This window comes from Halichoerus grypus, chromosome 10 (genome assembly GCF_964656455.1).
Source record: "Halichoerus grypus chromosome 10, mHalGry1.hap1.1, whole genome shotgun sequence".
Taxonomy (NCBI): domain Eukaryota; kingdom Metazoa; phylum Chordata; class Mammalia; order Carnivora; family Phocidae; genus Halichoerus; species Halichoerus grypus.
In genome coordinates, this window is record NC_135721.1 from 134,867,945 (window position 1) to 135,009,196 (window position 141,252).

The 141,252-nt window shown below is 48.0% G+C and overlaps 5 protein-coding genes and 1 long non-coding RNA gene across 11 annotated transcripts; 2 read left to right on the forward strand and 4 right to left on the reverse strand.

Moving 5' to 3' along the window:
• The first annotated feature begins 6,938 nt into the window (after nucleotides 1-6,938).
• Nucleotides 6,939-18,949, forward strand: NELFCD (negative elongation factor complex member C/D). Of its 5 annotated transcripts, none has more exons than XR_004917947.2 (15): nucleotides 6,939-7,086; nucleotides 10,793-10,908; nucleotides 11,123-11,232; nucleotides 12,069-12,178; nucleotides 13,174-13,281; nucleotides 14,049-14,201; nucleotides 14,421-14,551; nucleotides 15,217-15,382; nucleotides 15,685-15,819; nucleotides 16,245-16,384; nucleotides 17,142-17,256; nucleotides 17,628-17,723; nucleotides 17,805-17,856; nucleotides 18,292-18,421; nucleotides 18,519-18,949. XR_004917947.2 is itself a non-coding variant. In XM_036094444.2 (15 exons), the coding sequence occupies exons 1-15, from the start codon at nucleotides 6,967-6,969 to the stop codon at nucleotides 18,551-18,553; spliced, it is 1,806 nt and encodes a 601-aa protein (XP_035950337.1). In that variant the 5' UTR covers nucleotides 6,939-6,966; the 3' UTR covers nucleotides 18,554-18,949. The 5 variants fall into 5 exon arrangements, 4 of the variants coding, with proteins under 4 accessions (XP_035950337.1, XP_077913463.1, XP_035950338.2 ...); XM_036094444.2 differs by having other exon boundaries at nucleotides 17,805-17,945; XM_036094445.2 differs by having other exon boundaries at nucleotides 6,967-7,086; nucleotides 10,796-10,908; nucleotides 17,805-17,945.
• Nucleotides 18,950-19,004: 55 nt separating this feature from the next.
• CTSZ (cathepsin Z) lies at nucleotides 19,005-29,198 on the reverse strand. Its single transcript, XM_036094447.2, has 6 exons — nucleotides 29,038-29,198; nucleotides 28,569-28,732; nucleotides 22,937-23,116; nucleotides 20,854-21,004; nucleotides 20,439-20,601; nucleotides 19,005-19,618 (listed from the first exon to the last, which is right to left on the reverse strand). The coding sequence occupies exons 1-6, from the start codon at nucleotides 29,169-29,171 to the stop codon at nucleotides 19,508-19,510; spliced, it is 903 nt and encodes a 300-aa protein (XP_035950340.2). The 5' UTR covers nucleotides 29,172-29,198; the 3' UTR covers nucleotides 19,005-19,507.
• An 11,411-nt stretch (nucleotides 29,199-40,609) lies between these two features.
• On the forward strand, nucleotides 40,610-47,741 carry TUBB1 (tubulin beta 1 class VI). The gene is made up of 4 exons (XM_036094390.2): nucleotides 40,610-40,853; nucleotides 43,860-43,968; nucleotides 44,660-44,770; nucleotides 44,893-47,741. The coding sequence occupies exons 1-4, from the start codon at nucleotides 40,797-40,799 to the stop codon at nucleotides 45,987-45,989; spliced, it is 1,374 nt and encodes a 457-aa protein (XP_035950283.2). The 5' UTR covers nucleotides 40,610-40,796; the 3' UTR covers nucleotides 45,990-47,741.
• On the reverse strand, nucleotides 44,473-49,185 carry LOC144379304 (uncharacterized). Its single transcript, XR_013442109.1, has 2 exons — nucleotides 48,552-49,185; nucleotides 44,473-46,519 (listed from the first exon to the last, which is right to left on the reverse strand). It is a non-coding gene; the product is annotated as an uncharacterized LOC144379304 (long non-coding RNA).
• A 675-nt stretch (nucleotides 49,186-49,860) lies between these two features.
• On the reverse strand, nucleotides 49,861-53,366 carry ATP5F1E (ATP synthase F1 subunit epsilon). The gene is made up of 3 exons (XM_036094391.2): nucleotides 53,207-53,366; nucleotides 51,486-51,612; nucleotides 49,861-50,012 (listed from the first exon to the last, which is right to left on the reverse strand). The coding sequence occupies exons 1-2, from the start codon at nucleotides 53,236-53,238 to the stop codon at nucleotides 51,489-51,491; spliced, it is 156 nt and encodes a 51-aa protein (XP_035950284.2). The 5' UTR covers nucleotides 53,239-53,366; the 3' UTR covers nucleotides 49,861-50,012; nucleotides 51,486-51,488.
• A 1,605-nt stretch (nucleotides 53,367-54,971) lies between these two features.
• PRELID3B (PRELI domain containing 3B) lies at nucleotides 54,972-63,714 on the reverse strand. 2 transcript variants are annotated; one of them, XM_036094393.2, is made up of 6 exons: nucleotides 63,589-63,714; nucleotides 59,200-59,368; nucleotides 57,914-58,003; nucleotides 57,463-57,533; nucleotides 57,242-57,344; nucleotides 54,972-55,841 (listed from the first exon to the last, which is right to left on the reverse strand). In XM_036094393.2, exons 1-6 carry the CDS (start codon nucleotides 63,618-63,620, stop codon nucleotides 55,722-55,724), a joined length of 585 nt encoding a protein of 194 aa, XP_035950286.1. In that variant the 5' UTR covers nucleotides 63,621-63,714; the 3' UTR covers nucleotides 54,972-55,721. The 2 variants fall into 2 exon arrangements, with proteins under 2 accessions (XP_035950286.1, XP_077913465.1); XM_078057339.1 differs by lacking the exon at nucleotides 63,589-63,714 and adding an exon at nucleotides 61,249-61,781.
• Between the last annotated feature and the right edge of the window lie 77,538 nt (nucleotides 63,715-141,252).

Below are 141,252 nucleotides of genomic sequence, written 5' to 3' on the forward strand. Positions count from 1 at the left end.
TATATTTATAATTCTTATATTTATATATATATTTATATATATATACTTATAATTGTTATATTTATATTTATATATTTATATATATTTTATATATTTATATATATATTTATAATTGTTACATCTAACTCATGTATTGACCATTTATCATTATGATATGTCTTAAAGTCTATTTGTCTGGTATTTTTAAAAGGTTTTACTTATTTATTTGACTGAGAGAGAGAGAGCACAAGCAGGGGGAGCAGCAGGCAGAGGGAGAGAGAGAAGCAGACTCCCTGCTGAGCAGGGAGCTGGACGGGGCTATTTACTCTATCACATGGACTCAGGATCATGGCCTGAGCCGAAGGCAGACGCTTAACCCATTGAGCCACCCAGGTGACCTTATTTGTCCGATATTAATATAGAAACTCCAGCTTTCTTATGGTTACCGTTTGCATGGTATATCTTTTTTTCTATCCCTCTGCTTTCAATTCATTTGTGTCTTTGAATCTATGGTGCTTCTGTTTATAGATAGCATATAGTTGGGTCTTGCTTTTTCATCCATTCTAACAATCTCGGTTTTTTATTTTTTTATTTTTTTTTAAGATTTTATTTATTTGACAGAGACACAGCGAGAGAAGGAACACAAGCAGGGGGGAGTAGGAGAGGGAGAAGCAGGCTCTCCACAGAGCAGGGAGCCCAACGCGGGACTCGATCCCAGGACCCTGGGATCATGACCTGAGCCGAAGGCAGACGCTTAACAACTGAGCCACCCAGGCGCCCCACAATCTCGGTTTTTTAAAGTATTTAGTCTATTTACATTTAAGGACGCTGATACGATTAGATTTATGCCTGTCATTTTACTATTTGTTTTCTATTTGTCATATGTCTCTCGTTCTCCTTTGCTGTCTTATTTTATGTTAAATATGTTTTCATGGATCACTTTGATTTGTCGGTTAATTTTTTTTTACTATTTTTTGAGTTATTTTATTAGTGGTTGCTCTAAGGATTACAACATGCATTTTAATTTAGCACAATCTGCTTCAGAATAGTAAATTTCAGTAACATACAGGAACTTTCTCCAAGCATGTCTCATTTTTCTCCCCATCTTTTGTGCCATTATAAACCCAACCACACAGTGTTAGAATTATTGCTTTGCCCAATCTTATATATTTTTAAAAGGCAAGAGAAGAGATGAAATCTACTTATAGAATCTTTTATATTTACCATTTGTGGTATTCTTCATATCTTCTCATGAGTTCAAGTTACTGTCTAGTGTTAATTTTGACTTGAAGAACTTCCTTTAGTATTTCTTGGAAGGCAGGTCTGTTAGCAACAAATTTTTCAGTCTTTGTTTATCTGCAAGTATATTTATTTTACCTTCATTTTTTATATTTGTTAGCTATAGAATTCTTGCTTGACAGTTTGTTTTATTTCAGCATTTTGAGTATGTTATCCCACTGCTTTTGGTCTACATTATTTCTGATGAGAGGTCAGTCATTAATTGTATTTCCCTTGTTGCTTCCTTTTGATGTCCATTTGTATGGTAAATGTTTCTCCATCCCCTTGGTTTCAATCTGCAGGTGTCTTTAGGTCTAAAATGAGTCTCTTGTAGGCAGCATATAGATGGGTCTTTTTTTTTTAATCCATTCTGACACCCTAGGTCTTTTGATGGGAACATTGTCCAGTTACGTTTTCAGAGTAATTATTGATAGATATGTATTTAGTGCCATTTTATTACTTCTTTTGTTATTGTTTCTGGAGATTTTTCTCTGTTCCTTTCTTGTCTTTGTCACTTTTGCCCTTTCCTTTTTGCTTTCCAGAATAAGAGCATCCTGGGGCACCTGGCTGGCTGGGCTGGTGGAGTGTGTGACTCTTGATCTCGGGCTTGTGAGTTCGAGCCCCATGTTGGGTGCAGAGATGACTTAAACATAAAATCTTAAAAAAGAAGAGCATCCACAGGCAAAAATGTCACCAATTTCACACTATTCTTAACTGGATTAGTAATTTTCATTAATAAACCTTCTCAGTTTGTTGTATGCCTTTGACCAATTTCCAGTGGGTTATAATGGCATTTTTGACAGTTTTGTCCAGCTTTTTAAAAAAGATTTTATTTATTTATTTGAGATAGAGAGAGCGAGAGAGCAAGCATGAGCTGGGAGAGAGGGCAGTGGGGGAGGGAGAGGCAGACTCCCCGCTCAGCAGGGCACCAGGACCCCAGGATCATGACCTGAACTGAAGGCACTTAACCAACTGAGCCACCCAGGTGCCCCTGATTTATGTTTTTAAAAAACACTCTGGATACTTGTATTTGTTAAGTATCGCTCATAAGAAATTGCCTCAAATTTATTGGCTTAAACACAACACATATCTATTATCTCATGGTTTCTGTAGGGCAGAAATCTCGAAGCGATTTAGCTTCATGCTTCTGATGCAAGTTCTCTTGTGAGGTTGCAGTCAAGTTGTCACCTGGGACTGGACTGGGGGTCAAGATCCACTTCCAAGTTCACTTCCTTGGCTATTGTAGGAGGCCTCTGTTCCTCACCATCTGGATCTCTCCGGAGGGTTGCCCATGACCTGGCATCTGTCTTCCTCCAAAGCAAGTAATGCAAGAGACAGAGTGGCCAAGATGGACCTAGTCTGAGAAGCCTTACAGCACCCCTGGTCCACTGCATTCATTAGAAGGGAATAGCTAAGTTCAGCCCACACTCAGGGAGAGATAAAATTAAGCACCACCTCTTGAAGAGAGGAGTACTAGAAAATTTTGTGATGGCAGACGAGTCACTTTGGAGAAGCAGAAGGAAATTAAGGGGTGGGAACTGTCCTTTCTAAGTCATTATAGGCACAGCTGCAAGATTATTCTCATCATGTTAAGGTTTGTCCATGTGATTTTCCTGCTCAAACGCCTTCATAGTTTTCCACTGCCCATACTCTATAGGATGAAGGCTAGAATCTGTAGCGTGGAATTCAAGGCATTCCAGGATCTCATGCTACATTCCAGCCTCGTCTCCCAACTGCCTCTTTCCTTTTCCCGTGGATCAACCGAACAGAGACATTCTTCTTCCCCATGCCTTTTCTTTTTGTTCCTTCTCCCAAAAATGCTCTTTCCTCCAATCTCAACATGTTCAAATTCTTCAAGTACCTGCCCAAACCATTTCTTCCATGAAACAGCCCATCTCAGCCAGAGATCATAAGAGCTTCCTCTTCTGAATTCTGAGAGAGCTCATCAACACTTGTCTCCCAGCAGGCCACCTTCACCCTCATGTTAAAGCATCTCTATGCCTGTCATGTCTCCTCCACGGGTTCTTGGCTCCTTGATGGCATACTCCCCTTGGTCACCTTGTTCCCGAACCTTGGCGCCGAACCTTGCATCTAGAAGTTCAGTAAGTATTTGTCCATTTTATTTGCATCATAAGGACAAAAATTATAGCAAAAAATAGGAAGAGCTTTGCAATCTTTGGATTTTTTTTTATGATAAAGTGATTTCGCAAAATTAAAAAAGAAAAAGCTTTGTGGATGTTTGGAGAATGGACTGTAATGGAGCAAGGATAGATGTAGTCGGTCTGTTCAATGCTATTGCAGAGGTCTGAGTGAGGGCTAGGGGAGACCTGGACTAGGTGACAGGCAGGGACACAGAAGCGGATAGATGTGACGTATGCTTTTAGAGCGGACCTGATACAGAATTTGGCTCAGCGTTGGACGGGGGTGGGGCACCACCGAATTAAGGATGACTTCCAGGTGTTTGCTAAAGCTAACTGTGGAGCTGGTGGCCCCATTTCCTGCGGGAAGAAGACTATAGAAGCGCCACATTTGGGGTGCTCATGCAGATGTGGAGATGCCCATAGGGAAACCTAATGGTAAGGCCAAGGGACAGTTAGGTCAGTTAGATCACAGAAGACACAGGGCTGGAGAGACAAATGTGAGAGTTCTCAGCATCTAGATGGTTTTAAGATGTGGGATGGGTAAGATTCCCCCAGGAAGAGAGGTGGGAGCAGAGGACGGTCCAAGCCCATGTCCCGAGGACCTGCAGGATCTGGAGAACAAGCAGAGGGACAGCTCAGGGGGAGAAGTCTGAGAAGGAAGAGCTGAGGAGGTAGGAGGAGAACCAGGAAAGACTGTTGTCTCGGATGCAGAGAAGGGACAGTATTTCGAGAAGTTTGGAGATATCTGTGCCAGTTAGTCCTGTGCCATCAACCATATGAAGACGGGCGGCGTTTCTGGAGAGGGAAAGCTGTTGGTATTGGCAAGTGTGGTTCAGCGACACGAAGGAGACAGAAGACAGAGAGCAGTGGGCTGAAGCGAGAAAGCAAAACGAAGAATGTAAACCTTTGGGTGTTTGTTATACACTCACTGGTAAGACCCTATAAGCCCCGTCATCTGGCCTGCTAACGCTCTCCCACGTGTTTGCTTTGTCCTCAAGCCTGCCTCAACTTCTCAGCCCACCAACAGCATCCTAGCTCGGCTCCAAACCTCTACTTTGCTCCTTCACATCCTTCCTCCAGGGCAGCCAGAATGACCTTCGGAAAACCCTCCATCTGATCCCGTCACTCTCATGTTTCAAAGATTTCCACGGTCACCCATTACCCTGGGGATAAAGTCCAAACTGCTTGCAAGTTTCCAAGTCCTCTCCTGCCTCCCTCCCTCCCCCCCCAACCCCCCTTCTCATGTCTGACCTCCAGCCATGTTTCCTGGTGTGCCCATTGTCTCTGTCCTCTGTTCTAGTCTGAAGTCTTGGCTTGAACATAATTTCCCTAGAAAGACCTCCCTTGAGCTCTCCTTGAGCCCCCTCCCTTCTACACTACCACCTGAGATGGCTTTTATTTTTTCTCTGCCATTAGCTCTAGATAGGCTGTATCTGTGGTTTATAACCCCGTAGCAGCACAGAACATCGGGTAGGAACTCAATAAATACTTCTTGAATGGATTAAGCGAAACCAACTTCTTTCCATGGAAATTCTCCACCAGAGTTTCTCTTAAACTGGAAAGTATCTTCAATGACTATTTACTTTAAGTAATGCAAGCTAAATTGGACATTTTAGATAAGGCTTTTCAAAGAACAACAGGCCAACAAGACCTACAGACTCAATTATTCTAAATCATTGCGACTTATAGACTGAATGCGATGCTTTCATTAAAGGTTGTTTGTTAGTCCATTTAATAATGAGTAACCTATTGAGGTTGAACGAGAGATGAGTTAAATAATCCCTGATTCTGTAGGAGTAATTAGTTATACATATATTAATTTGCCTGCTTTCAAGTCAGGTATTATTTAAAAAAAAAAATCCAAGAGGAGAGGTAGTAGGAGTTTAACAGCCATCCATTCTTTGCAACATTTTCAGAAAGCAAATGAAAATGAACCCTGAAACAAGCCAACAGCAGGGGCACTCATTAACTTAATACACTTTAATCTTGTGAGTAGAAGCTAGAGCTTGATTCATGGAATCCTGAGCTGCAGACTTCCTCCAGCCACCTGCAAGACATCTCCGCATGGGCGTTCTGACGGCACCTCCAATTCGGCACCTCCCAATCTGAACTCAAGTGAAATGCATTATGGTCCTCATCCTGGGCTCCCTGTTTCCATGGTGTGCCACCGCATACCCACAGGCTAGAGGTCTCAGCAACATCTTCCTGGGCCCGCTCCTCCACTCCCCCGAAGGTGTCAAGTTGCCACATCCTGGAGACAGCCTTGCCCACTTCACCCAGGCTTCTCCCTTGCTGGCCAGGTACCAGTGCCAGGGGCCTTTGCGTTCCCAGGACACATGGCAAGCCTTGGCTCCTACAATGCTCTCTCCTTGGTCCAAGCTCGCTTGACTCCTTTTGTCATATGACTCTCAGCTCAAATATAAGTTTCACAAAGAAGCCTTGTCTGATGGTCCAAAGTTGGCCTCTCTCCTAGGATCACAGAACACTAGCACTTGTCACCCTCTGTTATTACTTTTGTTTGTTCCTCGTTCAGCTCCTTCACCAGAATGTGGGCTCCTCCTGGACAGAGATCATGTCCAATTTGTTCACCAATGAGCTGCAGGAGTAGCACAGGGCCAGATGACGGGGGCACTCAATAAGCAGGAGTTGAAGGAATGAGAGAAGGAATGAATGAAATCACAGCTCCTGGTAAGCACTCTGGAAACGGTCACCATTACCAGTGTTCTAGAGCTCATGTCTCTAATGCTCTTCCGTACGGATGCATGGGCTTTATCTCTCAAAGTATCCAGATCTGATGGTGTTAACATCCCTGCTCAACTGTTCCCATGATGATCAGCAGTCTATCCCCTTTGGATCCCCTACTACATGCAGGGAACCACGCTGCGGGCTTAAAAAGCATCATCTCAGTTATCCTTAACAACTATCCCACGAGGTAGGCCCTCTCTTCCAGGGCTGCATTATGACATTTGAGAGCACTTTTGGCTTTGTGCGCCCTTCTTCCATAAAGAAATATTTAAAATTATATATTACACTGCTTCAGTTCTTTATACCAATTATACAAATATAATCCAGGCTGGATTCATCATTATACTACTTACCGATATTCTGATTTTAAAAGAAATGAAAACATTTTCGTGGGCCCTAGACACTGTGCTCCATAAGTCAGCCCTGCTCTTGTGCCCAGTTGTCAGATGAGAAAACTGATGCTCTCAGGACCGAAAGTCACGGAGTGGAGCGGGGACCCGAACCGAGGTCAAGAGTGAGCCTGGTTTTAAACTTCTATCCGGAGCTAAAACCCCTGGGACCCACCCAGGCGGTGTTCCCGGCTCCTTTCAGGTCGTTCCGTCCTCCCAGGGAGCCCAGAGCCACGAGCCTGCGGCTGCCCTCTAAGCCCCGCCCCCTCGTCCAGGCCACGCCTCCGCCGGCTCCTGCCCGGCCCTGGGCGACCCGAGCCACGACTAAGGAGCCGCTCTCTGTGCCCCGCCCCTACCCCGGCCCCAGGCGCGCGGCCGCGGGGGGCGGGGCCGCGGGACCGCGCGTGCGCTCGCCCGCCCCCCCCGCCGTGCGCATGCGCCTTGCTCACGCGCGCTCACGGGAGAGGATGGCGGGGGCCGCGCCGGGCGCCATCATGGACGAGGACTACTTCGGGAGCGCGGCCGAGTGGGGCGACGAGGCGGACGGTGGCCAGGTGAGGGGGGGCGCCGGGCGTCCCCGACGAGGACTGTTGGTCTCCGTCGCCGGCGGGCCGGCCCCGCCCCCGCCGCGCCCGGCCCCGCGGTCGCCGTACGGTTCAAGCACAGCGTGCCCCGCCCCCTCCCCGCCCCGGAGCGCGCCCCCCGCGCCCGCGGAGCGCCCGCCGCCCGCCTTCGCCCCCGGGCCGACGGGGCCGGCCCAGAGCGCCGCGGCCCTCCGCTGCAGACGAGTTGGGGCGGGGGCCGGGCCGGGGGGCGTCTCCTCCTCGGGGTCTGGGCCGCGGAGGTGCTGGCCACCTGGCCGTGACCCGAGGGGCCAGCCTCAGTGCCAGGTGCCGTTGCTTCCTTCCCCCAGAGGCGGGTGGGGCACAAAGTCGAAGGACTGGGCTCAGAGCCCCAAGTTTGAACAACTCAAATCTTTGAAAAATTCCAAGTCAGCGTCATGAGGGGAGAAGTGGAACTCTGGTCTTTCTTGCCTGTGTTCTACTGTTCGTAAACCATACTTCTCAGTGCTGTGGGCCGATTCAGTCAGCCTTCCGGTGAGGTGACACCCGAAGGGTCTTCCTTCCGTCCGGGGGGGGTACGGAGGCTGGGGACGGCTCGTGCCCACCTTCCTCGGAGCCGGGTTGGAACATCAGCCCTGGGGGCTCGCGCTCCGCCGCCGCGGCCCAAGCTCGGTCGGACCTGAAGACCCAGCCGCAGTGCGTGTTCAGAATGCAGCTTCTCAGGTCCCTGCCCTGGGACCCGCACAGCCGGCCTGGAGGAGGGCCCGGGCATTTGCCTGTTGACAGGGGCCAGCACAGGTGTGGGAAATACTGAACTCAGCGTCCTGAAGGAGGAGTGGATGGAGTGGGGCGTCGGCCACCGGACGGGGGCGGTGGCCCAGGGAGGGCCCTGGGGCTGAGGTGCACAGATGCAGAGACAGGAGCTGTGTCCCTGGAGCTGAAAGGAGTCCTGTGTGGTGAGCGCAGGCGCACGAGGTTCTGCAGGGAACACGTTCCGAAGGGCCTGTGATGGCTGCTGACAAGTGACTTGTTCAGGAGTTTGGCACGGCATGATAGCACCAGTTTGTGTGTTTGGAGGCTCAGAGTGGGGTAGATGGAGGCAGATCTAGCTGAGAGCCTGCTAGCTGGGGGCTTCCCCGCATCGTCTCCTTCCGCTCAGGAGCTTTTGAGGTGGGGGTTGATCTGCTCATTTTGTAAATGAGGAAAGTGAGGCGAGAAAAAGCAAGTGACCTGCTTAAGGTTGCAAAACTAGTGAATGAAAGAATGGGGATCCAACCCAGGTCCTTTTGTCTCCACTGCCACTTTATCAAAATGCTGGACCACCAACATGATACAAATGAGCTTCGTGGTAGCTTCGTGCTTTGAGCATCCTGTTCAGAATGTCATATTACTTGTCGCATTGAGCCTTTAAGTCACAGAGTGTTACAACTGAGGCATATCGAAGGGCCGTCTAGACCAGTGCCCTCGTTTTGGTCCAGTTTAGTGCCCTAGCTTATGCAGCTAGGAATGGCAGGAGGTTGGGGAGTCTCATGCATGGAGAACTTTAATCATGATCGAAATTCAGCCCGCTGACCCTAATAGGCTCTCAGTGATGAGAGGGGTGGACCATATGTTCACTTCATGTTCATTCTCACTGCTTGGAGGAGGAAGAGGAAGTCAAGAAAGGTGACTGAAGGGGTGACGTGAGCCGGATTTTGAAAGACAGTGATAGGTCAAATTTTGTGACACACATTCTGTTCACATGATGCCATGTTACTGGATTTGAGAGACAGGAAGATGTGTAAAGAGACTACAGTGATATTAAGTCCCGATGATAGAAGGTAAGAGCTACTGAAATGCAAAAGTTTAGTCTGGCTTCAGCTTGCCAATGGGGACTGGCAAGAGATGAGACTGGCCAGGTGAACAAGTGAAAGGTTACAGTCATGCTAGAGGTTGGATCTCTTTTCTGAGGGAGACTGGGAATTTTAAGCAAGAGAGAGAGCGATGTCATGTGTGGTTTATGAAGACCGCTGCGGCGTCCGTGTGGAAGACGACTGAAAGGAAGCAATGGGACTGAGCCATTAGGAGCATTTTGCTACTGCAAGCACAAAATAAGGAATGGTAAAGCTGGGAAGAAGGGCCAGACTGGATAGATGTGTGGGAGACAGAACTGGTGGGTCTTTGTGATGGGGTGTGGGGGTGGAGTGAGGGAGCAGAAACTGAGGATGACTCCTAGCTTTCTAGGTTTGGGGTAACAGGTAGATGATGGAATCCTTTACTAAAATGTAGGTTGTAGGAAAATCTGTTTGGAGGTCAGTTTTGGACCTCATGAGTTTGGAGAACTAGTGGGCACTGGATGGGAATGAAAATAGACTGCTGACACTCGAGTCTGGAGCTCGAGAGAGAGATCCAGGCTAAATTCTAGATTTATGAACAGGGAGGTGGCATTATCCAAGAGAAGATGTAGAAGAGAATAGGGCCTAGGGCAGAAGCCCAAGAACACAGACACACAAGGATGAGTCTCAGGGTAAAGGCCAGCCTTCCTTCACAGGCTTGCTCAAGGCTCCCCACACAAGTAAGGTCTGAGAGAAAACTCCCCAGTCTCCATAGAAGGAATCTGTTTCCAAAGCACGGCTTGCAGAATGTTAGTCCAGACCAGGGGTGGGCAGACTTTTCTGTAAAGGGCCAGATAGTAAATATTTTAGGCTCTGCAGGTCCCTGTCACAACTACTTAACTTTCCCATTGCAGGGGGAAAGCGGCCATAAACAATATGTAAAATTTAAAAAATAATTTTTAATGGGTGTGGCTAGGTTCCAATAAAACTTTATTTACAAAAACAGAAGGACTGGATTTGGCCCTGAGCCATAGTTTGCTGATTCCTGGTCCAGGTCTTACCCCGTTATGTTAGTCGCCTAGAGGCTGGTCTCTCCTAGTTTGTGAAGTCCTTTGGCGGAAAAAGCCGTATCTTGTCTTATATGTCCTAGGTTTCCTGGTGACAAGTACAGTGCTCAGTACAGAGCAAGCGTTTAAAAAGCATCTGCTTGTTAGTTGGGATGACAGCGTTCACGCCGGACGGACCTTGATGTCATCACATCATCATCCTGCTTTGTTCTTAGATTGAGTGACTTGCCCAAGGTTGTTTCCAACCAGAACAGGGACTAGTCTCCAGCCAGGCCTGCCGACGCGAGGCAAGTCTGTGACCTTCACTTTCTAACAGCATATTGACGGCTTTTGCCTTCAGGAATCGCTTCATCAGTCTTTGTTGGAGGAAAGCATTAAAGGGCACATATGAAATAGTTGTGAAAACAATAACTAGTATCTATTGAGTTCTTACTAAATGTCAGGTACTCTGCTTGGTTCTTCCAGAAATTAGATTACGGAGTCCTTACAACAGACAGATGGGAGCAGTCACTATTATTACCTTTAATAGAGGAGGAAACGGCCACCCCGAGATCTGAGGTGACCTGTGTGGCCACTGTGCCCACGTGGGCCAGGGCGGGGAGGCGCAGCACGCACCTGCTTGCTGTGTGGTTCTCGATTCAGTTTTCGTAGCTGCCCTTTACTTGTCCCGCCCACTTCATGAAACTGTCGTGAAAGTCAATTAAATCATGTATGTGGGAGGGACAGTTTTGAAAGGGACTGGGTGATAGAAATTTAAGGTGAGATTACGGGATACTTGTATTAATGAAAAAGTCACATGGCTCTTTTTACCACCAGCAGGAGGATGATTATGGAGAGGGAGAAGATGACGCAGAGGTCCAGCAAGAATGCCTACATAAATTTTCTACCCGAGATTATATAATGGAGCCCTCCATCTTCAACACTCTGAAGAGGTGTGTGAGAAAGGTCATTTGTATTGGGAGGAGGCTGGGGGTAACTTAGAGACAGTTCGTCAGAGATCCAGAGGATGAAGTGCAGAAGTGAGAATAATGTGGTTTTCGAATGGAAGGCTTCTAGTTCCGCCCCCACCTTTAAACATCTTAATATCCTAGCTATCTTGTCATTGATCCCCATGCCCGTGCTGTAGCTTTTCTTTACTTTTTCTAGGTATTTTCAGGCAGGAGGGTCTCCGGAGAACGTTATCCAGCTCTTATCTGAGAACTACACGGCCGTGGCCCAGACTGTGAACCTGCTGGCTGAGTGGCTCATTCAGACAGGTGCTTTGTGGGTGGCCCCCATCCCGGCTGGTCACTTCCCCCCTCCACCTTTTTTACAGACCTTTGGATCATCTTAATGCTGATAAATTGGAAAGGCCTTGTTTGTTTTCCTGGGTTTTAAGACTTCTGTAAGTCGGAACTGAACTTCTTACCCATCTTCGTCTGCTTGATTCTTATCTTTGATTCAATAATTGAGGTTTACAGATAGCCTGCAAATGTGATTCTCATTGAGCTGTTTGCCCTACCGTGGTGTAGACTTAGAGGATTCTACAGTATATGTTCAGTGTGTCATTTTTAAGAGACCTGTTACAGCAAGCAGTAATTGATGGATAATGTAGGACTGGGTATGATTATGGCTTTTAGCTAATGTGATCAAAGTAGAGCCTGTAAGTCCACTGAGCTGGGTGCGGATGACATCGGGGTGGGCGCTGCCCGGAAGGCCAGCGGTTCGTTGCCGCCACAGCACTTGGGAGACAGTGCGCCTCTCGTGGCTGGCGTCTGCTCTCTTCCACCGTGGTGGGAATGTCTTTCCATCCTCCTACCTGTCTCTGTTGGCAGTTTGTCCTTGCCCTTACCGAGGCTTCCAAGATGCCGCTGTCCTTTCCATGTAGGCCAACATCCTTGCGTGTTCCGCCCTGTGTTCCTTTTTGAGTCTTACCATTGAATATGGTTAACAAATAGTAATTTTTATGAGCGGTCCCAAATTCCAAGTGGTCAGAAGCAGTTCTGTGGTCTTTGATTCACATGTAGACTTTTCACCTGTCTACTTTTCCTAAAGGAGTACAACAGATTGAGGGATTGCCATTTTCCATCTGATTGTTTTCATTTTCTTACAGGTGTTGAACCAGTGCAGGTTCAGGAAACAGTGGAAAATCACCTGAAGAGTTTATTAATCAAACATTTTGACCCCCGCAAAGCAGATTCTATTTTTACTGAAGAAGGAGAGGTGAGGAGTCTGTCTTCTTTCTCTAATATGGGTTCCTGGGATCTTTTGCTTGTTCCACGCATGCAGTGGAGTGTGGTGTGTGATGTGAGTAAAGAGCTGGGTCCTAAAATCAGGGTGTGAGAGGAGTTGCGTGGAGTCAGAGCTGCCCTCTGAATGCTCCGTGCAGTGTGGTGAGCTCTAGCGAGCGGAGAGGCGCACACGTGGTGAGCTGGGGAGGAGGAAGAGCGGACTCCCAGCTCCCGTGTCCTGCTGACTCTGGAGCACAGGCTCTGAGTGGAGTGCTGTCGTCACCCGGGTGCCCCCGCAGGCAAACGCCAGGACGGGGTTGTGTGTGCAGGAGATGACGGGGGACACGTGTGTGAGACAAGATGAGCAGGGGCCGGGGGGCCATGTTGCAGGTGTGGCCCCCGAAGGCCGGAGGGAGGGAAGGAAGGTTGGGGACAAAGAGCCCTAGGCGACAGTGCCGTTTTCAGAAAGTTTCCGCAGTGTCAGCGAGGCCCAGGTCTCCTGGGAACAGGCCTGCCTGAGGAGCCCTGCCACGCTCAGTTGGTGGCTGGGAGTGTCCAGTGGGAAGCCTGGCCTTGGCACAAATGGGAGGTGGACTCAGAGTCAGCCCCTGGGTCTGTCAGTCACACGTGGTGATGGACAGAACCACCGTGCCAGGCACCCAGGGCACACAGCTGGGGTGCGTCTGCCATAGCCCCTCTCCGTGGGCTCCCTAGACTCTCGCGTGTCTCCCGGAAGTGCCTTCCGGTACGCTCTTGTGTGCGGTTGAGCCTTTCCGAAGCTGTGAGTGGGCCTTCAGGGCTCTGGTGCTGCCACTCAGCCTCCTGTGTGGCATCACCAGCTCTGGGTCTGCTTCCGCTGCTGGGACTGCAAGGGCTGGAGCTAGATGCTCTCGGGGCTCTTCCAGCTGGGAGAGCCAGTATAGAGTATCATCTTCACTTAAGCTCAAGCTAGGCCTTTTATCTTGCTGTCTGTTTGTTTGTTGGCAGACTCCAGCTTGGCTTGAACAAATGATTGCACATACCACGTGGAGAGATCTTTTTTACAAACTGGCTGAAGCCCATCCAGACTGTTTGATGCTTAACTTCACCGTTAAGGTAGGCAGAATACTAGAGTCACAGAAAAGGTGAAAGTGCTGATGAACGAGAGTTATTTTGGGTTGGTTGGGAGGTCTGTTTCTTCTGCAGGGTCGTATTTGGTTTTTCGTAAAGGTCTCCATCACTTCACTTTAGTAAGTCTGAACAGTGAGAAAGAAAAGCATAGAAGATGTATCTGTGGGGTTTTTGGTTTTTTTGTTTTGTTTTGTTTTTTAAAGATTTTGTTTTTAAGTAATGTCCACACCCAGTGTGGGGCTCGAACTTATAACCCCAAGATCAAGAGTCACATGCTCCACCGACTGAGCCAGCCAGGCGCCCTCATATCTGTGTTTTTGGATCAACATGAACTCTGTTTTAAAATTTGGCAGGAACATATTTATAGAGTCTGTTGTGTGCTGAGCGGAATCTTTAGGAATGCCTGGTTTGGGGCGCCTGGCTGGCTCAGTCGGAGCATGCGACTCTTGATCTCGGGGTCGTGAGTTCAAGGCCCACGTTGGGCTCAGAGATTACTTAAAAAAAGAAAAAAAAAAAAGAATGCCTGGTTTGTCTCCTTCATGTGACACACGAAGAAACCAAGATGGGATGGTTAGCCTGGGCCACAGGCCTAGTCAGTGCCAAGGCTGGGGTCAGAATAAAGGTCTGGGACCTGAGAGCAGTGTTTGCTCGGCCCACCTCACCACAAACACTGACGCCAAGCCAGCTTCCTATGCAGCGTGTGGTCACTGCCTGTTGACGCTTTTGTTTGGCTTCTTATTTTTGTATTGTAGCTTATTTCTGATGCAGGGTACCAAGGGGAGATAACCAGCGTATCCACAGCCTGCCAGCAGTTGGAAGTGTTCTCTAGAGTACTCCGTACCTCTCTAGCTACAATTTTGGATGGAGGAGAGGAAAACCTTGAAAAAAATCTCCCTGAGTTTGCCGTAAGTTTTCTTTTGTGTATCTCAGATTAGAAGGAGGCTGCTTTGGGTCATGCATATTCAAACATGAAATGCTTCTTCCTATAGACAGTGTCCAGGTCAGAAGGCCCGTTCCAGCATAAATAACTTGCATGCAGAAAGGTTGGGGGTCTGGCTTGTTTGTCGACATTTGTCAGCGCTGCAACCGTGAAACCCCAAACTCTCTCCCCTGCCATTTTACAGAAAATGGTGTGCCACGGGGAGCACACGTACCTGTTTGCCCAGGCCATGATGTCGGTGCTGGCCCAGGAAGAGCAGGGAGGCTCCGCCGTGCGTAGGATTGCTCAGGAGGTGCAGCGCTTCGCCCAGGAGAAGTGAGGGCTGTGTTTTTGCTAGCCCTGGTCCTAACTAGGTGCTCCCCACGAAATTCCCCCCCCACACCCTCCCTTACCCTTTCTCTACAACCAGAGGCTCTGGGTCCTCCTATTTTGACAGATATATAAACTTCCTTTTACCTAGTACATCTGGAAAAGTCAGGGTAATTTTAAATACACGTAGAGAGCTTGCTTTCTGAAGTTTGGCTTTGATGAGTATTTTGTAAAGTAACTGATTATTGTTCAATTCACTGGATCTGTGAACCTGTAATCTCATATATTAGGATTCATCAGTAGCAAATAATAGTAGTCCTGAAATAGTTATTCAGTAGTCTGTTATGTTGTAGTCCGTATCTTACAGAACAAAATGAGCCCTTGTGAGTTTATTCTCCACTAATGGAGTCTTAGTGATACATTAAAAGTGTGTGGCTCCTTTTGGAAAGTCTGCAAGCTGCATCCAGTCATTCTTCCCCAGTTAGCTTTAAATGCTGTTTTTATGGGTCGGTCAGGTTCCCAGTGAATGACAGAAATATGAAAAACAAAGGGACCCAAGCAGTCCCAAGTGTTAGGTGTGAAAAAAGGAAGGAAAGAGGCAGAGGAGGAAGGAGAGGGCAGGGCAGGGTGCCGCCTTCTTAACAATGGGATATATACTTTTTTTCATTAAGAGGTCATGATGCCAGTCAGATCACACTAGCACTGGGTACAGCTGCCTCCTACCCCAGGGCCTGTCAGGCCCTTGGGGCTATGTTGTCCAAAGGAGCCCTGAATCCAGCTGACATCACAGTCCTGTTCAAGATGTTTACAAGCATGGACCCGCCTCCCGTTGAACTCGTAAGTTGCTTTCATTTTAATAATAAGGTGGGACACCCTCCATGCCGATTAAAAGGGTTATTTTGGAAAGCCCGTGTTTCTCTTAAGTCACTGAGTACAAATCCATGTTGATCTTTTCTGCCCTTTTCCTCATCCTTCCCCATCACATCCTCAGCCTTCGCACACACTGGGACACCTGCCGGGTTGAGCACAGGAGGGTGGATGTGAGTGGGCATGCCCTCACTCCTGCCGTTAAGTGTATGTGGACTTACCTGGCATCTCTTCCGTGCATTCCTTTCCAATGATACCGTGTGTCCCCTCAGATCCGGGTGCCGGCCTTCCTGGACCTGTTCATGCAGTCGCTCTTTAAGCCAGGGGCCAGAATCAACCAGGACCACAAGCACAAGTATATCCATATCTTGGCCTACGCAGCAAGTGTGGTTGAGACCTGGAAAAAGGTACTATCAGTTGAGAATTCCTGGGCTTTTCGGGAGACAAGGAACCTCCTCTCTTTGGTATTATTTGGGAATTTTGGCTGCAAGAAGTCATGAACCCAACTCGTGTCAGAAATATCTTTTCTAGTGTTCATGCATGAAATAGTCGAAGTGCTAAATCTTTCAAGGAAATGTGCATTGCATCTGTAATCCTTCTTCAAACTGGAATTGAAAGTGCAGCTAAAGAAACCGACCAGGTTTCCCTCAGCCCCAGGCCCAGGTTCCCTGGCTTGTTTTTGTAAGCCGGGTGACTGGAGTGCGGCAGCTGAGTTGACTCCTGACCCCAGGGATGGGGAGGGTCTGCAGGGAGAGGCGGCCGGTAGCAGATCACCCCACCTGCAAGGCCACACACGCCGTCAGGATTCACAGACCCGTGTGTGTGTTCTCAGAACAAACGCGTGGGCATCAACAAGGATGAGCTGAAGTCAACGTCGAAAGCCGTGGAGACCGTTCACAATTTGTGCTGTAACGAGAACAAAGGGGCCTCCGAGCTGGTGGCAGAGCTGAGCACGCTTTATCAGTGCATCAGGTGAGCAAAATCAAACCTTGTTCTAAACTGGATCCTTCTGGAGGGAGTGGTCTGAGTTTTCATTTTATTAAAAGCTCAAAAAAATATGTAACAAAAGCTTCAGAGATACTTAATGATTTTATGTTTTCTTTTTAAAATGTAGATAGAGAACTTTGAACTGTTTTAGCAGCACAAGTAATGCTCAGCTGCTTACCTGCCAGAAGTCTGTTCATAAATTAGCCTCAGAAAAAGGAAGACCCACCAGAATTACGAAAGCTGCTTGAAAGAAAGGGGTCTATTTGCAGTACGTGTTAGGCCGACAAGGTACTGCTTAGTTGGAAAGGACGTGTGACCATAGCAATGGTATGAACACACAGTTAGAAGAGCTTACAAATAGGGCGATCCCTTGGGCAGTCGAGTCTTTCCCCTGGTAATTTGTGCTCAGGACAAGGAAAGGATTTGCTAAATAGAACTTCAACCCAGTCCGAGCTCCCTGAGTGTTCTGCATTAACGATCTTGTCCTTCCGAACCAATAGTGTGGTTTAAAGTAAGCCGATAAGGGAGGTCGGGGTCTAGTACGGCAGGGTGAGAGGATGCTGACCTCAGACTGACTCACGGACAAGCATCTCCCTGGCAGAGCACATAGGGAGTGACTTGCTGGGATAGACGGGAGTGGCGGTGGGTTTTTAAACCTTCCCAACCGTTTAGTTTTGGTGGCGGTGGTGGTTTGTTTTAAACTTCACATAAAGGAAGCACTGTGTCTTACTTACACCCGTAGGTTTCCAGTGGTAGCAATGGGTGTGCTGAAGTGGGTGGACTGGACCGTGTCTGAGCCCAGGTACTTCCAGCTGCAGACCGACCACACCCCAGTGCACCTGGCCTTGCTGGATGAGGTAGGAGGGCCGCAGGGCCAGGGATGGCACTCTGTCTGTACCTTATCCTGCTCGGGCCCGGCCTGCCGGGATGTCTGTTCACTGAATGCGGGAGCTGCTCTGTGCAGGGCTGGATACTTTCTATCCTCAACGAGGATTTTCCTTTTAAGGAACTAGTTTCATTGGCTCCATAGATTTGCAGTTTTCAGCAAGTGTTTTGGAAGGATGAGGAATGGCACGGAAGCTGACGGGCCGCGGGCTGGGTGCTGAGGCCTGCCGTCACGGGCGCCTGCCGGGAGCCGGCTGGGACCATGCTGACGGTTCTCGGCACTGAGGGTGAGCCCAGAGACCTGCTGCGGGGCTCAGCGGGGCTCCCTTTGGCGTGTTTGTAGATCAGCACCTGCCACCAGCTCCTGCACCCCCAGGTCCTGCAGCTGCTTGTTAAGCTTTTTGAGACCGAGCACTCCCAGCTGGACGTGATGGAGCAGGTGAGCGGGTGGCCCCCGGGCGTCGTGGAGGCTCGGGGCGAGGACCCGTTCTGACAGATCTGTCTGCCCCCGCTCTCGTAGCTTGAGTTGAAGAAGACCCTGTTGGACAGGATGGTTCACCTGCTGAGTCGAGGTTATGTACTTCCTGTTGTCAGTTACATCCGAAAGTGTCTGGAGAAGCTGGACACTGACATTTCACTCATTCGCTATTTTGTAACTGAGGTCAGCAATACACGTTTGTTTCCTGTTTCCTACTGTTAACACTGGCAGTGCCTTTTGGCTTAAATGTAGTTCATTTTGTACCTAACTCCGAGAACTGTGCTGATAATCGGGGTGATGGCAATGATTAGATACCAGTTTACCAAGCCCCTCCCACCTGCAGGAGCCATATTCCCTTTTACCTACATAACCACTTGGGTGTCTCAGTTTTGGAGACTGTTGTCACCGGGAAGTGGAAAGGGTGGGGAGGGGGGTGGTTTTCTCCAAACTGATCGCCATTTCATCAGGTGTTGGTGGGGACGCTGCTCAGAGGCTGTGCGGGGAGTGACCCGGTGTTCTCTCCTCCTAGGTACTGGATGTCATTGCTCCTCCGTACACCTCTGACTTTGTGCAGCTTTTCCTCCCCATCTTGGAAAACGACAGCATCGCCGGCACCATTAAAACAGAAGGTGAACATGACCCCGTGACGGAGTTTATAGGTAGGGTTGACGTGTGTGTCCCTTTGCTGCAACTTTAAAGGTGATTGTTCACCTCCTGTTTCTAACCCAGTGCCTGTTTTCCTTCTGTTTGTGAAAGCTCACTGCAAGTCCAACTTCATCCTGGTGAACTAATGTAGAGCATCCTCCAGAGCTGACCCAGAATGTTCCGGGAACCCAGCAGGGGGAAAGCCCTTCCAGAAGCTCTTGCTGAAGAGGCCCAGTCAGCATCCTGGGACTGGGCTCTGGTGCGGGGAGGTGGGAGACTGTTTGTATGGCCGCCAGTGCAGATGGCCCCTTTGCTCAGAGTCCGGGCTGCCCTTGCACCCTGCTGACCACATTCCTTTCCCCCAGCACAGGAGCTGGGTCCCTCCCGTGGTGGCGGGGAGCTCAGAACCCGAGACATGTAGATGAACCACCTTCCAAGGTGACTTTTCTTACAAGAACCTGGTTAGTTGATCTTTTATTGTCATTGTTTTAATTTTCCAAGAATAAATTAAAAAGCCTTTCTGCTGGATTGGCAGGTGGAGACCCTGGTGTTATCATCATTCTCGTGTGTAAATAAGGCACGCTCAGGCCCTACTCCTGCGGGGAGTCACGTATTTTATTCATCACCTGGGCAATCTCCAATGGCTCTCTTCTCCCTCCACCCCCACCACTGCTTCCAGGGTGACATAAGAACTGGTGATAAGTCTGCCCTTTACCACAGTATAGACCACAGCTGACAAATAGAAAACACCAAATCATGGATCGAAGAGACTGGAGGTCACATCATTACGGCCTTGCGGATCACACCTTGGCCAGGCAGACTGCCTGCCGCCGTCATGGTGGTAGGGGCGCTGCCGGCACGGGGGTCCCAGCCTTCCCATTTCACTCTTCCCCCTGGAGTGCGCTTGCGGCCAGCGCCAAAGCAGTCTGCAGGTCAACAGGTGCCCCTTCTAGGCGCTCAGTGCCATGACCAGCCGTCAGATCGTGTCGAATGCCAGCCCCTAGTCCCTTCAGACCGTGGTGGAACCAACCCAGTGCCCGTAGCCATCGGACCCCCTGATTGTGGTTCACGGTAACAATGCTCTTCTGGAGACATGCACCTTAAACGATGGGGTCCCCAAACGTACAGTACTCCTCCACGGCGAGGTTGTAACTGGCACCCTTCCCATCTTTATAGGTGCTGGTCACTATCCTCATCCAGCCGTGCTCACCCTGTGGGGAGAGGGGTCACACGTTAGTTCCCCACGCCCGTCTCCCGTGGCTCCTGCTCTCCACGTGCACGCTGACCCTCCGCCCCCCTCACCACAGCCTCGGGCTTGGGTGCTCCTGCCCTTGCGCCGGACCCCGACTCCCAAGTACCGTCTGTGAAATATTTTTCCTTGGCTAATATTTAACAAGCGGGGTGCCTGGCCCTGTAAGCCAAAAGCAAATGAATGTAACTAGAATGTTGACTCTTGGGGCCAGATGACTTAACTGCCTATTAATATCCCCGGTTTCTAGTCCTTTCATCAAAAGTATTGACATTTCATCACTTCAACATTAATCACTCTCCCCCACTTCAGAGTAATGAATTTCTGTGTCTTCGGCTGTTAATGGTTAATACTGGGTCTTAGAAATGAAAATTCTGGCAGTTAATGTATCTCCCCTGGATTTCTGACCCAACTCAAAAGTATTTCTGAAAACACTCCCACTGTGACTTGGGAGAGCCAGGGCTGTGACCGCAGGAAGGACGAGACGGTTGTGAACAACAATCGAGCTGAACCAACGTTGCACAACAGTGCTTCGCGACCAGGGCGGGGGCTCCAGGAGACCCTGGGCAGGGACTGGAGACAGTCGGTGGCCCCCGGGGGGACGGGTAGGGGCCAGGGATGCGCCACACACGCCACGACCCGCAGGACAGCGGCAGCCCGCCCTCCCCGCCGGAGGGCCCGACCCCGGACGTCGCTGGCGCGGGACGCCCCTCGGCGCGGGGCCGCGGCTCTCGGCTGGGGAGCCGCCAGAAGCGGGGGCCGGGGGTGTGCGGACGTCTTACCCACGGCTCCCCCCACGAATTCCGGACGATCCAGTACTCCGTGCCACCGCGGACGCCCCAGCCGGCCACCGAGACGACGTGGTTTATGTAGGCCTGGCCATGGTACTCGGCGTAGACGCCGCCCGTGTAGTTCACCATCTTCTCCGTCGCCATGATTCCGCAGCTGAGCGCAAGGCGTCCCCGCGTGAGCGCCTCGTGCGGGCACCTGCCCCGCTGCCCGCGGCCCCGAGCGGCCGCCTCCCAGCACGCACGGGGCCTTCCGCCTCCGCGGACGCTGTCCTCCCGCCGTGCGCGTGCGTGCGTGCGTGCGCGTGCGTGTGTGCGTGCGTGCGTGCGCGCGCCTCGGCCTCACCGCCGTCCCAGGACAGGGGCCTCGGGGACCCGGCGGGCAGCGGCCCCCGCCTCGCGTCCTCACCTGATGGGGCCGTTGGCGTAGATTTCCGCCATCATCTTCTCCCTGCCGGAGAGGGAGCCGTAGTCGCCCACCTTCCAGAGGGTGTAGTTCTGGATGGCGTGGCACTCCTTGAATTCCGTGCACGTCCCGCACTCGTTGAACTTGTCGCACTCTGGGGGACACGGGCAAAGTCCGCGTGAGGCCGCTCGCCGCGGAGCGCATCCCCCCCGCTGTCCGCCTCGCCAGTTCAGCTGCTAACGGAAGTCGTCCTGCCGTCGGGGGCTGTGGAATTAGGCTCTGCGTCCCGCTGCAGGGGACTTAGCAAGAGCCGTCCCCCCGCGTGGGCAGGAAGGACAGCCCCGGTCATGAGCGCGCAGTAGGCACTCAGGGGTTAGCCTCCTTTCTTTTCCTCGAAAGGCCAAGAACAGGGTCTTTCCACAAGCCTCCATAGCTGAAAAGTGTAATTAAATTATTAGCTTTCAAGAAGGTAACTGTAGGGGCGCCTGGGTGGCTCAGTCGTTGGGCGTCTGCCTTCGGCTCAGGTCATGATCCCAGGGTCCTGGGATCGAGCCCCGCATCGGGCTCCCTGCTCGGCGGAGAGCCTGCTTCTCCCTCTCCCACTCCCCCTGCTTGTGTTCCCCCTCTCTCGCTTTCTCTCTCTCAAATAAATAAATAAAATATTAAAAAAAAAAAGATAACTGTATTGCTGGCTAGTGAACAGGCCAATACATTTGGGAAAAAAATAAGCATTTTCTTATTTTTTTGGTTTAGGGAGGTATCAAGAATTAGGCTAAAAAAAAAAAATAGGGAGGCTCTTAGTTCTGTAAGACCACACTGTCCCTCCCCTTCCCAGGCCCTTGACATCCACCATCCTGCCTTTTTACTGCTTTCGTGTTACCTACGTGTTATAATTTCCCATCTGTCTGGATTCCTCCCCCAGGACATCAGGCTCCTTGAGGACCTAGTTGTTGGTTTCATTTGTCCCTGGGACACCAAATGCCCCATGCCCAATACAACTGGAAAGGGATGGATCTGTGGCCACCTTTGCTAATACAGAGGCAAGACTATGTACTGCCAACAGTCGGCTTGCTCAGTTGTACCTGGCCCTGTCACACGGGTGGGTTACAGGGGCCCAGCCTAGGCCGGACGAGACCAGTTCAGGGCAAGGCACGGCCCTGGGGACCACCTGATCCCCAATTCTGCAGAGCCTTCTCCCCTTCATCTGGCCTCTCCTTGGTTCTCTGACCCCTGTTGTGTTTACCACTTCAACAAGACTCACCCAACCAGTCTGGGAGAATTCTTTCTGGCTGGGCAATATGGCTCCAGACGCAAGGTGGGGGCACCCCATGGGTGTGGGATGGCGCCCAGAGTCTGCTCGGGCACTGAGAGGGCACAGGGGGCTGCTAGAGCTCACCCTTTTATAGAGGGAGAGAGTGGGGGCAGAAAAGCGCCCCGAGCTCCCCATTCCTCCAACCCTGCTGTCTTGGATGGCCCACTGGGTTCACCCTGGCTCTCTGCTCTGGCCAAGAGGGAACTAAAACAGGGATAGGTGACTTAAAACTGCCAATTATGGGTTTGGGGTTTGGACTTTCTTTCCTTTGGTTTCCTAGGGGAGCAGCCCAGAAGGACTGTGCCAACTCCCAAGACTCCAGGCCAGCTGGCTCTGCTGGTCCATGTAGGACCCTCGGCTCCAAGTCCACCTGCACATGCACAGCCCCGGCCAGGGCAGCAGGCCGACGCTGTGTTCCAGCTGGGCCCGCGTGCTTCGGTCTACCTAGCTGCTGGCCTGCCCTCCTCATCCACTCCTGGAAAATGTACTCTGGCCTTGACAAGGGCTCATTTTGGGAAACCCCCAAAATGCCAACATGTCACAACCCAAACACCACGGCCGGCCCTGGCCACAGGGGGCCCCAGGCTGGAGACACCCTCCCAAAGTCTTTTTGGCTGGACTTCTCAACAAGGACTGCAGGCTCCAGCTGCCTGCTCCCCGAGCACCACCGGTTTCGTGGTGGCGGGTGGCTCCCACCTCTACCCGGCCCTCCCCCCCCATGCCCCGGCCACACTTTCCCTGGGAGGAGGGCGGTGGGGGCGGGCAGGGGCCTACCCTGGTCCTTAGCCTGGTAGTTGTTGCAGGTCTCGTCCGGGATGCCGTGCTCGTGGGCGTACCGCCACACCGGCAGGTCGTTGCCCCCCTTGCAGGAGCCCGCGTTGGCGCAGTCGAGGACGTGCTGCACGGACAGCAGGGTGGAGGGCCACGCCCCCTTCCTCTTGATGTTGATCCTGTCTGCAAGGCCAGCACGCGCACCTGGTCAGCACCCGCACCTGGTCAGCACCCACCACCTGGTCAGCACCCGCACCTGGTCAGCACCCACACCTGGTCAGCACCCGCCACCTGGTCAGCACCCACCACCTGGCCAGCACCCGCACCTGGTCAGCACCCGCACCTGGCCAGCACCCACCACCTGGCCAGCACCCGCACCTGGTCAGCACCCGCACCTGGTCAGCACCCGCACCTGGCCAGCACCCACCACCTGGCCAGCACCCGCACCTGGTCAGCACCCGCACCTGGCCAGCACCCACCACCTGGTCAGCACCCGCACCTGGTCAGCACCCACACCTGGTCAGCACCCGCCACCTGGTCAGCACCCACCACCTGGTCAGCACCCGCACCTGGTCAGCACCCGCACCTGGCCAGCACCCGCACCTGGCCAGCACCCGCACCTGGTCAGCACCCGCACCTGGTCAGCACCCGCACCTGGTCAGCACCCGCACCTGGCCAGCACCCACCACCTGGTCAGCACCCACCACCTGGCCAGCACCCACCACCTGGTCAGCACCCGCACCTGGTCAGCACCCGCACCTGGTCAGCACCCACCACCTGGCCAGCACCCACCACCTGGTCAGCACCCGCACCTGGTCAGCACCCGCACCTGGTCAGCACCCACCACCTGGCCAGCACCCACCACCTGGCCAGCACCCACCACCTGGTCAGCACCCGCACCAGGCCAGCACCCGCACCTGGTCAGCACCCGCACCTGGTCAGCACCCGCACCTGGTCAGCACCCACCACCTGGTCAGCACCCGCACCTGGCCAGCACCCACCACCTGGTCAGCACCCGCACCTGGTCAGCACCCACCAGGTCAGCACCCACCACCTGGCCAGCACCCACCACCTGGCCAGCACCCGCACCTGGTCAGCACCCGCACCTGGTCAGCACCCACCACCTGGCCAGCACCCACCACCTGGTCAGCACCCACCACCTGGCCAGCACCCACCACCTGGTCAGCACCCGCACCAGGCCAGCACCCGCACCTGGTCAGCACCCGCACCTGGTCAGCACCCGCACCTGGTCAGCACCCACCACCTGGTCAGCACCCGCACCTGGCCAGCACCCGCACCTGGTCAGCACCCGCACCTGGTCAGCACCCACCAGGTCAGCACCCGCACCAGGCCAGCACCCACCTGGCCAGCACCCGCACCTGGCCAGCACCCGCACCTGGTCAGCACCCACCACCTGGCCAGCACCCGCACCTGGTCAGCACCCGCACCTGGTCAGCACCCACCAGGTCAGCACCCGCACCAGGCCAGCACCCACCTGGCCAGCACCCGCACCTGGCCAGCACCCGCACCTGGTCAGCACCCACCACCTGGTCAGCACCCGCACCTGGTCAGCACCCACCAGGTCAGCACCCGCACCAGGCCAGCACCCACCTGGCCAGCACCCGCACCTGGTCAGCACCCGCACCTGGTCAGCACCCACCTGGCCAGCACCCACCTGGCCAGCACCCACCAGGCCAGCACCCACCTGGCCAGCACGCACCCACCAGCTCACCCGCCCATCGGGGGCTCCGACCCAGCCTCGGGAGTCTCAGCTCTCCAGGGGTCTCCCGGGCCCTTCCAGGCACAGATATGAACCCCCCCACACCAGCCCCCCCTTCCCCCCCCGGCTCACCCACATCCCTGGTGTCACCACCCAGGCCATGGTGCTCCTGCAGCCCCGCTCCGGCTCCTCTGACCAGCCCTCCCCTCACGCCCAGCCCTGGCCTTCTGGAACTCACCAACAATCACCAGCAAGGCCCCTGCCGCCTGCTGCCCCTTCCTCCACGTCCCCTGGCCACTCCTTGGCCCAGAGAGCCCTTCCTTTGCTGGCGGCAGGTCGTGGGCCTCCACCCGCCCCTGCAGCTCTCAGCCCCTCCCCAGCTGTGCTGACCCTGTGTCACCTGGTAACTAGTCCAGGGAGTTCCCAGGGTCTGTGTCCGCGGCGTCTGGCCCCAGCTGCAGCTCCTGTGTCTCAACATGACTGACGCACAGTAGGTGCTCAGTACGCGTCAGCTGCACGACTGAGCGCACGAGTTTTCTTTCGCTAACTAGCCTGGCCCTGGCTGCTGAACCCCCGCCCCCGGGAGGTCACTTCCCGGCCACTTCCCCGAGGGAGGTTCTCCACCCTCACCCCACACCGGGCAAGGCCTGCAGGCGGGGAGCCGGCCCCTTTGCCGCACTGCCATTTCCAAAACGCTTTGCCTCCATTGGTCCGGGTCTCCCCCTTTCTGGGAGATGCTTGCTGATGTGCTGACCGGAGGCCCCTGCCACCTGGCTCTCTCACGGGGGCCACAGTGACCCCTCTCACCCCGCCCCGCCCCTCACTCCCAAACTTCACTGGAAAACTCAAATGCAGGGCCCTCACCTCTCCGCCACCCAGCGTCCAGGCTTTCTGCGTCCCCAACCCACCTCCTATGACAGCAGGTGGCATGACCCTGCCCCCTACCCAAGGCCCACGTGGACCCCGGTCTCTCCCACATTAGCACCTGCACACACGCGCAGACCTGCCTCTCTTGAAACATCAGCAAAGAGCCCCCGCGGCCGCGCACGCACCCCCACCGACGCGGCAGCTGTCCGCTGCGTGGTGAGGCTCCTGACAGCCATCCAGGTCTCCGTTCCCAGCCCCATGCTCCTGCGGCCCAGGCCCACCTCGCTGGCGTCCCCTCCCGTCCAGTGAAGCTGCCGATGCTGACCCCTGCTTCGCCAACCTGGGCTCCTCTGTGCCCCCCGCTCCCCAGCAGAGGGGCGCATCTGCACTCGGGTGCCCCATGCCTCCAGGGAGCCCACTCCCCACCGCCCAGTGCTGGCCTCCCTGTCCACACCTGAATCACGTATCCAATCCCTACCTGACCCAGCCACCGAGAATCTAATATGCTTCTTACATGGCCCAAACACAAGGGAAGACCCCTCCCCACCTGTCCTGGCCTGCCGTGCTCATCCACTGTGCACCACGCTGTTCTCCACGCCGGGCATCCGGCACCCAACAAAACAGCCTCGACGCACAGGGTCCCAACACAGGATGGGGGCCAGCTTACAGGGGCTCTTGTAGGTCAAGTAAGGATTTTTGTGTTTTATCTGCCCAAAATCTGAGGGTTTTGAAGCACAATCCCACCTGGGGCAATCAGCAGGCGCGCTCTAGCAGAGATGGGACGGTGGCGGGGCAAGGGAGCAAGCCCAGAGGCCAGGCAGTGCGAGCCAGGGGTTCAGACTGGGGGTGCAGGGATGGGGGCTGCAAAAAGCAGAGGGGTTCAGAACATACTTTGAAGGTAAAACGGACAAGATCTGGCCTAGGATTGCATGGGGGGCAACCCGAGGCTTCTGTGTGAGTAACGGGAAGGCTGAGGTCCTGACTCGGTGAGCCCAGTGAGGGTGGAAAGGCTGAGGTTTGAGGTGTCAGATGTCCGAGCAGAGGGAGAGCGGCAGCTGGTGTCAAGGTGGAGTGCCCGTGGAGGCGAAGTCCAGGGGACCCCGACGCTGGGAAGCTACGCGGGGAGGATGAGGAGCCAGCAGAGCACAGGGAGGGACGGCCTGGAGGCAGGAGGAGCCCGCGGTGTGGGGTGAAAGGCAGGGAAAGTGTCCCACGGACAGATGATGGAGCACAAGCACAGAGGCCGAGGCCTGGCGGGGGACCCCTGCACCTGCCCGCGTGGCAAGATGGTGCCCGCAGAGTGGGAGGTGACGCAAGGCTGAAGTGGGCTGGAGGAGGGACGAAGGGGCTGCAGACACCTCTCCCGGGAGCCCAGAAGCGGGGCAGTGGCTGGAGGGGGGCACGGGCTCGAAGCGCCCTGCTCACTTGTTCACGGTGACGGCCAGGGCCCAGCACAGGGCGCGGGGTCAGGGGCTCGGACGCTGGCCGCCCAGGGACAGGAGGAAAGGCGGACCAGGAGTAGCTGTGTTAGGTGGCAGCTGGGCCCGTGGCCGTGGAAGTCCCCTCTTGGGGGCTTCTGTTTCCTCAGTGAAAGAGGAAGCAGAGCCCTGCTGCTGGGGGAGAAAGTTGGAGGTTCGAGGAGAGGAGAGAAGCAGTTGTCTGCCCAGGAGAGAGTCCGTTCCAGAAACGTGGCAGGGCTGACCACCCGAAAAGGGAACTATGTCAAGGGCCCGCCCCGCTGACCTTCTCGGCCCTTCCCTCCATCCCCCACCCTTAGGGATGCCACAAAGGCCCTCTTTCAGTTCCCCACTGTGAGCGCCATGCCTGCCCAGCCTGAGCCCGGACCCTCTGCCTCCAGGCCCGCCCACACCCCGTCAGCTGGCCTGGCCCGAGGTCTCCCGGTGGCTCCGGTGCTTAAGCCTCTGGCTCCACATGCTCCAGGGGCCCTGTCCACCTCCATCTCAGGCAGGGGGCCTCCCCAGCCTCCCCTAAGGGCTCTCACGCCTTAAAATGGGGCCTCAGCCTACCTGCCCCCTTCCTCCTCCTTCCTGAAGGGTCAGAAGTATGCTCCACCTCCGGCTGACGACTCCTGGAGTCCAGGCCCCACCCTCCACTCCTCAACCTACAGACAGCCCAGCAGAGGTCCTGGCCCAAAGGCCAGCCTCCTGGGTTGTCCTCCCGGCTGCCACTCACACCACGGCCGAGTCTCCTGACCTCCTGGCCAGGGACCTCAGCTCCCCCGTCCGCAAAATGGGAACAGTCACAGGACAGCTCAGAGGCTTCCACGGAGCCACCCTGTTCTTAACCCATTTAACATGAGGCCACAGAGACACCAGGCCTGCCCAGTGAGCTAGCCACCAGGGAGGAGGCCACGGTCCCCTGCCCTCCTGGGGCCAGATTCCCAGGCGGAGAGTCCCTTCTGCAATGGACATCTGGTGCGACTGCAGGCTCCCGGACCCCCGGGCGGCCACTGGAGATGGCAGAGCCCCTCCCACACGCTAGCAGGCTGGCGTGGGGCTGAACGGAGGCCCAAGGCTGGGTGACACCTCTCCTCCGTCCTCTCCCAAGGCCTCCCCTCACTGTGGCCAGATGGCTCAGGGCCAGACGAGAAAACCTGCCAGCCTTGCTCAATATTCCAAGCCCAGGATGGGCCTGCAGCTCAAATATTAACTGCTGCTGAAAAGCAGTTTCACTTCCTTGTGCCCATCACTGGCAGGGGGTTGAGTGAGTCTGCATTTCTGATTTGATCCCAAATGCCTGGGGTCACAGGCTTTGGGGGACAGAAAAGGCACCCTCGAGCCACATTATCCCTGGGCTTCAGGCCCCAGGCAGGCCCACCCCGGGCGATGGGAACACAGTCCAGCTTGTACCAATCACTCTGGCCCTCCCTGGCCGGTGAGGCGCGGCAGAGGGCACAGGGCAGCGCCCCGAGGCCTGAGCGGCTCTGACACCCGCCAGCCCACGCCGAGTCCCGGCGCTGAGTCTCCTGGCCCAGAATCACGGCCGCTGTGGCCTGGTGCCGCGGTGGCCCACAGTCACCCCGCCTACCCGCCATGGCACTGGTGCTGCCGTGGGCCCAGCAGGAGCCACAGTACTGGGGGATGTGCTGGTTCCTGGTGGCGCTGGCGTAGTTGACCCCGTTCACGTTGCGCCAGTCCCAGGTCCTGGGCAGGTCCGCCGGGGACAGGTACTCGTGAGGCCTGGGGTAGGTCCTGGGAAGAGATCAGCACCACACAGTCAGGCCCACTCCTTTCCCCCAACAGAGAAGGTGAGCCCAGCTCCGTGGGAGACCCCACCCACCCAGCATGTGAAGGAGGCAGGGCACCCCCAAATGCAGGAGCCACACGGCTCCCGCAGCAACGCCCCAAAGACCCCCCAGGCCAGGCTGGGCCAAGCAAATGGAAAGAGAAAGAGTGCCCCCCAAAACACAGGGGCTGGATTTGACCCGCAAAGGTCAAGGGAGGCAGGGCGCCAGGTTCCTGGAGCCCCGGGAGGGGCCAGCCCGCCCGCGGCCCACCTGCGCCCCAGCCCCGACAGCTGGTCCCCCCGCAGGGGCAGGCGGCAGCCCTGGCCCGGGCGGAAGAAGGGTCCGGCCCGCGCGCCGGCCAGCGGGACCAGCAGCAGCAGCAGCAGCGGCCCGGACGGCGCCATGGCTCCCCGCCCGCCCGCCCGCCGGCCTCGCGCTGCGCCCGCCCCGCCCCGCCCCGCCCGGGGCCTTAAGGCGGCCGCGCCCGGTGACCCACCCCCGGGGCGGGGCGCGCCGCTGGCCCTGACCCCGACCCCGCCCGCCGTGCACCTGCCGGCGCCCCGCCGCCCCCGCGCGCCCGGCCTCTCGGGGCCCCATTTCCCCAAGGCCCGGGCCCTTCCTGGGGAGGTGCTCGCCCTCCGCAGAGCTGGGAGGAGGGATCCGTCTAGAAAATGCCCCTCAAGGAGAGTTTCCCGTGGCTCATAAATCGTTATTTCTACGCTCCAACTTCCAAAGATGCTTGAAGAGCTTTCCTGCTAACCAAGGACGTCATGGGCAAAAGGGGAACCAAAAGCGGAAGTGGGTCCCCCAGGCCCTGGTGTTATGACTTTACAGTGCCTTGTGCTCGGCGGCCACCCGAGCAGGCCACACCGTGGCCTCCTTCCCGCTGGCAGACGAGGTCCAGGCGTCGGGGTCCAGGGGCCTCCCGGCCGCGGGGTCCTCAGCCGAGCCCGCGCGGCTCCGCTCTGGAGCGAATGCGCGTTCACCGCCTTCCCTGGGCCGCGCCAAGCGGGCAATCCCGAATGGAAACGCCCCGGGCTCCCTGCGAGTCCCGTGAGCACCGGGACCCTGGCAAGCCTGTCTGGCGGGGCGTGGCAGGGCCGAGCGGGCCACAGAGGCAGAGACCCGGCCCCGCTCTAGCAGTCCACACGTTTAGTCCCTGCTCCTGAGGGGCCATTGCTGAGGCCCCCGGGGGCAGGCCTGGGCTTTCGCCTCGGATGTGTCTTTTATCTTCCTGGAAGGTTGGCTCCTGGTAACCCCTAGTCCCAGTCAGTTCATTGTTGGGAGGTGGGATGGGGGTGGGATGGGGCCGCCACCTGATCCTGCAAGAAAGCACTCAAGTTTGAGCTGGGGGGTTGGGGGGTGGGGGGTGGGCACTAAAACCAGGCCCGCAGAGGTGGGTTTGCCCCAACAGGTGCCCTGGGCCTGGCCTCAGAGCCCTTTGCTCCTCTCTGGGTGTGAGATCCGTGGGACAGACCTCCCCTTCCTCCTCCTGTCAACTAAGGTGAGTCAGGTCATCCACATGGGGAAGAAAGCCGGTGGCTGGCCCTCTCATGTCCCCGGGGTGGACTGGAAGGTGGACTTCTGGTCCCCGCTGAAGCCCATCATTGCTTGAGAACAGCCAGAGTGGTGACAACACTGTGGGTGACAAATACCGTTGGGGGCCCTCCTGTAGCTCTGGACTGTCAGGGTCCAGACAGTGCAAAGGCCCATCACGTGTTTCACGAGGCAAAGGGAAGGCCCCAGGGTGGGGACGGCTCACTCAGCACTTCCCCTCCCGTGGCTGGGCCGTGAGGTCCGGGGCCACATCCCTAAGACTGGGGGAAGTTGTGCTGACTTACAAGTTTTCCCACTGCAGGGCCGAGGGCAGGTCACCCCCAGATGGCCACTTCCGCACGAAGAGTATTCTGAGCTGAAGGCAGTTGACACCCTGCGGGCTCAGGAGAGACTTTTGCCCCTCCCCTAACTCCATAGAAGAGTCTAAATTGGGAGTCTTTCCCAGAGTGAGGGTTATTAGCGGAGATAAATTGTATCTGAGCGACACATCTGTGTGGCAGGACAGACATCTAGTTACCAGACACCTGCTCTTCTTAGTGCCCTGTCAACTGCGTTCCTTTTGTCTCAAGTTCCAGACCCCTGCCCCCTTCCCCTGCATTCCCAGGGTCACATCTGCCTTTGAATGGGGCAGGAATTCCTGCTCCAGGACACCACTCCTACAGCCATTGGAAGAACCGGCGGCTCTGAAGATGCCCTGGGTGCCCGCTCCGCAGGACCCCTGTGCTCAGAGGGCCCCGGGCTCAGCACGGACACTTGGCCCGACCCAGGCCCACATCCTGTTTGCTTCAGGCCCTGCAAATTCTTTGCTGGGCTTGACTGATTCCCTAGGCCTCTATGGGCTGGGGTCAGACAGAGGGGTGGTCTTTAAAGGTTCCCAGACCCAGTTCTAGCATGAGACATGGGTCCCCTTCTCTCCACCCCCCCCCCCCAAATACCCAGCAATTCTCAAATGCCAGCTGGGCAGCTGAGATTTCAGTGCAGTCCTGATACTGTCCGGCACCAGATTCCACAGGTTAGGGGCTCCGTCCTACAAGACTGTTCCCCACATCAGAGGCCAGTTGTGAGCCCCAGGCTGTTTGTTACCTGTGCTTCTGACCAATCCATTACAGATTGGGGGTTCCAAAGACCCCCTCCTTACATTCGATTAATTTGCCGGAGCAGCTCATAGAACTCAGGGAAACAGTTACATTTACCAGTGTACTAAAGGGTAAGAATCAAGAGCCAGATGAAGAGATAGCCAAGGCAAAGAATGGGGAAAGGGTGTGGAGCTTCGAGGCCCTCTCCCGATGCCCCCCTCCCCTCGGAGGAGGGGGTGGGGGGGAAGGGACTAGAAATTGTAACCCACTAATCACAAGGTGGGCCCTCTGGGCTACAGTGGCCCCCTTGGGTGGGGTCCAAAGTAACCTCTATTAACATAACAAAAGACACCTCGGGATACCCCAGGTGGCTCAGTTGGCTGGGCATCAGACCCTTGATCTCAGGGAAATGAGTTCAAGCCCCACGTTGGGCTCCATGCTGGGTGTGGAGCCTACTAAAAAGCAAAAAAAAAAAAAAAACCCCCCAAACAAAAAAACCCACACCCCACCTTTATGGCCCTTAACCGCTTTCAAAATTCCAAGGGTTTAGGGACTTGTGAGCCAGAAATTGTGGACAAAGACCAACTATGTATGAGAAATATATTGTGGTCATCGGAATGACCAAATATATATTTCTCATAAATCACAACATTGCAGGTAAGAAGGTCAGGAAGCATTCAGCCCTGCGGCTTGCAGGTTGCGGGGAGGGGCGGGGACTTCTCAGACCGGTAGCAGGACCTCTGGAGCCCACCAGCTGCGGCTTACCAGGGTTTTCCTGACACAGAGGCAACTCGCACTCAGAAAATGATGGAAATCAGGGCAGGGGGAGGGGGGAGGGAGTCCGGACATTTCAAACCACAACTTTCAAGGCAAGAAGAAGGAAGTGAGGTCTGATGTTATCACTCTGCCTCCTCCGCACCTTTGAGGGCTCAAACCCGAGCACCCCGGGCTCTTTCTCCCTCTGAACTTGGCTGTGGTGAGTGGCCGGGCTGACCGCTCTCCGAGCAGGCTGGCTGTGTCCCTTCGGGGCTTACGGGCTTACGGGTGGGGCATTCCTTTCAGCAGAGGTTCCCAAACGTGTTCCGTCGAGGGGGCGGCCGTGGACACAGCCCAACCCAAGTTTGGGCCTCCGGACGGCCGAGGGCTATCGGCCAAGCGCGCGTGGCCCCGGGGCAAACTTGGGAGGTTCCTGGGACCCCGAGGACGGACGGACGGGCCAGGGGTCCTGCTTGAACCGGCCGCCCCAGCGCCTGCCCCGGGCCCCAGTGGAGTCCACCCTCAGGCCCTGCTCTCTTCAGAGCACAACCACTGACTCCCAAACCTGAAAGCCGCGTCCCTTCTGACACCACTGGGCTCGCTCCCCCGAGGGCATTCCGAGGATAATGACTCACCTTCTCCTCCGGCGGCGGGGGCTGGAGGAGACTCGGGGCAGCACCCCAGGAGCAGCTCGCCTCGAGGCCACTGCCCTCTCAGCTCCTCTGTGCCCGCAGCCTGGGGCAGACGTCTGCGAGCTTGAGGCTCTCCCGAAACCCTGACAAAGCCCTCTCCCCGGGGGACTGACTGGGTGCCCGAGGCCTATCTTCCTGGATGTAACCGGGTCCCACCTGCTCCCTGTGGGGCTTAAAGGCAGAGGTGATGACATTCGAGAAGACGGTCCACTCTGGGAAATGTCTGTCCTCATTGGATTCTTGGCACAACCCTGTTGAGGTGGAGGCAGGGGCTCGCACCCCATTTTACAGGTGGGAAGACAGGCTCCAGAGAGGTCTAGAGAGACCTGTGGCCGACAGACAGGAGGCCTGTGGGGGGCAGGTGTCAATCCTTCTTTTTTCTCCACCCCAGAAAGCCTCCTGGCCAACAGGTGACCCAACCGCCCCAACACAAAAGCCTATTCATTTCTAAAAATAAGGGTGACTCCCCCCCTCCTTGTGATAAAGGGCACGCGGACCCGACGCTCTCGCGACCCGAGGAGCACACGGGATGAGTTCTCACTTGGTGTGGTGTTGCCTCCAAATCCTTTCTTCCCTTTTCTTTTTGTGCCATGTCGTCTGGCTCCCACCCTGCAAGCTGCAGACATTTCCTATTATTCCACATTCCTGAGTTTGGCCACATCCTGGATACGGGCGTTTGTTTGGGTGGATGCTGACAAGTCTGGCTCTGCGGGGACCGTGGCTTCCTTGCCGGCCGCAGCCCCTCTCCATCCACGCTCCTGTCACTTCCCACACACCTTTGCAGCCAAGGACTTTCAGGGGAGTAGAGAGGTGCGCACACAGGCTATCCTGCGACTGTCCCCAAGTGCCATCATCACCACACCCTCTCCCGGCCGCACACGTCTGCCTGGGAGGAAACGTGGGGTCACATTTGTGGGGCTGACCCCCCAGCAACACCTTCAGAACACACTGGTCACAGTTGGGCATGTAACATACAGCCACTTAGGAGCTGGCTCATGACCAGAGGGGTCTTGGTCATTCACGGGATCAAATCCGCTCGCTCTCTCTAGTCAGGCAGTTGGCAAGTATTTGTTGAGCCCCTAGTTTGTGCCAGACCATTGTCCCAGCCCTGGGGATGCAGCAGTGATAAGTCCCACGGGGCATACTAGAGACAGGGCACCCTCTGGGGAGTTTGGTCGGGGATGGTTCTTTTTGTTTGTTTGCTTGTTTGTTTACATAATTATTTCATTACTGATTTACTGTTAATTTATTACATATTAAGATCATGTTTGGGGCTTACTGAGTTAATTAACATATAACATATTTAAAATTAATTTCACCTGTTTCCCTGTTACTTTTTTTACACTCATACATATTTTTATTTTAATTCTGGTAGTTTTTTTATTATTAACATATAATGTATTATTTGTTTCAGGGGTACAGGTCTGTGATTCGTCATTCTTACACAATTCACAGTGCTCACCATAGCACATACCCTCCCCAGTGTCCATCACCCAGCCACCCCATCCCTCCCACCCCAACCCCCACTCCAGCAACCCTTGGTTTGTTTCCTGAGATTAAGAGTCTCTTACGGCTTGTCTCCCTCTCTGATTTCGTCTTGTTTCATTTTTCCCTCCCTTCCCCTATGATCCTCTGTCTTGTTTCTCAAATTCTACATATCAGTGAGATCATGTGATAATTGTCTTTCTCTGATTGACTTATTTGGCTTAGCGTAATACCTTCTAGTTCCATCCATGTCGTTGCAAATGGCAAGATTTCATTTTTTAATGGCTGCATAATATTCCATTGTATATATATATACCACATCTTCTTTATCCATTCATCTGTTGATGGACATCTGGGCTCTTTCCATAGTTTGGCTACTGTGGACATTGCTGCTATAAACATTGGGGTGCAGGTGCATCGGGGTTGGGTCTTATAGCTATCCAAGGGGTTGCGATTGAATGACGAGGACATAGCCATGGAAAGTCCTGGACTTTTAAAACAGAAGGAAGAATGTATGCAAAGGCCTTGAAATACACACACATTGGTAGGCATGACCAGCTGGAAGAAGCTGGTGGGGAGCATGGCAGCAGAGATGGCTGGCAAGGAGGTAGGCAGGGGTGAAGTCGCCCAAGAGCAAACAGGACCCTAAAGGCCCCTCCCAGACCTCCCAGCTGCAGGGACCACAGCTTGGAGCTCTGCAATCCAGGCCATACTTCCCACACTTCCTGCCCCTTCCTGCCCACCTCTCCTTCCCTCCCTCCCCAGGGTAGGCCTGCACCTGGCTGTCCTTCGCCCCTGCTGTGTGCTCCTGACAGGTGTCTTCCCATCAGAGATCTGAACAACTTATCTGCCGTGGTAAGAGGGCCGAGAGGGTTGGTTTTACCATGGCTGCGGTTAGTTTCCCAGAAGGCAGTGGACGAGGTCTGATTTTTGTTTCACGAGATCCTTCTGGTTACCGTGGGGAGGGTGAAATGGGGTGGGGTGCAGTAGGGGCATCCGGGGTCACAGACGAGAGAGCTGGTGGTGACGGGGCAGGGATGCTCCGGGAGAGGCCGTGAGAGTGGACATGTGGGGCCACATACCTGGGAGGTGGGGCTGGTGGACCGGCCCACTTACAGACCAGAGGTGAGGAGGAAGGTGAGCTGAGTGGTCCGGACGCCTCGGATGCCCAGCTGGAGGCCGTCTGGCCAGCCTGCTTCTTGACTCCTCCGAGCGTACCCCTCAATGTCAGGGTCTAAAGACCTGTGACTGTCTCTGGTTCTGCCATGTTATCCCGGGATTTGAGCTTGTCGTTCCCCTCCCCAAGCCTCAGATTCTGCTGCACAAAGGAGAGAACCATCACCTTGCTCAAGAGCAGGCCCGAGGGGGTGGTGTGTGAGAGGTGGTGGAGAACTTGGCAAAGGCCAACGGGAAGGGGTGGTGCTGTCCTGTCTCTGCGTCCCTGGGGTGTAGGGCCCAAGCCTCCCACTTCTCCAAGGTCCCTCGAGCCCCCAAATAGTACTCAGCCAATATTTGTTGGGTAAATGAATGGATTTCTGAGACTTGACAACAGAGGTTTCTTGGACAAACACCAGGCTTCAAAAAGTATATATTTTTGTTTGATTTCAGCTCCAGGTACCGAACCATACCCTGCTTATCTCTGTTCCTGCCACGGCACATTGCTTATCAGGAGCTGCACACCTTGGGAGATGGGAGGGATGCGGCTGAGAAGGTTAACGCGTCCACACACCTCGAGAGTCACAGCCGTTCAGGGGCTGCAGCGTGTGCTTCCTCCTGCGGATCGGAGATGCCGCAGCCCGGGAGGCGGACTCTCAGTGGCCCCGCAGAGGTGCACAGCATTCACACTATCTGGGCCCAGCGGCTGGAAAGGAGAGGAGGGCAGCCCAGCGGGTCCACGTAATGTGGGCGGGACAGAGAGTTACAGCGGTGCGGGCGGAGGTCTGACCTCCTCCGTGGCGCCGAGCAGCCCTGCTTCGTGAAAGCCAGCAACAACTTCCTAGTTCTTTTCTCCTGTACTTACTTATTCATCCTCCCAGAACTTTCTTGTACAGTAAGAGAACAGCGAGGCAGAGTACAAGAAAGTAGAGCTCAGTTCATCTGATGATCTGCCCACACCCGCTGACTCACTCATAATGGCCCCTCAGATGTCAGTTTCTTGCTAAGACATTTGGAAAAATTTCTGCTTCTGAATCACAAGCAAACACTATAATTCAACAATCTTCTCTGAGTTATTCAAGGAACTTCAATGCACTCAGAAGTGGAAGGATCAGGGGCGGATGAAATCAATGAAATCTCTGAGTACTCTGTTTTTCTCCTAATTATATTTCATTTGCCCCACAGAGGTGGGGGGAGCTCCATCTGACCACTGAGGGGCATCTCCTGGGGGAAGTCTGGAAGCAGCCGATTTGGGGTTTCTGGGTGACACTTGGTTTTTCTTATCGTCTTCGTTCTGTTCCCATAATAGAGCCAAGTGTCATGCAGGAAAAGGCTCGCTACCACCGAGTTTTCTCGTGGATGGACGGCCATGGCCCTCCCGGGGAGAGAGGGTGTTTCAGCGAAGGGCAGGCCTGGTCGTCCTTCTTCCTTATCCTGGTGTCCTTGTCGTGCGGCATCACGCCCGCTCAGGGAAGCTCTCACTCCTGCCCTCTGCCTTTTTGGGCAATGCTCACTAAAGCTCTGCCCTGAGCCCTCACTTCCAACCTGCCTTCACCACGGCCCTTCCTTGTGGGGAGAAAAGGAGTTTATCACTCATCACGGACGGCCACCGCTAATCCCTTGTTGCAGTTCAGGGCTGGGGGTCACCTTCAGCCTGGCTGGAGAACAGACCCTGGGGAACGGTCTCTCAAGGGACAGTTTACCTGCGTCCCGGGAAGGGACCATGTCTTGTGGTCTGGGAAAGGCATGTACCTTCACCACTCCCCTGGCTTGTGCTAAGTTGGTGGTCAGAGGAAAGCTCCTTCCTCAGGGGAGCAGGTCCCTTGGTAAATGCGGACAACAGAGCAGAGACAGTGTGGACCCACTACTTGCCCCTCTGCTCTGTCCACACAGTTCTGATCCCGGAGCACAGCCCTCTGGGCCCTGACACGCAGTGGGCACTCGGTTCCTAGGTATCAAATGAATGGCGCTGTCCACACATCTGCTTCCATCCTGCGAAGCCCACGTGAAAAACACCGCCTGCGAGGGGGCGTTGGGGGTTAACCCCCAGTGTGCCCTGTCTTCCCCACAAACCTGGGACCCAGGACCCTCATCCCCTTCTACAGCTGGGAAAATTCAAGTTTCAGGAGGAGGTGGGCCTCCCGGAGCGGCTGGGGCCGCCAAGCCTCCCTGCCCTGATCTGCCCCACCCCTCACAGCGGCCAAAGCTCAGCACAGCGGGCCAGACTGAGTCAACACTGCCGGCAGAGCAGGGAATCAAAGCAAACAGGGTTCCTCTCCTCTCCTCCCCCCTGATCCCCCCATTCCTTTTTTTTTTTTTTTTTTTTTTGCCAACTGCCCCATTAACAGAAAAACCTTTTAAGCGCCCATCTGGAAATCTGGGCTTTTCCCTCCCTGAGCAAACTGAGATGACCAAGAGGAATGTGCTCCAGGGTGGAGGTTTGGCGGGGGGGACCCCAGCACACTGGATCCTGCTCATACAGCAAAGAATGAACACAGGAAGATCAAAAATGCCCCTCGGGCCCGGCCCAGTGGTCCCCGCGGCGGCCAACACGGGCCCCTTTCAGCAGCCCCGCCAGCCAACAGCTTCCCGTAATAGCTCGTGCGGTCGCTGCATCTACAACCCATTCCTGACATCCAGCTTTCCTGGAACAGTCTCTACTTTCAGCCTAGACCACCTCTTAGGGGCCAGAGAAGAAAGTCCTCAGGCCCCATGCCCCTACCTCGCCCATCAGGACATACTCGTGAATAAATACATTCTTGGCTTGGAAGAAAACTTGCCATTCTGAGCGAGCAGCCCAGCTGTTGGTGCATACTCCACAAACATTTGCTGAGGCCCTCTTCTGTATCAGGCACTTTGGGGACGCAAAGGTGAAATGACACGGGCAGCTCCCAGGCTGGTGGGGAGATGCGGCGTGAGGATAAGTGAAGAGCAAACACAGCCGCAGGTGAGGGCCGTAAGCCCGCATTCTGGCGCCGGCCGGGAGCTCCCAGCCAGGATGCTGCGGCCGGAGACCCTGGGCTCGGGGGGCGCAGCAGAGGGGCTGCCCTGGAATTCTGTGGTCTGATGAGCAGGGGGAGGCTGGGGAGGGCAGGTGAGGGGCCAGAGAGAAGAGCAAAGGGGTGAAGGTAGGCGCAGGGTGTGTGGGGGGTGAATGTCATGGAAGCTGAAAGGTTTATTCTGTGTATATATTTTTTTAACTTGTGAAAAAAATACTGCTAAGTACATGCACATTTCTTCCTCTGGAATTTACACTTTCTTCTCTTTACCGTGGGGGGTGGCAGGCTTTGGACCAGAAGCAGCTGTAATCATGTGGTCATTCAGATTGGAGTAGGAAAACATTCCAAACTCAGAGATGTTGCAAGAGTATTAATCTTGTACTCGTTTACAAAGATTCACCAATTGTTAACATTTTGCCACATTTGCTTAACCCGTCTCTCAACATTTATCACATTGTTACTGTTCTTGCCCAACAGTTTGGGGGCAAGCTGCGGGCAAGGTGACTCTTGACCCTGAATATTTCATACTATCTCCTGAAAACAAGAATTTCCATTTGTGTAACCCGGCCATGATCAAATTCAGGAAATACAACGTGGATACAATGTGATTGTTCAATCCACACGGTCTGTATTAAAATTTTGTAGGTGTCCCAGTAGTGTCCCTTACAGTACCTTCTGCCCTGGTCGGGTCCCCGACCCTGGGTCGCGCGGAGCTCTCGCTCGGCACGTGACCCGTGAGGTCACTGGACAGTGGAAGACAGGGGCAGCCCTGGGCTGGCACCCACGGGACAAAGTCCTGCTTCCCCACCTCAGTGTTCTCCTGCAGGGAACACTCCAGCTCCTTTTACTTCGGGGCTGAACTCCTTTGGGAGAAGTAGAGGCTATTTTCCAGCAAAAAGGCCACTACAGAACAGTTAGTGACTTGCCGGTCTGGATCCCTGACCTCCCGTCTCGGGCCTCGCCAGGCCCGTGGAAAGTGCAGAGGGTTTAGGAGCGGCCTGCCGGTCAGGGTGACGATAGGCAGGGCAGACCTCTCAGCCGCGGTCACCTGTCCGGTCAGAGGCAGGGGAGGGAGTGCCCGGGGACTCTGGGTCTGTGTGCCTTCAGTCCTGCCTTTGAGTCCACGTCCTGGGGGCCCGTGTCTGCATGGGTCTCCTTCATTTCCACATCCCTGGCTGCCAATGTGTGCCCGGCCCACGGCAGGTCTCTGTAGCTGTTCCGACAACGGGGGCCCCGGGAGCTTGGCAAATACTGGAGAGAGGCCTGGAGAAGCAGGTGCCCACCGGGGGTGGCTGCCCGCTCCTCGGGGCTCCGGGGGGAGGTCCTGGCCTGGGCAGCCGCTCCGCAGTTTCTGGAAGAGCAGGAATTGACACGCAGAGCAGGAGAGCCACGCTGACCGAAGCACAGGCTTTCTGAGGACCAAAGTCCGGGGAAGGGGCTGGAGGGGAGGTGTGGGGCCACGCTGGGAAGGGCCTTGATGGCGAGCCATGGAGTTGAGATCCTGTCTCTCGATAGCGCTTTCCCACATGCCGAAGAATCACAAATTGCCTTTACAACTTCGCCAAGTTGAAAGGAAACTTTCATTATCATTTTACTACTGTAAATGCTAATTTTTTTTTTCCTATTTACATTAAAGTAGACACTGTAAAAATAAAAACTGTCCACCCTTGTTCCCCCAAAGGACACGTCAGCGCTGTCAGTGGCTGTCGGAGCGCTCCTTAGGAAACGTAGCTGAAGACACGGGACGCATGGCCAGGTCTAAAGCAAGGTAGGGACGTCTCACTGGCTGTGTGACTATGGTGAAGTCACTTCACGTGCTGGGATATCGTGGCCTCATCTGCCAAGCGACGGGTTTAGACAAAGGATTCCTAATAACACAACTGGCTCGGTCAGGGAGAGCTCTCTGGAGGTGGTGCCCTCACCCCATGAGCTGGGAGCTGTGGTTTGGATGTCATATCATGAGCCCATCACCCGGGTGTCCAGAGTCCGCCACGGTCAGGCCCACACCTGGTGCAAGACCTCCAGGCACTGTGTACAAAGGCAGGCTTTGGTCTTGAACTCTAGGAAGTGACTGGGCAATATTCTGTTTTGGGAGAGGAAGAAACACCCCCTTCGCCAGGATGACAGGCAGAGAGCAGAAGAGAGTAGAGGCTGGGCCTCTGGGCGGTGGACACACCCTGGGACCAGCTTGGTCATCTGGTCCCATCACTGCAGTGACCAGTCGTGTTGGGCCCCCACCAGTGAAGAAGGGCGGCTTTCCCAGAGACTGAGGATTCCGTGAAGACCTTACACTTGGACGCAAAGCAAGGATGCGTGAAATCGTGCATCTTCAGATCGGCCAGTGCGGGAACCAGATCGGAGCCAAGGTAAGGAAAGTTCAATTACTAGGACTAGCTTTCCTACGGTCGCTGGGTGTAGCCAACTAAGAAAATATCCTCAGTCGGCAGGGAAGGCAACAAGTCCAGCAGATCGCATGTGCTTGCTGAATACTTGGCTTCATTAACCGATGCCCATAGTGAAAGAGACACAGGAGGTAGGACAGGATGAAAGGGTTAACTGAATTCATGTTAATTTCACCACCTCTTACAGGGAAGCTTGTTTACTTTCATGACTTTAGCAATGAACTTTCATATCTAAAGACAGTAATTTGTCTCAAAACAGTTTCCTAAAGTTTGTTGGGCAACTTTTTACATGATATCACTAAGATGCCTTTCCATCCCCTCCCTTGTTTATGCTGCAAAGTTTAAAAAGATCCACATCTGTTCCATTTAGTAAAGCAATAGGAGATGAAGGAGGTAAACCTAAACGTTTTTGGGTGTAGTAGTAGAAATAATTAAAATACACTCTGGAGTATACATGAGTGTGTCCCCTCCCCACCTAAATTTTTTGTACACAATGCCTGGTTCAGTGGCCAACTCTAAGAGACGACACAGTCCAACAGTCTCCAACCCGAATTTCAACCCTAGTTTTACACACTTGTACTAACAGCCATGTGATTGTTCCCTTTGCCATTTTGAAATTACTTTCACTAGTATGAATGGCATTAAAAATTTAATTGCATTGGGGCGCCTGGGTGGCTCGGTCGGTTAGCATCCGACTCTTGGTTTTGGCTCAGGTCATGATCTCATGGGTCATGGGATGGAGCCCCGTGTGGGCTCCGCACTCAGCAGGGAATCTGCTTGAAAGATTCTCTCCCCCTGCCCCTTCCCCGACTCTCTCTCTCTAAAATAAGTAAATACAAATAAATAAATAAAGCTTTAAAAATTTTTAATTGCATTAAAAGTTAAATTTTTTTTTTTTTAAGATTTTATTTATTTATTCGTGAGAGACAGAGCGAGAGAGAAAGGCAGAGGGAGAAGCAGGCTCCCTGCCGAGCAGGGAGCCCGATGTGGGACTCGATCCCAGGACCCTGAGATCATGACCTGAGCCGAAGGCAGACGTTTAACCATCTGAGCCACCCAGGCGCCCTAAAAGTTAAATTTTAAAAAATTGTGGTAAAACACAGTGTAAAATTTACCATCTCCAGCCATCATTTTTAAGTGTGCAGTTCAATACTGTTAAGTATATTCACAGTGTTGTACATCCAATCTCCCAAAATGCTTTTCCTTTTGCAAAACTAAAAACTCTGTCCCCATTAAATATTAACTCCACATTTCCCCTCCCCCAGACCCTGGCACCCACCCTTCTACTATCTAAGAATTTGAACTCTTTAAAAAAAAAAAATTTATATTTATTTATTTATTTAGAGAGGTGTGAGTGGGAGGTGGGGGGGTGGAGAGGGAGAGGGAGAGAGAATCTCCAGCAGGCTCCATGCCCAGCACAGAGCCCAACGCGGGGCTTGATCCCACGACCCCAAGATCAGGACCTGAGCTGAAATCAAGAGTCAAATGCTCAACCAACTCAGCCACCCAGGGACCCCCAAATTTGAACTCTTCTAGGGACCTCATAGAAGTGACATCACACAGTATCTGCCCTTCTGTGTCTGGCTTATGTCACTGAGCATTATGTCCTCAAGGCTCAACCACGTTGCAGCCTATGTGTGAATCTCCTTCCTTTTTACAGCTGAATAATAGTCCATTGCATGGACACCCCACACTTTGTTTATCCACTCATCTGTCAGTGGACACATAGGTGGTTTCCAACTTTTAGCTATTGTGAAGAGCAAAGCTATGAAAAACTAGTCTTTTAATGCAGGTGTTTAAAACCTGGGGCAAAGAATATCACTCCTTGAAAAGAAGTTGCCACCTTTCCGTCCAAGGTGATGAGATGTTCCTAAGTCGAACCCACAGAGAAGTGGGAGGCACCGGCCCCAGCATTCTGAAGGGGGAAGATAATCTGGAGGGAGGTGCGGCACAGGAAGTGCAGCGTCCAGATAGGTTCTTAGCTCTTCCTCCAGCATCGCGTTGTCTGGCGCTTAGAGCCCCGGCGACTACTTATTATTTGGGGCCAAAAGAACTGTAGGAGACGTTTAGTTTGTGGTGTTATAGAACTTAAATTTATTTATTCTTTCAGACCCTGAACAGTGCTGGTAGTTTACTATATAAGAGCCTGGTTAATGAGACCATGGCCAGAGCAGAGCCATCACTTATAAGGTATGGCTGGGAAAACACCCTTGGGGATTTTAACATAAATGAATATATTTTCATTGCACTTGAATATGTCCTTCTCCAGGGCAGTGAAAGGGGCCATCTCAGTAACTGTTTCCATATTAAGACACATAGCTATATTAATAAATACTGTATGTGTGATTGGAAGTGTCATATGTTTCAAATAGTTACAAGAGCTGTGCATAATCTTGAATTGTGTGCATACCTGATCATGAAAAATGTACATGGCTAAAAGCTGGGCCTGGATGTCCTAGTTATGGGCTTTTTGGAAAACTGCATGAAAATAAATACCCAAGCGAAGGAGATATTATTGTGAAATCAGATAAGAATTCAGTCTATTTTCATTTAATGGTATCTATACTTTACTAGCTTGAAGCACTAGGAGGTGAAATTAGAGATACCCGGTCTGATGTGAATTGTAAAACGACAGCCTTAATGTATAACGTGGCCTCCATTTAATAGGAGCAAAATCCAATTTAATATTTTATGTGTTGGCATTTTATTTAAGTCGTTCGGGTGGGTACAAAACACCGTCTTCATATTCATGTTTAGTGGAGGCAAGAGCAAGTTACACCGTGGAGCTGGCACTGACAAGGTGGGCCTAAAGGCACGTCTGGGAAAGGGGCGGCCAGACGGACCCCTCCGGGCAGGCCCAGCAGCACTCCCTTCCTCCTGTTCCTCTGGCCAATCTGCTGGCTCACGGGTACCCACCTGCCCTTTTCTGGGGTCCCTCTGTACACTGACCTCCCCTCCTGCTGCTTTCAGTTCTGGGAGGTGATTGGCGAGGAGCATGGGATCGACTCGGCCGGGGGCTACTGCGGGGACTGTGCCTTGCAGCTGGAGAGGATCAGCGTGTACTACAACGAGGCCCACGGTAGGACGCTGTACTCTGGTCGCGATGCTCACTGCCCCGGGAACACGGGCAGGGTGATGTCCAGGCAGCGCAGTGGGATCCCGAGACTGGCGGGTCCCCAAGTCCCGTCTAGGGCAAGGGCCCGGGGAAGAAGGCACTGAGTGGGGGCACGTGTGTTTACCCCCGCTGCTCAAGCACCACCTTTCCTGTTTAGTTCTTTTTTTTTTTTAAGGGTAACTCTTTCTTTTCTTTTTTTTAAGACTTTATTTATTTATTTGAGAGAGAGAGAGAGCAGGAACACAAGCAGGGGGAGTGGGAGAGGGAGAAGCAGGCTTCCTGCCGAGCAGGGAGCCCGATGTGGGACTCGATCCCAGGACCCTGGGATCATGACCTGAGCCGAAGCCAGACGCTTAACGACTGAGCCACCCAGGCGCCCTCCTGCTTAGTTCTTAAATGAAAACCAGAATCGCTTCCAGTAGGGGCAGGATCTCTGTCATTGACGAGACAACAAAACAACACAGAAAATGTTGGAAAAAGGATTTCGAAGGTATTTTATAGATGTATGCACTTGTTGGGGTCAAGAATATGACTTCAAATGTCTTTCTTCTAGAAATACCTTTTTCCTGACGGGTATCACAAGGTTCTATTTTGATGAAACATTAACTTTTAGAAAAACAACAGTTTGCTGACTTCTTCCTATTTTTCTACGCAGGTAAGAAATACGTGCCCCGGGCGCTGCTGGTGGACCTGGAGCCCGGGACGATGGACAGCATCCGATCCAGCAAACTGGGAGCTCTCTTTCATCCCGACAGCTTCATCTACGGTAGGTGTCCCCGCAGCGGTGTGCACCCCACGCCCCGGGGGCCGAGGTGAGGGTGCCTCCTGGTGGTGCCCGGTCTCCCGCCCCCGCGCGGACAGCCCGCTGACCGGCCTCCGCCCGCACAGGTAACTCGGGGGCCGGCAACAACTGGGCCAAGGGCCACTACACGGAGGGCGCCGAGCTGGCCGAGAGCGTGCTGGACGCCGTGCGCAGCGCCAGCGAGGCCTGCGACTGCCTGCAGGGCTTCCAGCTGGTGCACTCGCTGGGCGGCGGCACGGGCGCGGGCATGGGCACGCTGCTGCTGAGCCGCATCCGCGAGGACTTCCCCGACCGCATCCTGAACGCCTTCAGCGTCCTGCCGTCGCCCAGGGTGTCCGACACGGTGGTGGAGCCCTACAACGCCGTGCTGTCCCTGCAGCAGCTGGCGCAGCACGCCGACGCCTGCTTCTGCATCGACAACGAGGCGCTCTACGACATCTGCCTGCGCACGCTCAAGCTGGCCGCGCCCAGCTACGGCGACCTCAACCACCTGGTGTCCCTGACCGTGAGCGGCGTCACCACGTCCCTGCGCTTCCCGGGCCAGCTCAACGCCGACCTGCGCAAGCTGGCCGTGAACATGGTGCCCTTCCCGCGCCTGCACTTCTTCACGCCCGGCTTCGCGCCGCTCACCAGCCGCGACGGCCGGCAGTACCGCGCGCTCACCGTGGCCGAGCTCACGCAGCAGGTGTTCGACGCCAAGAACATGATGGCCGCCTGCGACCCGCGCCGCGGCCGCTACCTCACCGTGGCCTGCATCTTCCGCGGCCGCATGTCCACCAAGGAGGTGGACGAGCAGATGCTCGGCGTGCAGACCCAGCACAGCAGCTGCTTCGTGGAGTGGATCCCCAACAACGTGAAGGTGGCCGTGTGCGACATCCCGCCGCCGGGGCTGAGCATGGCCGCCACCTTCATCGGCAACAGCACGGCCGTGCAGGGGCTGTTCGGCCGCGTGGCGGAGCGCTTCTCGGCCATGTTCCGGAGGAGGGCGTTCGTGCACTGGTACACCAGCGAGGGCATGGACGTCGGCGAGTTCGCCGAGGCCGAGAGCAACATCCACGACTTGGTGGCCGAGTACCAGCAACTGCAAGACGCCAGGGCGGCTCAGGAGGACGACGGAGAGGTCGTGGGCGAGGCAGAAGTGGAACCGGAGGACGGGCCGCACGAAGCCCGCGGGGCCGTGTGAGGCCGGCCGCAGCCCCCTCCCGCCGCCCTGCCGTCCCGCCGCCGCCCGGTGTCGCACGCACGCACAGCCGCGGGGACGGGGGCCCGGGCGGGAGTGGGGGCGCTGGGGCCTCCCGCGGGCATTCGCTAGCTTTCGAGACTGCTCTTCACTGCACACTCTCTTACCCGGGCTTCAACGGCAAAGTGAATTTATCACGAAGCCCACCGCCTTTGTTTAGCAGTGTCCATCCGGCAGTTGCTGCAGGCCCCTCGCGGTGCCAGGCATCCAGACTACCCTCAGACCACCCGCGTGCACTCTCCACCCTTTCGTGGCACCGATGAGCACGCTGGAACCCTTGCTTGGCGCCCTTGCTAAGAGTCCTACCCCAGCTTCTGTCATGTGCGCTGCCCAGCATCCTACCTCCTGGTGCTCGCTGGCCTCCCGAAAAGCCAGGTGACTGACTGGTACGTGGGGAGCTTGCAGCCGAGGCAAGTGTGAGTCAGCATCCACCGGTGAATCGCGTAGACCTTGTGTGCACGTCCGCGTACTAACTGGAAAGGGAAAAAAGGGAGGACAAAAAACAAAGTGGCAGTGCTTTTCACCAAAATACCTGGCCAAAAAAACCCCTCAAACGACAGGCAAAAGTCACCAACCCCAATCCTCTGGTCCTTATTTCTGAATAGCTACCTTCTAACATAAATGTTTAGACACTCTAAGTTTCTTAGGGGTGTTGGTTCTGGGAATTCATTAATCACCATCTTCGGTTTTCCTGGTAAAGGCTGTTTCAGAATGCCCTTTTCACTTTCATTCAGTAAACACCTTCTGAAAGCACTCGGTAGCCTCTGCTCTTTCAGAAAGGGCACCCGGTGCGCAGGGGCGCTGGGCAACCATTCAAATGCAGGAATTCGGCAGCGGCACGGCCGCAGTGTCCTTCTTCCTCGTGGAGGACGTCGTCTCATTAGGGAACTTTTACAGTTCAAATTAATTTGCAGAAGTTGCCATAAATGTTTGCATGATGACACAGCTTTGACCATTACCTGAGTTTAATCTGCTCACATTACAAGAGGACCAAATACACAGGAGTGTAATCAAATCATCCATAACTTTTTAATTACAGTTTACCTATTTCTGACACACTGCACGGCCATCCCTTCCAGGGCCGTAAGGGTCTTAATGGCCTTCTAGAATTACCACTGAGCTCTTCTATTTGATCCATGGGTAGCCGGCAATGGGAAGAGGCTCCGACCCTCCGTCAGGAAATATTTACTTGCAGGCAACTAGGTTCTCGGATCTGCGTTTGTCATCTGCAGTAAGGTAGCAGGTGGATGGACGACACTGCCTGCTCATTCTGGGAAACGTCACTCCTTCACGTGCACATCGTGAGGAGTAATGAAAATACGTGCGCAGAGAAAACGAAGTCCTGCTGTCGGCATCGTGACAAGCCTTCTATTTACAACACTTAAGAAAAGTTTTAAACACTTCCTACTTGTGGCTCAAGCATTAAAACAAAAGCAGATTTATTAAGAAAATGTACCTATATACTCTCATTTGAAGTTCATAACTTCTCAGAAGCTAAAATGACTTATGACCTTTGATGTTATAAGAATTTATACGCGCTTCTTCTAGCACTTTCCTTCTCAAATCTAAAAAGGCAATCCAATAGATACAAGGAAGGCTACAGATCTAAATTAAAAAAAAAAAACCTGCTGATTTATATTACTGTCAAGATTTTTGTTTGCTCAATAGTAATCATTAAAGTACAAGGAAATTCAATTTTAAATGGCTAAATTGCTTTATTTCAGACTAAATAAATTCCTTTTCTTGGAGCCTAACCGCCCAGACTGATTAATTTGAGTAGTTAAAAATATTTCAAAATGTATCTCACCATCCTACTCTTTTGTATGGTAGAAATAAACACAAACACACACACGCACAAACAAAAAACCCACTAGAAACCAAAAGAAATCTATCCCCTCAGATTTTGAGCCTATTCCTTTAGCGGTATGGTTGCCATGGCAACACCGGTCTCAGAGATAGAGACATGGGATCAGAATCTCAGAGCTTGTCCGTTCCTTCCCTTCACACAAGAAGCCCGCAGGAGCATAGATTAACGACTCCCTCAAAAACCACTCAACTAGTTAGTGAAATGCCCACAGCCAGGTCTGATCAGGGTCCTCTAGTCATCCAGACACAGTAGTCCTGCCAGGGGCCCAGCAGGCCTGGTACTGGAAGTTTACTTATCCCAGTATCCGTTCAGGATTTTTAATCACAGAGAAAGAGGCTCAAAGAATCTTTGCTGGACAGTAAACTTGTCTTTTATTCAGTTGCTTTACCCCTTTCCCTATCACCAGCCCTGGCCCGAAGTCTCACCTTTTTTTTTTTTTAAGATTTTATTTATTTATTTGACAGAGAGGGACACAACGAGAGAGGGAACACAGCAGGGGGAGTGGGAGAGGGAGAAGCAGGCTTCCCGCGGAGCAGGGAGCCCGATGCGGGGCTCGATCCCAGGACCCTGGGATCGTGACCTGAGCCGAAGGCAGACGCTTAACGACTGAGCCACCCAGGCGCCCCCCGAAGTCTCACCTTAATTAACCTATCTCCCACGCTGATGACTTCGCTCTAGTTACCCAGCTGCAAAGAATTCAGCCCTTTGCCCATCGGCTTTGTTCGTCTGTGAAAAAGGCCTGACAGCCTCGAGATTCATTGATTCCTATCCCTGTAATGAAAGATGCTTCTTAGCACCTTGACCTTGGGAACTGAGGTGCTGACAGCTGAGGTGCCCTGACTTTAGAACAGCAGACCAGCCCAGGCAAAGAGCTCCCAGGGCCCTCAAGTGGCTACTGCCCAGTGGCTGGGCTCTCGTACTCCATCCAGGAGCTCCTCCTTGCCTGTCCTGGGCCAAGAATTAAATAAAACCTACAGGTCAAGTGTCCGGGGGCAGGAAATCGCCTGCAGAAGGCTGAGAACAAAGGCATTCTCTTGGGCGCCTCCTCAGCACTGCTCGGTGGCCCCCAGAACTTATTGTTAGCTTAAGTACCATGGGGAGAACTGGTCCTGGCATAGAAACTGAACTGTGTTTCAAAATTTCCTGTTCAAATTTATTTCTCCGTTCTCCAAAACAGTTCAAATCAAGCAGTTAACTTTGCAGTGGGTGTTTTACTCAGCTGAGTGCTTCTAAGTTTGAAAGGAAGATAAAAACAAAACACTTGCAACAAGTCTTCACGCCTGAGCATTTAATGAAGAAGTGAGACACCGTGCAAACACGGTGGAGCAGTTGCCATCCTCACGCCCACCCCCACTGCCCCCCCCACCCCCAAGACCTGCAGGCAAGAGTCTTTTTAAAGACTGAGCTGCAGCTCGGCCATCAACTCCATGAGCAAGGTACTGAACGGCTTGGACCCATCTCCCGTGGGGAGTGCTCCCAGGACAGATTCATTTACAAAACAATGTCAAGCACATTTCTTGCTGAAATCCCGATATTAGCTCTTCTCCACAGGTTTTCAGTGGACAATAAAAAATGAAGACCGCAATCTAGTATTTTTTTTTCTCCTTATCTATGCTTTTAGTAATTTTTGTCATTTAGGCAAAAAGCCGGCTGTGCGGGAGAACCAGGCCGGCGGGTAATAAGCCATCCGCCACTTGGCCGTGACTTCTGCAATTCAAAGATAAGGGACAGTGAGAGCCTCAACAAGAGGCTAATTTTGTCAATTGATATGAAAAAGAGAACTTTCTATCCTGAGACATTTAAAACCTCTTTTCTGTTTCCCTCTGCTCACTAGATATTAAACCTGTTTCCCCTACCTGAAGAAACTGCAGTTCCTAAGGTCCTAATCCTGCAGGTGTGGATAGCTCCTATGAAGAAAAAGTCCAAAGGAAAACAAGAACCAACAGCAAGAGTGAACCATACTTCAATTTATTGGCATTGTCAATCTAGAACAAGACAGGGATTTTTTTCCATGCAGGGAGATCATTTTCAATCTGCCATAACATGTACCCACACATCTTCACCTCAGAAAATGTAGCATTTCAAGCTTTAGTCAGGGTCTAGGAGAAAAGAAGAAAATGCAACAGTTGCTAGTCCTCTGTGTTTTCTTAAAAATCCAACATGAACATGGGCAATGACTTCCTTGTCACGAACTGTGTAATATAACTTTGGTGTCACTTCACAGTGCTGATGCTGACCCTTGGCTCTTGGCTGTAAAAACTGCTGGTTCATGTGCATGGCCTTAGCCGAACAGGAACTTCCCTTCTAAGTAGAACCAAGTACTCTCTGGGCTATAAAGAAACTACTCTGCCTTTAAAAAGACACTAAAAGCCCCCTGTGCTCAAGGGCTGGGAGCATCCCCTGCAGGACATAGAGAGAGCAGGTTTGTTTTGTTTACCGGAGCTGGACACGAATTCCTGACCCCAAGGACATCACAAGGTCAAGGGAGTTCGATGTGGAGTTTGGCTTGGCTCTGCTGCAGAGGCTCAGTGATTTTCTCAGCTAGCTCATTGTTAAAACCACCCAACATAAAACCAGGTCTCATTACTTAGAATTATGAGATGAGACAGAGAGCCCCTAGAAAAAGGGCCACATTCAAAACACTGCATCTCCAGACTCAATAAAATATTTACTAATTCAAAATGGAAATGAAAAGTGCTTAGGGGAGACAGCTCCAATAAGTAAAATTGCTCATAACCACAAGCTGCCAAAGGATTCATATTGATCACATTTCCTTGCCACTGCAGGTCTGACGCCTTTTTTTAAAGCAAAACAAGAAAATTAAATCTGAAAAACATCTCTCTGGTATTTGCCTTGCTTATCTTTGAAATAACAATGTCAAGAAAGAGGCTTAGAGATCAAATCACTTCAGTAGTTGGGAGCAAAGAGTCAGAACTTATCAACTGTAGAAAACTGTCTTTTATTGCACAGGATGTAACTCTACATGGCTCACATCTCCGGAGAAGTAAAATGAACCAAGCCCTCCGAAAGAATCATAAATTTAGCAAAGTAACAGTTGTCACTGCAGGGTCCTTGCAGATGTTCCTGCTTGATAAAATCGCAGGACCCTTGCCTGTGCTGGTAGCCCTCATGTTCAGGAAGCAGTCATTTGTGAGAACATTAGCAGATGTGGGGGAAATGAAGACGCAAAGAACTGCAATTTGTCATGCCCCTGAACTGTTATGTAACTCAGACAGCAATTACAAAAAGTGGGGAGTTTATCCTCCAAATTATTTGATGTTGTGCAGACAAATGAAACAGGTTTAATTAAAATAAGATGGCTCTCTACCTAAACACCGCTAAATGAGCTGAAAATCAATGGGCCAATTACTTCTGCTTGTCAGGGCCCGAAACGAGATTCTTTTACGATGCCACAGGACTCCTATCACCTGTATGCTTTAAATTATTACCCACTAACATGTGAATGTACTGATTGACCAAAAAAACGGACAGAATTCAAAACTAAAATTACTTTGTTTTGAAAGTGTTCTAAGAACTTCAGATGCAAGCCTTCTAACAAATCAGTAACTTACAGATTACTCCTTTTTCACTTTCACAATTTTTACGGTGCTGCCGGAAGTCTTCTCAGCATTTGCTTTGAACTCTGTCTTCAGTGCATCTCTCACTGCTTTTGCACAGATCTGGGAGTATCGGATATAGCTGGGAGGAAATGAAAGATGATATAAAGTTAATTATCAATGATCCAGCCAGACTGGTCGTTGTTGTTTTTTTTTTCCCCTTCCCATATTTTTAATTTTGGTTTGACTTGTACATTATAGTGGAACGGGATTTAAAAATGACTATTGACAGAAGCAATCTACACAGAGAAAAAGACCAGAAGAAAATGTACCAAAGTCTTAACTGGTATTAGGATGGGTAATCTTTGGTTTTTCTTCTTTATACCATCTTCTCTCTTTAATACATGCTAATTTAAAATAAAAGATTCAGTGATTTTTAAAAATCCCACAGCACAAGAAATAGACCAAAATGTTATGAGAGGCTCTAAGTGATGTTTCCCATTTCTCTACTTAAAATTTTTTCTTATACTATTCTTACAAGGTAAAATGTATACAATTATAAGAGGAAAAACTATTTTGAATTCAACAATTCTTCCTGATTATTTAAAGGTTTCCTTGAGAATATTGGATTCTGTTTCCCAAGTCTGCCACTGAAGATGCTTCCCAATCAAGGTTTCTAAATGAAACCAAAAAGTCCTTACAGAACATCCTTAATTCTAACAAAATATCTAACAGCCTGCTTCCTGTTTGGTAGATGGACTCCCATCAACATCTTATTTTCCAAAAAATGTCAGCTCACTTTTTACACTTTTTGAAAACAGAAAGGGGGGGGGGGAGTGCTGCTGTCTATTTTCTCATGTTTCAGATTTGCTTTTTGGGCCAGAGGCAGGCGTTCCAATGCCTCCTCGGGTGCTGACTAACTGGGTTGACCTTCAAGGCTGCTCAAGCCTTTCCGCTACTTTATCCACCTGTAGAGACGAGAGTAAAACAGGGTAATGGCGCCTGCCCCCCTGACGGCGGGAGGAGTGACACAGCAGAGGCCACCGCACCGCACAGAACAGGCGCTCAGGAAATGGCTCCCGGGACCGGCACCGCCGACCTTCCACCCGGACAAACTGCCTGACCTCACACGGCAGGAACTCGGGCTGCTCAGCTGTCCCAGGCAGGTGCACCCCCCCAAGGAGGAGCGAGTCTAGTCAAGTCACAGGGATGCCCCCCGCGCGAAGCCGCCGGGTGTGCGGGGTGGGGGGCGGCGCCCCCGTCACTGGCGGTCGTGTCTTCAGACGGGTTCCACTCGTGAGCTTCCCGAGCCGCCCCCCCCGCCCTGTGTGCCGTGAACCGAGGGCCTCCTCCCCTTCTACCGGGAAGGCGGCCCGACAGCGACGGGAGTCGGTGTGCAATAAAAACACGTGTGCGCTGGACACGAAGGCTCGGGGTGCGGGCCGGGGTCACACACCCAGGGCCCAGTCCCGGGCCTCCGGCGCCCCGCTGGGGACGGAGGGGGACGAAGACCTCGCACGCCGCGCGGCGGGGGCCCGGCCACACTCCGCAGGGGGGGCCCGCCGCAGGTGCTGGGCCCGCCGCCCACGCGCCGCGCTCTCGAGGCGCCCCCGCCCCCCGGGCGTGCGCCGCCATCTTGGGGCCGCGCTCCCCCAGCCCCGACCCCCGCCGCGCGGCGTGACCTCCGACCCCGGGCCGCGCCGCTGGCTCCCCGCACCCCCGAGGCGCGGGTCTACCTGAGTCCAGCCTGTCGCCAGTATGCCACCATGATGTCGCGAGAGCGGATGCGTCGAGTCGAATCGCGAGGACGCCTCAATGTCGGCTCGGCGCACGGCCCAGCGGCAGGAAGGTCAGCCCTGGGAACCGGAAGAGGCGGGACTCCGGACCTGCCAATCTCGCCGCCTCTTGCCCCGCCCGCCCGCCCTCCCGAGCAGCCCCTGCTGCCCCGCCGCTGAATCCCCCCGACGCCGGGAGCCAATGGGGGCGGGCGGCTGGGGCCTCGGGTGCCAATCCCCGGGCGGGCCGGCTGGCCGCGCCCACCGATTGGCTCCGCGGGCGCCCCGAGCGTGTGCCCCGCGGGCTTCCGTAGTACCCCGGCGGGGCGGCGGGGGCGAGAGGGCAGCCGGGGGCCGCGCGGGGCGGGAGTCCACCTGCGGCCCGGGGGCACAACGGTGCCCCGGCGTCGGCGTGGAGCACTTCGCCCCCTCCCCCGGGGGCAGTGGGCAAAAGCGAACCCGGCCCAGACAGCGCGCGGGCAGGGGCGGGGGGCGCGGGGCAGGGGCGCAGGAGCGGGTGTGCACACGGAGCCGTGACTGAACAGAAACTGAGAGCAGCAAACACGTCGTTACAAGGAAGTTTTCAGAAACTAGAAACCTAACTTCCATCTTTAATGCTACATGGGGTAAGACGCCCCCCAGTCCGAGGGGAACCTGTGAACTGTCCCAGTTCAGTCCCCCCAAATACATCTACTTGCCGTCTACGGAGATTTCAATAGGTAAAAGCCACAAACTACCAGCTACTTCACTACACTGGAAAATGAAAATTTCTAGAATTTTATCATTAGGTTAGAATAAAAAAAAACAGGATAAAAATTTGTTTACAAATCTTTTTATCATTAGGGCATTACACCTTTTTCAGAACAGGTATAATTTACAGAAATTATACAAGGCAACTTTTTATCAAAGATCAATATTTCCTACGTTTTAACTGAAATGTTATTTCATTTGTAAAAACCATCTCCGGTTACAAAAAAATAGTCAAAAACCTTACTGGATTTAAGTTGCTTTTACAAATGTCCTAAGAAGTCTTAAGCTAAAGAACATTTTAAGTAGAAAAACACTAATTTTTAAATAGTCTGCTATACTATTTCTGTGGTTTATGTACATATACTAACTGGTTTCTTTTACAGGAAACCTGATGAGTCTGTTACATTAGCACTGTTAAGATAAAGGCAAGAGCTAATCACCTTTTAACAAAAATACTCTGTATGCAACAACTGCAGGTATCAAAGATGGTATTTACTGGTCGTTAACTGCCTGCTACAAAGTATGAAATACATTTACTGGATTGTTTTTCAGATTGCAGCTGCCCCTCAGCATCCAAAATAATTGATTTCCCACAAATAAAAGCTGCAAAGCAATTCACATAGTGGTTGGTTTAGGTCAATGCTTCTTTTCTCATTATTATTCTTTTTTTTCTTCCCCACCGCCCCCACCCCCCGCAGTTGCACCGTATTATTAAAAACACTAAGTACCTGGGATTTATGCTTCAGAAAGACATCGTTTGAGTAATTTCAAATGACGTACAGCTCTTCATGTAAAAAAGATGTTTTGTGGTCACAATTACTTCAAAAAGTAATTATATTCAAATAACCTGACATATCATGCTTTAGCAATTACAGAGCCATGATTTTGACACATGGCAATTTATAAGTTAGGCAAATGTGAAATGCTAAAAGATGTGAACAGCTGTTCTTCTGTTTAAGTTTAGAGTGCTGCAAAATTCCAGTAATGACTTTATTTTTTCAGTGAACATCACCAGCCCACGGTATAGCATACTAAGTCATAAAGTACAAATCCAAGGAAGGTAATACCTTTCCTAAGTTACAAAACTTTGGCAAATTAATACAGTACTCTTTAATACGTTAAAATCCTTTTTTTGTTTGTCGGAGTTATTATTTTAGTGATAATCTTCATTCCAAAAATGTCATTTAAGTACCAAAACAAAACACTGGTTTTTAACAGTGGTTTAGAGAACAAGTTATTTTATACAAATTAATGTCTTTTCAAACCATAATTCTCCTTTTAAAGAGCATTCCCTCGTGCAAGTTCTTGCAGTTTACCATAGCAGGGTAATTCTATGTATTTAGGTGGCTCTGCTTTGTTCTGGGGTTGGTCCAAAGCCAGGTAGAGTTCCAATGCATGAAAAGCCTTACAATTCTACCTTAAAGGAGATTTTAATATGCCAATATGATTTTCCAAGTACTTTTCAAAAATTGTTAAATTTTCACATAAATACTGGAATCCTCAAAATCAGATGGTCATTTCAAACAATACTACTCTCAGATGATCCCTTTTATTTAGAAACCCTGCACCCTCTTTGTTTTGATCATAAGTCCTATAGCTTTTCTTCAGCTTATTAAAAAAAAAAAAAACTCTACCTAAAATATAGTTTTATTTTTTAAATAACAAATAAATATATTGCCAGTTTGCGGAGACCTGGGGGGCGGATGTTGGGTACTGACTTTCATCCTCATTTCTCTACAAATGCTGCCGCCGCCATCGGTGTCCTTATGCTCCCTCTTGCCGAAGCCGCCAGTTCTTCAATCTCAGCATTTAATTTATGTATTACCCATTCCATTGCTTCTCGGCCCTTAAAAAAATCCAACACATATATTGTTACCAAGTGAGAGCAAAGGCACGTATCAAATAAATGGCACATCAGGAAGTAACAAGGAGCTTCTACAAGTATAACTAAACCTCACCAGAATGGATTGTTTTTGTCCTTGTTTTTCTTTAATATTACTTACCAAATATCAAATGCCTTGGCCAACTGGAAATTGATCTATAAACTCATTTTTATTTTGCATGCAAAAGATGTTATCAAAAAATCTCAATTCAGTGATCGTGATCATTTCCTTATTTCTGATTAGAGTGGTCTCTTCTTGGGGGATCAAAAGGTCAAACCCAGTTTTTTTTTTTTTAGTCCGTTATTTTAAACCAAAATCCTGTATGAGGCCCTGGAAGATCTGGTCCCCAACTTCCTCTTCAACCGTTCTCTCCTGGTGCCTAATGCAGATCCTTGAGGAAATGAGAAGCATTTCCTGCTTCCTCTCTCAGGGCCTTTGCACACACAGCTCCTCTGCTGGAGAGGCTTCCTGGCATACCCCTAACAACCAACGTGCCCCTCATTCAGCACGCAACAGAACACTCATGAAATACTTTTATCTCTGTGTGCTTTTCCTTTCCCAATGACGTGATTAATGTTGCCTTTCTCTTAGTTCCACGAGGGCAGGGACCACGCTTGTTTTGTTCCCTACTGTATTCCTAGTCTAGCCTAGCACTTCCTCTGGTACAGAGAAGGCATCTATAAGGTCTTTGGACTGCTGAATGATTATATTAAATGTGTTATAATAAAGTGCATTAAGTATCTCTTTCTCTAAACTTAAATTGTTTTAAATCATGCATTCTCCAAGGGACAAAAATTAGTTGGGGGTGGGGAGAGGTGGAAATATCTCACTCTTTTTATGTACATAGCACATTTATCCTTTCATCCATCTATCCATGGTGTTAAATACTTTCATGTGGTGGTGGCTGTTAGAGAAAAAAGATGTCTAAAACAAACCTGGGGGTTACGGGGCAGAGGGGATAATGAAAAACATTGAGAACTGGTGTTTTAAACAATGGCACACAGTGACATTATCACCAAGCACTTCCCACATGCTGGGCCCTGGGCACACGCTTTCCATATGTTATCTCATTTACTCTTCATGCCCAACTGGTAAGATGGCTAACTGATCTCTACTTCACAGATGGGAAACTGAGGCACAAAAAGGTTAACTTAATTGTCCAAGGTTGAAAGGCTGGTAAGAGTTATGGCTTGCACTTAAATCCTGGGGTGCTAGACCCCAGAGCCTGGGCAAGAAACTGCCTATATGGATTCTCACTGCACTGCGGTTGAGAGTCAGTTTGCCAGGACAAATACACGTTCAGTACTAAGCTCTTTCAAGACAGGAAACCCAGGAATAACGATTAGGGAGCAGCCTGACTTACTTTATTAGCATTTGAAGATATCGTACTGGCCATTAGTCCTTCAAGGTAACTGCTGAGACTGACTCCTTTCACAGTGATTATGGCTTCTTGAGTCAGAACAGTTCTGGAACAGAACACATTCACACAGCTTCAGAATGACCTTTCATTTTTTAAAAGAAATATCTGATAAAAAAAATTAAAACACCCGGTACAAGAAGTTTGTCAAAACATTTTTTACTCACTTTTCTGGGTCCTGAGGATGTGGTTTGTATATAAGTCTCTCATCTACTGAAACCATATTTGTAAATGAAATCTATAGAATGAAAAAAAAAATCATTTTGGAAACCAAGATGAAAAACATTTGCAAAATTAATTCACAAACCAAAATCTTGCTAGGTAAATATACAAATAAAGCACTTCAGTATTACTGCAAAAACAGAACTTAAATTTCACTATTCACTGCTTCCTTTTTATTATAAAAATAATAAATACGACAAAAGCATTACAGTAGTAATATGCACATGATCCCAAATTCATGCTATTGGGTGCTGTCCCCTGGAAACAAGAAGTAGCCTCACTGCTCCAGTGAGGAGCAGGAAAGGACAATACAGCACATAATCACCTGTCCATCAACTATAGAAGAAGACAAAAATTATTAGTTTAAAATCAAAACAAAAGGGAGCCCACACTTACATTAGTAGATTTAAGTTCCATTGTCTTCTCTACAGGATCAACTACAGAATGTTCCTGCACGTATGTTTTAGTTCTTGCAGCACCAATAAGCTAAATAAAACATTTACAATTAGTAATCAGAGGAAGAGGGATTTCTTAACAAGTGTTATCAATATTTTATTTGAAGGTAAAAATGTGTTAATATCTTGAACCAAAAAATCTGTTTCGTAAAAAACAGGAGGAATCAGACAAAGGTCAGAAAGGAGGCCCGTTGGAGGGTAACGGGAATTCACACACCATGAATGAGATGAGACTGCCAGATACAAAAACCCTTCCCAGAGGCAATTAGCGACCAGCCCAGGGAGAACGCCTGCAGTATAAAGCAGACACAGAAACCGCCACGGTGTGACAACGGAGCACTGAGCCTGAAATATGGAAATCAGAATATTTGGGTAAACATGGCATCTGGAGAAAGGAGAGCTCGAGAATATCTGTCAGTATTTTCTTAGAGCAGTCTGAGGGAGAGGGTGCTGCGGCCTCGTTCTCCAGACAGAAAAACGGCCATCGCATGATGGAGGATAATACGTCCTATCCAGCATCACTCCTGTGCACGAAGCCAAGCCAACCCCCTGACCTTGCTCATTTCTGTGTCCCCACTATCTAACGCAGTGGTTTGTGCAAAGGAAGCAATCAGGACATTCCTGCTGAAAAATGTGTCCTTTAGTTTTCTGAGTGGACCTACCTTCCCCAACTGAGTCTGCTTATTATACCAGAGTTCTCTCACATTGTAATCATCTGGCACTCCAGTTTCTTGCTGGTTAAATTGGCTCATTAAAGCCTGATCACATGTAACTGAACAGAACTCTGTTTTTAAATGCATGGGGAGGAGTCTCACACCCCGGAACAACCGTGGCACACAGAGCCTGAGGACACGCGCCTCAACTGGTGTCATGACCCACCACTGACCACAGCCACTCTCAGCTAACCATCGCCACCAGCCCACGGCTTCTAGATCGTACTACTGGTCTGAAGTGGCTGGCAAAGCAGGAAAAGCAGAACAGAACTCCTTTTAGATTACAGAGCATTAGCTGGCTTCCTTCAGAAGGTTTTATCAGGCGCCTTCATGAAGACTGTAATAATATTTCCAATTCATTATACACTCATAACTCAAGTTTATTATAATACAATTTGAACTGATGCAAAAATGACATTCAGAATCGGCTCCCACAACCTATTTGAAATTATAATGTGGTTTAGAAAACTTCTCTACAGCAGTCACATTTCCACAGGAATAAAGACACACTTACAGATTTCACAATGGAAGGCAGTCCCCACTCTGTGCTGAGAAGTCTATGGCTGTGCAACTTTCCAGAGGGATCTATATGTCTGTCCAACACATCAACTCCAACCACGCTTGGGTTCATAGGGTTTGGGTATTTCTGCATTGCAGCTGTCGTAACAGTTTCCCATGGGTGGCTGCCGACATGAACCAAAAACCAAACATTTGAAAAATATGCATATAAATTGTTTTCATAACCCATCAAATCACTCTTTACAGTTGGAAGTTTAATTAATTTAACTAGGGAAAATTATTTCCTGAAACGCTGACTAAAAGGTGATTTGGGGAGCTCAATCTACATTTTTTTTTTTTAAAGATTTTTTTTATTTATTTATTGAGAGAGAGAGTGATAGAGAGAGAGCATGAGAGGGGGAGAGTCAGAGGGAGAAGCAGACTCCCCGCCGAGCAGGGAGCCCGATGTGGGACTCGATCCCGGGACTCCAGGATCATGACCTGAGCCGAAGGCAGTCGCTTAAACAACTGAGCCACCCAGGCGCCCCTCAATCTACATTTTGAATATGTATAGAATTCAATATTTTCCCAGCACACAGGCTATATGGTACAACTGAGGTCTATAAAGATATAAATAGCCTATAACACATTAGAGAACTGTTTCTTAAACAATCTTTCCTATTTACCCATGTTCACTTTCACATGTAAATTCTGTTTCTAAGAATCACTGATTCACAAAAATGTATTTTAAAAAATATGTTCTATGAAAACAAGCAGGAAGAATTGTTATTACTATACTGTTTGTTCTTTTATCTGGCCCCAGTTCCATAAAGCTATAAAGATGTAACAAAAGTAAAAGAACTTACAGACACCATAAATTCTTTTAGGGATTACAAAAAGATCCAAAGTATTATTGATTTAAATACTATAAATTAAAAATATATTTTTCTCTATATTAAGGTAATAAGTAACAGTGGCCCCTCCAGTCAATCTTTATCCATTGCTTTCCCCAAAGGAGTGATTCTGATTTGTTTTGAAAAGGTCACTCAATACCATAAAGTGTTTTTAAGGCGCTTCTAATATACTCTTTTCTAATGTTCTCTCTTAATATTATCTTCTTGAAAAAGCCCGTGTGCTTGGATGATTCAAAATGTGATGTACATTTGTTCACTTCTCAACTTGTGTGAATAAGATGCTGGTACAAAAGCCATCCTTTTCAAAAGAGCCCCTTATTAACGACAATGAGTATTAGAGGTGATTGAGCCCACCTGCAGTCTGATGCCACCCTATCTGCGCTCTTGTCTTCGTTGAAAGGAAAAAAGAGATCTGGAGATAATGTTTCAAACCACACTTACTGATAAACCACACAGCATTACTTTTTATTTTTCCAAAAGCAAAATAGGTAGGCCATTAATCCAGTTCAACTTTTCAGAGAACTAAGCCTGACAACTACTTCTTGCCAATGGAAGGAAAATCTCAACACCATTCATTTCAGTACCCTGGACAACCAGTGACATTTTTAATGTTTTCATCATTTTTGCTATTATATAAATGAACCTCATTCTGTTTTTAATCTCAAGCCTTATTCAGCCATCAATGCAGGTACATAAGGGGAGCTACTTCATAAATCTAAACAGTCCCCACAAATAGCAGTGATGCAGGCCGAACACTCAGACTGTTACCAAGGCAACTATCTAAAATGAAAATCAGATGAACCCTGTCCCTGTCTCCATCTAGTCATATACCATGGTTATCTGGCTTCCTTGCACTTATCTCTTCCCCCCATCCCCTCTAAAAAATTAATAATTGCACACAGCTTCGGGGTGGTTATGTATTATTTGTAATATAGTCCTTCTTTACTCTGAGCCAACTCGAAAACATTGGTGTTGACTTAACTTGAACTAAGACTGCTTTACAAAACATAATTAACTCAAACATTACAAACGATGCAATGTTAACAGTCTTCCAGCAATTAACCTGAACCCTAATAATGTAATCAGGTGAAAAGACCTCACACTGGAAGACACTCAGAATGGCACCAAAGGGCAGGCAGAACCTCACCCACCTGCGTGATATCTTCACCTAGAAAATGAGGTGGGTGGACATTTAGGTTAACTCCAGCCAGGCAGCAACAATGTCTTGATTAATCTACTGATATGTAACCAATTCAAAGAGTGCTGGCGCATAGTGGACATTCCTCTTTGTTGAAGGAATCAATGAATGGCTTCACCTGGATGCCAACTATATGTGAAGCCTCAGAAGGAAGTGCTGAACATCTATGGGTAAGACAGAATGATGCCTTTGATGTTGTAGACAGTAGTGTCCTTAAGACATGAAACACTTGGCAATGGTAGGATTTGTGAGGGGAGATGGTAACTTCCATTTCAGGACTGAGTTTGGGGAGTCCACAGGACATGTGAGCAGAGATGTCTGGTAAGACCTGAAAATAAGGATTTGAAGTTCGAGAGAGGCTGGAGCCCAAGGTACAGATTTGGGTGTCCTAAGTACATATGTATCAGCTGGGACCCTGACTGAAAAGCCCGGATTGTTTGGGGAGAATCAGGATCACGGCTGCTTCTTCCAGGACACGTCCAGCATTTGTTTGAATATGTCTATCTTCTGGGAGGAGGATCCCAGAGCTTTCATCAAATCTCAGAGACGTCTGTGGCAAAAAGATTAAGAATCATTGATGAGGGCGCCTGGGTGGCTCAGTCGTTAAGCGTCTGCCTTCGGCTCAGGTCATGATCCCAGGGTCCTGGGATCGAGTCCCACATCGGGCTCCCTGCTCGGCAGGAAGCCCGCTTCTCCCTCTCCCACTCCCCCTGCTTGTGTTCCTGCTCTCGCTGTGTCTCTCTGTCAAATAAATAAATAAAATCTTTAAAAAAAAAAAAAAAAAAAAGAATCATTGATGAAATCCAAGACAAGAAGGCCACTAACAGAATCTCCCTGGACATTCACACTGAAGGGGAAGAGAGGGAAACACTGAAGAGAAGAGCAGAAGTGGAGGGGTAGCAGGGAGAAGAGCGTTAGGGAAGACAGAAGAACGTTCTAAGGAGATGCAAAGTTCAAAGAACTTCTGAAGCACTGAAATCCGGAAGAGGATTGCCAGCAAGAAGCCACCTATGATCCCAAGGGCTGAAACAGAGTAGTAAAGACTGTCACCAGGTAAAGAACATCAGAAGGGTCACAAATTTACAGAAAGACTGCAAGCATTATGGAGAAAGGAATCTTCCCTCTGATTTTAATGTTCTGTACTTCCCAGGACCCCGTGGACTCTTGGATGTGTCTGACTCACTGAGTATGCAGAGTTTACTTCTTTTAAAACTGCCCTCGGGAACATGGTTTAAAAAAATCAAATGGCTGAGCTAAAACATACTGCAGAGCTATAAAAATTAAAACAGTGTGGCAACAACAGCAAGAGCAGCAGAACAGAGCAGAGGGCTCAGAAATGGATTCAAGTGTCGATCACAACAGAGTTTAGGCCGAAGGTGACATTTCAAATCAGTGACAGGAGGGCGCACTGGTCAATGAAGAGTGCTTCCCTCGATTAACTATTAGGATTAACTGTTTCTTTACGCAAAAAAATGACATGGCTGCTTATACGCGTGGTTCGTTTGTATATGGAATCATGGACCCAGAAGGAGATTCAATTCCCAACATCCAATTAATTGGTTTAAGGCCTTCCGTGTTACTAAGAAATTCTTCTAACCAAGAGCTGTCACTGAGCGTGGCCTCAAAGTCATGCTCCGGGCGCAGGCCCGGACGGCACCCCCGTCTTCCGTGTCTCCCATAAACATGGGCAGCCCAAGGTCACACAGCATGCTGGAACCAGAGCGGGACCTTGCACTCCAGCTCTAACAAGGCTCCGTTCCCCAGGTCATGCGCTGCCAGAGAAGTTTCTCCTCCGGGTCGCCTGAGCTCACCCGGGAAGACACTCCACCCAAAGGTGGCGGGGCGACCAGACTCCCGACAACGCCCACGCTTCCTGTTGGCATCCGCGGGTCCCGTCCCACCCGGTTTGGCACAGCCGGAAGTGGCACGCAGGGGCCTCTCCCACCCCGAGTGCAGTCGAGGACCTCGTGCCAGGCGAGGCCCCCACCAGCCCGGGGGACCTCCCCGGGGGCCAGGCTGCCAGTGCCCGTCTCTGGACCCCCTGCCAGCCGGGGCGGCAGCGAGGCCTCAAGTCCCGGGCTCTCTCCACCGCCGGGGCCGCAGACCTCGAGTCCCCGCCCCTCCCCTCCCCCGGACCCCGTGGTACTGCGGCCTCGCTCCCCCCGTCACTAGGCCCGACGCCTGGAAGCTTCCTGAGGGGCGCCCCGGCCTCGCCACGACTCGGGGCCGAACTGCCCGCCCACTCTGCACTTGCACCATACGCCCGCCGACCTATCCCACGCCCCAAACTTACTCAAAGACGTGCTCTGAAGTCCAGATCTTCATGACGCCGGCAGCCTGCGCGCTGTCCGGCAGGCGCTAGGGGACAATGAGGCAAAAAAGCCACCCTTGCCCCCGCCCCGCCCCCCAGACACCCCGCCAGCCGCGCAGCGCGCACGCGCCGTCGGGCCCGACGCGAGGGACGTCCCGACGCGCTGCCCCACGCCCTATCCCGGCCCGGGTTTTGCCCCAGCCTAGCGCGCGGCGCAACGAAACCCCGCCCCTTAGCGCCGGGCGCAATGCGCCGGCGCAGTTCCGGGGCAGCGCCCGGGGCCGCCGGCGTAGGCGCTGTGCTGCGCAGGCGCGGTACGCGGCCGGCTGCCCGCCCCCTCGCGGGCGGCGCCGGCAGCGCTGACCTCTGCGCAGAGTTGGGCCAGGCCCAGAGGGTTCCTGGGCGCACTGGCCGTGCCTTCCTCGCGTGCTGGTTCCGTTGCGTTGCCAGGCTTGCAGACAGGTTCAGTGGACGGGTCCAGTAAGCCCTCCTGCACGGACAGTACTGTGCTGTGTAGTTGAGCAAATGTTCGTGGCGCCTCATTAGAACATTCCTGCCAACTCTTGTCTTAACATGGACTGTGGGTCCCCAAAGTTACCCAACCAACCGGCCACCTCCTGTCTCCATTGAGATTGCGGGCATCCCGAAGTCATCCAACCAACCAGCCACCGCCTGTCTCTACCTGGACTGTGGGGGCCCCAGAGTCATCCAACCAACCAGCCAATCAGCTCTGTGTTCATTCCTCTTGCCCTCCCAGCAATTATGACCCTGGGTGGGTAGAAGACGTAGACACAGAGAAACTAACACCAGACACTGAAATCGATGCCCAAATGAAGGGTGTTTTAGGAAGCATGGGTGCTAGCTGAAACAGATGGGAAAACATGGCCCTGAGTTCGTAAATGGGTCTTATCTCAGATGTCACCCGTGAGAGAGAGCTCCCTTCATCACCTTTCCTTAGAGATCCTCCAAACCCTAGTTCTTCCATCACAACATTCCATTGCATTTTTCTTAGCATGCATCACTCTCTGAGATTATCTTGTTTATTTGTTTAACTTCCACTTGAATATAAGTGCTTGAAGGCAAGGATCTTACCCATTTTGCTCAATAAATTATTTTCAGTACCTGGTATATAGTAAAGGCTCAATGACTATTTATTGAAAAAAAAAATTATTTGTGGAATGAATGAATTACTGAAATCATCTAGTTTATCTGTTTAAATTCCACTAGACTGCAAGCTCTCAAGGGTGAGGCTCTTGCCAGACTTGTTCAATGATTCCCCCATACCTACATAATAATTATTGGTTGCATAAGTGAGCGAATGACTAAGAGGTGAGGGGCAGGCAGGAATGGCATGTGACATCATATGCAGGTGAGCCTTGTCCAGTGGGCAAAGTGCAGAGTCTAGCTTTCAGGTTAAGCCCTCCCTCCCTTCTTGTCCCTCCTGCCCCTGTCCCTAACAGAACAATTTGCCATTTTAAATATTGGCTGTGGAGCAAAATCTTTACATTTGGTTACTTAGAAGCCAGTTCAAGGCACTGCCTCATTCTTGTTCCTAGCTCGTTTGATTGCTAAAAACAAATAAAAGCCAGGTTAATTTAGGAGAGAGGATAATTTTTTTTTTTTTAAATAGCTGAAGTCCTTTATATAGAAAAACAGAAAAATTACATTAGGCAGGAAGGAAATAATATGGTTGGGTAGTTGCTAAGTGCAATTTGTGGTACCTAGGACTTAAAAAAAAGCCCTGTGGTACTGGGAGTGAATTCTTGTGGAGGTAATGCTTTAAAGGCAGCTGAGAGTGGCTCAGCCTTGATTAAGACTCGAAGTTAATGTTGCCGGGTGTTTAAAACACTGGTTCAGGACCCGACAGCACAGTACAGCCTGTCCCTGCTATTCCTGGAGCTCCGAGAAGCTGTTCACCATCCAGGATTCCTATTCTGTTTATTTTAGAGAATGCTATTCTTCCCTCTAGTTCAAGATTTCTGTTTTTCAAAGCCATGAAAATGAAATGACACCTGTCCTCCACTCATACTGTATCTGTCTATTGATTTTGCTTGCTGCATCTGGAGCGAGTGATGGGGACAGGGGCATGGAAGGATGGAGATTGAGGACCCAAGTATCTTTTCTATGTGCTTCCCAAAGGTCGAAATAAAACCACCTTGTACTTGGATTTGGAGAGCAAGACCCTGACGTAGATTATCTCCCCAATACTCACGTAGAAACACGCAGAGGAAACAAATGATTGGGTTTTAAATACCTAGAAATTGTATCATTGCCTGTGCCTGTCACAAAAACAGGGAAGTTATTAGCAGGTCATTACTTTGACTTGATATTAAGTAGGTGACTCCTCTGGTAGGGCTCGCCGCAGGGATGACACCCAATCCCCGGGTCTCCACACCCTTCCCTGTGCCTAGGAGTGGAGGATGGGGTGAGGGAGGGAAGAATGTAGGTGTGATTCCAACCATCAAGGCATTTCCGGCTGAGGATGCCAAACACAAGTCAAGAAACAGCTAGAAGATATTTAAAGTGAAGTTTGGGTGTTTGGAGCAAAGAGACCATGGCTGTGAACTGCAGTCCCTGGGGCAGGCTTCGCGGAAGATGGCAGGCAGAGCATGAAGCTACGGGGAACTGCTGGTGGTGGGGCCCAGAGACAGGCCCGGCAGAACAGGTGGATGAGGTCATGTACCTCAACTTCAACTGGGTCCCAGCTCTTTTCATGTCCTTCCAAAATTGAGTCATTCACATGCCATCTTCACAATTCGCCCAGTCTGACCTGTCCCATTATTACTTAATTTTTTCTATTGGCTTCTTTGCAAAGACACTTATAGAGCTACTGTCAACAGAAAATTGGTATTTTTTTTTAAAGATTTTATTTATTTATTTGACAGAGAGAGAGAGATAGCTAGAGCAGGAACACAAGCAGGGGGAGTGGGAGAAGGAGAAGCAGGCTTCCCGCTGAGCAGGGAGCCCGATGCAGGGCTCGATCTCAGCACCCCAGGATCATGACCTGAGCCGAAGGCAGATACTTAACCGACTGAGCCACCCAGGCGCCCCTCTCTATACTTTTTTGACTCTTATCTGTCCTCTGCAAATTGCAAATCCTCTGAGCCTCTCGGCAAAGACCTTGATCTCTGCATTCACTGTGAACTTACTCCACTTGCCTCCACTTCCTTTAAAATGTTTTGTATCCTCATTAATCCTCTGTATTTCTTCTGCACTCAGAAAATGTATTCTTTCTCTCTCTAATCTTCTTGCCTTTGCTCCCTTATTCATTCAACAAATAGCCCCAGATTACCTGTTCGAAGCCAGCCCTATCCACATAGAGCTTATACTACACCAGTTGTTCTCAACGGGGGCGATTTCCCCCGGGGAGACGTGTGACAATGTCTGGAGACCTTTTTGGTGGTCATATATAGGGAGGGGCTGCTCCTGGCATCTAGCAGATAGAGGCCAGGGATGCTGCTAACACCCCCCAGGGCCCAGGACAGAGACAGTCCCTTGCAACAAAGAAGTAGCTGGCCCCAAATGTCCATAGTGTGGCAGTGTGGAAACCCTGGGCTGTAGCTACCAGGCTCCTAGAACCTGGGCCCAGTCTGTCTGTCTGGACTCAGTCTTTTGTCCTTCCATCCCCCAACTCAACTGAACCCTTTGGCTGCATCAGTTACTTGCTGTCCTCTAGCCACCCATTTCCACACCCTTGAACTTCGTACATGGTGTTCTCTGGCCAGCATGCACTTTCCCCTTGCTTGCCCTGAAGAGTCTTACTCACATCTTGAGACTGTGCAAATACTCCAGTCCCGCGAGTGCCTCGCTGATATGCCTCTTCCAGAGCCCAGCACAGTGCTTGGTTCCTGCCTCGGTGCTCCCGTTGGTGTTCAATATGCACCTTACATTGGTGTGTGTGTGTGTGTGTGTGTGTGTGTGTGTGTGTGTCTACAACTTAGTCTGTTCGGGCTGCTGTAACAAAATACCACAGGCTGGGTGGCTTCTTATTCTCAGAGTTCTGGAGGCTGGAGGCTGGAGGCCCAGGCCCAGGACGTCAGCATGTTCAGGTCGCTGACTTCTCGCTGAGTCCTCCTGAGGTGGAAGGGCCGAGGGGGCCACTGTGGGCCTCTTTTATAAGAACACTAATCCCATTCTCGAGGACTCCACTTTAGTGACCTAAGCACCTTCCCAAGGCCCTCCTCCTATCAATTTGAGGGGCGGGCAGATACGGTCCTTCAAACTATAGCAGCTTCTGTGTTAGAGGGACTAAGAGCCTCTTGTCTGACTTCTCATTTTTTGAGTCCTTGCTGTAATGTGGTTGTACAGGGAAGCAGGAATCATCGAAACATGGAAATGTTCATGACCAAACCCAGTTACTTACAAACTTGATGTCATCTGAAAACACTAGCCTAGACCCTCACCTGTTGGGCCCCAGTGTTTGCTGGTTAGTCTCTCACTGGTTGTCCATAGCTGAAAATGCACCACAAGAGTGAAATGGAAACTCTTGGAGAAGATGCACGATTTCCTCAAGTTGCGGAGGGTGATGCACAAGACCTCCGTCACACGTGAAACCGTCAGGGGATGACTTCGTGTGAATTAAGGCAGTTAACGACTGAGAAGAGAAAACCTACAAGGGATAGATCTCAAAGACAAAGCACGTCCTAAGGCAGTCATTTGAATAGCTAGGGACCGGGGGACTCACATGGGAAAACAAATCAACTCATTGAATATTTCTGCAAGGGTCTCCATTCCTGGATTGAGCCGTGAAGTCCAAATGGATTGTGTGGTGCTGTTCCCGGGCTGGTGGGAAAGACTGTGGTAAAAACTAGCCCAGGGGAATGGGGTAGCCGGGTGATGGGCATTAAGGAAGGTACGTGTGGTGATGAGCACTGGGTGTTATACGCAACTAATGAATCGTTGAACACTACATCAAAAACTAATGGTGTACTGTATGGTGGCTAACTGAACATAATAAAAAAACCCAAAAAACAAAACAAAACAGAAACTAGCGCTTGATTCATTCTGTGTAATAGGAATTTGCATAGAGTTAACAATTCTAGCCTAAGTTGTGTGTGTATCTCATCATATACATAAATACATAATCATATGTGTCTGCATCACTACATATATGTATATATGTGCATGGGTGTGTGTAAAAACTTACTTGTCATTTTATATTTCATTTTTCAGGATGAAGCCTCAGCCACACTTTTTGTTTTTCATTATTTACTATGAAATTTCGGTGTTGGTTTTAGGTGGATTCAGTGGGCTTATTGGGCACCAATTATACACTAAAAATGGGGGCTTTCTGAGCTCTTCGGGGCTGGGACTGACGTGGAGGCACAATTAGGAGGAAGATGCAGGAAGACCTCGGAGTGAGAAGCAGAAAGGGTAGAGGTGGAGGGAGGGGAGGGGCATGTGAGGCATTTCAGGACGGCCTGCTGACAGAGGTCTGCACACACTTCCAGCTCTCCACTTGGTGACCCGAGCGTCCCTCACCAAATGGAGAGCCAGAGTCTGCTTGGCCACAGAATGAGTCAGAGAGGACTGGCCTACGAACCTCAAGCCTGAGACTCCCATGTCTTGTGGCTTCTCTCCCATGCGGGGGGGTGGGGGTTCCCACTTGCCCCGGAAGGGGCGAGGGGAGAAAGCAGGAGGAGCCCATGGTCTCCAGGACCCCAGGCCCGCACCCACCCCCCCAATTCAGGGATCTCACGTTACTCCTAATTAGGCAAGTGTCTTGAGGCAAATTCGATTTCGTTCCCATTAGCGACTGAAGATTTCGGGTAATTGCGCAGCACTTCCTATCCATATGATTTCCCCCCCGCCTCTTGTTTACCTAAGTATCTAACCAAGTTATGCCTAAATTCCTATCATAAGAAATGAATCTCTTCTCCTGGGAGGACTTTGACTATTCCAGTAACTCCTCACCCTGAGAAATTAAAGGTCATTTCTTCAAGTTGGATCGATTTGTCTTGTTAGTGGTCGCCCCATAACCAGGCAGTCTGTCTTGAAATGGGCACTGCCCCCTGCCAGGCACTTCTGCCGTGGAGAGACTGCCTTGCACGGACTCTCTGCACACAGATCGTAAGCCTGCCCAGAGGTCCCACCCAGGAGAATAGAAATGTCACTCTGGCACACGTGCCCTGCGACGAGCAGCTTCTGCAGTCTGTTCGTGTTCGCCTAGTGTACACGGTTTGGTCCCTGTTAGCCCATCAGGAGATGGGAAGGTGGAGAAGGTGTGCTGGCCTCTTGCCCGCCCGGCGTCTGAAGACCAAAGAAGCCTCAGAGCCACATTTGCGTGGACACACTTAGGAGCTTTCTCCTTTTTCCTTTTTTTTAAACCCTTGTAAAGTACATTTCTTATTTGAAGTCACCCAGACAGCGGCCTGTTGTTTGGTGACCAGGGCCAAAATAGCAAATTAACTCCTTGCCTCTTGTCTCAAAAAGCGAGAGGGGGTACAATCTACGCGGACATTCACCCCCTTTCTGGGAGGCGTAATTAGGTTTGTGAAAGGAGACAGAAGCTGGCTCTTTGTCTGTGGAGCTTGGCAATCTCCTGCATTTTGCTGGAGGCAAATTAGTCCTCTATCTTTGCTGGAGGCAAATGGACCAATTCAGAAACAGATGAGGCCTTGTAGGGGGCTCCCCTCCCAAGTACCCCCATCCACAGGGGACCTTGGAAACAGAGAATTACAAATGCAGCTGCATATTGGCCTGGGTTGGATTCAGACAGCTCCCTTTTGTGTGGCCGGTTCTTGCTTGACTTTATCTTGATGACCTTTCAGATACAACATATCAGTGGCCAACAGCGTGAACACCGAGGGAGAGAACAATTACGGCCACAATCCACTTCCTGAAAGCTGTTCAGCTGTCCACGGTTTCAAAAGATCAAACCCCCGGGGTCCATCCCAGTCAATAATGAGTGCCGGGCAGTACTGTGAGATTAATAAATATCTGGTCTTTCTCCAAGGCAGCCTGGAGCACATCACATGTATCCGCTCGTCGGCCAGTGTGACGCCCCGCTCAGGAAGGAGGTCGGGGCATTTACTCCCGCTGGTAAATGAAGGTGGAGACACAGCAGCGTCTATCCTGCCACAAGTGCTTCCGCTTCTCAGCCCGACTCTCTGGTCACTAGATTGCTTGCGTGATGCACTACCTGGGTGCCGGGTGGTAGGTGGCCAGGCCAGCCGCGGGAGCGCACAAAGGTTTGCAGTCCCAGAGTCTGACCTGCCAGGCTACCCTGATTCCCTCTGCGAGAAGCGGGGAAGGGGGAGCGCCAGAATGTTCTCCACCTGACCGGAAGTGCGATGAATGCCTGCTGGATTCTATTCAGAGAATTGAGGTAGAGTCAACTTTTCCTTTATTACCGTCTTCTTAAGAGGTCCATTGTGCACAAGTGTGATGTTCTGTGTATATTGTAAGAATTGTATTAAAATTGAGCACAAAAGGATGGAAAGGTGGAAGAAAAGTCAGTTGTTTGCCATGAACCATCTTGTAAGAGCTGATCTGGCCCTTTCAAAAAAAATACATTTGTTCATTGTTAAGACTCAGTTCCCAGTACAGAAAGACAGCATCACGGTGTGGGGTACACTGAGGAGCTTATGAGCATGTGATTAGAAGGTTCTTGAATATGGGTCCAACAGGAATATTCGGATGGTATTTTTCCAAAGCCCTGCGGGTCAGCAATACCAAACAGCAAGTGCCTGGGGGCCAGCAGGTAGCTCTCCTCTACTCAGCTGGGAGTCTGTCGCCTTTTGTGTTGCCATGATATACCCAGACTGGTTGATTCAGGCACTTAATGAAAGGAAGACTAGACTGGCTTATTGGCACCAAGATGGAAACCAGAACACTGTGGAAGCACGGCCTTGATGCACCTGAGCATCATGTTGGGAAATCTTTAGGAAGAGATGCTATAGAGATATCCACTCCCATTCGCAGCATATGTTGTTCTCCTACCTCCTCCCAAACAAAACAAAAGAGTGTGACCTTTCTATCTTTATGGGTGCTTCTTGACCGACCGAGAGAACAGAAGTTCTGTTCATATCCAACATCATGTTAGAAATTTGCCAAGTGAGTTTTGCATGAAGTATAAACTGAATGCATACCATTCTAGACTACAAAGCAAACAAAACCCCAGCATTTAGGTTTGGAGGGGTACAGAGGCCTGCAAGAAGGGGTTTGATCTTCGTTCTGGGGAGAGCGCTGGACAGAGGGAACAGTCTGGAGAGAAGGTCTGTCTCCTTCCCAGCTATATGTCAGTTGCTTAGCCATGACCCAGCACAGTGCCAGACATCAAGTAGCGCAATTGTTGAGTGAGTAAAGGAATGATAGAAAGTCAAACCCCAGCAGCAGGTGATGCCATGTCTTATTTATCAAGGGGGTCAACAAGAGTGTAGACAGGCTTATGAAACTGGATGATTCCCAGAACTGGGAACTTGCAAGGCACACCGTGAAGGTCCTTAAGCTGGAAAGAGCACAAGGGTCCTGGGGTAGAAGCAACAAGTGCCCGGGTCTTCGCCACCCGCCCCCCCCTCCCCCCAGCAGCTCTATGGGTCAGTCTCAGAGGCTGGTCTTTGAGGCCAGAGCAAAGAGAAGCAGGGGCAGGAGCCCAGCTGGTGGCTCAGAGCAGGCCTGGAGGGAGGGATGTGCCCACAGCCCAAACTGCCTTCATTTGAAAGAACAGCTGTTTGCCTGGGCCTAAGGCCGGGAAGAAAATGCTGAGCCATATGTCCTTAGTAAATCCGTGCGCGGCCCTATTAGAAGACGTGCCTGAGTGATTGATGGGAAAATAACCAGGCAGCCCTGCATACCGCTCTACCCATGTACTGCAAGTTTGTTTAATGCCGAGACGTACCGCCATCCACCCTGCTCCTGCCACTCCCGTGTTTCATCAGAGAAATAGTCGACAAATGCATGTACTCTAACCATTGTGGAAGAGAGGAAAGTAAGACATTTTCTTGGAGGCTAAGACTGCAAAGTGAAGCATTAGCTCCAACAGAAAACATCCCCTTTTATGGCCTGTATGTTACTTTGAACAACAATGAAAATGTTTCTGAGTACTTGCTGATATATCATAATGAAATCTTACAATCACGTAAGCCTTTCTTCCAAACACTTCAGACACCCAGCAGATGGGGAAACAGAGGTACCGGGACCCATGTGTTGACAATTTGTGGAATGCAGTGAACTAAAACTGTGTCTGCATATCCAGGCTTTTTGCTTTTCTGAGTTGTCTCGTCACTAAGAGTAATAGTGTTGAAAATGCCTTCTGTAAGAAGTAATTTCAGAGGTTTCTCATTTCTTCAAATGGCATTGACTATAACTCTGAATAAGATGAAATCCTCAAATAATTTCAGTTATTTACATCGGCCAACTGGTGTCTCAGCATGGATACATTCAGATATTTACATTTTTAACAGGATTTATCAGCACATAGCATTGGTTGTGTATCTATTAAAATTTTACTTTGGGTGATTGTGATTTATTTGAAGAGCTGATATAGATCTTTTAAAGTTTTATTCAAAATTAATTGAAAAATACAGAAGTTAATAGCTTTCTTTCATACCAGCAAAGATAATTTATAAGCAATGATGGAAAATTTTCATTCAAAATAACCTAAAATATGAGATACCTAGAAGAAATCTTAACAAGAGATATATAGGAACTATAGGAGGAGAATCATAAAAATTTCAGAGAAATGTAACAGGAAACTTGAATAAAGGAAGACGTACCATGCTCCTGGCAGGAAGATTGAATGTTTCGATGTTGTCAATTTCCCCCAAATTAGTTTAATGAAATTCCAATCAAAATCCCAATAGGATGCTTTTTTGTCACAATCACACCTGATGGAGTGATTCCAATGTTCATTTGGAAAAATAAATGAGTGAGAATAGCCAAGAAAGTTTTGAAAAAGCAAAGAGGGGGGTGCCTGGGTGGCTCAGTCAGTTCAGCATCCGACTCTTGATTTTGGCTCAGGTCATGATCTCAGGGTTGTGGGATAGGGCGCCACGTTGGGCTCCACACTGGGTGTGGAGCCTACTGAAAAAAAAAAAAAAAAGACAAAGAGGAAAATTTGATCTACCAAATATTACAACATATTATCCAGTTACAGTAGCTAAAATAGTGTACTGGGCAAATAGAATATAAAAAAATAAAATAAAATGTTTAAAAAAATAGGTACTGGACAAAAATGGGTAGAAAGAAATGGATAGTTTTAAAATTAATCTTAGGATATATGATACTTTATCATTTGATTTAAATTGGCATTTCACATCCAAGGGGAAAGGATAGATTAGCAAATAAATAGCTTTGGGACAGTCCATTAAATACTTGGAAAAGAGACCCAGAAAGTTGTATTATCTCAGGCTATATACCTAAACCAATTCGAGACTGACTAAAGAGATAAATATTAAAAATCTAATTATTCATACAGATTCAACTGAATAAATAAGACTGATTCGCAAACATGGAAACATCAGAAATAAAATTAAAAGGAAAATGTAGGAAAATATTTACCCCAAATATGACGAAGAGTTAGTTTTCTTAATATATTAAAAAACTCATACGAACTACTAAAAAGTCACTAAAAACCCTTTGGAAAATAAAAATATCATGAACAGACAATTGGTAGAAAAAGTGCAAATAGTTAATAGATGTGAAAAATGCTCAACTGTGCTGGTGATCCAACAAACGTAAATTAAAACAGTATACCATGTTTGGCCTATTAAATTAACAACAATTAAAATATAGCTCTTATTCAGAGTTGGTGAGTGTGAAGTGAAATAGGCACTCATACACTTCTGTTGAAAGTATAAATTGGTACAATCTTTTTGGAGAGCAATTTAGCAATATTATTCAGAACCTTAAACATTCTTCTTTGTCCTTGTGATTCCCAATGAAGGAATCTACTGCAACAAAATATCCAGGAATTTGGACAAAGATCTAGATCTCAAAATTATTTGTAATAATGTAAAATTGGAAAAACTCAAATGTTCAAAGAATGATTTATTGGTTGGATCATGAAGGGAAAAAAGTAGTCTTTCAAGGGGAGGGAAGAGGTGGGAGGAAATTCTAGGGAGAAAGAAGATTGTGGGTGTTATTAGGGGTGTGTGAAAATTCACTACATGGCCAGTTTGGAGACTGCAGTGTGCTTTGTCATGGCTGATGCGGGGCATGTAGGGGGAGTAGGAGAAGGTGAGGCTCAGAAGCTCCTATATAGTTGTCTATCTCCCCTGTGAGAATTTAAGATGCGGGATTCTGTGTTGGTCATTTATATATCTTCCCAAGTTTCTTTTTATTTTTGACGATTTTATTTATTTATTTGAGAGAGAGAGAGAGCATGAGAGGGGAGGAGGAGCAGAGCGAGAGGGAGGAGTAGAGGGAGAGGGAGGAGCAGACCCCCCCCACTGAGCAGGGAGTGAGGGAGTGTGAGGCAGGGCTGGATCCCAGGACCCTGAGATCATGACCTGAGCCGAAGGTAGGTGCTTCGCCGACTGAGCCACCCAGGCACCTCTCTTCCAGAGTTTCTATTAGGTGCTTAATAAATGTCTGTTAGTTAATAAATAAATTGATTTCTTTCAGGTGTTGAGTAGCTTTGAGTTACGTTATTGAGTTGTGGTGTTACCCTATAGCCAATGAAGATCCAGCAAAGTTTCTTAGGAAAAAAATAAAAACTTCCTGAGTAACTTGATTGATTTATGACATGCATCAAATGATATTTTAAAACAGACTCATTTGGACTTCAGTCAGTAGGGGGTGCACCAATGCTGGAAATTCCAGTATTAATAAAGAATAATGCTTGTTTATTAATCTTACAGTTTTTCATCCTGGTTACTATTTCTCCTCTGTGCCCCACTCCTTGCTATCCATTTCCCACAATTTTTTTATTTCTCACTACTACACACACTACTAGTGGATAAGTAATGCCTCAAAACTACCAGTTACAAAACTTGTTTTAAAAAGAGAGTTAATCTAATATTGCTATTTATTATAGTTGTTAAAAGTAAGTGTGACATTTTTAAGAAATTGGTGTTAAACGGAGAAAGGTTTAAATTATGCTTATCATTTACTCAGGACAAACTTTCCATCAGAATAGGTGAGAAAGTACTAGAAAAAAATGGAGGTGGTAATTCGATGATTTATGTGAACACTAATACTATAATTGGAGCAAGAAAAATAGTGACCTTTAGAGAAAGGATATTTTATAAAGCATTCATTAACAAGAAGGATTTGGCTTTTGGAACATTTTTTTCTCAAAGTTCTTAATGAAACAGAATTAATAAAATGCTATGGTTTATTGAAACTTCAAAAAAAGGACAGAAAACTATGGAGTTGTGTAGAAGAATTGAGGGGAAAGTAAGATGATTTTATATATGGCTTTTTTGGGGGACAAAAAAGAACTTGAATGGTAAATTTAAAATATGATGATTATAGCTAAAAATATTGTACCAGAATAATAAATCTTGAGACCAAAACATAGAAATAGGAATCATCATCTGGTGGAAGACAAATGAACAGCTATAGAACTCAAGAAAACACAACCCAAATAGAAAAAGGGAGCTAATTGTGGTGGTGATGGTGGGGGAGTTTGGAAACTTGAAGTGCTTAAATATCATTAGAAAATGCTGTGCTCTTTTGGAATGATGATATAGGGAGGACCAGGGATCTTCACCCCTTTAATTCTTTTAAAATGCTTTTAAAGTGGCTTAAAAGAAATATCAGCTATGAAAACGATCACTCAGGTGAATCAAATTCAACCAAAAGTTTAAAAACTTTTATAGAAGGAAAAAGAATGAAACTAAAACAAGAAGAAAAATACCATGTGGAAATTCCTCTAAAAGGCAAAGATGCTCAAAAGGGATTCTAAAAGATATTTCAACATGGTGCTGCTCATGAATAACATACTTATAAAAAGTCACACAGACAACCTAAAACTAAAAGTTTCCATAAAGATATGGCAATGATAATAAAAATAGGAAAGCAAAGGCTGCAATGACGATATCAAGTAATTCAAGATAAAACATAGGAAGTGAAATAAATGGGTGGTTATACAGAGATAAACACTGTACCTACTTAAGATATAATAACTGTCCATTTATATGCACCTAATAACATAGCAACAAAACACACAAAGCAAAGAATGTAAGAACTTCCTGTAGAAAGTAGCAAAAATTCCGTTATAGGGGAGCATTACGTTCCTCATAATCAAAACCATGACAAGTAAAGTAAACAAAGTTCTGTAGTTTATACATGAGGTATAATGTCTTTAGAATTACTTGAAGAACACTTACCAAGCTTATCACTTCCTAGTTTACATAAAATTGAATGAATAAACTTCACCAGAGGTTTTATAGGCTATTGTAACCAAAATACAAGTAAAAATTGAAAATAAAGGTCTTAAGAACCATCAAAAAAATATTATTCTGATATTTTGAAATAATCTCCTAAAGAGCAACTGGGACAATGGGAAAATCAAGAACTAAATAACAGACAATATAGAAAATAATAATAATATACTACATATCAAAATCAATGGTTAGAGAAATGTTAATAAAACTTTAAATGTTTTATTGTTAAAATTAAAAAGAGAAAGTCAATAAATAATTCAACTTATTGCAGAGAATAAAAAACACAAAGAAATAAAAATATAAAGTCATAAATTGGAAAGTAAAAAATAAAGTCAACAAAAGCAAGAGTTGATTCTTTAAACTTTATTAATATAGACAAATTCTGCTAAGTCTAATAGAGAAACACTAAAAAAAAAAAAAATAGAAATTAGAACAGAAATAGAAATGTATTGAAATAACTATAAGAAAGAACTATAAGTATGTTACTGTACTTGTAATTCTCAAAGAAATGGGTAATTTCATTCAAAATAAAAATTCCTAAAGTTGATGCAAGACAAAGAAAATCTTTCTAGATTGATAACAGTAGGGGAAAATCAGAAAGTCATAAAAAACTGTTACAATGTCAAGACAAGTCTCTGAATCTCAGCGAATTTTTTAAAAATAATTTAAGAAATAGATAATACTATGTTATAAAGAGTATTCCTGACAGAAAAACACCTACTACACTTCTGATAAGGATAAGCACTCCATACAAGCAGTAAATGTCATGAATATAGATGGGAAAATCTTAAATAAAATCTTATCAAATAGGCATTGCATTATAAAGTTAAATGTATCCTTGAAATGCAAGGATGGTTCAATTACAAAGTGTTATAAGACTCAGTGAATTAAACAAAAATCCATACATATAGTCATTCCCATACATGCTAAAAAGTAATTTAAAAAAAATTGGCACACATTCCAAGTACACATTTTTTAAAGAAAGGATTAAAAGTGTATTTTCTTAAAATATTATGAAATTTTTTTTTTTTAAATCAAGAGACAATGTTTTAGTCAATGGACAACTCTAGAGACAATTCTTTAAAAGCAGAATAAAATTAGGTGATGCCTTAATTTAATATTGTTTTGGAATGTCTGTTCAATAAATTAAGAACCAAAATTAAGGCATAAAAAGAATGCATGTTGGGCCCATAGAGACAAAATACCCAATTTCAAGTGACAAAAAGTGTAAATAAACCTGCAAAATGTTGTCAGATATAAGAAATGTCTATAATCGGGGCGCCTGGGTGGCTCAGTTGGTTAAGCAACTGCCTTCGGCTCAGGTCATGATCCTGGAGTCCCGGGATCGAGTCCCGCATCGGGCTTCCTGCTCAGCAGGGAGTCTGCTTCTCCCTCTGACCCTCCTCCCTCTCATATGCTCTCTCTCTCTCTCATTCTCGCTCTCTCAAATAAATAAATAAAATCTTTAAAAAAAAAAAAAAAAAAAAAAAAAAAAAGAAATGTCTATAATCAATAGCATTATAATGTACCAGCATTAGCATTTCATTAATTATGGAAAAAGAAATTACAATAAGAAAATTAATTATACATTTATCACTTAGGAATAAAATTAATGAGAAATAGACTATGAAAAGTAATGAAAAATTTACTGGGAAGCACAAAAGAAGACAATGGAATTCAGAGCAATGCTGTGTTCTAGAAGAGAATAAATTTCCAAGGATGATAGTTCTTCACAAGCTGAATTAAAATCCCTAGGTAATGTTAAATAGAACAAACAAATGAAAACAATCAAAGAAAATAATTATAAAATTCATTAGGATAAAAAAGATCATAAAAATATAAACGATTTAAATAAATGGAAACTAGCTCAGATGGCAGAGGTGGATTTACCACGAAGCTAATGAATGTTAAGTTCTCATAGTTTTTGTAAATTTTACAAAAGTAAATATATTCCCCCTATATTTTTCTGTCCCCCAAATTGTATAAGCTCCCTAAATTGTATAAGATGTTACAATATTTTGTTCTACCATGCCAGATATAAAATTATGTTATAAATCTACAATAATTAAAAAAATTATCCGAGTGGTATAGAAAAACAAATCAATAGAATGGGGGGGGGAGCTAGAAATAAACCCACTGATATGTAAATTTTAGCTATATGAGAAGGTGTCACAAAAATATGATGAATGAATGAATAATTTAATATATGGCTTTGGGTAACATTCTAGGTGAGGTCCAAAATATTAGCAACAGTATGATATGGGCATGAGAACAGTTGCTGGCCATTCCCACCAGGTACCACTATATAGGTGGGTGTGAACTTAATCTAGCTCTGGCTTAATTAAATTAGGAAATTGGGAAATACACTTTAGATCCATACTCTATTTTTTTTAAATTTTATTTATTTGAGAGAGAGAGCACAAGCAGGGGGGAGGGACAGAGAGAGAGAGGGACAAGCAGACTCCCCGCTGAGCAGGGAGCCCGATGCAGGGCTCCATCCCAGGACCCTGCGATCAAGACCTGAGTTGAAGGCAGATGCTTAAATGAGTGAGCCACCCAGGTGCCCCTAGATCCATATTCTATACTATATTGAACTCCGGATGGATTAGCACATTACACAAAAGGTATTTGGTTCTAGATATTTAGAAGATATTTAGAAGAGGGACACAACTTTCTAAGGGCTGAAGCGATATAGGAAACAGAACCTTTGACTATGAGACTGTATACCACTTTCATAAAATGAAAATCAACAAAATCCAAAAGGAAACAATTATCTCAGGAAAAATGTGGGAGTCAAATATGACAAAGGGTTAATATTTAAAGAAGCCACTTCAATATGCCAATAAAATGAAGAGTCCAATAAACAAAGAGACAAAGTTTATAAGTGGACCATATACACAAATGCGGAGAGTAAACAAACACAGGAAAAAGTGTTGGGCTTCCATATGAATTAAAGAAATGCTAAGTAAGATAGCTTTAGGTGCTGTTAAAACAGTTCACATGAGCAAAAATGTTTAAGAAGATTGGGGTGCCTGGCTGGCTCAGTCGGTAGAGTGTGCGACTCTTGATCTTCAAGTCGTGAGTTCCAGCCCCAGGTTGGGTGTAGAGATTACTTAAAAATAAAATCTTTGGGGCGCCTGGCTGGGTCGGTAGGTAGAGCCTGCTACTCTTGATCCCAGTGTTGTGAGTTTGAGCCCCAGGTTGGGTGTAGAGATTACTTTAAAAAATAAAATCTTAAAAAATAAAAATAAAATAAAATCTTTAAAAAAGATAATGCCTATTGTTGGTACAGCTGTAGTTACACTGGTAACTGTGTATGCTACATGTAATAATATTCTTTCAAACAGAAATAAAAGGAATATATCGGCAATATGAAAAATAGAATAATAAAAATGTGTCTGCCTCTTTATAATCTTACATCTGAGAAAAACCACAATTCATGAAGAGGATATGGAATGTTAAGTCAGAAATTCTAGGTCTGAATCCGGATTCTAATATTTTCAAGCTGAGTGATCCGGGGAATGTTGTTTACTTTCTGTCCCCCAGTTTCCTCATTTGCAAAGATGAGATTATCATATCTACCTCACAGGGTTGCAGTGAGGGTTAAAAGCAATGGGGTGCATGCAAACTGAAAAGTCCTGCATTTCCACGGCACTTTGTACCTTTGTGCATGAGCCTCAGTTTCCTTATCTGTAACATGGAAACAATAATACCTATCTCACAAGTTCCTTGGGATAATGAAACCAGATAACGCATGTATTTTTTCACTGAACCACCAGGGTCCAGTCCAGTAGTCAGAGGGTGAATAAGGCAAGCCCAGGTAGTCATTCCATATCCAACTGGACCTGTGTCCAGGGAAGAGCTTGTCCTGTGGTGATCATGCTGCAGGTCTCAACAAACACAAACACGCCAAAATTAGCAATTCTGATGGTGGTGCAGACTGCTCTCCATTCTCCTCCAAGGAGATTTCACATTTGCATTCCCTTTCTGTGCCCTCTGAGTAGAACAGGGGCTCAAATTAATATTCCACCATTGGATGGATGGACAAATGCATGCATAAATGTTTACAGGAGGAGGGCAATTGTTTCAATGAATGATCTGAAGTCCCCTAAATGCCCAATACAAGAGAAGTGGCTGAGCAAACAGTGTTGTAATCACTCAACGGAAGAGTCTGCAGCCATTAAAATGGAAAATTATGAGGATCACGAAAGACGGAAAAATATTTGATATAATATTACATGGGGAACAAAAGCAGAATACAAAACAGCATATACTTCCCAATTACAACTACATGTCCAAAGTGAAAGCAGATATTGAAAACAAACATTTTTATTACAGTAGAGGGGTTCTGGGTGAATTTAAAAAATTCCTTTAATGATTTGAAATATTAGGTATGCAAGAAAATAACAATGAGAAAGAAAATGGTTGTACAGAGAGAAAAAAATAGGTAATTTTATTCAATTTTTTTTTTTTTGCTTAAGTATAACTTACAAAGAGTAAAGTGCACTTGAGTGTACTCTCAATGAATCTTTACACACCTATACATTGCTTAACCTCTACCCAGACCAACTGATAGAATATTAAAACTGGGTAATTTTATTTATTTATTTATTTTATTTTTTATTTTTTTAAAGATTTTATTTATTTATTTGAGACAGAGAGAATGAGAGAGAGAGAGAGAGAGCACATGAGAGGGGTGAGGGTCATAGGGAGAAGCAGGCTCCCTGCCGAGCAGGGAGCCCGATGCGGGACTCGATCCAGGGACTCCAGGATCATGACCTGAGCCGAAGGCAGTCGCTTAACCAACTGAGCCACCCAGGCGCCCTAAAACTGGGTAATTTTAAACAGGAAAAAGAGTTTTGGTGTTTACTGTGATTGGTGGAGGGAAAACTAACAGACAGTAGTATTTTGCAGAAAGCTATCACTGTATTACGAATGGGGAAGATACAATGTTACAATGTGTAAAATCTGCAGACTCTAGCTCCCATTTTTAGATGGAGTTGGGAAGTTGACAGATTTCCCAAGGCAAACAATGTGAGCAGAATTCCCCCCCCCTTTTACACTAAAAGGCCCAAATGGAAGAAAAATCACTTTAGAATGATTACATATAATATGCATAACTGCAAATCTGACACCACCAAGGTAATAGGCATAACCTCCCTTTTCCGTGCAGCAAGATAAACAAAGCAACACAGAAAAATTCGACTGGAAATAGGACTCTGGAATGCTCCCCCCATCTCCTCCCCGCACCCCCCCCCCCCCAGTTTGGGTGAGAAAAGATGGGAATGGCAGGGAAGCGGCGGGGGGGGGGGTGCGAGGGGGCTCTGCCCGTCCTTGCCTCGGTTTCCCCCAGGATCGGAGGCCCCGCAGCAACCCCCCCCCCGCCGCTCCCCGCAACTGCCTTCCATAAGCACTGGGCGCCCCCCCCCGCCTTCCGGTGGGTGATTGGCGGGGGCCGGGGGCCTCGAGTCTTTCTGGCCTCTGCGGGCGCTTCCGCAGACCCCCCTCAGCAGGCGGGGGCGGGCGCTGCGGCTGAGTCACCGCCGCGGGAGGGGCGCGGGTCAGGGACCCTGACGTCAGGCCCGGAGCCAGTCTTTAAAAATAGTGAAATGCTCTGTGAATCAAAATGATCCGATGGGGAGAAAACAAGCGGGCGATGGAAGGTCATATTGCTTCCTACAAGTAATTTATCCTCGACCTCAAGCCAGGCAGAAGTTACAGATCGAAATAGACCCAAGTGCCTTAGGTATCCAGAAACTCATCAGAAGCAGTCAGAGTGAACTTAATAACAGCCCAAGGATGTCTTGAGAGGGTGGGGAATAGCGAGGACGCCTGGCCCCCTTCCCCATCTCAGGAACCTGAGCAGGCGGGACGACCGGTTCCTGCTTTGGGACAGGTAACATAGGTCTGGTGGATCCTTACTCGGAAATCATGTGGGGTCAGGGTATCAGTGGGTATGGACGACAGAGCCTTCATTGCTCAAGCTGTCCGAGTTAACCCCAAAGAAAAAAGGATCCAAGTATGTTTTGTGATTACATAACGTGCCCAGACTTGAACGCCCAGGTGGTTTATTCATATAGGGCTCGCATGGCAGATATTCAACCTGCCTTGAGCAGTACCAGCTTTAATTAATTTAATTGGTTTTCTTCTTTTGATGGAAAATAGAAATGCATTAGTTAACTGATATTCCAAATAACCCCACTCCCAGCTAAGGAAAGTCTTTGTGAATTCTACATGATGAGGTGGCTAAGTTGAGTGGATGCTCCTATAGAAGCATATAGTCACAAAAATAATCTTTAAACAGTACCAAAGCTGGACACGCTGCTGGCATTTAATAAACCCTAAATAACTAGTCAGACCACATCAGTAGCTCTAAATTCAAAAAGCAATTCTGTAACATGAATAATAAAAATCACCTGTGGGAATTAGGTTTTTTGCTTTCTTTTAGTGATTCACAAGCTTGTGGTAATAAATGCAAAAATAGGATTTACCTATTGAATAAAAAATGTTCTATTTATAAAAACCAAGCAAGGCCAATAATTAAACACTGTATTGCTTTAAAGCATAGTTTTAAATTTTAGTCTCTTGATAAAATTAGCTAGCTCTAATTTTTAAAATGACAAATAGTACAGGAAAGACTAGAGGGCCTATTTAAAAAAAAAAACACCAAACCTGAAGCAACTTGATAACAAAAACAAACAAGTTAATTTCAGTTTCTGTTGTTAGTCTTTACATATTATCAAGATGTTGCCATAAATTATAAGATGGAGGTAGATACGTGGTTTTAATGAGGCCCATTCTGGGTTCATTTCAGGTACATTTTATCCATATGACAAAACATCAATGTAGAATTAAGTAATATACCAGCAAAGGGATACAGAAAATAAGAACGTTTTATTTTACCTTTTCTTTTCTCCCACTGCACTTAGTACTATCAGTGAGTTGCAAATGAGGGACAGCTACCAGTATTAATTTATGCTGTTGAGTACACTTGGAATAATTTATAATAACAATAAAGGCTGCTAACAAATGGTTGCAGGGAAAATCCAGCTCCATCTGTATGGAGGTACAAAGAAATACATCGCAAACCTCGGCTGGGATTACAAAATGATGAGTATGAAGCATAAAAAAGCTTTAGGTTGCATTACATTTTTAAAAGACAATTATCTGGATATCAAGGAAGGTAAAGAATCTGACTATATGACTGGACATTGTGACTCTAATTCTCTAATTACCACCAACCTGATTTATAACGGTCTAGGGGGACGAAAAAGATAATTGTTTCTTCACATGAAGCCTCATGACTTCTCAGAGGGAAGCCACATTCTGTGTCCCATGGTAGAGGAGAGTCTTCGCCCTTTTCTTTCAAAGGGATTCAGAAGCATAAAACAGATTTATGATAAATAGACAGCTATTATATTGAAACAAGTTGGAGTCTGCAATGAGTTAGAATGATTAAAAAGGAAGTATTAAAAAAAAAAACAGGCTTACATCCTTTCCAAGCTATTTTGAACAATTGATTCCATCTATTAGACGAAAAATTTCAACCTTTAATATCACTAAAGGATAAACAACAAAGATACCAGCTCAGAATAAATAGCAAGTCAGATATTCTACCTACATGACAGAGTAATGCTTTTACTTTCATGAGTATAAAATATTAATTAGAATTACCTTGAGAGCCATGTTTTAGAAGAAAATAACATAATCCAGAGATTCTGCAATGGCTTACCCACGGTATCTGGCATACACTAAAAAATAACCCGATGATAGACAGAACAGGAACCGTAACCTATGATGAGCAAGAAGATCAAAGAAACAATACAAGCAGACAGAAGGGACCCAGGCATCAGAGTGAGCAAAAAGTACTTCAAAATAACTATGCTTAATATGCTAAAGAAAAGAGCCAAATGTGGAGCAAATGGATGAGAAGATGAGGTATTTAAAAATGAATTAGAAAGTACCAAAAAGCTGATAGGACTGGCTACGGTCCCAACAGTGTTGACTAGCAGGGGTCCGACTGGTTACCCAATCTTGCCCCTCGCCTAAGCAATGATGGGAGTGAGCTAAAGGGTTTTGGTAGCCAAGCCTTAAGGTCTGGGCAATGTACTGTCTGTAAGTTACATCTCAATAAAAAAGCTAGCTATCTTGGAAGATATTTTTGTTTGGGTCTTAAACAGTTTCAAAAGAGTCTAACCTTTATCTTTTCCTCAAAACACTAGAAAATGCTCAGTCTAATCTCTTTTCAGTTACCCAGAACTGCAGCTTTAGGATCCCGATGGTCTCCCTAAATGGTTACTGACATCGGCTGTAAATAAAAGGGGAAATAATTGCTTGGAAACCTCAAGACTGACGGAAAATTATTCTGATCAAGATATTTTTATTGAAATGTTATCATTTCAAAATTTGGCAGTTGATTTCTGGTGTCACCATGACGCCAACAATGATAAAAGTCAAGTATTCAGTGAGCTATCCAGGTGGATCAAGGAACACAGACTTGTTAAAATCTCTCCTGCATGTCCGGGCTGTTACATACGTCAGCAAGCAGTTTAGTAATCTTGGTGAATAGAAATGAGGGCAGGGGCCGGCCGGGGGCGGCAGTGAGGAAGGGGGGGACCGGAGGGGGGGTGTCAGGAGGTGACAGTCTGACTCAGTCTCCACGCTCTCTCAGCCCAGACTGGAACCCAGAGGAGACAAAAAAAAAAAAAGAAAAAAAAAGCCTTCAAACCCAGACAGGGGGGCGTCTTCATCTCTCACCCCTAGAACCCAAAAAGCAACGAAGCTCCTCATTTATTGCTCTCATTAGAGGCTCAAACACCGGATATCAAACTTGCAAAAATTCTTTTCACATAAAAGATTTCTGATGGCCATTTAATGACTTGTTTCGATTTCCTGTTCATTCCAGACACTGCTGTCTGGGAACGGCATTTCAATGGAAGATATCATGCGTTTTCCCCCAAACATTTTCAGCTACCTGACGGGAAACATGATGAACCATTCTTTTAACCTGAGTGGGGTGTTTATTTCCTTGGTTTTCAATGCTGTCTCCGGCGTTTCAATTTTCTGAGCATTCAGAGGCTTCTGCTGATTTCTCCCTTCTTAAAAGGTTGTCAAGGCTGTTGCCAGCCCAGGACAGTCTCTGAGAATTGTTTAGCTGGCACACAACAGACAGGGATTAGAGTCTTGCTTCCTGATTTGCCACAGGCCTATTTTGGAATCAAGACACCTCCGTGTAACAAATCCTGTGGGAAGAAGGAATGCCGATGCTCCGAAGCACCGATGGACAAACTATGGTCCCAGGGCCAACTCCAGCTAGCTGCCTTCCGGTGCGCCCTGTGGGCTAAGGACGGTGGCTATATTTTTCAATGGTTGGGAAACATCAGCAGAGGAACGATACTTTGTGACACGTGAAAATGATATGAAATGCAAATCTCATCGTCCATAAATAAAACATTACTGGCACGGAGCTCCTCCCCTTCCTTGCCTATGGCGCATAGCCATTTTCCTTCTGTAACTGCAGGTGGGCTACTTGTAGCAGAGACCCTAGGGCCGCCAACACCTCACATATTTACTATTTGGCCCTTTACAGAAAAAAGTTTGCCCACTGGTATGGATTAAATTATGCCTCCCCCCCCAACCCGCAGCGTGCAAGTGACCTGATTTTGAAATGGGGTTTATGGGGCGCCTGGGTGGCTCAGTCGTTACGCGTCTGCCTTCGGCTCAGGTCATGATCCCGGGGTCCTGGGATCGAGCCCCGCATCGGGCTCCCTGCTCGGCAGGGAGCCTGCTTCTCCCTCTCCCGCTTCCCCTGCTTTTCCCTCTCCCGCTCCTCCTGCTTGTGTTCCCTCTCTCGCTGTGTCTCTCTCTGTCAAATAAATAAATAAAATCTTAAAAAAAAAAAAAAAGAAATTGGATTTTTTTGTAGATGGTCAAGTTGAGATGAGGTCATTAGGGTAAGCCCTAAACCAACCTGTCCTTCCACAAGGGGGAAATTTGGATCTAGACCCAGGCTCACACAGAGGGAGGCGGCCCTGTGAGGATGAAGGCAGAGGAGGGGTGATACCTCTACAAGACAAGGAGTGCCAAAGAGGGCCAGCAAGACTCGGGAGGGTGGAGGAGAGGCCTGGAACGGATCCTTCCCTAGGGCCTTCAGAGGGAGGGTGGCCCTGCCGACATCTCCATTGTGGCTTTCCAGCCTCTGGGTTGGTGGGACGATACATTTTTTGTTGTTGTTTGATTGGCTGAGTGTGTGTGCCTTCTGATGGCAGTCCTAGGCGATGGAAACACCCCTCTCCATTTGAAGTGCAGTAACATAAACACTATTCTCTGAAAGGTGCTCATGGTCTTTTCAGATCCTTGGGTTCTTAAGAGCACCTGATTTCAGCAAATGCCCTTTCCCTTCAGGGCACCTGTGAAAAGGGCACTGGCAGTGTCCCGGGCTCTCTCTTGGAAATGGGCCCCCTCAGTGATGGCTTTCTATCCTCTGTGCACTCTCTAGCTCCCACATGTGACACACAGCTTATTTTTCCCAAATAACAAATGAATCAGAAACTGTCAAACTCCCACCTGAACCAACTTCTCATAGCCTCCTATTCAAAAATTATAATTTTCCCAAAGAGGCTTTCTTCTAAAAGATAAAACAAGAATGGTTGCATGTGATTTTATTTTTTTTTCCTACCGATATTTTCAAGAGCATTCACCAGTGGAAGTGTCCAGTGGACTCCTGAAAACTTTCGGCTTTTCATTTTAATGCCCCAGATAAGAAAATGAGGAAGCCAGTGTTTTGGGCTCCTTTTAAAAACATTTTAGGAAACCCAGCCTGCTTTCAAAAAAGCTTTCCGTTAAAATATTTAATGAAGGCAAACTACCATGGAGAATAAACAATAAATTCTCTTGACCTGTGCTCTACGATTAGTTATTTACAGTTTTAAAAATGTCTCGGTCATTTGTGGCCGTCACTGCAAGACCAGTGTAAGCTGCCGACGCGACGCAGCGTGCACACTGAGATGTGCATGAAATAGGAGGGAAGGGCTGATTACTCACTTTAACAACAGGGCTTTGGGATTCTTGTATAAATGATTATGAACATTTGGTTGTATGTTGTTTTAGAGCACATAGCTTGCAAAAAAAAAAAAAAAAAAAATCAAAGCTCCAGTTCCTAATCAAACAGAAGATTTATCGAGAAGCCTATACACGTCCACTTCTCATTCTGGTGCTATGGGGAAAAAATGCACTGGGACATAAACTTTGGCCTCAGTGAATTTATGGAATTCATTTTTAGTCTACTTGCAAAGATTAGAAAATTATGCAGTTAAGGGCTAAACGGATGGGTAGACTGATCTGTGCAGCCGATGCTCTGAGCAAACACCAAGTCCTTGCCGCTGTCATGACAGCACGCGGGGGCGGCGGTGGATGTTAACCCGGCCGCCCCTCGAAGGGGCAGTAGCCCCAAAGACAGTGGAGAAAGGATTCTTACCATAGTAAGAAGGCTGACAAAGGAAAGATAAACGACGTGGTTGGAAGGTAGGAGAAATCCCCCAAGTGGAAATGGGCTAAATCCCCAAAGGTGATTTTTAAGGGTTTTTAATTTCTTACCGGAAATAAGATAAACGGTGGTCGCCTTCCTGCAATACCCCCTCCACACAGTTTCCTGACTCTTGTCCTGTAAAAGGAGGCTCTGTATCTATCATTACAAAGGAGGCCGTGGAAGGAGGCAGGGCTGGATTCAGGAACCCAACGTTGTTTCTCCTCACCTGTGGCCTCTCCCTCATCTCTGTCAGTCTCCTCCATCTGTGTTCTCCCTGTGGTGGCAAAAGTGGCCCCTGGCAATGCCGGGCCTTCATCCTACCAGCTCGGGGGCCTCAGCTGGTCCATAACGGTGCAGAGCCACACTGGCCCTGTGCTCCAAGAAAAACCAGTAACACCCATCCTGTCTTTTCAAAGGGTGGTGTTTTGTTCATCCTGGATTTTTTTTTTTTTTTGCATCATTTTTTATTTTGAAATATATTGCCTTAAACTATTCTTTACTCTGTTTACTGTGGTTTTGGTGCCTCTTGCTGTGCTCAGGCGAATACCTGGCTCGCTTCAACCTGGTTCCCGTCCTGGCTCCACCTGGGAGGTTACTCTCACCTCTCACGTGTCCAGACCCTACATTCCACACTTTTCCCCCAAAGTACTTGTTATGGGTTGAATTGTGTCTTCCCAAAAGCTATGTTGAAGTCTAGCCCCCCCGATACTTAGGAATGGGACCCTCTTTGGAAATAGGGTTTTTTCAGATGCCATCGAGTCAGGATGAGGTCATTCAGGTGAAGAGGAAGACTCCACGTGAAGGAGATGTGTGGGGAGAAGAAGGCTGAGTGAGGATGGAGGCAGACATTGGAGGGATGCATCTCGAAGCCAGGGCAGGCCAAGAGCTGTGGAGGTCCCCGGAACTGGGAGGTCATGAATCCATCAGTACACTTCTGTGGTTTTCAGCCACCCCCTTTGCTGTACTCTGTGACTCGCAGCCCTAGGAAATGAACAGTCCCCATGCCCCCGACCCTTCTTTCGGGCTTAACTCCCGAGACCCGGACTCAAGAAGCACTCACGGGCTTCTCTGCCTCTTCACAAGTTTTTCTCCCTTTGTCTGCTGCTTAAATGTTGGCTCTGGGGCCTCTGCAAAGTCTCCTGCAGAGTTTCCAGACAACCCCCTTTCTATTGTGTAAGAAAAAGATCCACTCTCGTGGACTGGCAGCCAAGGGTGCCAACGACCAAGAATGACTTGGTGGGGGGAGCTCAGAATAAGCTGGAAGGCAGGTAACGGTCTGTGGCATAGATCGCAGCGCCTCTGGATGGGGATCTGGTGATTGGGGGGGCGTGGTTTGGGGGGCACAGGGGGAGCATTAATTGATGAGATGTGTAACCTCAAAGTTACCCTTTACTCTGCCCTAGGTTTTTAGCCAGGTAATAAATCCTATTGTTTCTCCTTCAAGCCATCTTGCCCCCGGTTACCCAGACTGGTAGAGTAATGTCTTTTGTCTTTGATTTCACTTAGTAGCTTCTTCCAAACAGGGTGATTTCAGGCTCAGAGAAATTTCTTATTACTTGGTCACAGAGGGCCTGATCTTCTACATTGCTTGATACTGCTATCTTTAAGAAAAACAAGGCATAAATGGATTTTCATAGCAATCTGTTGTGTACGCGGAATTGCTATTAGGAGTTCATAAATCTCTTTCTAGAGGAGGTGGGTGGGAGAGGAAAGGGCAGGGAAAGATGAGCTTAGAAAATACAATTCTCTGGGCAGGGAGCAAGCACAGGTTTGCAAAGAGCAAAGATGAGGGTCCAGGAATGGAAGCACTATGTTATGAAGAGCAAGAGGCATGGGAAGGCTCTCACAAGTTCGTAATAACAATGATGAAATCTACAGACACTAAATACAAACTTGGTAATGTCGATTACATGAAGGTGATGTATGCATCTTTCTACCTCCTAGAAACAAGCAAAGGACAACTCATGTCAGCTGAGAAATTCTCTACTGAAAATGTGGACTTCTTCTTATGCCTGGAAGGCATCGTGATTTGATCCCATGAATTCTTAAAGAATAAGAATACAAATCAAGCTGGTTTCGGTGAAGCAGTACGTCAGTGCCCCGTGTTGGGAAGCTTGAAATGCATTAAAGTGAAGGGCCACAGAAAATGCCTGGTACCTTGGTCCACATGCAGGAGCACTCCACACAGCATGCATCTTATCAAATGTGAGTCCTCCACATACATACTTTTATGCTTAAAATGCAGTGTACATTTATAAAATGTACTCGATTCTGATCAACTCTGTGGCGCTTCTGAGATAGGAAAACTTACCAGATCTCTTCCCAGCTTTTACACACCGGGGTTGGGGGGGGGGACAACTTTCAGAATTACCACGCTGAACTTTGATGCTACTCTCAGAAAGTTAGTGCTTAGTTCTACATCTCTTATGTAAACTGGGAGGCGCACGATTTCATTTCAACTTATTAAGTCAATTACCTGAAAAATAGACACCAAATTACAATGTATACTGTTTTTTCCCACTCTATAGAGAATCAAAATGTCACAGGTAGGTGGGATACAACAGAATTTAAAAAGTTTTCTGCTTATGAATGATACATAATTTCAAATGACTCATAGCACTTGTTGAAACAAAGTATCCAACCTGGCTGACTCATAATAACGCTGACACTAGAGTTTCAAATAGAGTTTCCATAATAACAAAAATTGACCCAACCTATGCATTGCAGAGAGTTATGTTGACCATAACAGATCAGTAATGATCAAGCTATCAATCATCTGAGTAAGCCATACTGTCCCAAGATAATGCACTCAATGACCTAGCCCCATCTAGAAGCTCCACAGGAACGACTTTCATAACTCGAACAGAACACTATGGGATACATTTAAAAATCTTTTAAAAATGCAGGCTCTATTGTCAAGCTCTGATGAAAAAGGAGTGCTCCTTATTCACCTATAATTTTGAAAATGGCCTCATTTATTCTCCGAGTACATTCAAGACATTTTGGATAATTGAAGAATACTGTATTTCTTAAAAACAAGGTGTGAGAAATGTCGATATTATTTGTTTCATGTCTTCCTGCTCCCACAGAGCCCGAGGAGATCGTACAATGGATTTTTCACTTTGGTGTCTTCAAGGAGAGGGTCTCAGAACAGAAAAATAGAGCCCTAAATAATTGAGACTGATTCACACTTACCAGGTCGCAACCATGTTCTACTTACTAATTTATAACACCTTTATGAAAAGTCAGACCCCCTCCATTTCAGCTTCCTCTTCCAATATGGAATATGGAGATGTTACTTTAGTAGCAGGACTTCAAAGGGGAGGACTTCAGAAACAGACCGAGTACTCTTTGCATTCTGTCTTCATTTCTAAAAGAGGAGAGAGACTCATGGATTTATGTGAGGAAGGTTAGCAGGTTAGCTTTTATTCAAGTCCTGTATTCATATCATTCAGCTTCACTGTCATTATAAACACCTTGGCCGTGTGAAGAGAGCACCCATTAATTTTTTCCCCTAAGGAAACTTCTAGGGAGGAATTGCAAAGTTCTGAGGAGTAGTAAGCATCTCCTAAGAGCTGATTCTTCTTGTTTTCTAGTGTTCTTTTTTTTTTTTTTAAAGATTTTATTTATTTATTTGAGTGAGAGAGAGAGCGCAAGAGGGGGTAGGGTTAGAGGGAGAAGCAGACTCCCCGCCGAGCAGGGAGCCCGATGTGGGACTCGATCCCGGGACTCCGGGATCATGACCTGAGCCGAAGGCAATCGCTTAACCAACTGAGCCACCCAGGCGCCCTTGTTTTCTAGTGTTCTAATATAATCATCTGTGCATTTGGCCAGTAATTATCTAGAACCTACTATGTGCCAACTAAAGAGTAGAGCAAAAACAAAATGGCACCTGACAGAGTTTACAGAGTTTTCCCTCTAGGAGGAGAAGGAGTTTCAGAACAAGCAAGCACTACATTAATCACAGAGCGTGATAGGTCATGGGAGGGAAGCAGGGGGCCGAGGGCGACATGGATGCTCCCTGAGATGGATCGGCTTGCGTACCTAAGGAGGTGCCACTTAACCTGAGGTCTGAAGGATGGAGCAGATTTGGCCCCCTGCCAGGAGGAGGAAGCATGATCGGGAGAGGGAGTGGAGGCTGGTTGCCCTGAGGTCTGAAGGGGCTGGGCTGGGATGAGGACGTAGGGGGTCAGAGGAAACAGGAACAGTGTTTTCTCTTATTCTCCCTCTCATTCCCCCTTCTCCCCCTGCTCCTCAGGAGGACGCCAAGTCAGGCTCAAGTCAGGCGAGGGTGTGGGGTGCCGAGTGCTGTAGGAATGAGAGCGTGTGCATACATATGCCCCTTAGTGTGTGCGGGTGTGCACTTTCTCAGGAGCGGACTCTCCTCTGCTGCACCACAGCTCATCCGGGAGACCCAGAATCTCTGTGCCACCTTCTTGTTCTCATGTAAGTTAGTCCACAATGTGAATGGCACCCCTTTAGATGTGGTGCAGTGCACAGCTCGAACACCTGTACACAGCTGCCCTGGGCTGATGCAAGTTCTGACTTGTGCTGCTGGCAGTGCCATTACTGCTCTGGGAGAACTGGAGGGCAAAGTTGAAGAAAAGAGGAAGAATACCCCCTCCCAACCATTATGTGGCTATTTTTTTTTTCCAGTTACACTGTGTAAAATGTCACAGGGGCAATGGGCAGTCTCAATTGGTCCCTTTATCTTTTAAAACCCAATAAGGGGACACAAGATTGAAGCAAGCTCCAGCACTGTTGTGACTGTCACCAGGGTGGAGACTATAGGATCTGGGGTCAGACCACAGTGGTTTCTGCTGGGCCTCTCCAACTGCCAGCTCGTAGGTCCCCTAACCTTCGGAGCCTCAGCTTTGCCATCTGTAAAGTGGGGAGTTCACATGGCTAGTAAGTGGCGACACCTGGGTTAGAACCCAGGTCTTTGTGACTCCCAGGTGCCGGCTCTCTATCTCTATCATTCTACCCTGTGTCTGGATTTGCATGCCCATGCTGTTTGGGGTGGGGGGCACTTCTTTAAAACAAACATTTAAATTTGACTTTTTTATTCATACAAAGGAAATCTGTTTTTCCAAGCAAGTACTTTTAAAATACAGAATATCAAAATTTTGAATAAAGAATATCAAGTATCTCCTCTTTGTCTGTGTAACATATGGTAACGATTTGCAAATTATTCCAGAATATTTCTATCCTTTGCTATAGGACATTAAGTAAAGAAATGGCTTCATTTTTACATTGCTGAAATACAATATGGTCAGCTGGAATGAGATGTATATGGCCCAAGAGTACAGGATGGTCATAACTAAACTCAAACTTCTCATGTTTTCTTTTTCTGATTCTTTCAATTATGTCTTTGTTTTATTTTATTTTATTTTTTGGAGCTGGTAAAGCATGGCAAAGAGTACTTGGATTTTGGGAGATTCTGAGAACTTTCAAAATAATGTCAATGCTACTGGGAAGAAAGAGTTAATGGTACAAGAGTGGTCCACTCAACCTTTAGCCCTAGAACCTATTTTCAGTGAAAAGAAGGTTTTACTCTTCATACAATAACACTGGGCAGCTGGTCTCAGCACCTTCAGTCTTAGGTTGGGGGGGCAAGAACAGGGAGCCCGGGGCACATCTGGGAAGTGCAGGACCATGGTGTCTACCCCGAGGCAGGTATTAGCCTCTTTCTAGTGACTTCCACATGAGACTAGGTGTCAGCTCAAGAGTTTTCTGATTTACTATGCTATCATTTCAAGGAAGTATTTCTTTTTCACATGCCCCATGAGCTCTTAGCGCATCACCATCCTAGACAAGAAAATGTGGTGGTAGTTTCTGATGCCTACAGAGGTGTGATCCAACTCAGGCTTCATCTCCTGCACAGAGTTTGGGTAAGCCAAGTGAGAACGACGTTCTCTTTCCTACAGGCCCAGAGGTTTTGGTTTCCGCCTCAGCTGTAGGACTGTGTGGTCTGCCCTGTAGCGCGAACAGATGTATATATGTCTTCACTAGATTTGGGGTTCAAAGAAAAACATTAACAATATCTTTAGCGGCTTCTTTGTTCCTCAGAATAATACCTTAAACAAAACGGTTCCTCAACAAATATTTATTGAATTTGAATTTCAAATGTATTCTCTATTAATAGATTCAATCAGTGATAAGCCCAAGATTTGTATCTCAAGTTTAAGTGGAAATGTACATTGTATCAATCAAGAGTTCTGATTACCAACTACAGAAATGGTTCTGATTAACTTAACACTTAACACTACAAGGCGTGTCTGGCTGGGCCTCCCCCACTGACCCGTCTGTCTGCGCACCTGCCATCGCCACCCTTCGGCTCCTGACCGCTGCCGTCACGCCCGATAACCTGTTACTTCGGGTCATTCCCTAGAAATTTAAAACCATGGACAGGAATGAGCAGTCGGTTGGGACTGGGCGTGCACCCATATCCCGGCTGCTGGGAGGGGCTCATCTACATCCTTGCCTCAGTTCCCTTCTGGGAGGCAGGGACTTCATGACAGAGAATTTCACCAAGATAGGAAGGGTACTATCAGAGTGGAGAAATGGAGGGAGGGAGAGAGGGAGGAAGGAGGAAGGAGAGGAAAAGCAGCAGGAGGAAAAGGAGGAGGAAGAAGAGGAGGAAGGGGAGGAGAAGAAGAAGGGAAGAAAAGAAGGGGAAAAAGGAGGAAGAGGGAGGAAAAGGAGGAAGAGGAGAAGGGGGAGGAGGAGACAGAAATGTCCACTAGGTTAGGGAGGAAATTTTGATTTCTTCAATCATGCTTTTTAAAAACAAGTTGAACCAACTCTTCAAAAACATACGAGCTTTTTCTGAATACATTTATCTAAAAAAAATCTAAATGGCTTGTGTGAGTAGAAACAGCTTAAGTAACAATTCAATATGGGCGCCTGGGTGGCTCAATCGGTTGAGCATCTGCCTTCGGCTCAGGTTGTGATCCAGGGGTCGTGGGCTCCCTGCTCAGCGGGGAGCCTGCTTCTCCCTCTCCCTCTGCTGCTCCCCTTGCTTGTGCTCTCTCTCTCTCAAATAAATAAATAAATAAATAAATAAATAAATAAATAATCTTTTTAAAAAAGGAACAGTTCAATATAAGTGACAAATTCTACAACAACAATACAAAATACTAGAAACTTGGAACATTTAATAAAACCAAAATATAGAGAGTAAATGTTGTTCTTTATTTCTATGCTAATAAAGAGGGAACTGTTTTATTTTATTTATTTATTTTTTAAATGTTTTATTTATTTATTCATGAGAGTCAGAGAGAGAGATAGAGAGAGGCACAGCAGAGGGAGAAGCAGGCTCCCCGCCTAGCAGGGAGCCCGATGTGGGACTCGATCCCAGGACCCTGGGATCGTGACCTGAGCCGAAGGCAGACGCTTAACCATCTGAGCCACCCAGGCGCCCCCCCCTTTTTTAAAAAATGTTTTATTTATTTATTCATGAGAGTCAGAGAGAGAAGAGGGAACTGTTTTAGAATAGAAATCAGAAAATTAGTTATTAACTAGAGAGTTATTAATTAGGTCCCAGTAGTTGAAGCTGATGAGCTGTGTAATATTCTCGTATTTGATGTCTCTACCTGGTTCACATCTGGAGATAAAGACCATCTGTGACACTCGTAAGTAGATATGTCCCAAAGTGTGTTCATATATTGGGAGCGTGAGTTATAAATCATTTTGTTTTCTCACACAAAATCAAAAATTCTCTCCCAAGGGCAGAAATGATTTGCTCATTATGACCATAATGATTGTCTGTGCCATGCGTCTAGGCTAAAAATTCCCCCTTAATACCTTTCACTTTCTCCCAGTCTTTGTGAATTATTTTAATGTTTCTAAATAGTTCACCTGACTCTGTGCCTCTGCACACTCCTAGAATTACAGTGACCCTCTCCTTTAAAAATAGGGCTTTACCTTATTTATGCCATATCAGTTTTAAGTCATGTTCCAGAAAGATTGGACACTATTCTGATAAAATAGCATACTGTAAAAAATACCATTAATTCAAGGTTAAATTTTTTTTTTTGAAGTGGGTACACCCAAATTCCCATGGTGTGATTTATTCCTAATACCCAAGAAATAACAAAAGCAAATACTTAAAAAATTAAACTTGCTATTCATCTTGCTCAAAGGATATATTTTTCTTCAAAGTCTAATTATATGTAGGACTTTCAAGGTGCATGAGATGGTATTTCTTTAGTAAATAGTGACACAAGTCATCAATACCATGAGTAATTGTACTTTACATACCACAAAGAGAAACTAGACCGTCACCAAAAAGGCATTTTATGGCCCTGATGGTGATATACACATAAACTATCATTACCTTAACAAAAGGTTAAAGGAGTCTGACATTTGCCGGTCACACAGCAGAGGGGAGAACAGATGTTTCAAAAGAATAGGACCAATAAATTTTCAGGGAGTGGCATTGGACAGTACAAACGAAATGTCTAGTTTTAGGATTTATCAAAGCAATGAGTCAAATCATTAAACTGAACAACCCCACGGTTACCTTTGACTGTTTATAAATCGAGCTGCCTCGATCAAGGGCTTTTCATGTACATTTAAGAAGGTGTAATATTGCTCAAATACTTTTAAAAGACAATGTTGGTTGTTCTTTTTAGCCAAATGGTGGAGAAAAATCCACATGTGCAAATAAATGATGAAGATTCATGTAGGCTCAGTTCTGGCAGGTTTTAATGAAGGTAGTGAGCTTTTTTTTTTTTTTAAAGCCTGTTACATATTTTGGCAGGAATGAGTGACTTATGAAAGAAAAGGTCAGATACGACAGGAAGTGTAAATTTGAGTCAAAATTTCTTGAAGGCAGTTTGTTAATACATGTCCAAATCCTTAGCTTTGGTTTTGCTCCAACAAATCCACTTTGAGGGATGTATATTCAAAACATAATAATGAATTTGTGTAAAGATTGTACGTGAAGGATGTTCACTCCAGCATTGTTTATAAAAGCAGAAAATTATTAGGTATCCACCATTAGAGCGCTAGGATAATCAATCATACACAATGGCATGATAGGCAGGTGTGAACAGTGAGGCTGAGAGGCTTCTAGAGATCCGAGTCACAGTGAGATACCATTTCACACTCACGAGGCTGGCCATCAGTAAAAAGTCAGAAAATAACGGGTTTTGGTAAGGACTGGAGAAACTGGAATCCTCAGCTGTTGCTGGTGGGAATGTAAAATGGGTCAGCCACCATAGAAGACAGTTCGGTGGTTCTTTACAAAGTTAAACACAGAATTACTGTACAACCCAGCGATTCTACGCTATTGCACGGCGGTTCATAGCAGCATTACTCACAATCGCCAAAAGGGGGAAACAACCCAAATGTCCATCAACAGAAGAATGGACACACAAAGTGTGGTCTAGCCATACAAGGGGATACTGTTCAGCTGTCAAAAGGAATGACACACACCACAACGTGGATGAACCTCAAAAACAGGACACTCAGTGCAAGCATCTGGACACGAAAGTTCCCACATTGAATGATTCTATTTCCATGCAATATCCGGAATCGGTAAATCCATAGAAATCAGACCTATGGTTATCAGGGGCTGGCAGAAAGAGGGAATCGGGGGTGATGGGTCAAAGGTCTAGTGTTTCCGCTGGGGGAATGAGAATGGTTTGGAACCAGAGGGGATGGTTGCACCCCACATTGTGATTGTATTAAATGTCACTGACTGCTCACTTTAAAGTGGTTAACTGTTAACTTTATGTTACGGGAATTTTTCCTCAGGATAAAAAGAATGGTGATGGAGAAAAATATCGCATGCTAAGGGAAAATGTTCACCACGTATTTAGTGGGGGAAAAAGTATAAAAGTAGGTAAGAAAATAGTAGATATAGCAATTAATTATACTTGCTGCGATATATCTATGTATGTATTGTATATTATGTATATGATTATACACAAAACCACTAATAGCAATGGCTCTTGGTGGTGGATTTAGGGGATTATGCGGTGGGATTATGGGTGATTTAACTCTTTTCTTATCTGTATTTCCAAATATCTCATAAATAGCATGTAATACTTCGTATTAAGGAAAAATGTTTAGGGGCGCCTGGCTGGCTCAGTCGACGGAGCATGTGACTCTTGATCTCAGGGTCATGAATTCAAGCCCCACGTTGGGTGCAGAGCTTACTTAAAAAAAAAAAAAAAAGACTAAGCCATTAAAAAAAAATGTATAGGTAATATAATAAAAACAGGATTCAAACATTAAGATTAGGTCCAGGACTCACAGAGTGCTGCCATACAACCCAGGAATGACCAGAATAATTTTTCCATGAGCTCATTTGTATTCCTGAGCAAATTACGTCCGGTGAAACATCATAGCACAGTGAAAAGCTGGATATATTGTACTGAACAAACAAGTTAGGATCTCCAGAGTGCTCCACTGTGCTTCTGCTCAAAGACTTAAACCTTTTAGTTGAGATAATATTGAGGCAATTACAGTAACACAATTGCGTTACATGACTTTTGAATGCACTCAAAAGAAATATCCTGACAAGAAATATCACATCAAGAAAATAAACCCACATACTGCATTTAAATGTTCCTTTAATAAAAATATAATTTACTTAACATCATTAAGAGAGCTTGCTCTTATTCATAAGTATATAAAAATGTGATCAATTTAACCAGGATGGAATAAAATATGACATTTTATTTACCATTGTTCTACTTTTGTTTCACATTGCAGTTTAAAGGAAGCTACCCAAATGAAAATATCTACATTTTCATGCTTTAAGAAAACTCGATAAAAATGCAAACATAAAACAGGGAAATCACATGACTAGCAATTGCATTACTAAAAAAGACTGCAGTATCCTATGACAGAATGAGCTCTTTCAATGCATTTTGAAAATTTCAGTTTTTCTACTTGTGCAGACTTACTGCAGCTCTTTAAGCTTCTGTCTGTGTCTGCAATTATTCGTCTAGATGTTACTAATCTTTATCATGAAGGTTCTCCTTTGATCCCATCTGGTTTTCTTTTTTATTAGCAGAGGCTGATATCGGCCCACTTAACAAGGATTTGAGGAGTATCTACGCTAGTCCAGGCCAGATGCCCAGCACCTGGTGGACTGCAAGGCGTGGGTCTCCCCCTCGGGTCACAGGTGGGACGCCCAGCGCCCCGAACACCAATGGCACAGCGGGCACTTGAGTCTCAGCTTTCAGAGGAGGAGCCTGAGTGAATCTGGAAATTACAGCCTCTCCCAGGGTCAAGGGCTGGCCGTGCAGACTTGCACGTTATGAAATGGCAGATGGATGTGAGCTAACATTGCACATCTACCAAATTCTGGGCACTGTTCTGAGCATTGTACATGCACCAAGTGCACCTCCTTGGGACGGTGCATCAATCTATTGACCATTGTTGTCCCCACCTTACAGACAAGAAAATTGAAGTCCAAGGGGTTTCAATAACTTACTTGAGGGCATAGGTGTGACACCTGGAGGTCACATCTGCTTGCCAAGGGTATGAGGGGAGAGGATAGTGATGAGGAAGAAGGTAGGTTCTTAGGGACTTCCTCCCTAAGTTGCTTCCTAAACGTTCAGTCAACACAGAATGCTTCGGGACCCCACAGAATGCTCACAGGGTCAAGTAACAAAAGAGGTTTGGGATGAGGTGGAGAGAGGAGGACCAGAGGCACCTGGTATTTAAGAGTGGGGGCCTTCCTGGGAGCACCTCCGGTCACGTGGGGAGGACGGAGTAGAGCCCCTGGGCCTCAGACTGCGACCAGGCTTGGGAGGCACAGTGTCTGACTCCTCTTTGTAAGAGGCTTGGGATGCAGGGCATGTGTGAGCTTGTTTCATGCTGGGAGGGGAATTCAGGGGGGAATTATTTTAGACCAGGGCCAGGTCAGGACAGAGAGACTGGGGTGAGCAGAATCACAGAGAAAGGCTGCAGGCCAAGGGAGAGCTGGGGCGACAGGGTGGAGCTCAGCCAAGGGGGAGGGAGGATGTGGCCCTCCGATATGGGGGTAAATGAAGCCGGCTTCCCAGAATGCTGGCTGGAAAGCAGGGACTTTGGGGGCCCTTATGCCACAGGCAACCCAGACCCCCCATGAGGGTCCTGGTCTCACCATCAGACCGTTCCCACGCCAGAGAGTGAAGCGCTCAAACGGGGGCTTCTAATCACTATGAAGGACGTTTTCGTCTTCGTCAAACCTCAGGCAATGTGATCCGGGGCAAGACGGGAGAGGCAATGAGTAGGAAAATCTCACAATGGATTCTGTGGGCACGTACGCCCCATAGTTCCTCGGGCATCTTACATGGCAACTTTCTGTTCCAGGCGAGTGGTCCTGGCTTTTCCATTCACAGTCCTTTCCTTTTAAAATAAATCTATTTAGGTAAAATAAGTAAGTCCGCTATGGGGAGAACGTAAAGTAAATCATGGGAGAGCTGATATTGTCGGGGCATGGCCACCATCGTGAAGGTGGGGCCTAGCTGAAGGGAGTCTGGACAATCCTGAAGTACAGGGAGCGTATTTCTTCATTAAAATCATTTAAAACTGGATTTTTTTTTTTTTTTAAGCGCCACGAATTTCTTCACCTGCAATGCTGGAACCTGGCAAGGTGGGGCCACATCTCAGCCAAAGCCAATACCCGCCCTGAGAGAAGAGGGCCGAGGTCCTGGCAGGGTTTCCAGACTAACGCTGGCAGAGACTCTGGCCTGAAGAAGCATCCAGCCCCGCTGGGACATGTGGATTTGCAGCTGTGCGCCCGACAGTTTCCATATGATTACAACCCCCCCACCAAAAAAAAAAAAAACCCAACCAAACTAAAAACCCAAATGAAACAGCTACAATTTTTAATGTTCCTTTCCAGGCAATATATCAGTTCATCTCCCTAGACGTTTGTCAGGCGTTGCAGAAGAAGTGGGAACATCTTTGCTCTAAGGGCTGAGAGGCAGAATAAAGCACATGGCAGAGTTTTATCTGCGGACATGACCGTGGCTCTTGGTGGCACCCATGACTCTTGCTGGTTATGACATTAATTCTGGATACTGAGACCAAAGGGGACCCAAGACAAGTGCCAGGTTCTCATTAGATCTTAACCTTCCTCTTGGGCTTCCCTTGGGATACTGAGTTCACTAACCCATCACCCTCATTTAACTCTAGAAAACCAAAGCATACTTGCCATGTAGAGATGCAAAGGTGGTAGGTTCCAGAATCCTTTAGTTGTGGACATAGTATGAAAATAAAATTCTAACTACCGCGGGAGTACGAGCCTGCCTTGTAACATTAGGTTTATTTACAGATGGGGCAAATTACCTTTTTCTCCTATTCACTTCACTTTCAAATTTCTCCCAGGGAAGTGTCACTGATGTTGAAAAAGAGAACCCTTGGAACAAGATATTCGATGCTGGTGTCTTCTAGATCCCTAGTGGGATCATCGTACTGCAGTTGACAGCTCTCTGGTCCAAGAGTAGTGAGATGGAACGTTCCCCAGGGCAGAGTGAATGCATAGTTGCATCAGAAATGAATCTGCTTGATACACAAATTACTTCCCTACTCCACCAGCAGGATTCATAAAGAAATTGGGTCACTCCGTAGTACGTAAGTCCAAAGTACAGACATTCCAATGTATTATGGAGGAAAAGCGTCGTTCAGAATGAAAATCTTCCATATAAATGAAGATTCAGCTAAAAATCCATTTACCTAACAGTAAAAAAGGGAAATCCAAAGAAGCAAACCTTGATTTTTTTTGAGGGGGGGGTCTTATCCTCTAGACAATTTTTAAAACATCAAAATCAGCCACATGCACTGCTTTCAAAATAAGACCCTTGATTCCTGGTGTCACGAAATTGATAGGAAACACATTTCAAATGGCATAAAAACACTAAATCTAATTTTACAGCACTTCCTTCAAAATGCTAATTAAATTAAATGTGAATAATGTAAGCATGTATCAACCAGAAAGCCTATAAGCCTTCTAATAAAATTTGTACAATTCTTTAGGAGGTTTTATATAGAACAAGACAGACATTAGAATGAAAATATAAAAAACATGTACTTGTCTAAAACTTTGAAATGATGACCAGAGTTTGCCTGGGAGAGTAAGAATCCCCATGAGTAGAAGAGAATGATATTTTCATCATTTTAATGTCTGTTCAGCCAGCTAGCCAGCCAGATAATAACCCCCCCAAATGGGTAAATTTTTGCTAATAAATTATAGAGGTGACTTATGTACCATATGACAAGGTATGTGACTGATGTGACTTATTCAGATGCAATCATAATTTTAAGATTTAATGCATTTCTTTATAAATCTTTTTAATAAATAATCAAGAAAACACCAGGTCAATACTAATAGGGTAGGAATAGAATTGTGAACTCCATATTATTTCTAGACATTCTTAGTATGTATATTCTACGGGTGTTTCCGGAAATGGAAGGCATCAACAGAAAAAAACTGTAAGCCGAATCTGGCCCACCACTTGGTGTTGTAAATAAAGTGCATTGGAACACAGCCACGTGCATTTGTTTACGTATTGTCTTGGGACGCTTTTGTGCTGCAACAGCAGAATTTAGGTAGTGTGGCAGAGATCGTCTGGCCTGCAACATCTCCAACATTTCCTCTCCGGCCCTTTACGCGAAGGTTTGCTGACCCCTAGCTTATAGAATCATTCAGAAACGTGATGATTTATACGTACTTTAAGATTCACCGATGGTAGTGAATTTGCAAATTAATTAATTTTACTTCTCTTTACTTTTTTACACTCAAAATAAATTATGTGTTTATTTTAGAACTTGTGGCTGATCAATGCTCAAAAGCAAATAAGCAAAATCATTCATCAGAACTAAATACTCTGCAAGTTATTTTCATAAAAATAAATGAGGCAGAGAATAAATAGGATGTACAATGGATAATATAAATAATAAGATGCTACTTGGAGCTGAAGACTACCTTAAGGCTGCTAAAAAAAACGCTGGATACTTATAGGAAGTGATTAACTTCCCTTGGAATGTATCCTTTTCTCTGAAGTAAATGTTCCTGCCAAAGGCATCCTGACAATGTTGATTGAAATGAAGCTGGAAAAGTCCTATACTGTGTGGGAGATGGGCTTGCGTTCTCTTGCTTTTTAAAAAAATTTCTTATGAGAAACTCATGGAAAAGAGCTGAAATTTTAATTCCACAGGTCATACTATTAGTTTCTGAACTTGGGATGCGATTTCAATAAGTATATAATAAAATCCTCTGAAATATAAGACATTGGTCATCAGGGTTAAGATGAAAATAATTTCAATGACCAAAACATAATTTAAAAAAAAGAGATGAAATGAATTGCTTGGGGCACCTCAGTAGGTGGGTAGAATGCTCTGGAATGGGCCATTGTCCCTGGTCAAGAGGACCACCAGGGGGCGCCTCGTTTCTAAGATTTCCCCAGGGGCTGTTCTAGTCGTTAAGATTCCTGGATTTAGGATTCAACTCAGAAACTTTAGAGACACCCTGAAACTGATTAATCAACTCTGAGGCTCTCAGTTCCTGCTCAAGCCGGACCCTCAAATGCTCCAGTGGATCCTTGAAGTACAGTGGGATGGTTATGTCCCCTCAACTTGGGACCCTCTATTTTAATAGATGTAGCCTTCAATCTACACAGGCTTTAAAAGCCTACAGTCAAGTGGAGTCCCAACTCTTTCTGACACGAATTGTGCTTTGGTTCAGGTTTACCCCGTGAGGAAGTGTTTGTGGAAAACGGGAGAGTATAGTTCGGAGTTCCAGGGACCGAGATTAGCTTGGCGGAATACTAGCACTCTGTGACCTTGAGCAAGTTACTTGACCTCCTCCGGCTTTAGTTCTGTTGTTACTTTGCAGGACCGTCACAAAGACGAGCTGACAAGGTGCCCATCCGATGTTGGGTGTACGGTGGGCCCTTCACACCACTTGCCGAGCTGCTGCTACCCTTTAATTGTATTTAAAAAAGAAAGAAAGAAAGAAAGAAATTCAGCTCTTTACATTCACTCCTGTTACATATCTTCTTAATTTTGGCCCATCTTTGACCTGGGAAAACCGTTTTGAATCTTGATTTTTTTCTTTCCATCTCTGGGCTAAACCAGCGTGGATGGACATTTCTTCTGAGTCCTCATCCCAGTTGAACATACGGGGGCAAGTGGAGCCCAGAGGTATATAACAAGCCACTCTCTTTCCAGGCTGATGGCAATCTATTAATTGATACTTTTGGGGGGGAATTTGTCTTGAGTGATTCTAACTTCATTGGACCCCCAGAGCCTTGGGTAAGCCAAGTCATGGGCAAAGATGGATATTCCCACTAGCCCCCTGCCCCTGGAGTCCACCCTTTCCAGGTCTTCTTGCTTTCCTGCTGGATGTCAGTTTGATTGTGCCTTTTGGCAGCCCCTGGTGTTTCCCCACTTTATTAGGCTTTTGGTGGCTTGGTTCTGGATCGTTCTTACGGTGTCCTCACTGCTTCAGAGAGTGTGGAGTGGGGACCAGTGTTGTTCACCTCTTGTCTCCTTCTGTCTCACTGTCTCTCTGGAGGCTCCGTGTCCAGCGTTGGGGATTGGCTCTGTCCCGAGCAGTAAATGCATTTCTCTTTACCCGCCTCGGATGATCCAGCTTTGGAGCACTCCTAGACCTTTGTTGACCCTGGGCGCCAGCCCCCCCAACAGGAGATGCAGTTTTTATTTTTAAAATTCTTTCATTCCTTTTACCATGTTCCTTGCAACAAATTCCTGAGGCTCAGCTCAGAGGGCAGTTGAGGAGTGTTTTCTAGGACCACAACCACTGCAGTTTTAAAATAATAATAAATAAATAATTTTTTACAAGCATTGCAGTTTACTTATTTATTTTTAAGATTTTATTTAGTTATTTGACAGAGAGAGAGAGCACGAGCACAAGCAAGGGGAGCGGGAGAGGGAGTGGGAGAGGGAGAAACAGGCTTCCCATTGAGCAGGGAGCCCGATTCGGGACTCAATCCTAGGACCCTGGGATCATGCCCGGAGCTGAAGGCAGACGCTTAACCAACGGAGCCATGAGGCGCCCCCAAGCATTGCAGTTTAAATCATAATCTGGATGTCAGGTCAGTGCCGAGGAATCTAGAGCCTTCCAAGCTCAGGGAGCATGCCTTGCCTTGTGGGTGTCACAGACATTGTAAGGAGTTAGGGTATCTGGTCCCTTTTCTTTTTTAAGTTTTAAGTTTTAATTCCAGTATAATTAACATACAGTGTTATATTAGTTTCAGGTGTACAATACAGTAATTCAACACCTCCATACATCACCTGGTGCTCATCACGACAAGTATGCTCCTTAATCCCCATCACCTGTCCCTTACCTCCCACCCCCCCCCCCCCCCCGGGAACCAGCAGTGTGTTCTCTTTAGTTAAGAGTCTATATTTTTTGTCTCTTTTTCTTTGTTCATTTATTGTTTCTTAAATTCCACATATGAGTGAAATCATTCGGCATTTGTCTTTCTCTGACTTATTTCACTTAGCATGATATCCTCTAGCTCCATCCATGTCATTGCAAATGGAAAGATTTCATTCTTTTTTTTTTTTTTTTGGATGAGTAATATTCTATTGTATATACACTACATCTTCTTTATCCATTCATCGATCGATGGACAGTTGGGCTGCTTCCATAATTTGGCTATTGGAAATAATGCTGTGATAAACATAGGGGTGTATATATCCCTTTGAATTAATATTTTTGTATTCTTTGGGGTAAATACCCAGTAGTGCAATTACTGGATCATAGGATAGTTCTATTTTTAACTTTTTGAGGAACCTCCATAGTGTTTTCCAGATTGACTGCACCAGCTTGCATTCCCACCAACAGTGTAGGAGGGTTCCCCTTTCTCCACATCCTCACAACACCTCATGTTTCCTGTGTTTTTGACTTTATCCATTCTGACAGTTGTGAGGTGGTATCTCATTGTAGTTTTGATTTGCATTTCCCTGATGATCAGGGATGTTGAGCATCTTTTCATGTGTCTGTTGGGCATCTGGTCCCCGTTCTTGAAGAGGTGTTACCTCCATGACCCGGGGCCAGTGAGTGCTCAAGGTTCCTTTTACTATTTCTCCCAACAGGCCTCATGGGTCCTCAGGCGAGCAGGCTACTGATGACCCGCTCTGGCAGCTCAGAATTCTGGAATGGGCTCCAACAGGCACCCCCACTATGTCTCCCAGTGCATTTACTGACTTTAAGCTACAAGAAAGAAAGCTGGGAACAGCATAATACATTGTGAAAAGTAATGTTAATCATTTTCCTTAATTTTTTTTTTTTACTTTTGAGGTGAAATTCACATAACGAAATTAACCATGTTAAAGTGAATAATTCAGTGACGGTTAGTACATTCACAGTGTTATGCAACCGCCACACCATCTGGTTCCAAAACATTGTCATCACCCCCAGAGGAAACCCCATTCCCATTAAATAGTCACTCCTCATTCCTCATTCCTTCCAGGCTTGGCAACCACCATTGCATTCTTTCTGTATGGTTGTTTAAAATTCTGGAGGGGCACCTGGGTGGCAGAGTCGGTTAAGGGTCCAACTCTTGGTTTCGGCTCAGGTCATGATCTCAGGGTCGTGAGATCGAGCCCTGCATCGGGCTCTGTGCTCAGCATGGAGTCCGCTTGAGATTCTTGCTCCCTCTGTCTCTGTCCTGCCTGCTCATGCTTTGTCTCTTTCTCTCTCTCTCTGAAATAGATAAATAAATCTTTAACAAAATAAATAAAATTCTAAAAATTTTATATAAATGGAATCAAATAATATGTGACCTTTTGTGCCTGGATTTTTTTTTTTTACTCAGCATATTTTTGAGATTCACGCATGTTGGGGCATGTGTCAGGACATCATTCCTTTTTATGGCCGAATACTACTCCATTGTTTGGCTACACCACACTTTGTTTATCTATTCACCTGTTGATGGGCACTTGGGCGGTTTCCACCTTTTGGCTACTGTGAATAGTGTTGATATAAACATTCATGTGCGAATTATTTACTTTATTTAAGAAATATTTATTTATTTGTTTGTTTGGGGATAGTTGACAATGTCAGGTGACCCATGTGTACAACATAGTGATTTGACAGCTCGGTATCTTCACCATGCTCACCACAGTGTCACCACGCACTGTTACTACAATACCATTGATCATATTCCCTTGCTGTACCTTTTATTCATGTGACTTATTCATTCCATAACTAGAAGCTGCTATCTGCCACTCCTCTTCATGTACAAAGTTTTGTTTAAACACCTGTTTTCGATTCTTTTGCGTGTATACCTAGGAGTGGAATTTCTGGGTCATATGGTGATTCTATGTTTAATTTTTCGAGGGACCACCAATTTTCCCCCCATTTTTTGACTTAGTTGTCTTTTTGTTGTTGAGTTGTAAAGATTCTTTATATATTCTGGATCCTTGACTCTTATCAGATACAAGATTTCCAAATATTTCCCTTTATTGTGTAGCTTGTCTTTTCACCTTCTTCACAATTTCATACTGTCCCATTTTCTCCCCCTTGTTAAGAGTCAAGTTTATTGAGGTTTAACTTACATACAATAAAACTCACTCTGTAAAAGTATTTAGTGCTATGACTTTTGACAAATGTATATAGTCTTCTACAATGAAGATGTAACATTTTCTTCCCCACGACAAGTTTTTCTCATGCCTTTTCGAGGTTAATCTCCTCCTAATGCTAATGATTTGTTAAGTTTTGTCATTATATTATAAACTTTAGTTTTCTGAAAAATTACTGTGAAACATCCAACAAATAATGCTAGGGTAAATGATGCCCAATTATATTATTTGTATGGACACTATTTAACTTACGGAGTGTTGATATTTTATATTTTTAATTTATGCTTCCCTAGCACCTTGCCGCAGGTAACACTGGTTTCAGGTGAGTGGACCTGGAGTGCCAGCAGGTGTGTCAGGAGTCGGTTCCTTTCGTCCTGATGATTCACCAAGAAGACACACCCTGGGAGGAAGGCAGAGGTAAATTCCACCATGAGATATGTTCCGGTATATCTGGTTACTCATGAGCAATCTAAAAAGATATGAGACACAGGCTGATATATTTCTTTAATAATGTTCCTCTCTAGAAGTAAAGCAGTACTAATGATTTTCTGGTTTCTCAAGAGATAAAGGAAAATCATTTAAACAATGAAACTGCAATTTGCATGTTAGTATGGCCTTGCTCTAGCCACCTGTCTGTGCTTTTGGACACCTGCCCTCAACTCTCCCATTTCATATTCCTCTTTGGAGCTATCCAGTTCTGTGCTGCAACTGTCTTAGAGATATTCTCTGGCATTCCATCCCTGCCAAGGGGGCCACAGCCATTATTTGCCCCCTCCATTTGAGCTAGGTGGAATAGATCTAGATTTTTGAAACTCAAAGAGCCTAATCCAAATAGAATTGATACAAAGAGAGAGATTTCACCAAAAAGGCCTCACAAAGAAATTTGGGCTGCTTATAAGGTTATCAGGACGCACAGTTGGGTAGATGATGGAGAGAATCCTCTCAGAACTCTACAATGAGAAATTAGTGTTCTGTAGGGTAAAACAGTTAATAGAACTGATTCCTTGAGACTCAAGCAAAGAGCTTTCAAGTTTCTGAGTATCCAGAATAAAATAAATCAGTGGCACACCACAATCCCGCAGGTGTGCATGGAGGTCTCGGTGTCCATGTCACCACTTTGTGTTGGAATGATCTGTTTGCATGTTTGTCATCTTCCTTAGACTGCCATCTTGGCTTTGTTTCCCTAATGTCTGTGGTACCTGAACAGAGGTCACTCCGATGACAGCAGGGAATACCATCAACCTGGAGAGGGGTCATCTAAGGCACATTCCCAAGGATTCGGGTGCAGCATCTTCTGTGCTCACAATGGTTGACCAACACTAGAGGCCCAGTTATACCTTGGTGGCTCTTTCCACCTTCTCAACGCTTCCTTAACATCCTGCTCCCTCTTTTTTTTTTTAATTAAGATTTTTATTTTATTTGAGAGAGAGAAAGCGAGAGAAAGAGCATGAGTAGAGAGGGAGGGGCAGAGGCAGAGGGAGAAGCAGGCTCTCTGCTGAGCAGGGAGCCCGGCATGGGGCTCGATCCCAGGACCCTGGAGTCATGACCTGAGCTGAAGGCAGACGCTTAACGGACTGAGCCACCCAAGCGCCCCTTACTCTTTTTTTTGTCCCTCCAGACACTTTCCTTTTTTTAAAATTGAATTATAATGAACATACAGTGTTATTTTAGCTTAAGGCATACAACATAGCCATTCAAGAATTCTGTATATTACTCAGGGCTCACCTCAGTAGGTGTAGTCGCTGTCTGTCACCAATTTTTACAATCTTACTGACTATATTCCCTATGCTGTACTTTTCATCTCTGTTACTTATTTATTTTGTAACTGGAAGTTTGTACTTCTTAATCTCCTTTATTTCACACACCCCCATCTCCCCTCTGCAATCACGCATTTGTTTTCTCTATTTAAGAGTGGTTTTTGTTGTTGTTGTTTGTCTGTTTTCTCTTTGTTTCTTAAATTCCACATATGAATGAAATCATATGGTATTTGTCTTGCTCTGTCTGACTTATTTCACTTAGCATTGTACCCTCTAGATCCATCCACATTGCTGCAAGTGGCAAGATTTCATTCTTTTTTTATGGCCGAGTAATGTTCCCTTGTATATATACACCACATCTTCTTTATCCATTCATCTATCAATGGACACTGGCAGCTTCCATGATTTGGCTATTGTAAATAATGCTGCAATAAACACAAGGGTGCATATATCTTTCCAAATTAGCGTTTTTGTTTTCTTTGGGTAAATACCCAGTACTGGAAATATTGGATCATATGGTATTTCTAGTTTTAATTTTTTGAGGACCCTCCATACTGTTTTCCAGAGTGGCTGCACCAGTTTGCATTCCCACCAACAGTGCATGAGGGTTCCTTTTTCTCCACATCCTCACCAACACCTGTTGTTTCTTGTGTTGTTGATTCTAGCCATTCTCACAAGTGTAAGGTGATAGCTCATTGTCATCCCTGCTACCTCTTAAGATACCTGAATTTACATTACATTCCCAGCATCTTTGAACCTGACCAGGGGTATTTAGTGCTGAAGTCCATGTTCAGGTTAATAAGGACAAAGTTTGTTATTTCTGGACAACTAGATGCAAGGCATGATATTGGATTGAATACCGGGCCAGGAAAAAGTTGCTCTTAAAGACGTTGTTGAGACAGTTGGTGAAACTAAGCTTATTAAATCTTTTCTTAGATGCACTGTGCATAAAAGGCCTAGGCCGCCGAGAGCCGAGAGCCAGGACTCAGCATTTGGAGCAATATGTCTTTATTCAGCCATCCCTCTCCTTCCTCCTTCTCTTTCATTTTCCACCCACACTTCTAACTTCCTTCTCTTGTTATCTAAATGTGGACATACGTGAAGGCCCCTTTGCTCTTTCTCTACACTTTCCTGGCACTCTCGAGTCTGCTCATGGCTTCTCTGGTGGCATTCACCAGTTGCTGTTGAGTATTATTTTGATAGGGGCTTGGGTGAGTTGCAGATGCTCAATTTATGGTCCTGCAGATAAAGCAGGTGCCCGGAGGGCGCTTCCGATCTGGGTTTTAAAGGAACCATGGGCGTTAAATGAAATTGGGGATCCTCACTTCCTCCCTGTGCCCACACTCCCACTGAGCAGACTGGTTTTGGTTTTTATCACCATTCAGATCAGTTGCCCTTGGTAGGTCACCAGGAACTTCCCATTGGAAATCCAACAGACAGTTTTCTGACTCTGACGCATCCCCTGCCTGAGGACCCCACCTTCACGATCCAGTCACTCTCCAAGGCCCCACCTCCTGATACCATTCCCTTGGGGGTTAGGTTTCAACATATGAATTTTGGGGGACAAAATATTTGGGAGGTAGCATTAAGATCTCCATTTCACAGCAAGAAACTGAGGCAAGATGTTAGGTAACTGGTCTCATGTAGTAGCTGCTGGTGCCAGGAATGAAGCCGAGGAAACTGAGCACTTACTTACCGTGTTATACTGCACACGACATGCCCACCCCTGTCCTGTACATGGTGGCTGTCATTGCTATTACCAGCTCTCTGGGCTTGAAAGTCTGGAATGGTCTAGGGCTGGGCTGTCCATCATGGCATTCTCTAGCCCCACGTGGCTTTGCAGCACTTGAGATGTGGTTAGTGCAAACTGAGATGTGTTTTAGGTGTAATATACACGTCAGGTGTTGAAGATTTAACACACACACAAAACAAATAAAACATAAATAAATACTCCAGATTAAGAGTCATAGCAAAAATTTTACATGGAAAAAATTTTACCTGGAGCATATGGAGCAAAAATTTTACATGGGGAAAAAAAATTTACATGGAGCAATTTACACGGAGCAGATAATAACATGCACCTCCAACTACCTATCTTGTTAAAAAAAGAGTTTTGGATCCAGTGGCATAAATAAAATATATTAGTAACACTAATCCCACATTTAAAATTTCACTTTAAAAAATGTATTTATTAGAGGGGCACCTGGGTGGCTCAGTCATTAAGCGTCTGCCTTCCGCTCAGGTCATGATCCCAGGGTCCTGGGATCGAGCCCCACATGGGGCTCCCTGCTCAGCAGGAAGCCTGCTTCTCCCTCTCCCACTCCCCCTGCTTGTGTTCCCTCTCTCGCTGTGTCTCTCTCTGTCAAATAAATAAATAAAATCTTTAAAAAAAATAAAAAATGTATTTATTAGAAAATCTAAAACTACATATGTGGGCTGTATTGAGTTTCTGTTGTTCAGTGTTGACCTAGAGATTGGAAAGCAAGCATGAAACCGGGAGCTTCGCCGGGAAGAGGCATGAAACCCTTGCGGACCGATCAGCTCCGGGGTGAGCAGAAGAGTTGGAAGTGGCTTTGGGGTGAGAGACTCCAAGGACCTGCACAACGGCCAACACATTCACACACTGCCTCCTCTCACTGGAGAGTGAGGGCCACAGGAAGGAGGCTGTGTAGAACCTCTCAACGTTCACTGTAATTGCTCCAAATTCTGGGTGCGCACACATGGCCAAGTACCACCCCCCAACAGAGACGGAGTGAGCTGGCGCCACGCTGCTCATCTTTTCTCATCAGAGGAAGGCTTCTTCTGTTCTCATCAGAAGTCCCGCCCCTAGAGTGAGGCCCCTCCTCCTCTACTCTCACCACGCATGTGCAGCTGATGCCCTACGTGGATTTTTCTGGAAGCCCTGTTTGTTCCAGAAGACTTGTAGTTTTCAGAAGAGAGTTGCATTGAAACTTAGCTGTTTGATAGTTTAGGCTCCTCTCCCAGGGCTGGGGGTGGGGGGGCGGACAGGGGACTCCCATCACTTGCAGTAGGCCCCTCCTGGAGCATCTTCACCTGGCCCTGCCCTGCGAACACCTCCAAACCCATCTCTCAGAACTGGCCTCAGGACCGGTCCCCGACACACCGCTCTCTAGCGTGCCAGCCTCCGTAAATCCCTCCTGCACTGGGCGGGGCCAAACCCTGGGCATGGTTTTCACTCTCCATCCCCTTCCATCTGTTTGTCCAGTCAGTCAGCAGTTCCGTGGATTGCGCCTTTTAGATGTCTCTGGAGCCTCTCCACTTGTCTCCCATCCTGGCACAGGTTACCTGGACGATTGGAAGGGACTGGAAAGGTCTTCACGTTTTCAGTCTGAGCTGCATGACAGCAACCAAACCGGGCATTCCAGAGGGGGCTCCTTCTGAAGTGTAGAGTCAGCTGGCCTCGTTCCCTGGAGCTCAGCCTCCCTCACGTGGCTGGCTGGAGGGACTTTGATCCACTGGCAACGCCTTGCCTCTTCAGTCTCGTTGATGATGCTTTTCCTTCTCCCACTTGGTAGTTCAGCCATCTACCTTTCACTGCTTTTCTGCCTGAAGTCTGGCCTGTGTTAGCGCTACGATCACACCCCAGCCCCTCTACCCCAAGACTTTTGTCTGACAAGCTTACTCTCTCTTCAGGCCCCAGTTTAGGTATAAACTTACCCCTTGCCTCTACTTTTCCCCCATAAGAGCACTTTGCACCCTCCTTTATGGGCTGATTTTGAGCATGGACTGGGTTTGATCTCCGTATTATCTCCAGCACTAAGAAAGTGCCATGGGAATAATAGTTACCCAATGAGTTATTTGTTACAGACCTGAATGGATTCAACACAGCTGGCTGTTGTCAGAGGGTAACTAATGCCCTTGTCAAGAGCACTTTAAGGCCAGTGTAGACATTAACACTCAGGTCTACCTGATTTCCAACCTCTTATTAAAAAAGTAAAGCTGTCAAGGGCACTAACTCTCTAAAATCCAAGCTCCTTTTTTCTTGGCCAGCTGATGAAATGTTCATCTGTCCAATCCCCAGAATCATTCCTTGCTCGCCTCTTGCTTATTTTTCTGAGTGGCCAGGCTACGAATGTGTCAGTGGAGGTGAGACTGAGGAAAACTTGGATAGAAATGCTTTCTGCTTAGCTGTGAGAGTGAAGTAACTTCTTAAAATGGTTAACTACTTAATACTTTTCATTAGCTTACTCTTTTTTTTTTTTTTAAAGATTTTATTTATTTGCGAGAGAGAGAATGAGAGACAGAGAGCATGAGAGGGAGGAGGGTCAGAGGGAGAAGCAGACTCCCTGCTGAGCAGGGAGCCCGATGTGAGACTCGATCCCGGGACTCCAGGATCATGACCTGAGCTGAAGGCAGTCGCTTAACCAACTGAGCCACCCAGGCGCCCCTCATTAGCTTACTCTTTTCAAGCATGGTTCCCAAATTAAATTTGAGTCATTTTGGGGATCCAAGATACCATTCTGAATTATTGGACATGGCTGTGAAATGTGTTCTCAAGGAGCCCCTTGTAAATTTCCATTAGCCACTGTTATTCTAAGTCATATGAAGGCAGTAATCCATCAGAGTTACCCCATGTGCACGAGAAAGAATTATCTAGAATCTAATTTTATCTCTAACTCTATAAATAGCCAAGTGGCACCATTTATTATTTTACATAAATCAGTCCTGAGACCAAATTCTCTTTCAAATGTGTCCTTTAGTCTTTTCCAATGTGGCTTAAAAAAACCTCAATAGCTTGAAATAGCCCTGTGGCCTCTTCCTTTCGGGAAGGAGAGAGGGGCTGGAAGAAGGAGAGATGGGGAAGGTCTTGAGACGGAAGAGGGAACCCCTCTCCGGTACAACTGCCCAGCAAGGCATCGGCCTCACGAGCCAGAACATCTGGATGAAAAGCGAGGTCAGTGGCTGGCCTATTCTCAACTTGGCCAGATGCCTTTTTCTAGTCTCATGTAAAATGTCCTCTGGAAAATAGGAAATTGTAGGCTCGCATTAGTCACCATTAGAAAAACTTGCACAGGAATTTACTCTCCAGTGACTTGACTTGGAGAGTGGCCGGTACCCGTGGGTCCTTAACATTAGTGGGAGACCAGGGCACTGATGAAGATGAATGCTGCATGGGCCCTGTGCTTCCTGTAACTCCATGGGAAGGACACGGCATTGAGCATCATGGCGACGTGGAAAATCCACTTCCTTCTCCCAGACATATTTTTACCAATATCATATTATAATATGATTCTCTCTTGTTTATCCCCTTATTTTTTATAGTTAAAATTTTAATTTGGTGTTTAAATGTAATTTGAGTACTGCCTAGGGCTCTCTAGAGGCAAGGTGATATGAATTCTGCAGAGCAGAATGACTGCAATTTTCACATGGCGTTTCATGGCGACCGGGGACGTGCCATGCCTCGTGACTGGGTATCTACAAGCTCCTACCATCAGCTTCCAAAGCACCGTCATGAGCAAATGAGAAACCGATAAAAATAAATGTTTCTCTCCTTCCAAATTCAGTTACCAGAGTGGAAAATCAACTTGTTATCTTTTCGTGCCATATTTTATAGGATGAAAATCTGGTCTTTAAAAAATATTTAGGAGTAAATAGCCTGGTTTCTTCTTTCTATTCAGCTAGGGGCTGAATTTCTGGGCAGGTAAGTCAACTGTAAAACTTAATCCTTTCCTGTCTGATTTTGGATGCTGTGCTTGGGGAGAGATTATACTCTTGTTGTTGTTTTTCCTTGTTTGTCATCCTCAGTCCAGTGAATTCTCCTCTCTGACTTCAATCCAGACGTCATTTACATTCTCAGTGTTTGACGTCCTTGGATGAAATCAGGAATGGCAAACAACTTTGAGAACTTTGTGCTCATATGGTTATAAATGTGCTTGCTGAACGATTTTGGTTTTGGTTCAGTTGTAAGCTGATATTGGTTTTGGAAATGAAAAAAGAAATCTCAAGGAGATGTCATCAAATAAAAATTAATTACTCCACAAACATTAATCAGCTTTCTCATGTGTACCAGGCCTTGTCCTAGCAATAAGGTTACAGAAAGGAGTGACACAAGGCTCCTGCCTTTGGGGAGCTTCCTGTTATATAGAGAGCCTAGAGAAGTAAACCAGAAGTAAACCCTCATGGGGTAATACTGGCCATGCTGGTTGGTGGTATGGAAAACCAGTTACCTCCGTGGGTAACCGCAAGTACCAGGGCCTGATTTGTAGGTTCAAATCCTGGTTGTGTCATTAATATCTTTGTGGTCCATTGGGCATGTGATTTAACCTCTCTGAGTCTCAGTGTTCTTATCTGTAAAGTGGGGATATCCACAGCTACTCCCTGTGAAGCACTTAACCGCATGCTTAGTGCACCATCACTGTTCAGAAAACCTTGGCTGTTGTTTTTAAGACTATCAGGTATATTCGTGGTATTATGGAAGCTGGAGGAGGGTAGACCTAACTGTGAGGTTTCATAGGGGAGTTGATATCTGAAAGAGATCTTGAAGAATGAGCAGGAGTTTGCCAAAAGTATAAAGGGGGGCATTCTAAGCAGAGGAAATGGCACTTGGAACTGTCATACCAATGGGAAGCAACTTGGCATGTTTGGGAACTACAAGTTCAAGAAGATTCCACATTTAATGAGCACCTCCTCTGTGCCGGGCCCGGTCCTGGGTCCTGGGGATTCAGTGGTGAAAACAGACCTGGTGTCTGCTGTCATTAGCACTTCTGTTCTAGTGGGGAAGACAGTAAACGAGTAAATCCAGACGCGTATGAGACCGTTTTGGGTAGTGATATGTACTGTCCGCATCAGTTCTTTTCAGAAGCCCATTGTGACAAAGCCAGGAGGCAAAGAGCTTATCGAGTAGAAGACCCCCCGCCCCCCGCCCCCCAAGCATTCCCTTAAGTGAAGTGAGGAGTGTGTGGGGGGCAGGGAGTAGCAATGAGCAGGGAGGGACAGGCGATGAGGTCAGGGAAGAAGGGAAGCACTGGATCATGAAGGACTTTCTAAGTGTTTCTGCCCTTGACTGCAGGTGAATGATCACCAATCGTCAGTCTTTCACACATTTTGCCATATTTGCAGAAATTACAAACTTCCCATGTAATTATTTATTTAGAGTGTCTATTTAAATAAACTCACCTTTTGGCATCTAGTAAACAAATGCATTTATTTCCAAAAGGAAGTGTCACAGCACAGCTGCAGATGGAAGGTCAGGATCACCTGTCATGAAAGTGACAAGCGCGTTAAAGAAAAACATGACCATGACAAAAAAATTCTTTAACTGGGTGCCATGTAAGACCATCTTGGGTAGTGCCGTTGGTACATTTCCGGCATGCCAGGTCAATATTGACAAGGGCAGTGGGGAGTCTCAGAAAACGGTGAACACGATCCTTGGTGGCTGATGAATTTAGGAGAGAGGGGTCAGTAAGATGTTAAGGATGCTGTTGTAGGTGGTGCAGGGAGTCCAACTAAGGAAGTGTCTGAGGATGAAGTGGGACAGGCAGATACAAAAGATGCTTTGAGGTCGGATAAGCAGACCATGGGCCCAGTTGAATGGAGGGATGAAGGAGAGGGAGACACCAAAGAACAGGTCTATATTTTTGGCTTAGGGGTCATCAAGAAGTATTTTCATGTTTGTACACAGAGCTATCGGAGCAAACATTAGTGGCATCTGGACTGACGAACAAGCTTTGGAAGTTAAAGGGTGTTCAACCTAGAGTCACTGGCTCCCATTAAAGAGATATTAAAATCAACACTAGAGACCATATGGACCTAACAGACACATACAGAATGTTCCATCCAACAGCACCAGAATACACATGCTTCTCAAGCACACCTAGAGCATTCTCCAGGATAGATCATATGTGGGGGCACAAAACATGTCTTAGTAAGTTTAAGAAGGTTTATCAAGTACCATCAAGATATCAAGATACCAAGTTTCTTTTCTGACCACAGTGGTACGAAACTAGAAGTCAGTAATAGGAGGAAAACGAGCATTCACAAATACATGGAAATTAAACAACACACTCTTGAACAACCCATGGGTCAAAGAAGAAATCAAAAGGGAAATCAGAGAGTATCCTGAGATAAAGGAAACGACATACCAAAACTTATGGGATGCCAGAAAGCAGTTCTAAGAGAACAGTTTATAGCAATACATGTCTACATGAAGAAAAAAGGAAGGTCTCACATAAACACTTCTATACCTCAAGGAACTAGAAAAAAGAAGAGCAAACTAAGCTCAAAGTTAGCAGAAGGAAAGAAACAGTAAACATTAGAGCAGAAATAAATAGTGACTAGAAAGTCAGTAGGAAAAAAATCAATGAAACCATGAGTTGGTTTTTTGACAATATCAATGAAATTGACAAATGTTCAGCTAGACTAACAAGAAAAAAGGAAAGGAGTCAAATACATGAAATTATCAATGAAAGAGAAGACATTTCTACTAATGCCACAGAAACAATTATAGGACAGCAAATGGGATAACCTAGTGGATAAATTCCTAGAAACACACAACCCACCAAGACTAAGTTATGAAGAGAGAGAAAATTTGAACAGGTCAGTAACAACTATGGAGCTTGAATCAGTAATCACAAACCTCCTAACAAGAGGAAGCCCAGAACTGGATAGTTTTGCTGGTGAATTCTACCAAACATTTAAAGAAGAATTAACAGGAATTCTTCTCAAACCCTCTCAAAGATTAAAGAGGAAGGAACACTTTTAAACTCATTTGATGAGGTTCGCATTACCCTGGTAACAAAGCCAGATAGGCACGCAACAAGTGAAGAAAACAACAGGCCAATACCGCTGATAAGTCTAGATGCAAAAATCCTCAACAAAATACCAGCAACCTGAATTCAACAGCAAGTGGGATTGGATGGGATCCCCATCCTGGGGGAGGATGAATCTGTAAATCCCAGCATTTGTGGCGGCGTTATTCACAATAGCAAAGACAAACAGAAACAACCTAAGTGTCTGCTGATGGAGAAGTGAATAAAGAAAATATGGTATATATACACAATAGAATATTACTCAGCCATAAAAAAGAAAAGAAATCCTGCCGTTTGCAACAACATGGATGAACCTCTAGGGCATCGTGCTCAGTGAAATAAGTCAGCCAGAGAGAGACAAATACTGTATGATTTCAGTTATTTGTGGAATCTAACAAAGTCAAACCCACAGAAACAAAGAGTAAATTGGTGGTTGTCAGAGTCTGGGGGTGGTGGGCACGATGGAGAGACATTGGTCCAGGAGTACAAACTTCTACTTAATTTTTCTTTAAAATTTTTAAAATTTATTTGAGAGAGAGAGAGAGAGAGCACAAATGGAGAGGAGGGTCAGAGAGAGAGGGAGAAGCAGACAGCCCAACGTGGGACTTGATCCTAGGACCCTGAGATCATGACCTGAGCCAAAGGCAGACACTTAACCGACTGAGCCATCCAGGTGCCCCCAAACTCCAACTTATAAGATGATGGAGTTCTGGAGATCTAATGTACGGTTTGGGGACTAGAGTTAACGGCACTCTTTTGTGTGCTTGAAAGTTGCTAAGAGAGTAGATGTTAAATGTCCTTACCACACACACTTTTTTTTTTATGTAACTATGTGAGGTGATAGGTGTGTTAACTCAAGCTTATTGTGACAATCATTTTACAATATATACATGTATCAAACCATCATGATGTACACCTTAAATTTATATAATGTTCTATATCAATTCAGTCTCAATAAAGCTGGGAAAAAACCTTTTCACCCCCAGAGCCAAATGTTTCTATTTTGGACTCCCCTCTTCCTATTTCTAAAGGAATTATGGATATTCTAAAGGATCATAAGACATTAGGGAGCAGAGGTTCTCTCTCAGATGGGAGGGGTCCGTGTGTAGCCCCTGTATAAAAACTCCCACCGGATTCATGATCTGGGGGCTCCTGTCCTACACTACAGACCCCCACACATACAGAGTGACATCTGGTTCCCCTTGGGTTCCTTGGGGCACTGGATATGGGCATCTGTGCAGTTATTGCGGTAAATAATCCCTGTGATCTCTCCTCCAGAAACTCATGTTTGCTTCTAGGTTAAAAATGGAAAACTCTAGATATGAAAAACTTTTCAGGGGGCAGGTGATAGACCTCCCATAACCTCTATGGATATAGAACTTCAGAGCTTTGAAAGTGATTTCCCATCCTGATCTTGTTTGACCTTCTTGAAAGTTCCGAGCACAGGGCCGCTATGAGGTTCTCTTTCATAGGAGGGAAGCAAGGCTGGGAGGTGAAGGGTTTGCTTGAGGTCAGACTGCCGGGGGGTAGCAGAGCTGGCTGCTTCTCAGCCAGGCCCAATGTCCGGAGACATTTTTGATTGTCACAGCTTGGGGGAGGCTGAGGCCAGCAGCTGGGGGACAGAGGCCGGAGAGTCTGCCGAGCATCCTCCAAGGGGCAGGACGGCTGCCTGCGACAGAGCTCAGGGTGGCCCAGGCCGAGAAACTGCTCCTGGTCCTTCTTTCTCCAGTGCTGTGCCTTCCCGTTATGCGGCCTCAGCCTCCTCTTTTATGCAACTTCCATTCCAACTTGATTAGAAGTGAAAACCAACCTGCCAGTCACACAGGAAGGAACCTACGGCTGTGAATGTAACCTTTTCAAATTTTCTTTAGCATATAAATCATCCCTGCCTTTATTAGAATGTTCTGCCAGATAATGTCTAACTCAATTCTAAGTGAGAGCATTATATTTGTATGTGTTTTCTTCAGGATCCTGTTCTAATGAAATAACAGGACCACAGAGCGCACTGGGCAAAGCCCCAGCCCAGGGCCTTGGAGACCACAGAGGCTGGAAAGTGTGTCTCTCGCCAACTCCCTGCTGCCACTCCCAGGGCACTTTCTCCCGTGGAACTCGAGGGACTTCCCCAGTGTCCTTCCCAAGAGCTCTAGCCTCCCCTGGGGCACTTTCCTTGGCAGGCCTCCCGGCAGCCTCGCCATCCCAGGAGGGCAGAGGTGACCGCTGCTTGGCCCAGACCTTTGGCTGCCAGGCTACCTGCTTGGTTCGGAGGTTTCATTCTGAAGAGTGGAGCGTCCTCACCTGGTAGATGGACGCACGTTCTTGGAAAGCCGCCCTAATGAGAACAGGTGGCATTTATGATTAGTCAAGGGTTTTTGGCTTCATCCTGGCCTCAGCTTCTCTCTGGGCCTCATCGCAAACCTTCTGCTATAGTTTTATTTGATTTATTGTTGGCTTAGTTTCTTTCTTCTTCTTCTTCTTTTTTTTTTTTTGGTTATTGTTATTTCCCTGGGGGTTTTGGAGGCTTAGGGTGAAGGGATCACGGTGCTAAGCAGCAGTTTGAAAACCTCAGAGGCAATGAAATCAGACCTCACGTCTGGGGCGGATTTGCTGTGACCTGAAATGGCCACAGTCCTTGTCTACCAGTGCATCCCTCTGTGTCCCTAATTAGACTCAACTTCTTCCTATCTGCTGGTCCAGAAGATGCTCCAGTGATGTGCTAACATCCTGGGAGATAGCCCCCTTCCTCTAAAGAGGAGAATGCTTTCTGCAGTCCCCACACTAGATTCTCATTTGTCCGAATCCCTTCCGTGCCATCATTGAACGCCACCCACCAGACACGGATCAAACTTCTGCTCCATGCTTGTTTCCATGCTTGTTGTTAAGGTCAAAACCATAGCGGGTGAGTGTGAAATCTAGGTTCTGGATTCTCCCCACCCCGGGGATTGGGAAGAGGGTGAAGTGGAGACATCGTGACCCACCCACTTGCTACCGTTGCTGATATATCAACGCATGTCCCAGAAGGAAGGCCTTAGACTGCCTGCCCACGGGCATCAGACATGGCGGCCCTCCTCCCAAGGACGCTGGATGCTCCTGCTGTGTTGGCTTTCTGTGCTGGGTAGCAAATCGTCACGCATCCAAGGGCTCGACAGCACACACACATTTATTACCTCACAGTTTCTGCAGGGCAGGGGTCTGGCCAGGGCTCACTGGGCCCTCTCTTTGGGGGTCTCGCATGGTTGTCATCAAGTAGTTGGTGGGGTTGTGTTTCCCTCTGGAGTTTCGGCTCTCCTTGTAAGCTCATGTGGTGGTTGGCAGAATTCAGAATCCACTTCCTGTGGTGTTAGAACCGAGGCCGTAGCCTTTTGCTGGCTGTTGGCTGGAGGTGGCTGTCAAGTCCTAGAAGATGCCCCCTTGTGGTTACAAGTTGAATCATGTCCCCAAATCTCCCCTCCCCCACCCCAGGAACGGTGACGGGGACCTTACTTGGAAGTAGGCAATTGCAGATGATCTAGTTAAGACGAGGTCATACATACGGTGGGCCCTAATCCAATGACTGTGTCTTTATGAGAAGGGGAAATTTGGACATAGAGACAGACATAAATAAATGTCTGTTGTTTGAGGGATTTTGTTATGGCAGTTCTAGGAAATAAAAACCACCTGCCATGTGGGCTTCCTTCACGTGGCTGCTCACCCTATCAAGGAGGCAAGGGGGTCTTTCTCTCTAGTCTGCCAGGATAGGCCTTACATAATGTAACCTCCTCAGGGGAGTGACCTCCCACGACCTTGGCCGTATTTTGTGGGTTAGAAGCAAGTCATATGTCTCCAGGGGAGAGTATTTCACAAAGACGGGGCTATCAGGAGGGGTCACTGGGGCCATTCCTCCCCATGGACCCAGGAACACATCAGGCTTTCACTCAACCTCAACCAATTGCCAGCCTTGCTGTCTTCAGCTAGGCGCAGGGGGCGGGGGGTTGGTGGGCAGGGCTTCGTAAACATTGGTCCAAGACCCAGTTCTCATGTCCGTGGAGAAACAAGGAAAAACAAAAGGGCAAGGTCATGGGTTTTTCATTAAACTGGATTTATTCAATTTAAAGAGCTATCTGAGTTCTTGGTATAAAACTGTCCCCCTTTTAAAGAAATAATGGTGACAATAGAATGCATGGGACATTTTGGGGGGGTTGTCTATATTTGGCAAAATGAAAGTTGGAAACTATACCATTTCTCTTAAATAAAGAATAAGTTGAATTCATCAAGTCTGAGAATCCCTGGTCTGGAGCATGAGATGTTCTCTGAACAAAAAGCCCAGCCCACGGGGCCGCAGACAGGGCTCACGGAGTCTCTGCCGCCTGCCCAAAGCCCAGCTAAGCGGGCTGGTTATTTGGGACGAGCCAGTCCCCAGGGACAGATTAGCTGCTCCTCTCTCTGTTCTGAGAGCTCCAGCCGACATCATTTAGCACCATGCTCTGAGCTTTTATCCAGAGTTGATAGGAGAAATGGCCATTTTCTGAGAAACCGTTCTCAAAAATACCATCGGTTGGGTTGTTCTTTGCATCTTATTTAGAGCCTTTGGGATAAAAGTCTCTTTAAAGTGAGGCCTTGGACAAAGTTTGCTTTTCTTGGCAAACATATCTATTTTTTCTTCTTTAGACAATGAGAGCCCTATGACAATGAGAGTTGTTTCTCTTTTTGCCTTGGTTTCCAGGAAGCTTCGAAAAAGTTCTCTAACTGGCCCAGTTTTTCAGGGCTGTGGTGTACTTGACCTCCTGCTGCCTGTCTCACACCTCTGCTCCTTATTCTTTCCGGCTTCCCTCAGTCTTCTTGGCTGGCCCTAGCTGCGTCTCCAAGTGTAGTCAACTCAAGTCTTCCCGGGAGTGTCTGGGGATAAATAGCAGGCGAGCTTCTCAGGGTTGCTATAAGGATTGAGGAGGTCACGTACATGAGAATGTTCCATAAACAGTGGCTGTGAACACACACACATACACACACACACACACACGTCCTGATGCTCAGTATGGTGTAGCGGTCAAGGTCCAAGTGGGGCTTAAACACAACAGGTGGAAGGCCTTGTGAATTTCGTAGGTGGGACATACTAGGTTTTCATCAGTTTTAATTTGTGGTTCTCAGCAGGTCTTGTCATCCACATGGACACAATCTTCCTCTCTGAGTGGACATCAGATTCTCCACTATCTCCATGATGTTCCAGCTTCTTGTCCCAGTGTGGGTCCCCCCAGAAGTTGAGCCTAAGGTGAGGATTCTGGTGTTGAGCAGCCTCGTTGGGAGCTGAAAGAATTACTGCTGGGGGAGAGAGGGTGTGCAGGCGGTTGAATTATGTCCCCCAAAAGTATATATATCCACATCCTAAACCCAGTTCCTGTGAGTGTGACCTTATTTCCAAATTAATTAATTTAACTGCAGATGTAATTAAGTTAGGGATCTTGAGAGGAGATCATCCTAGATTTAGAGTGGTCCCTAAATCCAATGGCAGGTGTCCTTACAGGCCTTCAGAGGGATCGTGGCCCTGCTGGCGCCCAGACTTCGGCCTCCGGCCTCCAGAGCTGGGAGAGAGTAGATTTCTGCTGTTTGAAGTCGCCCCTTTGCGGACATTTGTCCCAGCAACCCCAGGATGCGCGCAAGGGCACGCCGCGGCCTGTTCCCACTGTGGGGTCGGGTCAGGGGACTCGCACCTTGGAGCCATCCATCTGGGGCGAGGGCGCAGGGGTGCTGGGTGCGCCCCCTCCCATCAGGCCTGGCCTGAGAGTGGCTCTCGAGGGCTGTCGGGGTGCTGGCATTTCGGGTCTGCCGTCGGGGGGCAGACTGTGCTTCCGCGCCCAGATGCAGCCGCCGACAGAGGGACTGCGCGGGCTGGAGCTGGGTGGGCTGGGGTGCACCCAGTGCCCCGGGGGGAAGGGCAGGGCACTGTGGGGGACGGCTCCCCGCCTCCACCGTCCGGCCCCCGCCGGCCTCTCTGGCCTCAGCCCCCTGCCCCGCTCCCGTGGAGCCAGCTTTTCCGTGAACCTGGGGCTCACAGCCCCTTCCCCTCCTGCGCCATCCACCTGACCGTTAGGGGCTCGGCGGTGCCAGTGAGGGTTGGAGCTGACCTCAGGCGACAGGAAGTCCACCCAGGAGCAGCCTGAGCGCTGTAGGGGCTGACTTGTCTCTGTCGCGAGAACCCAGGGGTTTCGGATGCCGCGTGTGCTCCAGGACGGGAGGCCCAAGGTTATGGCAGAGCTGGTGACCTCTGTTCCCAGGGTGTCCCGAGATGCCCCGGCAGTGGCCCTTACGCAGTGTCTGCTTCGGGCAGTAAGCAGGGGAAAGGGAGCCGAGCGAAAGCACAGGGTCGGGTTTCTTGGAGGGGGGTTCCCTGGAAATCCAGCAGCGACAGCCGCTTGCATCTCTCGGCCAGAACCCGGTCCCGGGACGGCCTCTCGCTCAGGGAAATCTGGGAGACGTGTTTGGGTTTCAGATGGGCACACGGTCTTTCCTCCCTCCTCTGCCCCAGATATCGTCGTGTGACAACGAAGGGGGCCGTGGGCGGTCATGACCGATGCCACAGCTGTGGGCTGACGCAGCAGACCTTTACTCTCTCATGGTTCTGGAGGCTACAAGGCCGAAAGCAAGGTGCCCGCAGCCCGGCCCCCCGCCCCCCCCACCAGGGCTCTGGGCACCGATGTGTTCCACCCTTGTCTCTGACCTTCAGGGGGCCCTGGCAATCCTTGTTGCTCCTTGGCTCGTGGAGGCTTCACCCCCATCTCTGCCCCCACTGTCACATGGCCTTCCTCCCCAAGGGTCTCCCTCTCTGTGTCTCTTCCCCTCTTCCTGGGAGGACACCAGTCACATTGCATTCAGGGCCTAGCCTGCTCCAGTGTGACCCCGTCTCACCTCTGCATCTGCAATGACCCTTACTGCCCAGTAAGGTCACATTCTGAGGTTCAGGAAAGGACATGAAGTTTGGAGGGATGCTATCCAACCAAGCCCAGGGATCAAGGCTTTGCCTAGGGAATCAGCTGTGTCCCCACGAGGTCTCAGCTGAGCCCTGACCCTTCCTCCAAGAAACCTTCTCTGACCTCCCCAAAGCCAAGGTAGCTCTCCCTCTTAGGAGCCCTCAGAGCATGCTGTTCTTCCCAGCCTGGTGGCTGGATTCTAAGTGTCCATCTGCTGTCTAAATTCCCCATGTGACAGAGGGCAAGCAGCTCCATTTGGCCCTCTCCCTGACCCCCACTCCTTGGGGTTAGGCCTCAGTGAATGTTGCTTGCCTCTGACTTTAAGTGACAGAAAAGCCAGACTCTTTAGTTGGCTAACACCTAAGGAGATCGACTTTCTTGCCCGAGGGCAAGTCCAGAGGTGGGGCGCCTCTAGGCTCAGGAAGTCAGGGCCTTGGCTCTGCCTGGGCCCTCCTCATGGGTTAGCTTCAGTTTGAGATGAGGAGCAAGATGGCAGCCTCGGTTCTAGAGGAGCAAATTTCCAGAAGGCTATTTCCCAGACTCTCCTGCTGTGCCAGGATGGGTCCCATGTCCTTTGGACAACCGGTCGCTGGCAAGGCCTGGCTTGAATCCTTCTAGGCGTGAAGGAAAGATCTGTTCCAGGCCTCTGTCCTGGGCTTGCTGAGAGCCATTTTCATCTCCTAGGGCATTCTCCCCATATACCTCTCGGGGTCCAGATTTCTCACCTTTAGAAAGATACCAGTCGTATGGATTAGGGGCCCAACCTACTCCAGGATACCTCATCTTAACTGATGGCAACTGCAATGACCCTATCTCCAAACAAGGTCACATTCTAAGGTACTGAGAGCTAGGATTTCAGCACATGAATTTGTGGGACACAATTGAGTCCATGACACCAACTTGGACACTTTAGAGAAGGAGATGATGCTTACGACTCACTGGGCCTCTAACCATGTGCTGGGCATTGGGCCAAACCCTCAACAACCTCCACTGTCCCATGTCCCTTTACAGAGAAACAATTGAGGCCGAGTCACTTCCCTAATGTCTTATAAGGAATAAGTAACAGGGCCACGTGTGAACCCCAAGACCATTAAATCCTGACTTCAGGATACATGATAGCATGATATAAGGACCAAAATGTTCCTGGAACTTCACTGGAGAGAGATTCGTTCAAGAGAAGGTGCTCAGGGAAGGCTTCACAGAGGAGGTGAGATCTGGGCTGGGCCTTAGAGAAAAGCAAAGCAGTTTTTATGCCCCAGAACCAAATCAAGGAAATATAAAAATGAGCTGCCATTTTTTTAATTATAAAAAAAAGATTTTCTTTTATTTTTTAACTGCTATTATGGAAATGATCAAGCATATACCAAAGTTGAGAGAAAAATATAACAAATCCCCACGCACCCACCACCCAGATTCTGTAATTTTCAATATTTTGTCAATCTGTTTTATCTACTCCTGTTTTTTCCGGACTCTTTGAGGCAAATCCCAGATAGGATATTATTTTACCTATCAATACTGTTAGATTACATCTTTGTCAGTTGAAGACACTTTTTACATAAGCAACCAACGCAGTTCTGCTCTCACAGCCAAGGACATTAACGAGATTATCATCTAATAACCAAGCAGATACATTTCTCTCATTATCTCAAACGTTCCTTCCCACAGCTCATTTACTGAATGAGGCTGCAGACACAGGGTACACAGCGCTCTGACTGCTCTTTTATATTTCTCTTAATCGAATGATCTCTCCTTCCCTCTCCCCCTGCTTTGTTGAGTTTGGGTTGGTTTTTTGGGGGTTTGGCTTTTTTTTGTTTTGGGTTTTTTTTTGTTTTTTTCTTTTGCTATTTCTTTGTTAACAGAAAGTAGGCTGTTTGTCCTGTAGAAAGTCGCACATTCCAGGCTTGGCGGTTGCTTCCTGGAGATGGGACCTCACTCTCCCATTGCCCCTCGTGTTCCTGAAGACTGGTCGTCAGCTCTGGAGCCTCGACTACCTTTTTTTAATAAAAGGGAAAAACAACCATGAGCTTGTACTGATATTTCCAATTCCAATTTTAAGGTAACAGAGTTTTACTTTGGGTTGTACATCTCTTTACTTTTAAACTGAAAGTCTTCGTTCCTAAAGATATTAACATGACCACCCTTTGTTCTAACCTACATTATCCTTGTAATAATTTCAAAATAGTCATACCAATGTTATTAAGGAAAATAAGACTTTTGAAAACGAGTTAAGATTTATTTACAGTTCCTTTTATCCTTAAGACATATTCCACGTCTAGGGACAGAGAGTCCGAAGACTGTGTTTGAAAATCATCTGAAATCAATCTTTTGGTGGGTATGGTTGGGCACCAATCTGATATTCCCTGAGATTCATTTATATCAGTTTGTTGTCAATTTTTAGGGGGTTATTTCTATTTTTATTTTTAATTATGTAAAGTAGGTAGGAGGTTCGGAAATCAATTCTGTAAAATCAAGTAGGTCCCCACCAGCCTCGTGTCCACTCCTGTCTCCCCAGCTCTTCTGTTCCCACCCAGACTCCCATATTAAGTCGTTTTTGGCTTATCTTTCCATTCTTTCTTTTGTTCTTTTCGAAAATGTAAGCATATACACATCTGTTCTCCCTTTTCCTACACAGAAAGCAGAAAACGTTCAATGCTATTCTGCACCTTGGGGTTTTTTCCATTCAATATATACTAGAAGTCACTCAATGTCAGTATGTAAAGATGTTCATTATTTTTTTTACAACTGCATCGTACTCTACCGTTTGGATTTACCAGTTTGTTCCGCAAGTCCCCTATTGGTGTGCATTACCACCTTTTTGCTCTTATAAATAGCACATCAAAAGTTATTGTGTCTCATGAGAAAACACACAATTTCATCACTAGTTTATGGTTAAACTGAAGGATGCCAACAGGGAGAACTACTCCAGTTTTTACCACTCACATGCGACAATTTGGACAAATTTGGGAGCCAGTCAATGAGAGGCTGCTTGGTTTCAAGAAACAGAACAGGGGGTGGTCTAGCTCAGACCCAGCCGAGGGGCTCTGAGCGGGCCGCCTTGCCTTGGTGAGCCTCGAGTCCCTCACGTGTAGCACAGGGTGGGTGAGAGTGCCGTGCCCTCATACAGGTAGTGCATCTCCTCTCGGGATGGTATGAGATGCCCCCACATGTAGCCGTGACACCGCACCGTGTGCTTGACAAATCTACATATTACCATCATTATCATTTCTCCCTCACTTCTGAACATTTCATCACACAACTAGGAGGCTGCAAATGAAGGAGGAGGCTCTCCAAGCAGGGGAAGGGCAGGCGCCCCTGGGGTGCCGTCAGGTCAGCAGCTCGTCCCCTCCGCTAGCTGAAAGGGCTCAGGTGAGGGAGTAGTTCGAGATCGATGGATCTATGCTCCCTGAAGAGGACTCATCTGCTTTCACTTTGGAAGCAGAAACACTACCAACACTTCTTCATTTTGACAAGAACACATCTAAATAAAGATTGACCCTGCCCTGTGATTTCTTAGCTTTCAAAAGTCACCAGGCACCTCCATACCCCATTTGCTTTCTTTTGCCGACCAGTCAGAGCCAAAGTCCTGAGTTGATGAGGGCAGCTGTCTGTCCCCTGACCGGCTCCCAGGCCAAGCCCCACTCATTCAGACCCTCAGTGGAGCCTGTTCACCCACAGCTCTGACCTCAGAGCAGCCTGGGATCTCTGGCTCAGGAACAAGTAACTTGCCAAGAAAGAAGTCAGTTCCTTCCAAGACAGAACATCAGGTCGTCGCCTCGGCTGACCTCCATGAGAGCTGGCGTGAAGGAACTGTCATCAGGAGAGGCTGGCCCAAGATAGAGGAAGCAGCTTTCAACTGGTCCTCCTGATCTTGCAACGTGCCTCTCGGGCTTTCAGCGGGGTCTTTGGAGTTTTCTAAGTCACCATGCAATCAAAAGGCCACTACAAGCAGAACAGCATCCCAGGCCCAAGGCAAAGACCACAAAGCAACAAGAAAGAGTGTGTTCATTAACACAATGAAGTGGTCCCGTTCGTTGAATCCCCAACATCTGCCCATCCTTAAATGACTAGTCCAAGCCAGGCCTTGCCAGCGACCGGTTGTCCAAAGGACATGGGACCCATCCTGGCACAGCAGGAGAGTCTGGGAAATAGCCTTCTGGAAATTTGCTCCTCTAGAACCGAGGCTGCCATCTTGCTCCTCATCTCAAACTGAAGCTAACCCATGAGGAGGGCCCAGGCAGAGCCAAGGCCCTGACTTCCTGAGCCTAGAGGCGCCCCACCTCTGGACTTGCCCTCGGGCAAGAAAGTCGATCTCCTTAGGTGTTAGCCAACTAAAGAGTCTGGCTTTTCTGTCACTTAAAGTCAGAGGCAAGCAACATTCACTGAGGCCTAACCCCAAGGAGTGGGGGTCAGGGAGAGGGCCAAATGGAGCTGCCTGCCCTCTGTCACATGGGGAATTTAGACAGCAGATGGACACTTAGAATCCAGCCACCAGGCTGGGAAGAACAGCATGCTCTGAGGGCTCCTAAGAGGGAGAGCTACCTTGGCTTTGGGGAGGTCAGAGAAGGTTTCTTGGAGGAAGGGTCAGGGCTCAGCTGAGACCTCGTGGGGACACAGCTGATTCCCTAGGCAAAGCCTTGATCCCTGGGCTTGGTTGGATAGCATCCCTCCAAACTTCATGTCCTTTCCTGAACCTCAGAATGTGACCTTACTGGGCAGTAAGGGTCATTGCAGATGCAGAGGTGAGACGGGGTCACACTGGAGCAGGCTAGGCCCTGAATGCAATGTGACTGGTGTCCTCCCAGGAAGAGGGGAAGAGACACAGAGAGGGAGACCCTTGGGGAGGAAGGCCATGTGACAGTGGGGGCAGAGATGGGGGTGAAGCCTCCACGAGCCAAGGAGCAACAAGGATTGCCAGGGCCCCCTGAAGGTCAGAGACAAGGGTGGAACACATCGGTGCCCAGAGCCCTGGTGGGGGGGGGGGGCGGGCTGCGGGCACCTTGCTTTCGGACTTGTAGCCTCCAGAACCGTGAGAGAGTAAAGGTCTGCTGCGTCAGCCCACAGCTGTGGCGTCGGTCATGACAGCTGTGACAAACGAACACAGGTGAGATTCCTGTCTTTGTGTCCCCTCTATCACCTGCCGGTGTCTTCTTCAGATGGACGGGAGGCAACAAGCCATTAGTAAGGATGTTGACAAGGAAGAGCTTCATGACTGGACTCTATTGCCCCAGTGCAGGGTTCCCGTCTGGGTTTCTCAACTTGGCCACGTCACTCTTTCTCTGACAATATTACTGATTCATTACATTAGGTCCCTCCCACTTCCTCCCACGCACACTCCCACATGCATGTGTACACCCACTCCCATGCGCCATTTTACTCCTAATACTCTGATCAGCAGTCTCCAAGTATTCGCCAGAATATTCCTGAGGGAATAAAACCTTGGGAAAGGCCAACAATGCCACAGAGTGATATAAAGAAGTGATTTATCAATCCAGGGGCTTAAATAAAACAGTGTGGGTCCAGTTGTACAAACATCCAGAAGGTCAGTTCTATGTGAGTTAATCCTGAGGAAACACTAAATCCAGGGTCCTAGAAACTGATGTTACAGAGCTTGGGGCGAGGTCCTTCTGCGGCTCCAGACATCTCAGAGTCCTTCCAATTTCCCTGTCCTTGGGCCACTGTTGTGTCCAGCCCCAACGGGTAACTCTTACTCTGCAGACCTCTTTATGGTGGGTCTGGTGGCAGCGAGTCTAACAAATTCAGTCTGGTGGTTTGAGGGATCTCCCTTTCCGGAGTCCACTCTGACTTCTAACTTCTCAGATTCCTACAGTGGCCCGAGAGGTCACAAAGGGAGCTGCTCCTTGGTGCCCGGGACACAGAGGGTCAGGGAGGGTGCTGAGCCCCAGGCCCTGGGTGAGGGGAGCAGGCAGACACAGGTGCTTTCGGTTCTTATGGGCACAGTGTTTGCCACCAGCCACAATCCCAACCCTGGAAGTTTTAGTAGGCCAGTTCGTGCTACCTTGAAGACCTAGGGGTTTCTTGTAACTATGGAAACATAAATCTAGGCATGAAGAAGCCAGGGGGAAAACTGCTAGTGTTGCCTTGACAACAGATAAAAACCCAAGTCTTTGTTGTTAGTAGAGATAATGCACCTGCAATCTTTTAAATTCATTTACTTGTGGGAAAGAGAACCTGGAGTGGGCTTGAGTACCTTCTGGAAGCAGATGATTGGTGAAAGCCTTGACTGGGGAGGGGACATCTTTTCAAGGTTTCCCCTGCTGAGTGGCAGGGGGTCAAGTTCTTTCTCAGGAATGGCTGAGATGTTCGCAACAGTCTGGATAAAGGGCTAGCGTCCTCATGCCCGAGCAACACCCCGGCCCCACGTCACTCCTTCACTCCACAGGTTATTACAGTGGTGACCTCCACTCCTGGTCTGGTCTCTGTTTCCCAGCTGACTCAGAGGGTATGTGACTTCTTGCCAGGAGCTGAGAGCCCATTGTTATCGGGATGCTCAAGGGCCCGTTCCCCCTCCAAAATCCCGCCCCTCAGCACTTGCAAGAAAGGGTGTGAAATGTCAAGATATGCCATTTCCGGTGACGTGAGCTGCTCCGAAGTCACCCCAGGGCTTCTGCAACCCAGGAAAGATCATCCCAGAGTCCGCTGCTAAGTGCCCGTAAATAGGCACAGCTCTGGGCCACGTTCCACTGAGAGGTCACTTGCCTTCCGTAACGTCCTCAGAGGGTGCTGGATGTCCCTGTGGCATGAGGCTTTCCGAGTTGGTGCGCAGATGAGACCTGCGTGGAGAGGGTCCTCGAGCCAACTTCAGGGGCCTGGTAAGAGGCTTTCTGTTCTATCCCGAAGAACGACGACGCTGGATGTTCTTGCAGCCGGAGAGTCTGCTCTCTCTGGGGGCAGGTGGCACCAATGGACGAGAGAAGAGGAGCCCAAGCTCGAGAGTCATTGTGTTGCCAAGTGTGGGATTTGGACCCCTATTCAGTCTAGAGAACATTGAGTAAAACAAGAAAGAAACACACCAAAATATTCATGACCTGGGCGATGAGAAGGGTAGCTGGGGAGGCTTCCTGGCCCACCGGCCCTGTCGCCGAAAGTGATGCCTTCCAACGATTATTTTAACCCAGTATGTTGACATATGGAGAATAATGAATAATATGCTGAGAAATACAGAGAAGGTGATTAATGGGAGGTTTTTTTTTTTTTTTTTTTCATGTGCCAAGGGTCTGTCTTCTGGCACAAGCTTTCTCCCTGTAGGCTGAGAAGCGGGCTGCCCTCTCTTAGGGTACTTCACGAAAACTCAGCGTGGAGAATTCGGAATTGCCCTGATTTATCAATTCAAGGACTGCTTATTAGGATAGCGAAGGAGCATTTTTAAGTAGATTTCATTCATCCGGCAGCTATTGACAGCCTGCTTTGTGTCGGAAGCACTTTGCTGGGGATGTGGTCAGGGCCAACGTAGGAACGTGGAGATAAATATCTTGGCTGTTCTAAGGTCACGATGTAATTCACAAATGTGGAGATTTCACAACTGCACTCTAAAACATGAAGGATACCTGTAGCACGACACAAACAAAAACAAACAGAAACAAACAAACAAAGCCCCTGGAGATGAAACGCTTCCAGCTGGATTAAAAGCAACCGTTTGCTGAAATAGCCAATAACACCCTTCCTGACCTAGGAGGGTCCCCGAGCCTCAGGCTTCCTTTTATCAGCCCAATTTCCTCATATTAAATTTAGACAAAAATGGAACATTGTCGTTGAAAATCAGCACATTTGTGAATTAGAAAATGATCTGAAAGCATAAGAAACGCAGGAGATAAATCAATTTTGACACCTAGCTTTTTGGTTGACTTTGTAGCCATTGAACTTGCCGAGCTGGAGTTCATTTCATAAGAAGCCGCTTTATTAACAAAGATCAGACTGAGATTTCTCTTATTGCGTCTGGGATAAGAATCGAAGCTGAGCAGGGGTTATTTTGGGTGACAATTTCCAGCCACTGCTTTCCACACACAAGCGAGATAATGTAAATTCAATGTCACTACCCCTGGATGCACTGTGCAAGTTCCCTTAAAAAATAATAAAAAGAAAGCGTCCAGAAAGCCCCATCCATCATGCGTCTTTGACTTCTTCCCTCCGCAGACTGTCACGACTCCACACTGTGATACTCTTTTTTGCTTCTGTTTAAAGCAACCACCTTTTAAAGAAGAGGTTTTCAAACCGGGGATTAGGGAATTGATTATGTGGTGACATGGTGCTCCTGACATTTCATGGAGTGGGAGGAAGGCGGGAATTTTAAAGTGGATGAATCACCAGGGGATTCAAGCTGGAGCGCATGGCTTATTCTGAAATGCGACACTGTGCTTCTGCTTTTTTGAAGGCTAAATGGTGGAGAAAAACTTATTTTAGTGACTCATAGGGAGCAGGGAGCGGGAGATGGGTGATGGGTGAATGAGCAGGCGGATCCGGGCTCTGAGAAGCGGGTTAACTCTCTTGTGGCCTCTCTGAGGAGCGCTTGGGAGGAGCAGTCTTGCCTCCGGGGTGGCCCTTCCTAGTCCCTCACTTGTGGGAGCCATGGGCAGACAGGAGAGTCTTCAAGTTGCCAGTGGAAAATACCACATTGCCCAAGAAGTTCTGATGCACGAGAGATTTCTTTTTCATCTTTTTGGTCACTGGTTCCCTTTGTAAGTACCTGCTTGGTCCCTGGCACAGTGAAAGATGTTGGGGTTCCTACACTGGCGCCGAGATGTCTCACAAATCCAGTGGTATTTGGAAGGATCTTATCCTTGATCAGAGGGACAGACAAGAGATGTGCTTGCTGATGTCACTTAAAACTCGAGGCTGGCCACATCTGAGCTCACCTGCTTGAGCCTGACCTTACTCCCCAGCTTGATGAATTCCTTTGGAAGGAAACCTGTCTGGGGCGGCCTTTGGTCACTTACAGAGAATCTTGAGGAACAGGAAGCTAACGTTTGTTAAGTCAGGGCAGCCCTGGGCACTCATTAGAAGGGGATTTTCACCACCCCTGTTGGGCTGTCAGTGAACCCCACATGGGCTGGGACCCCTCATGCTGGACCACTCTGGAGCACGGCTTCCTTCACCAGCCTCAGGAGGGACGCAGACTCCTGTAGCCAGGTAGAAAGCCAGGTAGGAACCTGGTCTAAGATTAGGCAAGCTGAGATTTCTAGAGTTTGTTTTTTAAAAATAATTTTGATAGAGCTCTGAAGGCTGCCAGAGGCTCAGCGGGGGAAAAGGTTTCACCCAATGAGAAACCACTCCATTTCTCTTGCTAAATTGCTGACTGTTGACCCAGCACGGATTCCTGCCTCTTGGCTGGGGGTGGCTGGCAGAGGTCTGCCATTAGTCACCTGTTGATTTCGGCTGTCCAGTGCTCACGTCCCTTTGCCCGGGGGTGGGATTTCTTTTTTCTGCGGGACATACTGTATTCTTTGCCTGCGTGGGTCAAGCCAACTGATAACATACATGCACAGACGGAAGCAATGCTACAGCTACAATGTCCGTGAGGAGGGGGAGTCTGCTTCTAGAAGGGTTGGCCAACTTGGGAATTCCAAGGGATCCATTCCCTCCGTGCCAAGGCTGCTTCTTGGCTATCAATGCCAAGTGGTGGTGTCTGAATCTCTCCACAGGAAATGTGGAGGGATGTGTGGTAGATTGTTTGCAAAAATGGTCACCCCTCCCCTCCACCCACATTCTTTGTGATGTGGCTTTTCAGTCCCTCCCATCGAAAGGAAAAGTCTGTTGCTTTACCCCTTGAGTCTGGCCTGGACTAAGACTTGTTTTGGCCAATGGAAAGTGATGAAAACGATCTCATGCCAGCTCCAAACCTAGGCCCCAAGAGTCCTCCCTATCTGGTCTTCTCCCTCCCTATCTCCCTGTACCTCAAAAGCCTGCTGCCTCCATATGAAAAAGCCTAAGATCACTGAAGGATAGGGAACCCTGAAGTGCGGAGTCTGACTGTCCTATCTGAAGCCATCCTGAACCAGTCTATGGCCAGAGGACCCCCAGATAAGTTCGAGAGCTCAACCAAGACAAGTAGGCTCTGTACCCACCCACCTGCAGCTTCCCACAGACAGGAGAGTGAGCCCAGCTGAGACAGGGACAACCCCCAGCTGACCTTTAGAGCAATGACAAATGCCTATTGCTTCAAGCCACCAAGTTCTAGGGTTATTTGTTACGCAGCAAAAGCTAACTGCTACAGACGTCATGGGTTAGGCTTGCTAGGTACTAAATTGGTTGCTGTGGTAAAAAGTGGTCGACACATAATTTATCTCCACAAGTCCCACGAAGCTTGGGGAGGTCACTGACTCTGAAAACGCAAGGTATTCTCGTTGCTATGGATACCCCCATTGAGACATCAGAGTGCAAAGAGAGAAACCTAGTGTTGCCTTGACAACAGGTTTGAAAATCTGAGTCTGGTAAGGCAAAGACTAGGGGAAAAAATGGGAAAAAATTAGGAAGAAGCAGGAGGAGGGGGGAAATGAACCTGACCAAGCTTCCCCCCCCAAACAACTTGCCTCCATGTAGTCGTCAGTCTATTAGAAGCAAGCGCTGCCTGAATCGGAGGCTATAAAGTGAGCAACAGGAAGCTCCTCTCTTTTCATGGCCCATCCCTGCCGCGGGAGGAAATTGCACAGCCAGGGAGCAGCATGCAGCACTGTCGCTAAGTGCCGCCTTAAAGAGTTTGCAATTTGCTCTCAACCAAGTTTCATTCCAGGAATTAGAGTTTGCCTGAGCTGGAAGGGTTCTTAGAGTGTCCGCTCCCTTGCTCATGCTCTCCTTCTGCATAGAGGGAAACTGAGGCCCAGAGAGGGTGGGCCTGCTCCAGGTCACCCAGGGTGCTAGGATTTTGGTCCTGGTGCAGTGGGTGATGGCTCCAGCCCAGGAGTCAGTCAGCCCTGGGTCCAGGTCCTTGTGATACCATTTACTAGCTGTGTGATGGCGTATACACCAGCCGACCTCCTAGACCCTTTCTATGAGAGGGGCTCGTCATGATGTCGGCCTCAAAGCGTGGGGACAACCATGAGCTCCTGCATGAAAGGCCCAGCATCCAGGCTGCAATGAGTTTGCAATAAACGGCTTGCTCTTATTTTTACTATAATCATGTTACTCTGTCTCTACTCTTCAGAGTCATGGGAGTAACCCCGGGGAGACCCAACAGGACCCCAAATCTTCTCCGGGAGGCTTGCTGGTGCCTGCAATGATGCCCACTGTCATTTTCTGTCTCCTGCAGGTGGATGGCACAGCTGATAATCTTCAAAGCAGCTTTCGTGTCCTCCTTAAGGGCAGACAGGAGGACGACACAGTTTCATTGTCTCACTCTGTCAAGGAGGACACCACCTGAAGTCCCCAGGCAGCTCCGGTGTGCCCGAGGGCTGAAGACTGGCTCCCCTGGCGCATCTCCTTCCTCCCCATACACAGCTGCCCCACAGAAAGGCACAGGCATGCAGATGGCCCAGATGTGGGGTTTAACACAGAACAAGAGGATGGAAGTCTTGGGTATCTGTTAATGAGAGAAAATCACCAGTTGTGCATGGAAATCTTCTGTATGGCCAATAAATGATGGGCAAATACCACTTGCATATTCAGAGGCACATTTCAGACCTGAACATCCCGTCCCTCCTGAGCAATCCCAGCTAAGTTAGAACTTTTGTTAAGGGAAGGGAAGGGTCTCTGTGCATGGCCTGGTGTGATAACAGAGAGGAGGGGCCCACGGAGGTCCAGGGACATCGCCACCGGCCGGCGTTGTTTGCACGGAGAGTGGCTTTGCAGATGGAATCAGCAGCCCTTGTGTTGGACAGCCCCAGCATGGAAGAAGGGGTTAGAAAGCAGTGCTGGGCCGGAGATTCAATGACAGGGCCAACACAGGGGAAGGGAGTGGGCTCCCCACAAGTGGCGGGGTCAGCAAGCAGCAGAGGGATCTTGCTCTCCAACCAGCGTCTCTGAGCTGGGCATGTGCTCAGTGGAGCGCTTCTGGGTGCTGATCAGGCTTCTTGTTCACAGAACAGAAACCAGATGAAGAGGCTCTGTGAAGTGTCTTTGAAGTGGGTGCCAGTTGAAAGGATATGGAAGTCGGACTTCTCACTAACTTAGCCAGGGCACGTAAGCCAGGGCATGTAAGAGCAGGCAACACAGACCTCCCTTCTGCCAGGAGGGCACGCGTCCGCTGCCCATGAAGGTCAGCGATGTTGGTCCAGGTGTGTGTGGGGGGGAGAGGGCGTCTGATGTGAAATAATCTGTGTTGGTGGCAATGGCAGGTGATCAGCTAACAGCTCAGGGAAAATAAATTTTCCTCCTATGGCTGTTCCTTTTCCTGTGGCTCTGAGGAGGAGACACAGGGCTGTCTCCGTGTGCGTTCTGTAACGCCCGCCTCCAGGGTCACTGCTCAGGCTGCATCGGCAGAGGAATGGTTGCTGTGTTGGTGGCCTTGTCTGGCCTCGAGTTTGTATAGGCGGGCTGGAAGCACAGCTGGGTCCAGATTCTGAGTTTGAATAAAATTGTCGCCTCTTTTGTCCCTTGGCAACAGCCCCCAATGCCATGTAGGGTTCGTTTTTGTGAACCGGATTCGCCATCTGTCTCAGGGTCAGCAATCTAACGTCTGTGATCATTCAGGCTCCACAACCACGATGGGTGCTTGATCTGGCTTTTATCGACTCTAAACTCACAGCTGGGGATTAGATGCCGCTAAGCAAGTGCTACCATGTGGTCAGAGACCTCCCTGGGGGGACAGCATGTCTGGGGAGCACCCTCTTCCTCCACTGGGCTTCCCAACTGACCAAGAGTTTATACAAGGCGACACCGAGCTTATAGTTAGAAGACGGGGCTCAGGTCAAGGCACCTCCCTCCGAGCGTCAGCTTCCTCTCAGAGGAAGGGATGACCCTCTTGTGAGGCTCAGTCCGGTGCATAATGGCTGTTCCCATAGCTGGTGTTTCTCTCTACCGCTCCCTATCCTTGCTGGCAGCTCTGTTTGGTGGGGCGCCCACCCTCCTCCAAGTTGGGGATGTGTTCCCATCCTCAGACAGGGGTTCAACTCCTACCAGAGTCAGTCAGCCGTGGCAATCCCACTCCTCTGACCAGCGCTGGCTTTGGGATGAGCAAGCGTCTCAGTCCGGCCCGATAAGGCACTAGATGATGTCTGCTGGTGGCTTCTGGAAAAGGCTCTTCTTAAAAACAGATGCAGGCAGAGATGGCTCTTTTCTTTGGCTGGACCTTCTTTGTTGGGACCGGCTATGATGCTCGGGATGGCACTGGCCATCTTGTGACAGTGACAGCCCGAGGACAAAGCTTGCGCTCCAAGGATGCAAGATCAGAGGGAGGGAAAGAACTCGGGGCCCTGCTAGGAGCTGTGGGGTCCCCAGCTTCGCCATCCCTGGCCCTGCCCTGCTGTAGGACCTCTTGTTACTCGAGATAACCAAACCCTGACTTGTTTCAGTCGTTAAGTGCTGACGGCTTTTCCTTGCAGGTCAGTGCATCCTCAATGTCCTGGTTGTGTGAGAGCGACGGCAGGCGATTCATGCTTACCACCCCGAAATCTGAGGAGCCCAGCCCTAATGGGTATGCTTTTTGTTCAACAAGCCCGACTGAGGAGGCCTTTGCCTTTGTCCCTGAGACAAAGTAAGAGGTGTTGGTCTGCGGGGTCTGCCGTGCCCGTCCCAGGTATGCCAAGGAGCGGGGGAGACAGTCAGGAAGATGGAGAGCCTTGGCCGGCATCTCCCGGAAAAATGTGAGTGAGTTGTTTATTAGTTTCTGCTTTCCCTATTTTTCATCCACTCGCATTTGAGTACAGCATTGATTTTCATCTAAAGCCGTGAGTGCAGGAAAATCTCATTAATTCAGGCCTCACCAATTTTGAAGTGATAATTTAAATTGGGGCCAGGCTGAGGGCTGGCTGGAGTGGGAGCAAGATGGAAAGCAAACTGTTTTTAAGGACTTTGGCTCACTAGGTAGATGTAACAAGATGCTTCCAATTATAAATGAACCTTGTGTGTTCAAGTTCAGCGGGAACTGTGCATGAAAATCAATCCATCAACAAATATTTATTGAGTGTCCCTTATGCACACGTCCCTGGCTGGCATAACACACTTTGTTAGAAGTTACTTCTAATCATTACCTATGCTGGAAAGTAATGAATTTCTTTAGGAAATGCAATTTCTTAAGTGGTCCGTGTTCCCATGCACAGCCACCTTCCCCCCGGGTGCGTGTGCACTTGGCTGCAACCTGTGTCCCCGTCTAGCAACATCGATCCTCCTTCCCCACAAGCTGTTTAGAACCTGATGCTACTTCTGTCATCTTGAAAAAATGGGCTAATCTTGACCCTGTATCCCCCGCCACCGCCACCCCATTTCTCTGCTCCTGCAAGGTCTTCCATGAGCAGACTGTTCCCCTTTGCACCTGTCCGCCATCTTCCTTTAGACCCACTGAAGTTTGGCCTTCATCCCACACCCTGAAGACATGGCTCCCTTCATGCTCACTAGGGGCCTCAGGTGGCCCAACTCCATGGTCTGCCCTCAACCAGCAGCAGGACGCAGTCTAGCCCTTTCTTTTTCTGGAAGCCTTTTCTTTCTTTGTCCTCTAGGGCCAGCTCTTTCTTGGTGGTCAACCAACTGTGTTGGTTGCCCTGTCTCAGTCTTCTTTGCTGGATTTTTCTTGTCTTCTCGTCTCTGCTGTTGGAGTCCCCGGCTCTCTCCTAGGTGAGGTACTGAATGTGTATGACACACACCTGCCACGTGTCTGTGGGTCCCAAGTTCATGGTGCTGCTTGCACCCTTGCCCGTGGCCCCCAGCCCGACTGTCCCCCTTCACTGCTGGCTACCCCTAACTTCTTGATTCCCCGCCTGAGGATGCTGCTCCCCAGGTGGGCTAAATATCAGTTATTCTTGAGTAAATATCAACTCTTCATTGTGTTTCAGGCGGAACTCTTGAAACTTTGATTCCTCTCTTTAGCTCATGCCCTACGTGGACTCCATCCTGTGGACGCTTCAGTTGAAGGACAGTTGGGGTCTTAACACCTTCACGGCTGCCTACTAGGTCCCAGGGGCCCTCTCGCCTCCTCTGGGTGGTGACCCCCCACCTCGCCTCTCCCCCTGCCCTTGTGTCCCCGCGGTTTTCCCTTTCCTGAGCCGTCCATGGGATCCTCTTAGAACCTCAGTCAGATCGCAGCACTGTCTGGTCAAACCTTCCTATGCTTTTCTCTTACTCAGAGTACAATCCCAAGTCCTCATTATGGCCCTGAGGCCTGACATCTTCCGTCCCCATGGCACAGGGACTCCTTGCCCTGCCTGGGTTGTCCCAAACATGCCTCAGCTGAGAGCTTCAACGTTTGCTTTCCTCTGTTTTTGGAACTTGCTTCCCTCAGGCATGTACCTGGGTTGTTTGTCCTTTTATGGGTTCTCTATTCAGATGCTTCCCACTTTATTTCCTACTGGGCGGTTTCATCTCCTGGCTCATGAGACTGTCACCCTCTGGAATGGAAGACACTCGAGCGCCGGGCTTTGCCTGTTTTGGTCACTGCCATGCCCCACAATGCTCAGTAAGCATTCATCCTGACCAAGAGCTGGTCAGTCTGCCAGCTGAACCTTTCTGAACGTGGACTGATCTGGCCAAGACACAAGAAGAAGGTTTTAGGGAGGATCGGAGTGAAAGAGATCTGAGATCCTCCCTGGTGAGCTCACTGTGCCGTGCGCCCGCAGCGAGGTAAGCCTGACAAATGTTTATTCATTGTATCCAGCCAGGACCTGAGCT

Excerpts from the sequence above, each read along its gene's own strand:
- NELFCD (XM_036094444.2), top strand. The coding sequence starts at position 6,967 with ATGCGCCTTGCTCACGCGCGCTCACGGGAGAGGATGGCGGGGGCCGCG. Across the intron at positions 17,946-18,291 it reads TTCGCTATTTTGTAACTGAG|GTACTGGATGTCATTGCTCC; the intron begins GTCAGCAATACA and ends CTCTCCTCCTAG. Across the intron at positions 18,422-18,518 it reads CCCCGTGACGGAGTTTATAG|CTCACTGCAAGTCCAACTTC; the intron begins GTAGGGTTGACG and ends TGTTTGTGAAAG.
- CTSZ (XM_036094447.2), bottom strand. The coding sequence starts at position 29,171 with ATGGCGCCGTCCGGGCCGCTGCTGCTGCTGCTGCTGGTCCCGCTGGCC. Across the intron at positions 28,733-29,037 it reads CTGTCGGGGCTGGGGCGCAG|GACCTACCCCAGGCCTCACG; the intron begins GTGGGCCGCGGG and ends ATCTCTTCCCAG. Across the intron at positions 20,602-20,853 it reads TACGCCAACGGCCCCATCAG|CTGCGGAATCATGGCGACGG; the intron begins GTGAGGACGCGA and ends CCTTGCGCTCAG.
- TUBB1 (XM_036094390.2), top strand. The coding sequence starts at position 40,797 with ATGCGTGAAATCGTGCATCTTCAGATCGGCCAGTGCGGGAACCAGATC. Across the intron at positions 40,854-43,859 it reads GGAACCAGATCGGAGCCAAG|TTCTGGGAGGTGATTGGCGA; the intron begins GTAAGGAAAGTT and ends TGCTGCTTTCAG. Across the intron at positions 43,969-44,659 it reads GTACTACAACGAGGCCCACG|GTAAGAAATACGTGCCCCGG; the intron begins GTAGGACGCTGT and ends TTTTCTACGCAG.
- ATP5F1E (XM_036094391.2), bottom strand. The coding sequence starts at position 53,238 with ATGGTGGCATACTGGCGACAGGCTGGACTCAG. Across the intron at positions 51,613-53,206 it reads TGGCGACAGGCTGGACTCAG|CTATATCCGATACTCCCAGA; the intron begins GTAGACCCGCGC and ends ATTTCCTCCCAG.
- PRELID3B (XM_036094393.2), bottom strand. The coding sequence starts at position 63,620 with ATGAAGATCTGGACTTCAGAGCACGTCTTTGA. Across the intron at positions 59,369-63,588 it reads ACTTCAGAGCACGTCTTTGA|CCACCCATGGGAAACTGTTA; the intron begins GTAAGTTTGGGG and ends TCATGTCGGCAG. Across the intron at positions 57,345-57,462 it reads CATCCTCAGGACCCAGAAAA|AACTGTTCTGACTCAAGAAG; the intron begins GTGAGTAAAAAA and ends GTTCTGTTCCAG.